General features: G+C 38.0%; 2 protein-coding genes and 1 long non-coding RNA gene across 3 annotated transcripts; all 3 read left to right on the top strand.

Moving 5' to 3' along the window:
* Window positions 1-9,208: 9,208 nt before the first annotated feature.
* Kif11 (kinesin family member 11) lies at window positions 9,209-58,444 on the top strand. Its single transcript, XM_046450537.2, has 22 exons — window positions 9,209-9,551; window positions 20,505-20,637; window positions 20,865-20,962; window positions 21,058-21,136; window positions 23,124-23,309; window positions 23,424-23,548; window positions 24,551-24,641; window positions 25,020-25,262; window positions 26,665-26,760; window positions 30,508-30,596; window positions 33,467-33,554; window positions 35,606-35,794; window positions 36,452-36,659; window positions 37,717-37,889; window positions 40,719-40,844; window positions 41,069-41,227; window positions 44,304-44,410; window positions 47,990-48,269; window positions 50,827-51,049; window positions 52,256-52,407; window positions 52,737-52,853; window positions 56,895-58,444. The coding sequence occupies exons 1-22, from the start codon at window positions 9,475-9,477 to the stop codon at window positions 57,024-57,026; spliced, it is 3,171 nt and encodes a 1,056-aa protein (XP_046306493.1). The 5' UTR covers window positions 9,209-9,474; the 3' UTR covers window positions 57,027-58,444.
* Window positions 58,445-77,829: 19,385 nt separating this feature from the next.
* Window positions 77,830-84,498, top strand: Hhex (hematopoietically expressed homeobox). Its single transcript, XM_046450457.2, has 4 exons — window positions 77,830-78,279; window positions 80,490-80,668; window positions 80,947-80,997; window positions 83,410-84,498. The coding sequence occupies exons 1-4, from the start codon at window positions 77,913-77,915 to the stop codon at window positions 83,629-83,631; spliced, it is 819 nt and encodes a 272-aa protein (XP_046306413.1). The 5' UTR covers window positions 77,830-77,912; the 3' UTR covers window positions 83,632-84,498.
* A 462-nt stretch (window positions 84,499-84,960) lies between these two features.
* Window positions 84,961-88,219, top strand: LOC124096474 (uncharacterized). The gene is made up of 2 exons (XR_006852859.2): window positions 84,961-85,147; window positions 87,790-88,219. It is a non-coding gene; the product is annotated as an uncharacterized LOC124096474 (long non-coding RNA).
* Window positions 88,220-144,179: the final 55,960 nt, after the last annotated feature.

Consider the following 144,179-nt stretch of genomic DNA (forward strand, 5'->3'; position numbering starts at 1 on the left):
ATTGATCATGAACTGATCATTATTGAAGCTAGATAATGGACACAGAGGTATTTATTATACTATTCTCTTTACTTTTTTATATATTTGAATTTTTCCATAATAAAAGGTTTTAATATATAGTTTTTAAGATTATAGTAATAAAATTCTTAAAAGCAACATAAATTTTAAAAAATGATTTATTAATTATGAATTTGCTTATTAAGAGTTTTCCTAAATGACTCATACTTGCTTACGTCTTTAAGGATAAATTTGAGTTACTTTATGAACAGTACTTGAAATACTAATAAAAAATCAATAATTCATATTTTTCCTAGTTAAGACTAGTCTTTTTTTATATATCTTTATTTACTTTTATGTGAGGCTGAGGATTGAACCTAGTGCCTCACACATGTGAGGCAGGTGCTCTACCACTGAGCTATAGCCCCAGCCCAAGACTACCCTTGATTTATGTGTATAACAAATAGCCCAGGCCTTGCTTTCAATGTTGATCATATACCAGAGAAAAGAACAACCAGGTTTCTAAATATACTTATACTATAGTAAGATAAACTGGTAAATTACTACTTACATAACTAAACATTATATTAAAATTATATTATAAGCATGATATTAAAATAATATTTGGGTAACCAGGGTGGGTTTTCCCGTTGTCCAACTTCACCCAAGTAATAATTCTAGGCCTTTTTTCTGTCATTACTACTGTTCCTCAGGTGGGAACAGGCAAGGAAGATCTCATCATATATAATAAGGGGGCTAATGCATGTCCTGGGCTGTTAACAATGGAAGTGAGCACGTTATAATTTAGGCGGAAGCTCAGCAAAATTTTAAAGAAAGGGGTCAGTGTTTGGGCTGTGGAGACCAGCCTTTGTGGCCTTTCTCACCAACTGAGTTGAAAGGTGGAGAGGGGAAGCCTTGTGCTTTTCCTTCTTCACTTCTTGTTTGGGCTCCATTCAGGACCTTCCCTTAAGAGCCCCTTTAAGAGTTATAAACACTGAGTTATTATTATTTTTGCTTTACATTCAAATGGTAAAGACCTAATTACCCTTTGGTCTCTAAGGAAGGCCCTGGGGTTTGGCAAAGAATAAAATTTTAACATCTTCTTTTGCTATGTGAGAAAGATAGAAAGATGGAAAACCATGGTTGTGGTTTGAAAGGTAAAAGGGAGAACAGGTGAGGAAAAAAAAGAGAGGGGAAACATTAGTCACAAAGGTTTGGGACAGGAGAGAGTCTGACATGTTGCAGTTCTGGGGAACTGGAAACCTTTCTCTTTCTCCCCCAATAACTTTGGCTAGTAAGATTCTGCTATTAGAAAGCTAAAAACAGTAACCAAAATCTGGAATTGGAGAAACTCTAGATGTAAGTGACATGGGGCCATTCTTTACAAGTTTGTAAACAGTTCATGAAGTGTGTTTTCCCCTTAGTTTGTAAGCACATGTAGACATACTTACTGTTGTTCTCCTTAGCATTCATACTCACAGACAATTGGACCTAATATGACTCTGGCAATTATGAAAACTGATGGCAAAAGCCAAGTAAGTTATCAACTTTTCATTAAAGAATTGCACAGGTGTTTTTCAAGAGCCTTACAAAATCACAAAATAAACATGAGGTTTATGAAGAATTTTGAAGGTCTTGTCAGAATGCTTAAATAATTCTGGATGTAAAACTGTATATCATTTATGATTTTATTTGTTTAAAATATTCATGTAGGGCTGGGGATGTGGCTCAAGCTGTAGTGCGCTCGCCTGGCATGCGTGCGGCCCGGTTTCGATCCTCAGCACAACATACAAACAAAGATGTTGTGTCCGCCGAAAACTAAAAAATAAATATTAAAAATTCTCTCTCTCCCTCTCTTTAAAAAAAATTCATGTAAACAACTGAAAAGAAATACATCAAAATATTAGTAGTGATAATCATTAGGAAGTGGAAATCTAATATCCTATATATAGGAGTTCCAGAATGAAAGGAGAAAATGAGTGAAATGTTCAATGAATAATGCAAAACCATTTCCTAGAACTGAAGGAAGTGTTGCCAGACTGAAAGGATTCTCTGCTCAGTCCAATGGATGAAAATAGATTTACACCAAAGCACTTCATTGCAAAATTTCTAGTCCAATCACTAGCATGAAATGCTCAGCTGTGAATAGGAATAATACCTAAATGCAAATTACTGATTTAACAAAAAATTGTAATATTGGGTATATGGGGTAGGGAAAGTGGAGAGGATGGTAAACTTTAGAACTAAATCCTCATCTACCAGAAGTTAATAATGCCTAAAATTGCCCAAAAGTAACAGTATTTCTTGCAAAGGTGGAAAAGCTAGAAAAAAAGAAGAGTTGAAAGTGGTTGCTTCAGGGGTAAATGCCTGGAGACATTGCATGGGATAAGGCACAGAACATTTTTGTTATAAAACTTTTAGAACTATTTACCTTTAACAACTATATCTATGCCTTTATTTAGGATGTGGCTCAGTGGTGCAGTGCTTGCATAGCATGAATAAGGCCATAGGTTTGATCCCTGATATCTCAAAAAAAAAAAAAAGACAATTTAAAATAACTTATATAAGAAATACACACTCTTGAAACAGAAATGCATGGGTAGTGATGTTGCATTGGTAGAATCAAGGTTAACTACACTTAATGTACTAAAAAGTAATTTCTAATTGTGGGTAGACTTTCAAGAAATGTTGATTATTAGCCTGATTAGTTTGAGCTCTATAAGGGCAGTAGAAAAGAACATTTCAGAGACAGTCACCTGCTTACTGCGCAAAATTCTTACAAATGCCCATAAGACTCCAGTCATCTTCATTAGACTTAGTCTTGAGAGCCAGACAATAATTTAGCCTGTTTTCAGGGGCTGGCCCATAGTCTGCACTCAATAAGCGTATGATGAAAGTAGACACATGTGTACTAACAAAATAAACAAACAAAAAAAGAAAAATTAGGTGGAGAAGACAAGTGTTAACAGGTTGGAATTTGTAATTAGAAAGAATTCCGAGTTTCTTTCCTGATACTTAATAGCTATAAGACTACAATGTGCTTACTTGATCTGTTGATAAAATATAGAGTTTTCCTAGAAATTAAATGAGATATTATATATAAAATCTTTAACATAGTCTGACAGATAAGCCCTAGATAACTGATAGCTATATTTATTATCAAATGGAAATTGAGTTCCTTGATTTTTTATTTTCTTGAACTTCTGGCATCAATCCAAAAGACTGTTTTTTAAAAATCTTTTTAAAACAATTTATTTATTTATTCTAATTTGTTATACATGATAGCAGAATGCATTTCAATTCATAGTACATATATAGAGCACAAATTTTCATGTGTCTCTGGTTGGACACAAAGTAGATTAACAGCACTCATGTCTTATACGTGTACTTAGGGTAATGATGTCCATCTCATTCCATCATTTTCCTACCCCCAAACCCCCTTCCTTCCCCTCTTCCCCTTTGCCCTATCTAATGTTCCTCTATTCCTCCCATGCTGTGGGAGGCCAACCTTACGGGTGACTGAGTTACACTCCCCAGCTGGGTGCTGAAGCACTCAGTCACAGAAATGGGTGTGTCTTGCCACAGCCCCATGGGTGAAGCTATGCTCACCTGTTCCTTTGTAATATAACCCCTTGCCCTGTTTAGGATAGAATCTTCCATGGAAGTGCCTTGTATGTGTCCCCTCCTCTTACTGTGCCCTTGGGTGTGGCCTACCCAGGTGTCAGTCAACCTGCTGACAGTGGACATCATGAAGATAGACTCAGCCTCCTGAAACCGGACCCCTTGCCTCATTTGAATAGCTTCTCAATAAAAGGGGTCAGCACGTGCTCTCTCTCTTTCTGCGGACCCTTAAGGTCAGAGGAGCCGTCACAGCGACCCCAAAGATAAAGGTATTTGTGTCTCTTGTGTGGTTATTTCATGCAGCCCAGTTAGCCCAGTTTAACTAGAGTGACCCCTGAGCCTTTTAGTTGCGAGAACAGAAAACCGGCACCATGCCTGCCCCCATTATGGATCAGCATCCACATATCAGAGAAAACATTCAGCCTTTGGTTTTTTGGGATTGGCTTACTTCACTTACCATGATGTTCTCCAACTCCATCCATTTACCTGCAAATGTCATGATTTTATTCTCTTTTAAGCTGAGTAGTATTCCATTGTATATATATACCACATTTTCTTTATCCATTCATCTACTGAAGGGCATCTAGGTTGGTTCCACAATTTAGCTATTGTGAATTGTGCTGCTATACACATTGATGTGGCTGTGTCCCTGTAGTATGCTGTTTTTAAGTCCTTTGGGTATAAACCAAGGAGTGGGATAGCTGGGTCAAATAGTGATTCCATTCCGAGTTTAAGGAATCTCCATGCTGCTCTCCATATTGGTTGCACCAATTTGCTGTCCCACCAGCAACATTTGAGTATGCCTTTTTCCTCACATTCTTGCCAACACTTATTGTTGTATGTATTCTTTTTGTGGTGCTGGGGGTTGAACCCAGGGCTTTGTGCATGCAAGGCAAGCACTTTACCAACTGAGCTATATCCCCAGTCCTGTTGTTTGTATTCTTAACAACTGCCATTCTGACTGCAGTGAAATGAAATATTAGAGTGTTTTTGATTTGCATTTCTCTAATTGCTAGAGATGTTAAACATTTTTTCATATATTTGTTGATTGATTGTATAATCATCTTCTGAGGAGTCTTTTCAGCTTCTTGGCCCCTTTATTGATTGAGTTATTTGTTTTTGGGGTGTTAAGTGTTTTTTTTTTAATTCTTTATATATATCCTAGAGATTGGTGCTGTATCTGATGTGCGTGTGGTAAAAATTTGCTCCCATCCTGTAGGCTCTCTCATCACCTCACTGATTGTTTCTTTTTCTGAGAAGAAGCTTTTCAGTTTGAATCAATCCCATTTATTGATTCTTGATTGTATTTCTTGCGCTATAGGAATCTCATTAAGGAAGTCATGGCCTAATCAGACATGATGAAGATTTGGGCCTACTTTTTTTTTTTTTTTCTATTAGGCACAGGGCCTCTGGTCTAATTCATTGGTCTTTGATCCACTTTGAGTTTTGTGCATGGTGAGAGATAGGGGCTTATTTTCATTTTGTTGCATATGGATTTCCAGTTTTCCCAGCACCATTTGTTGAAAAGGCTATCTTTTCTCCAATATGTTTTTGGCACCTTTGTCTAGTAGGAGGTAACTGTATTTATGTGGCTTTGTCTCTATGTCCTCTATTCTGTATCATTGGTCTACAAGTCTATTTTGGTGTCAATACCATGCCATTTTTGTTACTATTGCTCTGTAGTATAGTTAAAGGTCTGGAACAGTGATGCTACCTGTTTCATTCACTCTTCTTGCTAAGGATTGCTTTGGCTATTCTGGGTCTCTTATTTTTCCAGAAGAATTTCATGATTGCTTTTTCTATTTCTATGAGGAGTGTCATTGGGATTTTGATCGGAATTGCATTAAATCTGTATAGTGCTTTTGGTAGTATGGTCATTTTGTCAATATTAATTCTGTCTATCCAAGAACAAGGGAGATCTTTCCATCTTCTAAGGTCTTCTTTAATTTCTTTCTTTAGTGTTCTGTAGTTTCTATTGTAGCAGTTTTTCACTCTTTAACTTATCCCCAGTATTTTTTTTAGGCTATTGTAAATGGGGTAGGTTTTTTTTTTTTTTTTTGAGGCTATTGTAAATGGGGTAGTTTTCCTAATTTCTCTTTCAGAGAATTTGAAAGACTGATGTACAGAAATGCCTTTGATTTATGGGTGTTGACTTTATATCCTGCTACTCTGCTGAATTCATTTATTAGTTCTAGAAGTTTTCTGGTGGAATTTTAAAAGTTTTGATATTTGCTAATTAGAAGAAGTTTGAGATTATTTTTGTGTCATGCTGTTGATTTTTTTGGTACCTGTGACTGAACCCAGGGGTGCTGAACCACTGAGCCACATCCCCAGAACTTTTTGTTTTTGAGACAGGGTCACATTAAGTTGTTTGGAGCCTCACTAAGTTGCTGAGGCTGGCCTCAAACTTTAGGTCCTCCTGCCTCAGCCTCCCAAATTGGTGGGATTCTGAGATGTGCCACCACACGGGGGCACTTTATACATATACATATTATTATTTTAAACTTTATAACAACAATAATTATTATTATTGGTACTAGAGATTGAACCCAAGTACTTTTTACAACTGAGGTACATCCCCAAGCCGTTTTTTAATTTTTTTATTTTGAGATGGATTTCACTAAGTTGTTCAGAGCTTTGCTAAAAAGCAGAAGTTGGCTTAAATTGAGGACTGCTTGACTCAGCCACCAGAGTCACTGGGATTACAGGTGTGAGCCACCAGGAAGGGCAACAATGATTATTATTTTTAAAAATAAATACACAGCCAAAGGGGCCCCAGCAAACTTCCAGCTGCCAGCAAACTTCCAGCTGCAGGCTGATGATTGGCTCACAGCAGCCCCAGCAACATCTAGCTGATTGGCTCCTCTGCGGTGATGCTCATTGGGCTGTTTCCCTGCCCTTTCAGACCAGGAGCTGCTCATTGGGGGACTTTTTTGGCTCCGCCCATGTGACCCAGCCAATCGGCCTCAAGAGCAGGAGGATTGTGGGAGGTGGAGAGAAGCTTGTGTTGGAGAGAGAGGCTTGTGGGAAGCCGGTGGTGGCAGTTGGGGCTCTGAGGGTTTTTCCTGAGAGGCTGTTTTGTTTGGCGTGTGTGGTTCTAAAAATAAAGTTAGTTTCTTTTGACAAGTGGCTCCTGATTGTGCCCAGCCAGACTGCGGCAGATTATTATTTTAAAATTTTTTTTTTAGTTGTAGATGGACACAATACCTTTATTTTATTTATTTATTTTTATGTGGTACTGAGGATCGAACCCAGTGCCTCAAACATGCAAGACAAGTGCTCTGCCACTGAGCCACAATCCCAGCCCAACAATGATTATTTTTATCTCCACAATAATAAAGATAAGAAAATCAAAGCTGAGAGATGTTAAATAATTTCCTTGCAGGTAGGTACCCAATATATACTCATTGAACAACTACTGTGTGTGAGACTCCATTCAAAACACAGGGGCTGGGCTGTGGCTCAGTGGTAGAGCGCTTGCCTAGCATGTGTGAAGCACAGGGTTCAATCCTCAGCACCACATAATAATAAATTAATTAAAGGTATTGTGTCCATCTACAACTAAAAATGTTAAAAAAAAAACACTAGAAAATCAATAGTGAACAAGACAGGGTTCCTAATGAAACATATTCTATCCAGGGAGACAATGCAATTACAGATTGTAGTGTTATAAAGGAAATAACCAGAATCCTGAGGTAGAAAATTATAAAAGAAACATGCTTTGGACAGGATGATTAGGAAAGAAAGTCCTTTTATCTTATTTTTGGTACTAGGGATTGAACCACTGAGCTACATCCCCAGACCTTATTTTATAGGTACTGGGGATTGAATCCAAGAGAGCTCAACCACTGAGTCACATTCCCAGCCCTCTTATATTTTAAGACAGGATCTCCCCAAATTGCTTAGCGCTTTACTAAGTTGCTAAAGCTGGCCTCAAAACTTGTGATCCTTCTGCCTCAGCCTGGGGAGTCACTGGGATTACTGGTGCATGCCACCATGCCAGGCAAGCTTTCTATTTTATTTTTTCCCAGCTTTGTGTTTTAAAACACCTTTCTTAGCCAGGCAACTTAGTGAGGATCTGGGGATGTGACTCAATGGTCAAACACCCTTGGGTTTCAATCTCTGGTAAGAAAGAAAAGCTGCCTGAGATCTGAAGGATAATAATGAGTAAGCTATGCAAAGTCAAAGGAAGAGAGTTTCAGGCAGAGGGCACACTAAGTATAAAAAGGTCTGGATGCAAGACCAGTGGGTGGGAGTGTGTGTGTGGGTGGGGGGGGAGGTGGGGGAGTGGGGGGGTAGGGGTGGGTGTGGGGGGATGACACTTAGAAGCTGTTTTGCATGGTAGTGAGGTATGGAGAGAGTGGATGAAGTTTATGGGATTGGCAAAAAAGCAGACAAAGGGCATAATCTGATTTTTATTTTTTAAGATACTTCCCATGCTGAGTGAATACAGGAGGGAGAGGAGAAAAGAGTAGAAATAGGGACACTTGTTACCTGAGAGAGCTGAAGGTTCTGGTTAGCACCAATTGTCCAGATGAGAAAGATTAGGGTGCAGGTAAGGGAGTACAGACCTCCGTTTTACCTATGTCCACTTTGAGACGTCAGTGAGCCACCTAAGCTATAAGCTGACAGACTGCAGAAGAGACATGAGCAGGGGTCTGAACGTCAGATGCTTAAGGGACAAGACAGCTTTCTAGCGCACCCAGCCATTACTTATGAGGCACCAACAACGTCTAGGTTCCGGTGAGTTAGGATCCTGGAACTGACTACCGCGTAGCGACAGATTTCAGCATTTCCAGACCCAGCGACCCACACCTTAACTGGGCGAATCAAAGACGCTCACAGAGCGCCTACAGAAGGCCGGAGGCCGCCCGAGACTGGCAGGCGCGGGTGAGCAAGGCATGCTGGGTTTTGTAGGCCGCTGCTGCGTGTTTGCGTAACCTCCTCCGGACGCCGGAGGACTGCGGTGTGTCCGGCGCTGCACCGCGGTTGTTCTAAAAATCACAAATCCACTCTTGCTTTCTTGTTTGGGATCATTTAGCGATGACTTCTTGTCTGCTAAAGGATAAAGTTCAGAGTCCATCCATGACACTCATCATGTCTATTTCATCACGATTGTGTTAGTTTTACCTCTTAACACTTCCTAATTATTCTGGACTGTCTCCGGAAGGTCGGTTCGTTTCGGACTTCTCTTCTGTACTCCAATACCACTCTTTTTAAATTAAAAATTTCTTGTAATTACAACCACGGTCGGCCTTTCCTGTGCACTTACTATAAAGTGCTGATCTAAGCTACTGAGCCGCACAAGCTCATTAATTCTCACCACAACCTTCTGAGATGGCTACTATTATTTCCATTTTGTAGTTGAGGGAATTTTGGGTTAACAACGTTATGTAAGACCAAGCTTGAAGGTGACGCTTTGACCCCAGATCTCTCTCCCCGGCTACGAGTTCCGGGGGCGCGCGGACAGACGGGTTTTTCACTTTCCCGCGGACCACGCCCCTTAGGCGGGGATCCGGCGATGACATCACGTCCCATGGTGCTTTGCGCGTCCGCGCTACTATTGGCTTGGCAAATAGGCTCCTGTTTCAAATTGTGGCGCCGAGTCGTTGCAGAGTTTCTGGGCAGTGACAAGATTGGGTATTCTGTCCGGCTAGAGCGGGACAGGTCACCCACCGACAGTCAGAGTCCTGGGTGGAGATCCGGGACGGCTAGCTGCGTGCGTCGGTCCTCCTGTCCGCGGCGGCACCCGGCGGAGGAGGCAAGCACGCGGGCCCGCATAGGTCGGCGAACCTCTTCAAGCCCCACAGCGCCCTAGTCCGCCGCCAGGCCTTGATTTTTTTGGCGGGGACAGTCATGGCGTCCCAGATAAATTCCTCCGCGAAGAAGAAAGAGGAGAAAGGGAGGAACATCCAGGTGGTGGTGAGATGCAGGTAGGAGAGACCTATTGGATTCTGAGAGTCGGTCTTTGCTGCTGGGCTCCCTCCTGCGCAGTCCCAGGAGAGAAGAGTTTTGTTTGCGTTTCCCGAGGGGATCCGGCTTACGGGTTTCTTGGTCCGTATCTGGTTACGTTCTGCTCAATAAGAATGATACTAGTTGGTGTAAGATGTAAAGTAGGGTCTGTTTTTCAGGCGAAAAAAAGGATGCTTGTGTTACAGGTTATAGTTAAACTGCTATTCAGGAGAGTTTTTGATCATTGTTCTTTACGGGAAGGTGCGTTATTTTTGAACTAATATCGATAAAGACTTAGGTGTCAGTTTTATGCGGTTGATACTCCATGCATTTTGTCAATTTAGAAATAGCACTGCATACCTACTTTGCAGATTGATTAGCGTTTATCTTGGGGTTATCTCCCATCACTTCGAAAAAAGTAATTGCTTACTTTCTTTAACTATTCTAGATACAGTATCTTTTACATCTCTGTTAAGTAAACCTTGCTGATTTTTTTTTTTAGAGAGAGAGAGGGAATTTTTTTTAATACTTATTTTTTAATTTTCGGCGAACACAACATCTTTGTTTTATGTGGTGCTGAGGATCAAACTAGGGCCGCACGCAAGCCAGGCGAGCGCTCTACCGCTTGAGCCACATCCCCAGCCCCAAACTTGCTGAAGTTAAACATTGCAAGTTACGTTACAGAAGAACTAGACAGCTTAAGTTAGTGTAGGTGTCTGGTTGTGCGGCAACTTGACTTTCCTTTGTGGAATCATTTGTTCATATACCAAAGGAGACAGAATTTTCGGGATGAGGGGTGTTTAGGGGTGTGTTCAACTCCCTCCTGACTGTTTTCCAGATAACTTCTCAATCTTTGTGTTCTTTAAGAAACTGGGGTTTCGATATTTTGTCAGGCTGGCATTAACTCTTGGGCTCAAGGGATCCTTCAGCCTCACCCTCTCAAGAGCTGAGATTACAGAAGTGCGCCACCGCGCCCCAGTTTAACTAGTAGAAGAAGAACATAATTGTTGTAGAAACTGCTGCTTAATTAGAGATTGAATTATTCAGTTTCTTAGAGGCTCTCCACGTATACTGTATATGTATCTGTGTGTCTGTTTTTGTTGCTGTTGTTAAAAGTTGCTCTTGCTACTTTTCTGTACCCAGAAGTATCCTAAAATTAAAATGTTATTTTAAAAAACCTTTATCAACAAACTTTCTCTGATTTTGGTTTACTCAAATATGGTGACTTGAATTGTAGGTATCTAAGGTGATGACTGAGTTTCCAAACTAAGTGTCAGAGAGGAAATTATGTATGAACCTTAAGCCTAGTCAATGATGACACTTGCTAGTTGAGGTTCTTGGGCTTTTTAAATTTTTTTTTCCCAAATGTAATTTTTTTTAATTTTGATGTCTAAATATAGGGAAATGTGCCTTCTGTGGAAAAAATATTTCAGAATTATAAAAAGTTATGAAGAACACTGTAGCAAACATTGAGTATCTATCACCCAAATTAAGAAACATAATAATCCTTATAGCTGGAGTCTCCCATGGACCTCTCCCTATGCCTCCTCATCCATCCACAGTTAACCATTTTCTTGACCTTGATGTTTATTATCTTAATATATTTCAAGCCTTACCTTTTTTTTTTATATATCTACTTTTTTTTTAAGTTGTAGATGTACACAATACCATTATTTTATTTATTTGCTTTTAGGTGGTGTTGAGGATCAAACCCAGTGTCTCACACATGCCAGCCCCAGCCTGAAGGAGGTTTTTTTACTTTATCACCAATGAAAAATCCTCTGATCTAACATGTACAATAATTTTTATATAGAGAGGGTTTCTACTTTTTCTTTTCTAGTTAGGCTTTTCTCTTTCCCTTCCTGGTGCAAGTCTGTCATTAAGCATAAATAAATAATAACATGAATTACTATGCCTTCAGGGATTGGCAAGTCTTTTCTGTAAAGAGTCTGGATAAATAAGTACTTATTTTATTTAAATACTTTGCAGGCTACACATGGTCTCAGTGACATATTCTCTGGTTTTTTTTTTTTTGAACAATACTTTAAAAACTGTAAAAATTATTTTAGATCTTTGGCAGGGCAAGAGCCAGATTTTATACAGACCTCCTGTATTCCCCCTTCCAACAACTTCCCTCTTTTCTATTCCCCCAGTTTTTAAAATATTCCAAATGCATATAACATAAAATTTACCACCTTAATCCTTTTAAGGAAACAACTTCAGTGGCATTTAATATATTCATAATATTGTGCACCCATCACCTTCATCCATCTGCATAATTCTTCATCTTGAAAAACTGAAACTCTATACTCACTAAACAATAACTCCACATTTCCCCCTTTCCCTGGCCCCTGTCCATAGTTTTTCCACTCAGTACCTCATATAAGTGGAATCATAATGTAGTATTTATCCTTTTGTGATGGATTTATTTCACTTGAATAATGTCCTTAAGGTTCATGCATGTTGTAGTACATGTCAGAATTAGTTTTATGTTTAAGGCTGTGTAGTACACCATAGTATGTATGTATCACACTTTGTTTCTTCATTTATGTGTCTATGGACACTTGGGTTTCTTCCACATTTTAGCTATTGTGAATAATGCAACTAGGAATATGAGTATACAAATACCTCTTTTGAGACCCTGTTTTCAGTTATTTTGGGTATTTAGCCAGAATTAGGATTGCTAGATTATATGATAATTCTATTGCTAATTGTTTTGAGAAGCTAATATCCTGTTTTTCACAGTAGCTACATCATTTTACATTTCTCACACAGTGCAAGTGTTTCACTTTCTTTGCGTCGGTATCGGGATTAATTTGCGTCTGTATTAATTTGCGTCTGTATTAACATTTATTATTTTCTGCTTTTTTTGATAGTAGCCATCCTAATGGGTATGAGGTGGGGTATTTCATTATTTTTTTTTATTGCATTCCTCTAATGATTAATCATGTTAAGCATCTTTTGATGTACTTATTGGCCATTTGTATATCTTCTTTGGAAAAATGTCTAAGTCCTTTGCCCATTTTTTAATTGGATTTGTTTTGTTGTTCACTTTTAGTTCTTTACATATTCTGAATATTATATTAATCCCTTTTCAGATGTGTGATGTGCACAATTTTTAGCCCATTCTGAGGATTGTCTTTTTGTATATGCCTTGTTGATTGACAAGGGCATTTAACCACTGAGTGGCCTCCCTAGCCCTCTTAATTTTTTGAGACAGAGTCTCACTAAGTTGCTTAGGGCTTTGCTCATTTTCTGAGGCTGGCTTTGGAATTGTGATCCTGCTGCCTCAGCCTCATGAGTTGCTGGGATTACATGCCAGTGATACAGTCTTTTGATGCCTACAATTTTAAAATTTTTATTAAGTCCAATTGTTTATTTTCATTGTTGCCTTGCTTTTGGTGTGACATCCAAGAAATCACTGAAAAGTTCATTCTCATGAAGCTTTTGCCCTATGCTTTCTTCTAAGAGTTTTTAGAGTTATAGGTTTAAAGATTTAAAGTCTGATCCATTATAAGTTACTTCATTCTTTCGAATGTAGATGTCCAGTTTTCCCCACCATTTGTTGAAATGACTCTTTCCCTACTGAATGGTCTTGTCTTCCTTGTAAAAAATCATTTGCCCATATATGAAAGGATTTATTTCTGGGTTTTCTATTCTAATCCTTTTGTCTATTTGTCTGTCTTTATGCCATTACCTGACAATTTTGCTTATTATAGCTTTGTAGTAAGTTTGGAAGTCAAAAATTATGAGTCCTCCAACTTTCTTCTTCAAGATTGTTTTGGTTATCTAGAGACACCATATGACTTTTAGGATGACTTTTTCTATTTCTGCAAAACATGCCATTGAGATTTTAATAGGGATTATGTTCAATTTGTAGATCACTTTGAGTATACATCTTTTTATATATATATATATATATATATATATATATATTTTGATATTGAGAATAGAACCCAGGGATACTTTAGCACTGAACTATACCCAGCCCTTTTTATTTTTTTTTACTCTGAGACAGGGTCTCCCTGAGTTGCTTAGAGCCTCAGTTGCTGAGGCTGGCCTTGAACTTGCAATCCTCCTGCCTTAGTCTCTTGAGTCACTGGGATTACAGATGATCACCACACTTGGCTTAATGTCTTAATATTACTCCTCCAGTTCATGAACATAGATATGTTTCCATTTATTTATGTATTTCATTTTTTTCAGCTATGTAATGTTTTTTTTTTAAGTACAACCCATGTGATCCTGTGAGTGTTTTCATTCATTGTATTAATATGATATATTATGTTGATCATTTTACATCCTTGGTTAAATTAATTCATAAGTATTGGATTCTTCTTGATGCTATTTTAAACAGAGTTGTTTTTGTAACTTCCTTTTTAATATGTAGAAATGCAACTGACTTTTTTGCATGTTGACTCTATACTTTGCTGAATTCATTTTTAAAAAATACTTTTTAGTTGTTGATGTACCTTTATTTTTTAAATTTATTTATATGTGGTGCTGAGGATGGAACCCAGTGCCTCACACATGCTAGGCAAGTGCTCTGCCACTGAGCCCCAACCCAGCCCTGAATACATTTATTAAACAGTTTTTGTGGAATCTTTAGGGCTTTCTACATATAAATTATCATCTTTGAACAGAGATAATTCTACTTCTTCCTCTGCAGCTAAATGTCTTTTATTTATTTTTTCTGCCTAGAACTTCCTGAACTTTGCTGAATAAAACTGGTGAAAGTGTACATCTTTGCTTTTTTTTTTTTCTTCCCAGTTACTGGGGATTGAACTCAGGGGAGCTCTACCACTGAGCTACATCCCTAGTTCTTTTTTTTTAAATATATTTTTTAGTTGTTGATGGACCTTTTAAATTTTATTTTGTTCATTTATTTATTTGGGCTGTGCTGAGAGTCCCTGCCTCCCACGTGTAAAGGAAGCACTTTGCCACTGAGCCACAACCTCAGCGCGCCCCCCCCCCCCCCCAGCTCTTTTTATTTTTGGCAGTGCTGGGGAAATTTAGGGCTTCATGCATGCTAGGCAGTGCTCCACTGCTGAGCTACATCCCCTGCCCTATTTTTTTTAGTCAGGGTCTCATTAAGTTGCCAAGACTAGCTCAGGGGGCTGGGGTTGTAGCTCAGTGGTAGAATGCTTATCTAGCACACATGAGGCACTGGCTTAAATCCTCAGCACCACATAAAAATAAATACATAAAATAAAAATATTATATCCATCTGTAACTAAAAAATACTAAAAAAAAAAAAAAAAAATAAGACTAGCCCAGAATTTAGGATTCTCCTATCTTAGCCTCAGGAGTCTGCGATTACAGGCATGTTCCACCCATGCCCAGTTTGCTTTGCACTTGATCTTATTTATTTATAATTGTAGTTGGGCACAATACCTTTATTATTTTTATGTGATGCTGAGGATCAAACCCAGAGCCTGCATGTGCTAGGCCGCTCTACCCCTGAGCCACAGCTCCAGTCCCTGCACTTGATCTTAAAGGAAAAGCTTTCAGTCTTTGACCATTGAGTGTGATATTTCTGGTAGATTTTTCACGTATGACTTTTACTATGTTGATGTACTTTTCCTTCTATTTCCCCATTCATTGTTTTTATCGTGAAAGGGTTTTTGTCAAATACTCTTTTCTGCACCAGTTGATATGATTCTGTGTCTTTTTTCCCCCCTTCATTCTGTATCACATCAATCAGTTTTTGTGTGTTTAACCATCCTTGCATTCTGGGGATGATTCCCATTTGGGAGTGTATATAATCTTTTTAATATGCTACTGAGTTCAGTTTACTAGTATTTTGGTGAGCCTTTCTTTTCCCCTGTGCTGGATATGAAATCCAGAGCCTCATACAAGCTAGTTATGTGCTCTACCATTAAGCTATACTCTTATCCCCTTGTGGAGCATTTTTGAATCAGTGTCCATAAGATATACTTATCTGTAGATTTCAAATGGTGTCTTTGACTTTGGTATTAAGGTAATGCTGTTCTCATAGAATGAGTTAGGAAATATTCTCTCCTCTTCAATTTGAGAAGATTTGGTACTAGTTCTTTTTTGTTTTTATTTATTTATTTATTTATTTTAATATTTATTTTTTAGTTTTCAGTGGACACAACATCTTTGTTTGTATGTGGTACTGAGGATCGAACCCGGGCTGCATGCATGCCAGGCGAGCGCGCTACCGCTTGAGCCACATCCCCAGCTCAACTAGTTCTTTTTTGAGATATTTGGTAGAAATTACCTTGAACTCATTAGTCTAGGACTTTGGCATATTTTTGATTATTGCTTCAATCTGCTTACCAACTACTTACAGGTCAGATTTTCTATTTTTTGTGGTTTAGTGTGGCTAGGTTTTATATTTCTAGGAATTTGTTTATTTCGGTTATAGTTGTTGGTGTGCAATTGTTCATAACACTTAACAATCCTTTTTACTTCTATTGAGTCAGTAGTAATGTTCCCACTTTCACTTTTGATTTTAGTAATTTGAGCCTTTTTCTTCCTTAGTTGATCTAGCTATGTCAACTTTGTTGATCTTTTTGAGGAACTGGCTTTTTGTTTCATTAATTTTCTATATTATTTTCCTCTTCTCTGTTTTATCTTTAATCTTCATTATTTTCTTTCTTCTCCTGTCTTTGAGATTAATTCATTCTTTTTCTAGTTCCTTAAATTGCAAAAATAGAGTGCTGATATGAGATCTTTCCTGTTTATTTGTTTGTTTGGTATTGATGGTTGAACTTAAGGGTGCCCAACCACTGAGTTACATTCCCAGCCCTTTTTATTTTTTGAGACAGCATCTTACTGAATTTCCAAGGCTGGCCTCAAGTTTGCAATCCTCTTGCTTCCACTTCCCAAGTTGCTAGGATTACAGGTGTGCATCTCCATGCCCAGCTCCTGCTTTTTTAATATAGGATTTAATATAGGATTTATAGCTATAAAGTTTCCTTTTAGCAATGCTTTTGCTGTATCTTATCAATTTTGATATGTTGTTTTAATTTCATTTGTCTTTTAAATATTTTCTCATTTCCCTTGTGATTTCTTCTTTGATTCTTGGTCACTTAAGTACACATACATTTTTTTTTTTTTTTTAAATGCATCTACTATACTTTTATCTCAGTACCTTTGGGATTTCTTTTCTTTCTCTCTCTATTTTAGGGGGAGTGATAATGGGGATTTAACTTGTGTTCTTTATCATTTAACTACACCCCTACCTCTTCTTTTTTTTTTTTAAACTTTAAGACAGGTTTTCCCTAATTTGCCAAGGCTGGCCTGGAATTTGTAATCTTCCTGCCTCAGCCTCCAGAGTCTCTGGGATTGTGGACCGCTGTGTCTAGAGGCCTTTGCAATTTCTATTCTGTACCAGAAAAGCTTTTCCTCCCAAAGATCTACAATGAATGGCTCCCTCACATTTTAATGTTTTTCTTGTGGGTTTTGTTTGTTTTATTCCTTCAGGTTTTAGATTGGTGGGGCTGGGGCTGGGGCTAGGGGTGGGGTGGGTGGGTGGGTATTGGGTATTGAACCCAGGGACACTTTGCCATTGAGTTAGAACTAGAATTTAAATTGCAAAATAGCTCTTTTTTAGTTTTTATTTTGAAATAAGTTGCTTAGGGCTTCACTAAGTTGCATATTTTATTTTATTTTTTATTTATTTATTTTTTTAAATATTTATTTATTTATTTTTAGTTTTCAGCGGACACAACGTCTTTGTTTGTATGTGGTGCTGAGGATCGAACCCGGGCTGCATGCATGCCAGGCGAGCGCGCTACCGCTTGAGCCACATCCCCAGCCCCAAGATAGAACTTTAAAAAACATTTTTTTTAAATCATTAATCTCTCTTTCCTCACCATTTTGGTTGTTTAAATTTTTATACTGAGACCAACAAATTGATGTGTTTGTTAGCGTAATCAGTGGTGATTTTGCAGTTTTGAATTAGCTAGAGAAATCTGGATAGGAAAATAGTAGCTCAGCAGTACTCTTTCTACTAGTACAGATAGTTCCAAAAGCTCCTCTAGGAGTTTTGATGACTTTTAGGAATGTGTGATCTATATGAATTTCCTATGACTCAATTCTGACAACTTGATCCGTATTTACTTGGTAACTTAATCATGTGCCCAGGCAAGAGAGTTCAGGGATTCGAGGAATAATAGAGTAATTGGCTTTAGTCATTGGAGAGCAGTTCACCCCACTTGTTGATACTTTCTTAGCCTACCTCTATATAAGTAGAATGTTTAATAATATTGCATATTCATTTGTGTTGTATGCATTGTGTAGGCTTAGTACAATTGGCAAATGATATCATTATGAGATGTTTTCTGGGAATTGTTCAGTTTCCTGATATCACAAATTTGGTCTTCTTTTTTTTTAATTAAAAAAATTTTAGTCATAGATGGACATACTACTTTTATTTATTTATGTGGTGCTGAGGATAGAATCCAGTGCCCCACACATGTGAGGCAAGCGCTCTACCATTGAGCCTGAATCCTAGCCCACATATTTGGTCTTCTGATCACTCAAAAGTAAGCTAGTGAAATTGCACACTCCTTCTGTTGTCTGAGTTTATGTAACAGGTATAGCTTTCTTAAAATACATGTATACGTGGGCTGGGATTGTAGCTCAGTGGTAGAGCGCTCGCCTAGCACGTTCGAGGCCCTGGGTTTGATCCTCAGCACCAAAAAAAAAAAAAAAACCCAACATGTATATGTAAAGTTGTTTTCTTAGAAACATGAATGTTTACAACCATTGATTTTTAGGAAATTGTTACTACATATTCTGTTTTATGATGTTTTCATGAAGCCTGTTATACAAAGCGGCTTCTGATGAGTAATGATAACCAATTTTAACTGCCTATATGTACCAGATTGTGAATTAACCACACACACACACAAAAAAAAAAAAAAAAAAAAAAAAAAAAAACCAAAAACCAAAAAAACCACACAATAAAATGGAGTTTGCAAATATAAAAAATATATATGTAAGCTAATGACATGAGGTATGCTATGGGGAATTGAGGTATCCTTTTAAAATAAATGGTAACTTGGTAACTTGGGTTGTCTAGTGATAAGGGGAAGATAATTTCCTATTTGGCTCTTCCTTCCAAAATGTACACTACTCAGTGAGGGAAATGAACTTGGAATAACAGGTTGTTTCCTTTGGCCCAACTGTGTATTATGTGTATAAATGTCTTAATGGATGCTGCTCTGTGGACTGTGATTCTTTTTAGTTTCCCCATCATTCCTCTTAGAATGACATTTTTTTAAAAAATATTTTTTTTAGTTATACATGGGCACAATATCTTTATTTTGTTTATTTATTTTTTATGTGGTGCTGAAGATCGAACCTAGGGTCTCACACGTGAGAGGCGAGTTCTCTACCGCTGAGCCACAACCCCAGCCTCTAGAATGACATTTATTAAGTAAAGTAGTAACACAAATATTTGAGAACCTATTGTATGCTAAGCATAGTAGTGAGCCCCAGGGAAACAGTAAACTAAACAGGATTTCTTTCCTTAGCAGTCTGAGGTCTACTAAGAAACACTGGCAAATTATTATATGAGAAGTGATGTTTAAGAAAGGATAAATAAGGGCTGGGTTATGGCTCAGTGGCAGAGTGCTTTTGCCTAGCATGTGTGAGGTACTGGGTTCGATCCTCAGCACCATATAAAAATAAATAAATGAAATAAAGATATTGTGGCCACCTAAAAACTAATACACATATTTATTTTATTTTTTAAAGAAAGAAAGGGTACCTAAAAGGTGCTTTAGGAATATAGGGCACAATTCAATGTGATCTTTAGACAAGTGGGGGAGGGAAGTGTCCTGGGAAGAATTCCCTGAAGAAATAATCTTCTAAGTGAAATACCTTTTTTTAGGCAGTTCAGTAGAATGAATCAGTGATCCTATATGTTTGAGCAATGTAGCCCTTCTATTCCAGTTTTTTCATTTGAAAAATAAATCTAGTGATACTATAAATGTCACAATGTTGTGAGGACAAAGTGAGTTAGCACATATTAAGTATTGGGAACAATGAGTACTTGACACATGGTGCTCAACATATTTGTCATTATTTTTTATCTGCTATTTGTGCCAGATATACACTGGACGTTTTGCATTTTGAATAAAAATTGACCTGTTATTTCTATGCCATCATAACCTAACTTGATTAGATTGTAAGAATAGTGAAAATAGAATTCTGGGGGGGAAAAACAGCATTTTTTACAACTTAGCATCCACTCGAAGAAACTGTTAGAATTTGGTTGCGGGGGAACCATACTGGAGGTTGAGCCCAAGGACATTTTACCATTGAGCTACATCCCTAGTACTTTTTATTTTTTTATTTGAGACAGGGTCTGACGAAGTTACTGAGACTGGCCTCAAACTTGGCCTCAAACTTGCATTGTTCCTGCCTCAGCCTCCTGAATGACTGGAATTATAGCTGTGTGCCACCACACCCTGCAAAACTGTTAGGATTGTAATGTTTTATATATCTTTGAAAATTTTTTTAAAAAGAATTTTATTTCTGGGACTAAATCCTTATAATTTTCTCTGCTTTAGCATTTAGCCCCCACTTAATCCTCATCACTAACAGTGAGTCACAGCTTCATATTTCACTTTTTTCTTTTTCTTTTTTTTTTTAAGGTGAACACAATATCTTTATTTTATTTTTATGTGGTGCTGAGGATCGATCCCAGTGCCTCACGCATGCCAGGCGAGCACGGCACCACTTGAGCCACATCCCAAGCCCCTTCACATTTTTCTTATCAATGTTGTTAGTGAAAATGTCTTGTTGTTTTTTGTGGTTATGGTATGGAACCCCCCAGGGCATCATGCATGCCAAGTAAATTCTCTACCACCGAGCCACATCCCCATCCCAAATTGAGCCACATCCCCATCCCAAATTAAGAGTTCTTGAATAACTTTGGGTTTTTGTTTTTACAGACCATTTAATTTGGCAGAGCGGAAAGTTAACGCCCATTCAGTAGTGGAGTGTGATCACGTTCGAAAAGAAGTTAGTGTACGAACTGGAGGATTGGCTGATAAGAGTTCAAGGAAGACATATACTTTTGACATGGTACTTACTTTCTTATAAAATGGTGCTACTTTTTAATTATTCACTACTGTAAAGTAATCCTAATGTACATATTTCTCCTGGAAAATGGCATACTCTTATGAATTTCAGTTATCTCTTCCAGTTGTTAAGTGATTTCTCATGAGCTGAATTAGTTAACATATTACAAGTAAAATTATTAAAATGAATATCTTTTACATTTTCTTTAAGAAATTTCTTTATCTTAATAGGTTTTTGGAGCATCTACTAAACAAATCGATGTTTACCGCAGTGTTGTTTGTCCAATTCTGGATGAAGTTATTATGGGCTATAATTGTACTATCTTTGCGTAAGTTGATGAAAATTTATATGTATGTTTTTTTTCAAATTTATGAAAAGGTTTATGTATTTGTTTTTGATCAAACACTTTGTTAATCTTGACAGGTATGGCCAAACTGGTACTGGAAAAACCTTTACTATGGAAGGTGAAAGGTCACCTAATGAAACATATACCTGGGAGGAGGTATTTTTTATAACACATTTATCTCTAATATGGCAGAAATTTAGCAGAATAAAACTTGTGTGTGAGTCTCTCACGAAATAGAGAAGTTCAGAATACCCATGTCAAACATGAATTTAGGAATGGGGTATCATACTGTTCTTTGTAACTTTCATTGCCTCACTGCAAAATCCTTTCTTTTGTTTTATAAATTGGGCACAGCAAGAGTAAGGCACATTAACTAATAATAAAATAGAATAATTATGGCATTATGACACATTATAATTATGACAATAATGTATTATAATAAAAGTTATGTGACTGTGGTGTCTCTCTAAATATCTTATTGTACTTTTCACCTTTCATTTAAAAGGAGCACTTTACGGCCTCTCTTTGATATTTCCAAATTGCTACTATTGATACCCTTAATGCTTTGGGGGATATTACTAAATAAAATTAGTGGTACCTGAATCCTAGGGCAATTGATCTAATAACCAACAGGGCTACCAGAGACTAATAGGCAGGAAGCATATATTGTGTGGATGTGCTGGATAAGTGGATGATTTCATGTCCCTGTCTGGATGGTGTAAGATTTCACCATGCTACTCAGAATGGTGCACAGTTTAAATTGTAATAAAATGTTTATTTCTGGAATCTTCCATTTAATATTTTGGACTGTGGTTGATCATGAGTAGCTGAAACCACAGAAAACAAAACTGTGAATAAGAAAGGGGACTTCTGTATTGTGGAAAAGTTGGAGCATGAATAGAACTTACAGGAAAGGATTTTACAATGAGGTAATGAAAGTTACAAAGAGCAGTATGGTGTTTTATTAATGATGACCTTGAGTGTTCAAGAAATTAAGACCACTATATGGTTTAGTTTTGAAGAAAGCATATAGAATATTTCACAAATATTTTCACCAAATGTGTTTAATAACTTAATTCTTCAAATTATTGAGTTTTAGATAAGTCCTTTTTTTAGTGGTAACATAGCTGAGCTGTCAGCATATTCTATACATGGATGATAAAGTTATAGAATTATAATCATTATAAGATATAGAATAGACATATCACTTCAAATTATAGAGACTTTTAACAGTTTTATTAAGGATGCTTTGATAGTTGAGAAACATCCCTGTTTTTTTTCTGACTAAAATGAAGGTATTACGTTTTCATGAGGATAATTGGATAGGATAATTGAATTTGGTTTTATAAGTAGTATGATTTAATTGGTTTCTGTAATGCTCAGATAGGAAAATGGATAAACAGTAAGACATATTTGTGCAATGTTTGGCGAATACTGTTGAACAGACTGTTGAAAATGAGTTGTCTAACATTAAGTTGTTTGTTTTTAACTTGCTTTAGTATACAGTATCTCTCAGTATCCACAGGAGTTTGTTCCAGGATAACCTCCCTGCTATGTCCCCTATGTATGCACACATTGCTAGTTTCATGGTTTGTGCCAAAATCTGAGGATGCTCAAGCCCCTTAAGTCAAATGTTATATTTATATATAACCTATGTATGAAGTCCTGGATTCAATCACCAGTATTACCAAAACAAAACAAAACAAAACAAACATACCTAGGAATTTAAGCATTTATCTGAGGAAAAAGAATCATAGATGACCAAAGACATCCTTCTTTTCTGTATTAATGGCACTTGGTGAACATCATTATGTTTGTCATTGAATGCTTAAAGATGATTTAAGGTATATCTCCTGTATACCTTAAATCATCTTTAGATTACTTATAATATTTAATATAATGTATATGCTATATAAATTGCTCATATGCCATCATGCTTAGGAAATAAAAAATATAAAATTACAATTTTTTTCCTAATATTTTCTATCCATATTTGGTAAAATGCAGAGCCAGTGGGCACAGAGGGCTGATTGTACTTCTGTTTAAATATAATGTAAAGGAGGTCCTTTATAGTTATATGAGTTTTAAGTGCCATAGTAAATGGCATTCTTCATTTATTTTAATAATCATTACATAATTTCAGGATCCTTTGGCTGGTATAATTCCTCGAACCCTTCATCAAATTTTTGAGAAACTTACTGATAATGGTACTGAATTTTCAGTCAAAGTGTCTCTGTTGGAAATCTATAATGAAGAACTTTTTGATCTTCTTAATCCATCTTCTGATGTTTCTGAGAGACTACAGATGTTTGATGATCCCCGCAACAAGGTAACTATCTTTGAGAATGATATGTTTCCATATTTTAATGTGTAAGGCTTTAAGAAGTCAGTGTCCTTTTAAAAAAAACCCAATTTAATTGATATTCTTTTGATATTTGATCAGAGGGGAGTGATAATCAAAGGTTTAGAAGAAATTACTGTACATAACAAGGATGAAGTCTATCAAATTTTAGAGAAGGGGGCAGCAAAAAGAACAACTGCAGCAACTTTGATGAATGCATACTCTAGGTAAGAAAGCCATAGTTTTCATCCTAGCTGCATTTTCTTTTTTAGAAAAATTAGGAAATTAGGGGAAATCCAATTGGGATGATTCAAGGTGTGTGGATTACATTCCTAGGTATGTTTGTTTGTTTTGTTTTGGTAATACTGGTGATTGAATCCAGGACCTCATACATTTTAGGCAAGCACTGAGCTATAGCATCCAGCCACCACAATGTACAAAAATGATGCTTATAAACTTTTAAAAACAGTATGAAAGCACAAAGAAGAAAATTAAACATTATCATATTCTTTGCCAACTGTCAATGACATTAACAAACATAGTGATGTTCACCAAGTGCACATTTTAATACAGAAAAGAAAGATGTCTTTGGTCATCTATAAGATTTTTGTTTTCCTCAGATAAATACTTAAATGTCAGTATTTAGCTTAAGGTATACTTTTAAAAACTTTATGGTCTAGCAGGGATTATTTTATGGTGTTTTTGTAGGCATGCTGTTTACTATTTCTGCTGTTTAGGAGAAGGAGTTACTTATTTCTGATAACATTTTCAAAACAGAAATATACTTGTACACAACAGTAGACATGGAGGAAGAGTGATCTGATGGCTTGCCTGGTGGTATCTGAATTTATGGTAATGACATATTTCAAGTGGTTCTTACAAATAGAGAGATTGATTGGGAGCCTTCTGCTCTGACACACCAAGTAATTATTCTGATCCCACCACATAGCCATTTTCCAGGTGTGTCTAAAAATTCTAGTTTCTAATTATTTTAGGTTATTTTCAGGTAGCTTCTTATTGGGGTCTCCCCTATAGGCAGTATATATAAGAAAGGAAAAACCTATTCATTGTTCTATACCTTCTGTCTTCTAAAATCTTAATGATATCTCCTGTCTGATAATATTTTTCTTTACCCTTATGGATTTTGGTCTTTTCTGGGTCTTCGTGTTTTATAGGAAGCAAACAGTATTTTACTTTATAATGAATGGGCAATGTGGTCTTTTTTCTAGTCGTTCCCACTCAGTTTTCTCTGTTACAATACATATGAAAGAAACTACAATTGACGGAGAAGAACTTGTTAAAATTGGAAAGTTGAACTTGGTAAGCATCTACCTTAATACCACTGTTTCATTCTTATGGAATGGCTTGACATTTTTACTTCTAGATAATATTTCTGTAGTCACTGGGTTATTAGCTTTCTTTTTTTTTTTTTCTTTTAAATATTTATTTAATTGTAGATGAAAACACAGTATCTTTATTTTTGCATGGTGCTGAGGATCAGACCCAGTGCCTCACATGTTCAAGGCAAGTGTTTTTACCACTGAGCCTCAGCCCCAGCTCCATGGGTTATTAGCTTTCTAGAGGGAGAAGAAATTTGTGTAGAAAATTGATTTGCTGGTAATTTAGTATATTATGTGTGAGAATGCATATCTTTGAATTCAGTTCCAATAGGCTGACTTTTTATTTTTAAAATTAAAGGTTGATCTTGCAGGAAGTGAAAACATTGGTCGTTCAGGAGCAGTTGACAAGAGAGCTCGGGAAGCTGGAAATATCAATCAATCTCTGTTGACTTTGGGAAGAGTTATTACTGCTCTTGTAGAAAGAACACCTCATGTTCCTTATCGAGAATCTAAACTAACTAGAATCCTCCAAGATTCTCTAGGGGGCCGAACAAGAACATCTATCATTGCAACAATTTCTCCTGCATCTCTCAATCTTGAGGTAAACCCTTTGAAAGGAAGCTGCAAAATGTAGAAGTTATAATTCTATATTTAGCTATCATATATTTTAAAAGTTCATTTAATCTTAGAAAGCCAATTTTGTAAATGGCTTTTCCACAGTCTTCCAAGAAAATTGCTTTGGGTCAATAGCAGTGGGTGTTGTAATTTCATTAGAACTTAGGATCAAGTGAATTCTACTGTTGCAGAACCAAGTTGAATGTTTGAGAATCCCAGCAAAGCAACAAAGATGGTAAATTCTGCTCTTATTTTCTTGTTATCCTCTGCTTTAAATGATATTAGAAAAGTTTTTCTAAGGGCTCCAATTCCCCTTTCATTTAAAAAATATTTTTACTGAAATATCATTTACATCCATAAAATTCACCCATGAAAATTATATTAATTCAGTGACTTTAGTATATTCACAGAGTTGTGCAATCATCAAAAAAAAAAATTTTTTTTTTTTTTTTTCCAGGGTGGGAGGACAGTTACCAGGGATTGAACTCAGGGGCACTCAACCACTGTGTCACATCCCCAGCCCTATTTTGTATTTTATTTAGAGACAGGGTCTCACTGAGTTGCTTAGTACGTTGCCATTGCTGAGACTAATTTTGAACTTGAGATCTTACAGCCTCAGCCTCCTAAGCCACTGGGATTGTAAGCATGGGCCATAATGCACAGTTACTCCAGCCCTTTTTATGTTTTACTTTGAGATGGGGTCTCACTCAGTTGCATAGGGCCTTGATAAGTTGCTGAGGCTGGCTTTGAATTTGTGATCCTCCTGCCTCAGCCTCCTGAATTGCTGAGATTATAAGATTATGCCATCACTTAACTTTTTTTTATCATCCCCAGAGTTTTGCTCATTAATAAGCATTTTTCATCCACTCCATTTCCAGCTCTAGATTACTATTTTTTGTATTTATAGATTTGCCTTTTTGGACATTTCATATAAATGGAATCATACAACATGTGGTCTTTTGTGAATGGTTTTTTCATTTAGCATAATGTTTTTAAGGTTCATCCACATTGTAATGTGTATCAATACTTCATTCCTTTTCATGGGTGAATAATATGTTATCACATGGATATGGATATATGACATTTTGTTATTCATCAGTTGGTAAAGCTCATTGAGTTTAAGACTGTTCTGAACAGTCAAATTATAAGGGTAAAGACCCTGAAAATTACAGAGAAGGAAGAAAACACAAAGTAAAATTGAATAGAAGAATAAAGAAGAAAGTGTTAAAGGAAGGATAAAAAGGTTTGGCATAGTAGTCTATTTTAAGATTTATAGATTAGATATAACCATGAATTATTACTTGTAAATTATATAGTACATCCTCAATGACAAAAACTATATTATCTTCATGATGTCTTCCCTAATTGACCTTTCCTTTTTATGACAGGAAACTCTGAGTACACTGGAATATGCTCATAGAGCAAAAAACATATTGAATAAGCCTGAAGTTAATCAGAAACTCACCAAAAAAGCTCTTATTAAGGTATTGTGAGTTTTTGTGGTATAATATGATTTTGTTTGAGAAGTGTGAAAACAAGGAACTGAAACAGATGATTGTTAAACAAGATTTGTTAAACTGCCTGTGATAGACATCCTTGTTGTTGTTGAGACAGGGGCTCACTATGGCCTCCCCAGAATCTAAGCCCTGCTTAAGATTTTTCCCCCCCTTTGTGTTATTATCATTTTTTTTTTGTGGTGCTATGGATTGAGCCCTGGCATGCTAGGCCCTAAGGCTTCCTACTAAGCTATACTCCCAGCCTCTTGGGGTTGACATTTTATCTAGTGATTTAAACTGAATGCTTAAATGATATGTTAATATTTTTTTCTAATGCTGATATGTTGAATTTACCAGTATTATTCCTGAGTTTGCACTCTTAACAGTTTGCATTTATTTACAGTTACAGTTCTGTTTATTTATTTGCATCTTTGAGGTATAATTTATATACTTTAACATTCATCTATTTTTAATGCATTTATGGATTGTATAACATTGCCACAATTTAGTTTTAGAAATTTTTATTATTCTAGTCTGCCTTTGCCTCTTTACAATTGAGTGGATACTGATAGGATTTCTGTTGATAGATTTGCCTTTTCTGTACATTTGCTATAAATAGAATTATATAATATTTGTATCTAATGTTTCTTGGCTTAACATTTGAGGTTCCCTTTATGTTTTAAGATGTACTAGTGGTTTATTTCTTTTTATTGCTGAATAATATCCCTTTGTGTGGATAACACTGTATCTTTTTTATACACTCACCAATCAGTGAACATTTGAATCATTTCCAGAAATGCCACTATGAACATTCCCATTCTCATACATGCCTTTGTGTTGATGTTTTACTTTCTCTTGGCTAGACACCTAGGGATTTAATTTCTGCATTACATAAGGAGTTTATCCTTATCTTTCTTTTTTTCTTTTGTTTTTTTCTTTTTCTTGTGCTGAGCTTACCTTGACACTATGCTTTATTCTTATTTGGTACCAGGGATTGAACCCAGGGGCACTTAACCAGTGAGCCTCATTCTTATCCCTTTTTGTTTTTTATTTTGAGACAAAGTCTTGCCAAGTTGTTGGAGCGTTGTTAAGTTGCGAAGGTTGCCTTTTAACTTACTATCCTCCTGCCTCAGCCTCCTGAGCCACTGGGATTACAGGCCTTTACAACCACACTCTTTTATTTATTTTTTAGTTGTAGATGGACACAACATTTTAATTTCATTTATTTATTTATTTTTATGTCATACTGAGGATCGAACCTGGTGTCTCACACCTGCTAGGCAAGCATTCTACCACTGAACTACAGCCTCAGCCCGAATGCTTAATTCTTTATAAGATACCTTTTCAAGGAGATTTTGCCGCTTGACTTTCTACTAGCAATGTATGATGGCTGCAGTTTCTTCAATATCTTCTTTAATACTTGTTATTGTAACTTTTTAATTTTAGCTACTCTAAAATTTTAAACATTTTTCTTTTTTTGTTTTTTTAGCTGTAGATGGACATAATACCTTTATTTAATTTATTTATTTTTATGTGGTGCTGAGGATTGAACCCAGGGCCTCACATGTGTCAGGCAAGTGCTCTACCACTGAGCCACAACCTCAGCCCTAAAATTAAAGTTAATGTAAACCGATACCTCATATAGTTATAATTAGTATCTCCCTAATAACTAATGGTGAGCTTCTTTTCACATACTTATAGTATCATTTGTATATTTTTCATTGAAATATCTGTTCAGGTACTTTATAAAGTATTCATATATTCCAGACATGACTTGCTAATATTTCCTTTCCTTCTTGGCTTCTCATTTTTTTTCATGTTGTTTTCTTTCTTTTCTTTTTTTTTTTTTTTTAAATGTATTTTTAGTTGTTGTTAGACCTTTATTTATTTATATGTGTACTGAGAATCAAACCCAGTGCCTCATACATGCTAGGGATGGATGGTAAGGGGTAAAAAGGGAGTAGTTATATGAGGGATCTTTGTGGTGATGACCTGTTAGCATCTTGAGTGCACTACCACTGGCCCCAGCCCCAGCCCTGTGTTTTTCTTTTTTAATATCAAAGTTTTAATGAGGTCTTTGGAGGTTCACATGCCTTTGTAAGAAATAATAGATTCTTTGGGCATTTTGTCAAACTAGGGTATTTTTCCACAGGGATGTTGACATCAATAACGATCCACTGATTTTATTTCTCATTTTTCCTTATAGTTGTATGAGTGTCTGTGTGTAGGTCCTTTGGGTTTAGCATCCAGTCAAGATATTAACAGCTTATCACCACAAGGATCCCTCATATGACTACCTCTTTTTTACCCCTTACCTCCCATCCCTAATTGCTGTTACCCACTAATCTCGCCTCTATTTATAAAATTTTGTCATTTTAAAAGTTATTGAATGGAATTGTACAATATATAAATTTTTGTTATTTAATTTAATTTAATTTATTTTTTTACTTTAAATAAATATTGGGGATTTACCACGTTGTTGTTTGTATCAGTAAGCCTTTTTAGTGTTGTTATATTCCATGTTACTTATGTACTTGATATAGTTTGTGTAATTGAAACATGACTTTAAATTTTGCTATTACAAATAAAACTATTAGCATCCATTTATAGTGATTTGTATAAACAAATTTTTATTTCTTTGGGGTTATTATTTGAATATGTTTGCTGGGTTGAATGACAACTTGAAAGTTTCATTTTTTCAACCCATTAAGTCGCCAAGTTTTCAATTCTGCCAATATTTCAGAGAAACTGACATAGGTACATTAAAATGGTTGGAAATCATAGTCTAGAGCTTATGTATAAGATTATTAATATTATTATAAATATTATAATTATATTCTTCTTATTATATATTATATATTCTATTTCAGATTTATAGATGTTCCATATCTGGAATGATGGGACAAAGTGGGTTAAGGAACTGCCACACTTTTTTTTTTTTTTTTTTTTAATATTTTTTAGTTGTCAGTGGATCTTTTATTTATTTATATGTGGTGCTGAGGGTTGAACCCAGGGCCTCACACATGCCCGGCAATCGCTCTACCACTGAGCCACAACTCCAGCCCTCCCAAACCGTATTTTAGGTGCTGTACCATTTTACATTTCCATGAGCAACATGTGTCATATAATTTCTCCACATCCTCACCAGCATTTGATGTTATAATTATTTTTTGTTTTAGCTATTTTGATATGTGTGATGGTGTTAGATATCTCACTATGGTTTTAACTTATATTTCTCTAATGGCCAACAATGTTGAACATCTTTTCATCTGCTTATCTGATATTTGTATATCTTGCTTGGTGAAATGTCTGTTCATATCTTTAGGCCAATTTTCTAATTGGATTATTTATTCTTTATTATTGTGGTTTGAGAGTTTGTAATATATTCTAAATACTAATTTTTGCATACAAAGGTTTGCATATATTTGAGGTTTGATTTATTCATCTGTCCTTCTACCAGTATTACCCAGCTTTAATTGTTGGAGCTATATAATGATTCTTGAAATTGGGTGGACAGTTTAAATGGAAGTGTATAATGAGTACATTAAAAGTAACTCTAAAGACCATTGAAAGACTATTTCTAAACCAATTAATATTGATTAAAAATATAGTGGTAATTTTTAAAAAAGACAAACATAAAAATTCAACCATATTTTATTTGTTGTATGTGTTCCGCAAACTGAATGGGGAAAAAAAAAATACTAAATTGACACCTACAACCTTCCTCTTGTGCAGGAATATACAGAAGAGATAGAACGTCTGAAACGAGATCTTGCTGCAGCTCGTGAGAAAAATGGAGTGTACATTTCTGAAGAAAATTTTAGGTAAACCCTTGCTATGGAGTTAATTTCCAAGAATTAGCATTTGCTGATAACAGGCTGTTTGAAATAAAATTTATCTATATAGCAATTAGTAAAGTATATCTAATGTTTATAAATGCTTCTTTTGATTTTAACATTTAAAGGTAGTTATCAAAGAGTTTTTAGAAAATCTTTTATCTGACTTTTTATTTACTTATTTATTTTCTTTTTGCAGTAATAGGGGTTGAACCCAGAGACACTCTTACCACTGAACTGTAATCCTCAGCCTTTTTTATTTTTAATTTTGTCCTTGAACTTGTGATCCTCCTACCTCAACCTCCCAAGTAGCTGGGATTATCTGTGTGCAAGCTGATTTTTTATTGCGCCAAGCTAACTTTTTATTTTAAGTAATTATTGATTTACATGAGAGTACAGAGAGGTCCCAAATTATTATGCTTCCAGTTTTCCCCAATTATTACCTCTTACCTTACTATGGCTTAATAGCAAACCAGGAAATTGACATTGGTAGGATGTGTGTATATAGTTCTATGCAATTTTATACATGTGTGATACTCGATAGGAAAAATGAAATCAGGTCAAGAGATTCCTGGGAATCAAACTCAGGGTTTCCTGTGGTAGGCATCACTCTACCACTGAGCTACATCCCCAGCCCTTGCACTTAATTCTTTCTTTTGTTGGTTTTTTTGTGGGAGAGGAAAGAGGGAGTTTCCTTTTTCTTTTGTGATGCATTATAATTATACACAGTACTGGGATTTATTGTTACATATTCATAAATATACACAACAGAACAAGGTAATGTTGGTCAACTTCATTCCATGGTACCTTTTCTTTCCCTTTCCTCCTCCCTTGCCCTGGTCTTCTACTTTACTGGTATCCCTTCTGTTTTCATGAGATTCCCGCCCCATCCCTGTTCTTTTTCTTTTTTTCTTCTCTGTCTTCCTCATATGAGAGAAAACATATGATCCTTGACTTTTTTTTTTTTTAATACCTTTATTTTGTTTATTTATTTTTATGTGGTTCTGAGGATTGAACCCAGTGCCTCACATGTGTGAGGCAAGTGCTTTGCCACAACCCCAGCCCCATGACCCTTGACTTTTGACTTTCTTATTTAGCTTGACAAAATATTCTCAAGTTCCATCCATTTTCCTGAAAATTTTATTCTTCTTTATGGCTAAATAAAACTCTATTGTCTGTACTTAACTTCTTAAAACTTTATATTTTATTATTTTTTTCTGTTTCTCTGTAGTGTTCATATATACTTCATCATAGTAAACATTTCATTTTTTTTCTTTTCTTTTTTAGTGTTTTATTATGTTTTTTAATTGTTTCATTTTACAGATGTCCCTATATCTACCACTTTTATGTTTTTTATACTTTGATTTTTATTCAGTAAAAATTGTTTATATTTTAAGTTTGATATCAGAATTCCCTTGCCTGGTAGAAACTCCAACTTAAACTGTCTTAAAAATAACAAGGGGATTTAATTGGTTCATAAGTATGAAAAACCCAGTGAACTTATTTGATCTGGGCTGTAGGGTCCAGTTTCTGTCTCCTCACATTGCTTTCTCGATTGGTGGCTTTCTCATAGGGCTGGCTTTTCATCATGAACAATGGTCAGCCACATAGTTGTTCTGTGATTTCTCATTATGTCCAGTGCAGATGAGAAACTGTCTGTCCTTTTCTTATGTCCAAAACTGGCTAAGTATCATCACTTATAAAATTAGCCCATTATTTAGTATGTGAATTTTCATTTAAATGCCAGTCTCCAGACCCTAAGCCTTATTTCCACTCCCATTTGGGTTTAATGAAAGTGACACTGGAAGTTCAGGTAGTGAGGTAGACCAATGGCTCTCAAGGAAGGGGGGATGATGCCCTCTAGAGGATATTAAATAATATCTTTTTTTTGTTTGTTTTTTTTTTTTTTTTTGTACTAAGAATTGAACCCAGGCGCCTTTACCACTGATCTACATCCACAGACCTCTTTCTCTTTTCTTTCTTTTTTTCTAATTTTATTTTATTTTATTTTTTTGAGATAGAGTCTCACTAAGTTGCTTACAGCCTCACTAAATTACTGAAGCTGGCCTGGAACTCAGGTTTCTCCTGTTTAAGCCTCCTGAGTTGCTGGGAATACAGGCATGCATCATCATGCCTGGCTAGTATATTTCTGATGGTTATCACTGGTAGGGATGCGGAGCACTACTGGCAACCAGTGGATGCTACTCAACATCCTAAAATGCATAGGATATTTCCATACCAAAGAATTATTGGCACAAAATGTCAGTAGTGTTGAGGCTGAAAAATGCTGCCCTAGAGTATAATCCTCTTATCTCATGAGGGTTTATGTGCTGATGTGATGATGATATTTGTTTCTTGGGGTGGACATAACATACAGTGGCTAGGAGATGATATTATTATGCCTGCTGCTTTAGTTCTCCCTTATCCTCTCATGATATCAGATGTTTTCAATATCAAGTCTTTCCAGCATTCTGGGAAGGCATCTTTATATTCCATATCCCTAATTATAGACTCTTAGGTTGTATCCCTCCTGTCTCTACTGTAAGTGAGTTACAGCCCTCTTTTAGCTTTCTGGCTTCTCAAATTTGATGCACACACACACATGCTTTACCCTTATATGTTGGTTTCAGTTTCAGAATTTGAGTCAAAAGAAAAATGTTTCATTTATAAAACAAAGACTGAGAAAACATTTGTTTTTTGCAATTTATGTTTATTGCTTATCAAAACTTAGGTGTTATTTCATGATGGTGCTAAGTGGTGGAGATGAGTTTGTGTAACTGTCATCATTATGTTATATTCTAATATTTTGTAGGATTGGAAAAAATATTAACTGTTAAACTCATTAAACTTTATTTTAGAGCCATGAATGGAAAATTAACTGTTCAAGAAGAACAGATTGTAGAATTGATTGAAAAAATTGGTGCTGTTGAGGAGGAACTAAATAGGGTAAGCATTTGAAACATTAAATGTTACTTGAAAAGCAAATATTAAAATAAAACTCTAGAATGGGAAGGACCCATTTTTCTTTTCTTTTTTTTAATTTTTAGGTTTTTTTTTTTTTTTAGGTGGACACAATATCTTTATTTTTTATTTTTATGTGGTGTTGAGGATTGAACCCAGCACCCACGCATGCCAGGCAAGTGCACTACCACTTGAGCCACATCCCCAGCCCCCCATTTTTCTCTTTTAAGGATTTTTTTTTTTCTGGCTCTTATGCTGAAAGTAAATTATATCATAATTTTACTATTATTAATTTTAATGAAAAAGCTACAAAAATTTAGCCAGGTGTTGTTTAATGACTGGGATATTTTCTGAGAAATGCATTATTAGATTAGGTGATTTCATTGTTGCATAAACATCATATACAAGCCTATACATCTAGAATATACAGTATAGCCAATTTTTTAAATATATTTATTCTTTTACTTTTCAAATTTTTTTGTTAAAAGTTAGGATAAACATACACATTAGCCTAGGCCTATAAAGGGTGAGAATCATGAATATCATTTTCTTCTACCTCCACATCTTGGTTCCCTGGAAAGTGGTCAGTAAAGGGGCAATAAACACACAGTGAGCTGTCATCTCCTTTGATTATAATGCCTTGACCTTCTAAAATGAGGTGCCTAAGCACCTACCTACGGCTGTTTTACTATTAACTAGGAGTACACTCTAGATAGAGTATATAGTACAGTAAGTACATAAACCAGAAACATAGTCATTTATTATCATCATTTATTATGGTTTATACACGATTGTGTTGTTTTTTAATATGACTGGCAGCACAGTGAGTTTGTTTATACTAGCATCATCACAAACACATGAGTAATAACATTATGACAGCTCTGGCTTCACTAGGTGATAGAAAATTTTCAGTTCCATTATAATCTTTTCTCTCTCATCAGTACTGGGGATTGAATCTAGGGTCTTATGCCTGCTAGGCAAACATTCTACTACTTAGCTATACTGCTAGTCCCCGGCTTGTTATAATCTTATAGGACTATCACACACGGTCTGTTGTTGACTGAAACATCATTATGCAGCAGATGAATAACTGAACTTTGAGAGTTGTTAAAGTTGTAAAGTTAATGCTGAGGAGTTTTTGTTAACATGTTTATCAGGTGAAGGAATACAGAGATTGGGAAAGATTGGGTGTTAAATAAAAGTATTAGGGGGGAGACCTGACTCTGCCATACGTCCTCACATTAACACCTTTATAACACAGATCCACTGACAGTGTTGGAAGAAAACTAAAGAATTAACACCACTGCATAGATCTGTTATTTAATCTCTAAAGTTTTGAGTAAACTTACAGGAAGAAACCAGATGCCATATAAAATGTGCTAACCTGCCTGGTAATTTGTTATAACTTTTATCTAGGAATAATTTGTTTTGTTCTCCTGAACTAACCAGGTAACTAAACAATGAGTTCAACTTTGCTTTTTTTTTTTTTTTTTTTGGTGATGCTGTGGTGCTAGGGATCAAACCCAGGGCCTCACATATAAAGCAAGAAACTCTACCACTGAGCTCTCTCACCAGCCTTAGTATTTTGTTTTTGGTGATTGAATCCAGGGATGCTTTACTACTGGATCTATGTCCCCAGGCCTTGTTATTTTTGACACAGAGTCTCACTGAGTTATGGCCTTGCTAAATTGCTGAGATTGGTCTTTTTTTTGGTACCAGGGTTGAACTCAGGGGCACTTGACCACTGAGCCACATCCCCAGCCCTGTTTTGTATTTTATTTAGAGACAAGGTCTCACTGAGTTGCTTAGTGCCTCGTTGTTGCTGAGATTGGCTTTGAACTTGGGATTCTCCTATCTTAGCCTCCTGAGCCAATGGGATTACAGGCGTGAGCCACCTCATCCAGCTGAGACTGGTCTTGAACTTGTGATCCTCCTGTCTCAGCCTTCCAAATTGCTGGGATTACAGGTGCATACCACAATGCCCAGCTAGCCCCAGCATTTTTAAAATTCTTAAATGTTTAATGTATTATATTTAGGTTACAGAGTTATTTATGGATAATAAAAATGAACTAGACCAATGTAAATCTGACCTGCAAAATAAGACACAGGAACTTGAAACCACTCAAAAACATTTGCAAGAAACTAAATTACAACTTGTTAAAGAAGAATATATCTCATCAGCTTTGGAAAGTACTGAAGAGAAACTTCATGATACTGCCAGCAAGGTTTGTCCTTTGTTTTGATTTGTACTTGTATTAAAGAAATTAGAGAATGGTAGAAGTAACTTTCTATGCTTACGTATTAACTATGAGATTCTGTTTATTCAACATAAATGACATTTGTGTCAATTTAAAAAATATTGTTGTACTATTTTATCTATATTTTTCTCACATTAGATGCTGACTCAAGTCAAAAGTTAAAATGGAGCATGACTTTATATTTTGTAGACACTTATAATATGATGGGATGCTTTTGCTTTGTGGTGAAGACAAACTAAATAGTCATTAAGATTTTGCTGTCTTCTAATGATGGAAGATGATGAAAGTATTGCATTTTTTAATTAGGTGTACTTTGAGGAGATAGTAAAACATAATAGAAAAAAATGTGAGGGGATATGATTATTGCAATAAATTTGCAAAGTCAATTTCCTTGTATAGATAGCTGAGGAGAAATAAGCATTACTAGAGATTTGGATAAATTACCATATAAGCATTTCTTTTGATGTCTAAAATTTACCAGTTCTTATAGAGAAATTCTTATGTAGCATACATATTTTCATTAGATTGCTTTTATCTTAACATTCTCCATGTTTTTTTATTGGTACATAATGGTCAGATTTGTTGTTACTCAATATTTATTATTATTTTTTAAATTTTATATAGTTGCTCAACACAGTTAAAGAAACAACAACAGATGTATCTGGTCTCCATTCCAAACTGGATCGTAAGAAGGCAATTGACCAACATAATGCAGAAGCTCAGGATATTTTTGGCAAAAACTTGAATAGTCTATTTAATGATATGGAGGAATTAATTAAGGATGGCAGCTCAAAACAAAAGGCCATGCTAGAAGTTCACAAGACTTTGTTTGGTAAGTTTCAGTATTTCTAATTATTCTAGACTTTATGTGTTCCATGTGAGGCGAATTTCAAAACTAATAATTTAATACAGGAAAATAATCAGGTGACAGTATCACTAGTACTCTCCCCAAGGCATACACTATTTATTTAGAGTGGAGATTAATGCTTTTTAAAAAAATTTTTTTGTTGTTGTTGTTGTACATAGACACAATACTTTTATTTATTTTTATGTGGTGCTGAGGAACAAACCCAGTGCCTCACACATGCAAGGCAAGTGCTCTACCATAGAGCTACAACCCCAGCCCCAAGGTTAATGCTTTTTTGAGTTAAACAAAACAAACCTTAGAGGGTAATTTCCTCCTGTTTTCTATATATGTTTGTTAAATAATCAAATAAATTTAGAAGTTAAAGTTCCCTTTTTTCCTGACCCTGAGGATTTAGTACTCTTAAATTTATTGAGCTCTTATTATAGAAATTTCCTCTGCACAAACATTTTGCAACTCTTATTTTTTTTTCCCCTTTTGGGAATATATATCTTAAAAGTTTGCTTTACTCTCAGAATATGTATGTGTGTCATTCAACTGTTCCATTGCTCTCTCCTTTTAGAAAGAACATGCTTAAAAGTATTAGTTTACTTTTTATTAAAATATACTCAGAAAATTTAGAAGGTCCAGAAATGTAAAAATTTTTAAATCATCTAGATTCTAGTCACATTCAGCCAATCACTATAAATTTTTGTATTGATTTCTAGTTCATTTCCATTCTATATTTTAGAGATTAATTTTAGTATATTCTAATTTTTGGTTTACTGTTATAGTTAAGTTTGATATACATGTAAATATGTCAAGGGCTTATAGAACACTATAGGACATATATAAGATGTATTTAAAATCTTTTCTTCCTTCAGTAGGGAGCCATTTCTTTTAAGCTTTTGTATTATTACAAATTCCACAACAAGGATATAATTTTGCCTACCTTTTTGAAGTGGGTCTATCTGTATTTAAATATGTTTGTTTATGTCAAAATTTACATATTTCTTTCTTTTTTTTTTTTTTGTCATTGTTATAGGAAATCTGATGTCTTCTAGTGTCTCTGCATTAGACACTATTACTACAGTAGCACTTGGATCTCTCACATCTGTTCCAGAAAATGTGTCGACTCATATTTCTCAAATTTCTAATATGATATTAGAAGAACAATCATTAGCAGCAGAAACTAAAACTGTACTACAGAAATTTATTGTTAGTAAATATCTTTAATTATTTTTGAAGGGCTTTATTTGATAAGTCATCAAAAAACAATGTTAATTACTCTTCTTTTTTCTTAAGCTTTGCTAGACACAATGATATACATCTCTTTGAAAGAGTATATTTACAGTTTTAGAGACAAGTCTTTCCGTTGTTTTGTTTTTTTCTCGGTACTGGGGATTGAACCCAGGGATGCTTTATCACTGAGCTACATTGCCACTGTACCCCCCGCCCCCCAACCCACACTTTTTAAAAAAATTTTGAGACAAGGTCTCACTAGGTTGTTTAGGGCCTTGCTAAATTGCTGAGGTTGGCCTCGAACTTGAAATCCTTCTGTCTCAGACTCCTGATTCACTGGAATTATAGGCATATGCCACCATGCCAGCTTCCACTGTATTCCCCCCCACCCCCCGAAAGATTGGTTTCCAAATGTATGTAATTAAGTTCTGACACTTTTTTCACTTGTATCTGGTATGGTTAAGAATAGGAGTTATCAATAAGCTTTCTAATAAGTAAAGGGCAGCTTTAACTCCAAATGAATCAAAGAGACTCATGACTTGTTAGTTGGCATAGAAATTGGCACGCCCTCCTCATTTCAAGGGTCCTTGGCATAATCATGTTAAACTAACTTTCAACCAGAAAGGGGATATTGGATAATTTTTAAACTATAATAGTGTATGATAATAATAGTAATGTGTGATAGTAATAGTCATATGTACTAGTAATAGTAATTTAAGAAAAATAGTAAATAGAATTCTAGGAGCACAACCAGGCATGGTGGTGCACGCTTAGAATCCCAGTGGCTTGGGAGGCAGAGGCAGGAGGATGGTGAGTTCAAAGTCAGCCTCAGCAATTTAGTGAGGGCCTAAGTAACTCCAGTGAGACCTTGTCTCTAAATAAAATATAAAAAAGGACTGGCGATGTGGCTTATATGGTTAAGTGGTCCTGGGTTCAATCCCCATTGCCAAAAAAAAAAAAAAAAGAATTCTAGGAGCACATACAACAATATCCAGGTTTAGATCTGTGTGACCAAGCCTTTCTTTCTTTCTTTTTTTTTTTTTTTAATATTTATTTTTTAGTTGTGGTTGGGCACAATATCTTTATTTAATTTATTTTTTTTCTATGTGGTGCTGAGGATCAAACCTCGCACATGCTAGGTGAGTGCTCTACCGCTGAACCCCAACCCCAACCCCAAAGCTTTGATTCTAAAGCTTTTCCCCATGATTCTATAGAAATCACTCATGTAATTATACTTAATATTACCTCTTTCATACCTGATTTATATTTTTTATACTGTAATTATATGGATTGCTAGGAAGTTCTTGACCATATTCTATTTTTTTTCCTATGCAGGCTCTCTGCCTCCCTTTTTGAAGTTAACAATATTTATTCAGTATTTTCCAAATAAATATTATAAATGTTAGCTGACCTTCATTGAAATTGACAAAGTTAAACATATTTTGTCTTTACTAATGTTTCAGAAATTGATTTATTCACTAAATGGTAGTCTTTATTTATGAATGTTTTCCTGCATAACAAGGTGAAAACATTGCCTAATTCAAAAGAAGAGATGACTATTGCTCCCACAGAATTAGTTGGAATTAGTTTTCCAAAGAAAACCAGTATTCTTTTAAGTACTTACTAATTTATTTATTTTTTCCCCAAGTTTAAGTACTTACTAATTTATTTCTGTTTTTGTTTCCCCTTCCTTAGTGAAAAGAGGTTTAGATCAGAATTTATGTTTTAATTTTTTGATACTAGGGATTGAACTCAGGAGTGCTAAACCACTTAGCCACATTCCCAGCCCTTTTAAAAAAAATTTTTAAAGTTGTTTATGGACCTTTATTTTATTTATTTGTATTTGGTGCTGAGAATCGAACCCAGTGCCTCATGCATGCTAGGCAAGCGCTCTACCACTGAGCCACAACCCCAGCCCTTTTTGTTTATTTTTTATTTTGAGACAGGGTTTCGCCAAATTGCTTAGGGCCTCACTAAGTTGCTGAGACTGGCTTTGAAATTGGGATTCTACTACCTCAACCTCCCAAACTGCTGGGATTACAGGCATGCTCCATAGTGCCCAGCTTTTCTTCTCTTTTTATAGAACTTTCTAATCTACACTACATTGTTAATTTTCCATATAACTTGATAAGAACAAGAACTTCACAAGTTCTTCTGATAGATTAGGCTCTTAGTCATCAGACCTTCAGAGTCAAACACCTCTAGCCCAAAGCCTACTCTTGGTAAATATTTGTACTCAATCTTTCTGACTGGTAACCTAAACTTAGTTGAAATTTATTTTCAAAAAATATACCTGTGGGTTTTGAGGTTTTGTTTTGTTTTTTAATTTCCTTTGGAATGGTGAAATCTTATCAATTGACTCATTTCCTCTCTTCTGAATTTTGACTTGTTTCATTAGACTGTTAGGAATATACTATGTGGGCTGGAATTATGGCTCAGTGGTAGAGTACTTGCCTAGTAGCATGTGTGAAGCACTGGGTTCTATCCATTAGCACTGCATAAAAATAAATAAAATAAAGGTTTGCTATCCATCTACAACTAAAAAAATAAAATAAAAAGAATATATTATGCACCAACTGACCATTTTCTTAATTACTAGATGTAGGACTAAGTGACTTATGCTGAATATTAATTTTAGATATACAGATCAGATATCTTAGTAGGTTATAAAAAATAGAGAATGTCAGTTTAGAATTTTAATGTTCATGTTTAGTTGCTGAAGATTTTAAGATATTATGTAACCAGCCAGGTTTATGGAAGTAAAATACTCTTTATAAAGACCTGTTTGCTTATTTTTAAAACCAGAATGAATTTTCAACTGGCCTTCTAAGTTCACTGGAGACAATTTTAAAACCTGCTGTGGTGCATATATTGGAGATCAATAGTCAACTGAAGCATAGTTTCAAGACTTCATTGACAGTGGCTGATAAGGTAACAAATGTTATGTTCTTTCTTAAAAAAAAAATTTTTAAATACCTTTATTTACTTTATTTATTTATTTTTATGTGGTGCTGAGGATAGAACCCAGCGCCTTGCAAGTGCTAGGCAAGCGCTCTACCACTGGGCCACAACCCCAGCCCCTGTTTATGTTTTTTATATGTCAAAATTTATGTGCTATTTAAGAAAGAAACTAATGTGTTTTTTTTCCTTCAAAGATAGAAGATCAGAAAAAAGAAATGGATGGCTTTCTCAGTACATTGTGTAACAATCTACATGAACTACAAGAAAATACAATTTCTTCCTTGGTTGAATCACAGACACTTTGTGAAAACTTAAGTGAAGACCTGAATACCATAAAACAAACCCATTCACAGGTATCTTCTTCTTTTTTGTTTTTTGTTTTTTTAAATTTTTTTAGTTGTTGAGGCTGGAGTTGTGGCTCAGCAGTAGAGTGCTCACCTAGCATGTATGGGGCCTTGGGTTCTATCCTCAGCACCACATAAAAATAAATAAATAAAGGTATTGTTTCCAACTACAACTAAATAAATAGTTTCAAAACATCTTTTAGTTGTTGATGTACCTTTATTTTTTATTTATTTATATGTGGTGCTGAGGATTGAACCCAGTGCACACGTGCTAGATCAAGCACTCTCCTACTGAGCCACAGCCCCAGCCCTCACAGGTATCATCTTTAATTGATATGAGAATGTAAAACGAAAGTTTTATGATGGTTTGATATGGTTTAATGATCTGTTACACAATCTGAATGCTGTTAAAACCAATTTAGAAAACCTGTCCCAGTGGAATGTAGTATATTTTAGTAACCAAAACAGAGAATCCAAAATCAAAGCAAAGTCAGGTGCAGTGGAGCACATCTGTAATCCTAGTGACTGGGGAGGCTGAGGCAGGATGCTTGTAAGTTCCATAGCCATTGTTCCTTATAACAATAATTAATGTCAAATATTTGAAAATACTTCTCTTAATCAGTTAACATTTGAGAATTTGCTACATGTAGAACCCTATGCTGAAGCACATTATGACACAACAGCCTTTCTTTACACCAAGATGAAAGATTAGTAAAAAAAGAAAAAATATATCTTTAGAGAAAAATGATTATAACAGTTAAACTGAACATGATGTTGCAAGTTCTTTTCTCTAGAATGACATGGGTAGTAGTATCTTTCATAAACTAAGCCCTACTTTCTCTTCATTATGTCTTTTTTTTTTCTCCTTTTTTGTACTGGGGATTGAACCCAGGGACAGTTAGTCACTGACTCACATCCCCAGTCTTTTATATTTTTCATATTGAGACAGGGTCTCGCTGAGTTGCTGAGGCTGGCTTTGAGTTTGCAATCCTCTTATCTCAGCCTCCCCAACTGCTGGGATTACAGGTGTGCGCCACTGCACCTGCTCTCTTTATTACTTCTGTCTCATTGGTGACAGATATTTAAATTCTAGTAAATTAATACAATTTTCAATTTTTAATGATTGATTATAAATATAATTCATGACTTCTTTTCCAGGTAAACTATTCTTCAATATGTGCAGCTTTAAACTAAAGCCAAACCTTCAAACCATAATCTCTATTACCAGATATGTGGAAAAAAACTTCTATTATGATTAAGATTTGAGAAATGGGGCTGGGGATGTAGCTCAAGTGGTAGCCCGCTCGCCTGGCATGCGTGTGGCCCGGGTTCAATCCTCAGCACCACATTCAAACAAAGGTGTTGTGTCCACCGAAAACTAAAAAATAAATATTAAAATTCTAAAAAAAAAAAAAAAAAGATTTGAGTAATAATGAAAATCTTAAGTTTTATTAAATTAGCCTATCATGAAATGACAGCACTGTGGTCAATAAAACTGAAAACTGTTGACATGATTTAGTGAGCAAAAAAAAGTTCTTTTTCTTTGGAGGTGGGGAGGAATTCATATCTATGTCAATCAAAACGAGAGGGGGAAACACATCAAGGTTTTTAGGTATGAAATACAACAACTTTAAAATAGAATATTAGTTTTTGAAATAGATAAGCATGAAACTTTTCAGGGAGGATTAACATCAGAAATTAGTAAAAATTATAGTTAACACTTGTTTATTCTGTTTATTCCTCCCATCAATACAGATACAGATCCTATGACTTGCCCAGTTTTCTAATGAAGACACTGAGACCTTGGGAGCTCAAACAATATTTCATTTTACATATTACACATGCCTAAAAGGCATTCATTTGTGAGTGCCTCTTCTATACATTTCTTGGCAATTTGAAATTGCAGTAATTTCTTATACCTCTATGTAGGGTATCTGCCTTAAATCTATTTATAACTTTGTAGATACCTATACATATATAGATCTTTTATTGTATGTAATTCCTGAGGGAAGAGTTGTATAGATCTTTCTCTTTCTTTTATATATATGTATATATATTTGTTGTTGAGATTTGGTAAATTCCATCGATCTGTCTTTAAGCTGCTTTTAAACTTGCAAAAAAATTTGTTTTATATATATGTCATATTCTAAGGCTGATCATTTTTTAATAAATTAGCTGTTTTGTAATGCTTAAAATTGGTAGCCAAATAGGAAACTTGATCCAAAATATATCTTACATGAATGCTTTGATTTCCCTGGCTTTAAAGAAGCAAATTTACTAAGTGAACTATTCCTTGGGTTTTCTAGAATTTAAAGTGAACACTAATGAAACAATTGTGTAAACTTTGAACACATATTGTAGATAAATCTGATAATACCTGTATTACCCTCTACTTTTGGACTAGTAGAATTACTAACAGACTTTTTCACAATCAGAATGTTAGGTATATATTAAGAGATATTAAGTGGAATGAACAGTAAATATAAGTCCTGGATATGTTTCCAACTCTTCCTTGTAATCTTTAGTGTAGCTTCTTCATTGTGCAATGTGGCATGTTATGTGCCTATAAGAACTTGTTTTTAAAGATATTATGTATAAGTAAAGATATAAGAATCTAATTATATTTTATTAATAAAACTCAGCTAGATCCTATAAATTTTTTTAGTTCCAGTAATTAATATTTTTGGATTGCTTGACCCATTAAGTTATCATCATCAATTTCCCTTTCTAGTGTTATCATCAGTTAGAAAGTAACTATGTACCTGTCACAATGGTTCTCAAACATAATGTGATATCTGGATGTGTTTTGAAGTATAATGAAAGTAATTTGTTACTAACAATTAAAACAGCAAAGTTTGCAATTATAATTATTTACTTTTTAAAAAATATCTATAAATACTATCCTTTTTGTATCACTTTCACTTCTTTCCTCTATGGGAGAGAAGTGAAGTTAAAGAGCTTCTCAAGAATTTATATTATTCTCACCTACAGAAGAAGACTTCATGTCATCCATCAGTCATATGCAGAAAAAAGTGTTCAACTGTCATAATTACAAGTCTTTTCCCTTTCTCCCATCTTCTTATAGGAGCTTTGCCAGTTAATCAATCTTTGGGCAGAGAGATTCTGTGCTTTGGAGGAAAAGTGTAAAAACATCCAGAAACCACTCAAGAATGTCCAAGAAAATACAGAGCAGTAAGCTATTTTTAAATTCTTTTCGACTTTCTATAAGTCTTCTGAATTATTTAAGAAAAAAAGAGTTTCAAATAGTGCATATAGTTCTTATATATTTTCAAGTAAATTTCTCATTTGTTAACAAGTTAGTATGTATGTGGGTATAACTTAAGTGTATAAACACATAAATAACTTTCTATCCATATTTGTGCTTCTTTTTCAGGCAGTGAAAAATTTGGCTATTGTTCACAATGTATTTTCTTATTAAATAACACGTTTATTTTATTTATTTATTTTTATGTGGTGCTGAAGATTGAACCCATAGCCTCACACGTTAGACACACACTCTACCACTGAGCCACAACCCCAGCCCAATATATTTTCTTATTTTTCAGTCTTAAAATACATGTTGAGTAATTTCACAATTTCTAATCTACATCACTGATAAAAAAAAAAATGCTTACTAACTGGAACAGGGTTAGGTAAACAATGGCTGATGGGCTGGATTCCTATAATCATAAACAATTTGTTTATAATTTACCTCTTTGTTTACATGTTGTCTTTGACTGCCTGTGCACTGCAGCAGTGTAGTTGTCATCAGAATCATTGCACCATAAACCTAAAATACTTGCCGTCTGGCTTTTTAAGAAAAAGTTTGCTTATATCTGCACTAAGGTTTTCTGTGGTTTTATAGCCTCATTGCTTGTCAGTCCTGTATACTTACCATATTGAACCCAGGACCTCCATGATAGGCAAGTGCCCTGCTACTGAGCTGTATCCCCTATGTTTTCTTTTAACAGTTTTAGAATTTCATGTTTTACTTGAAATTAAATTTAGGTTGGTGTATGTATGTTTGGTATTAGAGATCAAACCTAGAGCCCTTGACACACGCTAGGCAAGTGCTCTACCATTGAGCTATACCCACTCCCATCTCAATATTTTACAGTAAGTCATTAAGTCCATGATCTATTTTAAAGTATGTATACATATGTATTTAAAAGTTTATAAGATTTGTCAAGTTTCAATTTTTTTTCCTATATATATATTTTAAACTCATGAGAAGGATATTCTACTTACCCATATTTTTACCCTTTTAATTTTTCCTTATGGAAATCTCAAGCTTCCTTTAAGAGCAGGACAGGTTTACAAGCCACAGATTCTATTTTCCTTTGTCTGAGAATGTCTTGATTTCACCTTCATTCCTGAAAGATATTTTTATTGTATGTAATATTCAGGATTGAGTTCTTTTTTTCAGTATTTGAAGTATGTTCTTCCATTTCCTTCTGGCCTCCATAAGATCAGATTTTCATTATTAAAGTAATTGTTCCCCTATTGGCAGATTATCTGCAGCTGCTTCTAAGAATTTTTTCTTCATCTTTAATTTTTAGAAATATAATTACATGTCTATTTAATGTATTTATTTCAGTGTGCCCTATTGGATTTGTTCAGCTTTTGTAATCTGTTGGCTGTGCCTTTCACCAAATGTGGAAATTTTCATCTTCTATTTCTTTGAATATTTTCCAGTCCCATACACTCTGTCCTCTCCTTCTGTGACTTTTTTTTTTTTTTTTTTTTTGGGTACTGGAGATTGAACTCAGGGGCACTTGACCACTGAGCCACATCTCTAGCTCTGTTTTGTACTTTATTTAGAGATAGGGTCTCACTGAGTTGCTTAGTGCCTTGCTGTTGCTGAGGCTGGCTTTGAACTCTCTATCCTCCTGCCTCAGCCTCCTGAGTCGCTGGGATTACAGGCTTGTGAGATTACACACCCAGTTTCCTTCTGTGACTTTTGATGACACAATGTTAGCTCTTTTATTATGTCCCCTGAAGAGAAAGCTTTATATCTTTTATTCAGATAAATAGATAAACATACATCTTTCTTGTTCAAATTCAATCAATTCTATTGACCTCTCTTCGAGTTCACTGAGTCTTCCTCTATAATTTCTAAACTACTGTTGAACTCATCAGTAAGGTATTTTATTTATTATTGCATTTTTATAACCCATTTTGTAACTTTTATTTTATAACCGACTTTATAAGTTGCTGGGGCTGGCTTGGAATTTAGGATTTTTTTTTTTTTGTACCAGGGATTGAACTCAGGGGAACCTGACCACTGAGCCACATTCCCAGCCCTATTTTGTATTTTATTTAGAGACAGGGTCTCATTGAGTTGCTTAGCACCTTGATTTTGCTGAGTCTGGCTTTGAAATTGCAATCCTACTGCCTCAGCCTCCCAAGCAACTGGGATGATAGGTGTGTGCCACAGCACCTGGCAGTTTAGGATCCTTTTGCCGCAATTGCTGTGATTATAGACATGTGCTACCATTCCCAGCAACGATCCCTTTTTATCCCTGGTAATCCTCCGTGTTCTGGTCTGTTTTATCTGAAATTAATATAGGTACTTCAGCTTTCCTTTGGTAGCTATATGATGTATCTTTCTCCATCCCTTTACTTTTGGCCTAAATATTTATATTTAAAATATGTTTTTTATAGACAAAATATAGCTAGCTGCTCTTTTTTGTCAAACTTAACAATATGGACTTCTTTTTTTTCCTTTTGTATAGTGCTGAGGAGCAAACTCCAGGCCTCATACATGCTAAGCAAGTGCTACCATGCCAGAGCCCCCAATTTGTGGCTCTAATCATATATTTAGACCACTTGCATTTAAAATGAAAGTTAACATGATTATATTAAAATCTGTAGATCTGCTGTTTTCTATTTCTTGCATCATTTGTTCTTTATTTAATTTTTCCCCTTTCTTTTTCCTAATTTAAATTGAACATTTTTATGTTTTCATTTTCTCTCTTACATTGACTTTACACTTTTTATTACCTTTTAAAGTGGCTTTTTCAGGATTTGAAATATGTTTTTTTTGTTTGTTTTTGGGTTTTGGTTTTTGGTTGTTCTTGTTTTGGTAGTGGGGATAGAACCCAGGGACACTTTATCATTGAGCCACATCCCCAGTCCTTGTTATTTTATTTTTTTAATTTTGAGATAGAATCTTTCTAAATTGCTGAGGGTCTCACTAAATTGCTAAGGCTGATCTTGAACTAGCAGTTCTCCTGTTTCAGCTTCCTAAGTCACTAGGATTATAAGCATGAACCACCATATCTCATATAGTGTTTTAAAATAACTTAAATCTATCATCAAATAATCTTTTCTTTCATGTGTAATAAAATGACTTTATAATAGTATATTCCCATTTCTTCCTGTGCCTGTGTCATTATTTTCCTATATTTTATATATGCTATGTATACTCACTAGAATTACCTAGGAAATCTGGGTGATACTCATGTACAATAATCATAACTGCTTTTGACATTTTAGTAACTATCTAGATAAATTCTGTGAGAACTACAAACAGAAGCATCATATCTGGAAGAGGGCTGAGAAAGGTTTTATGAGAAATGTCCACTTTTTCAAAAGTCATTTAATGGTAGAGGTGATGTCAGTCTGCTCTTAATGAATTTAGAAGATTCATTTAGAGCAGGAGCCACACTACCTGCATCAAATCTCACTTGAGAGGTATATAATCTTGGGAAAGTATATATCCTTTGAGTCTTAGTTTCCCATTTCAACAATGATGTTTTCTTTTTCTAGGAAATCTAAGGATATAATCAACAAAACAACTTTTCACAGTAAAAAATTTGGTACTGATTCTGATGGCTTGTCTCAAGAACTCAGACATTTTAACCAAAAAGGTAGAAAATTGGTTGAAGAGTCTGTGAAACACTGTGATACACTCAGTAGTAACCTGGAAAAAATATTTCAAGAGACTGAACAGAGATGCAAGTCTCTGACCACAAGCACAGCTTGTTTTTCTGAACAGTGGGTATCTTGCTTAAATAAAAGGGAAGAGGAACTCCAGAACATGTTGGAGGTAATAATTTTGTACCTGGAACCTACTTTGGGGAGAATAGTTATAATCAGAAAATTAAATATTCTTAGCTTAGAACTGATTTCAAAACAAATTATATTTTAAGACATAATGACTTAACTTTTTAAAAAAAATATTTATTTTTCAATTGTAGTTGGACACAATACCTTTATTTTACTTATTTATTTTTGTGTGGTGCTGAGGATCGAACCCAGGGCCTCGAACGTGCTAGGTGAGCGCTCTACTGCTGAGCCACAACCCAAGCCCGACTTAAACTTTTAAGTAAAATACTTGGTATGCTTATACATGATCTTGTTTTATGCTTTGGTATGTGTCTTCTACATGCCTAATGTAATATCCAATTTCTGTCTTATATCTAACCTTGATTTTTTTACTTATTTCTTTAGGGAAGGGCACTCTGTCTTTAAATATTTAATACTTTCCATTTGTATTTACTTTTCTCCAGGTACTTTCAAGCCTATTGTTGTTTTAAGAATTTAGGATTTGGTTTGGTTGCTCAAAGGATACTTGATAGGCTTGTGGGTTTGCTTGAACTTAACACTTGCTTGAGCCCTTTATGATTTGTTTTTCTTTTCTGTTCAATAAAAGGATTTCACTATGTTCTCAGAAAGTAGACTCAAAGAATTTAAGTATTTTAAGTTATATAAACAACCTGGGATAAGGAGAAGAAACAGGGTTCATAGAGAAATAACAGACAAAAAACATACAGGGTTATGAGCCTAGACAACAAGTCATACCAGAAGGAAGCTATGAAAGAATCCTGATGTTGTGTCCAAAGAACTTAATAGCCAACCTGTTAGCATTCCCCTGCTCTAAGATGATATAATGGAGCATCAATAAGAATAATTAGGGCTGGAGTTGTGGCTCAGTAGTGGAGCACTTGTCTAGCATGTGTGAGGCACTGGGTTGGATTCTCAGCATCACATATAAATAAATAAATAAAATAAAGGTCCATTGACAACTAAAAAACTATTAAAAAAAAAAAAACAATTATGAGGGCTGGGGATATAGCTCAGTAGAGTGCTTGCCTTGCATGCACAAGCACCTGGGTTCAAGCCCCAGCACTACCACCACCAAAAAAAAAAAAAAAAAAGAATAATGACTACAATAGATAAAAACACATCAATTATATTAAAGCTAATTAATTCATTAAAATTTCAGGGGTTTCTTTTGGATCATGATAGGGAAACAATGCATTATTTTGAAAACAGGTAAATAAGGAGAAACAACATCCATCTATTTTTTTTTTTTCAAAGAGCCATATCTTGGTTTAACAGGATAATTGATAAAGAAAAGTATTTCATAGAATCTCAGCAAGTAAAATGAAGGAAAAATGATACAATTTGAATATCATCACTTTGCAACTCCCAATGAAATAACCTCTGTGGCCATTAATGATTGCTAAGTCATTTTATCAGATGTTCAAGAGTTAGGGGAGAGATTGAGAGGAACTTTCTAATTAATAGGGTAACTACTTCTGAATCCAGTGATTAATATATATATATATATATATTTTAAGAGTCTGGTTCCAGGAATTGAACTCAGGGGCACTAGACCACTGAGCCACATCCCCAGCCCTGTTTTGTATTTTACTTGGAGACAGGGTCTCACTGAGTTGCTTAGTGCCTCACTTTTGCTGAGGCTGGCTTTGAACTCGTGATCCTCCTGCCTCAGCTTTCCAAGCCTCTGGGATTACAGGTGTGCGCCACCTCATCTGGCCCCACTGATTAATCTTAACAGATATAACCAGGGCATTGTATGCCTGAAGTTCCACCTGTGAAATAGGCCTGAATTAGATCAAGCCTGTAAATTTAACCAGTTTATAGAAAATACAGATGAACATAGGAATATATGGGATGGCAATGCAATAGACCAAATCCAGAATTTGAGATATCCAAAAGGGTAAAAACCTGATTTTTTCAACAATAGTTTTAAAGGAAAAAAGATGAGGCAGGATAACTTGTAGATCAAAAGAATCTTAAGTCTTAGTTTGCTTGAGACAATCCTTCCTTATATCTGTTATGTTGGAGTAATTATTAGGAATAGGGCTTATTGCTTTGAAAAGTGTCCTAGTTTGGATAAAAATTATATAGTCACTTAATTAAGATATATTCAGTATCTAGTGATGAATTCTGGTTCATAGAAACCAATTGGGGAAAACATTTGGTGAAATTTGAATACTCTAGACATTTGATCTATAGGAATAAATATTAAATTTTTAGATAGGATAGTTGTCTTAAAATGCTCTTAATTCTTAGACATATGCTGAAGTAAATGGATGAAATGATATGGAATTTGCTTCAAAATAATCCTTATGATGAGGACTGGGAGGTCAGTCTTATTTTATCTGTGCCCATGTGTTGATAAATGTTGAGACTGGGTGATGAATACAAGAGGTTAATTATCTTGTTCTCTTTACTTTTGTATAAGTTTTTAAATTTTATAATGGACAGTTTCAAGGTAAAGAGATATGACATGTTGAATAAAGCATTTGATAACTTTAATTTTAGTAATGAAAGCTTATTTGTATCAATTACAGGTTGTAAACCAATGTTGTGAGACTTCAAGTTCAGAGATCACTGAAAAATTAAGTGGACATAAAGAAGCTAATGAGAACCAACATAATATTTTTCTTGGTCAGATAACTACTGATGAAAAGCAGTTGATAGTACAAAGTCTAGAGCTTAATAAAAGTATAAAAATTGGCTTATCTAAGCTTAATTGCTTTCTGCAACAGGATCTGAAACTGGATATCCCTACAGGTAATTTAAAAAGGAAATAGAATTGTTAATTTTTTGAAATTGAATTTAATGCTATACAGTGTTAGATGTTATTTAAAACTGATGCTGATCAATTGCCTGATATGAATTTTTCATCTCACTGTAATCAATTTAATAATGGAAAAATTAGAACCTCAAAATAGTTTTAATATCAAGTATTAGGTGTCATGATATAGCTGGTATATACAAAATTTAGACATCATAATTTAGTAAAATTTCACATTCAAGGAACTGACTAATCTAAGAAAGGGCATTTTAAAAATAAATCATAAAACTGACCAGCCATCTATCTAGCACTCTGTAAAATGACGGTTTTTTTTCAGGACCAAGGACCTAACCCAGGGTGTGTCCTAGGCAAGAACTCTTGCCACTAAGCTAAATGCCCAACCCCTATAAAATAATATTTGAATATCAAGAGTATTGGAGGAATTTGTTGACTAAATCCAGTTTAATGCAAAGTTTACCACATTGTGCATTTTGTTATGTGTCCCTCTCATTTTGTTGTGGACTGTTAGCATATAGGAATTATTACCATTTGAGAGATAGACATGGCAAAGATCAGTAGATCATAATGATTCAGAGTCCTTCATGAAAAAGATTTTATGCAGGACAAATAATTGGATTATTCTTTGGATTGTGGTGATAGTTGCACACCCTGTAAATTCACCAAAAATCATTGAATTGTACATTTAAAGTAAGTGAACTTTATGGTATGCGAATTATACCTCAAAGCTTTTTTTTTTTTTAATTTTATTTTTAAAAAGCAACTATAAAAGAAGATTGTGCTAAAGGATGTTGGGTTAGTTGCTGGACATGGTGGCACATGCCTGTAGTCCCAGTTTCTCAGAAGGTTAAGGAGGATCACTTGAGTCCATGAGTTTGAGACCACTCAGGGCAACATACTGAGACCCCATCTCTGAAAGAAAAAAAAAAAGTTAGTTTATTTTTTCTGCTAAAGACCTATAAGGTTATTGTTCACTTACCAGTGAAATTAGGAATTTTGTTAAAATGTTGAATGAAAAGCAAGAGCCAAATAATAAAAAGGTGTGAAGATGTAGCTAATTGTATAGCACCCCTGGATTCAATCCCGAGTACCACCAAACTTTTTTAAAATTTATTTTAAAAAATAAAAATTATTATTTATATCTCAAACTTCTACTTTCCGCACTTGTCTAATGTTCCCTACAGGCACAACACCACAGAGAAAGAATTATTCATACCCATCAACATTAGTAAGAACCAAACCACGTGAACAGCTCCTTGATCAGCTGAAAAAGAATCAGCCTGAGCTGTTAATGATGATGAGTTGTTCAGAAAACAATAAAGAAGAAAATAATCAGGTAAAATTTAAAGTATCATAATTTTAGAATTCTCCCTTAATCTTGACATGATTGATTTCATGTGAAAAATGTTATTATTTACCCTTCAAACCTGCCCTGCATCTCATTTATCTACACCCCCCTCCTCCCCACTTTTAAAATATTTTTTAGTTGTTGATGTACCTTTATTTTTTAATTTATTTATATGTGGTGCTGAGGATTTAACTCAGTGCCTCACACATGCTAAGCAAGTGCTCTGCCACTACGCCACAACCCCAGCCCCTATCTAACCCTTTTTTATGATGATTTTAAGCGTTGGACTTAATCACTCATCTGACTTATTATTTTAGGACATGGATGAAGAAAAGGCAGTTCTGGTGCAATACATTGAAGAACCTCTAAATCAAGAGTCATCTGTAGATACCAGTGTGGATTGTTCTTCAAGTGGTGGGGTTCCGTTTTTCCAGGTATCTGATTATATAATTTCAGATAATCCTTCCACAACTCCCACAAGTCAGTCACTTACTATTCAGTGTAAAGGCATTACTCTTGGTGTACCATAACAAACAAATTTTCAGTCATTGCTTTGGGATGGCTTATTGACTTTTCTGATTTAACTTATTTATATAGTCTGATATTGATAAAGGGTTTTCTATTAGATAAATAAAGGCAAATTTTTACTTAATCTACATACTTAGCTGGTAATTTTTAGCTATTACATTTATCCCCTTTCTCCTTCTTATATACTCAGAATGGATACTAAGAGGAGTCATTTCTCTCTTCCTTCTGCCTTCCTTCTTCCAAACCTTGTAGATCTTGACGTGGAAGGCCTAGATCTTGTATCTGACCATTAAATTTTGAAGGCTTAAGCGATTTTTAGAGTGAAGTCCTCTTATATTAGTGATTTATCCTGCCTGAAGCTCTTCTCTTATTAACTATTCCTCAAAGTTTCCTGAGCTCCTTAACTGCCCTGATCTTATGCAGTTAAATCCTATGACCTCTCCTTATCCTCCCCACTGTTGGGAACATGGCACTATAAATTGTCATCTTTCCCTCTATTTTGAAGATATGAGCATAGGCAAAATAAGAATTTCCTTATGTAAGACATTGACATCTACAGTTTACAGTTAGAGAGTTGCTTCTGATAGGTATTTGCGGGTACCTGTTTTTAATAGATTTGCAGGTCTTTTTTCCTCAAGGTCCAAACATTCTTTCTCTATCCCTGATTTAAACTGTTAAAAATTCTAGCACAGATGCCCTTAAATTCCTCTCTGTCTACCTCAGAGCAATTTCATCCCCAAATTCTTCCTACTTTTTGCTTTACTTTTTTGCTTTTTAAGAACTGTAAGTATATTTCAGTTTTTGATCCCTTTCTTTTTCTTATGAAGTTAGGAAAAGGGGGAAAGATAGAACCTTAGTGACCACTTAATCCCCGGTCAGAAATCCTTTAATTATTATTGTTTGTGGCATTTTAGAGGTTAGACTTAGTGACTTAGCTACAGCAAGGAAGTCCCTACAGTATTGGAAGGCTTTGGGGTTTGGTTTTAGATGTTTAGGTGAAATCTAGAGGTGATTTTTTCTCTAATAGCAGTCTGATGTGGGGTGTTTGCTGGATTTAAAAGACAGTGATATGGAGAATTTCTCTAGGTCTAAAATTTTTATTTTTTTTGGTGAGAGCTTTATTTTTGCTGTGCTGGGGATTGAGCCCACAGCCGGATATATATGCAAGTGTTTTGTTTTGTTTTTTAGTATTTATTTGTAGGTGTAGATGGACACAACACAATGCCTTTATTTTTATGTGGTGCTGAGGATCGAACCTGGGTCCCGCCCATGCTAGTTGAGCACTCTACCACTGAGCCACAATCCCAGCCCTATGCAAGTGTTTTACCACTGAGCTCATCCCCAGCCCTGTGCTGGGTCTAAAACTTGAAAGTTAGTTTAGGATTTGTCTTAACATTGACGACTGAGTACACAATCAATGTTACCACTATCTTTTTTTTTTTTTTTTAGTAGTAGTACTGGGGATTGGTGCTTAACCATGGTGCTTAATGACTGAGCTACATCCCCAGTACTTGTTACTTTTTATTTTGAGACAGGATCTCACTAAATTGCTAAGGTTATCCTCAAGCTTGTGATCCTCCTGCCTTAGCCTCCAAAGTTGCTGGGATTATAGGTTTACTTATAGGGATTATAGGCATAATTATACACCCAATTATCACCAATTCCTTATGGGCAAGTAGGAGGATTCCAATGAAATAAAACTCTCAAATAAGAAATGTGAAATAAATCTTTAAAAAAAAGATACACCAAAGTTTCTCTTTTTTGTTTTTTCAACCTTTTAGTTTTTAAAATTTTTTTATTTGTTCTTTTTAGATATACATGACAGTATATTTTGATGTATTACACATATACATACATAGAATATAACTTATTCTAATTAGGATTATATTCTTGTGGTTGTACATGATGTGGAGTTACACTAGTTATGTATTCATATATGAATGTAGGAAAGTTATGTCCAGTTCATTCTACTGTCTTTCCTATTCCCATCCTTCCTCCCTTCCTTCACTCCTCTTTATCTAATCCACTGAACTTCTATTCTCCACCCTCTAACCCTGCCCCATTGTGTGTTAGCATCCACATATCAGAGAACATTTGGCCTTTATTTTTGGGGGATTGGCTTATTTCACTTAGCATGATAGTCCCCAGTTTCATCCATTTACTGGCAAATGCCATAATTTCATTCTTTTTATGGCTGAGTAATATTCCATTGTGCGTACACCATATTTTCTTTTTCCATTCATTTGTTGAAGGGCACCTTGGTGGGTTCAATAGATTAAACATTGTGAATTGAGCTGCTATAAACATTGATGTGGCTGTGTCACTGTACCATGTTGATTTGAAGTCCTTTGGATATAAACCGAGGAGTGGGATAGATGGGTCAAATGTTGATTCCTCCAAGTTATCTGAGGAATCTCCATACTTTTTTCCAGAGTTGTTGCACCAGTTTGCAGCCCCACCAGCAATGTATGAGTGTAACTTTTCCCTATATCCTCGCCAACATTTATTGTATTCTTGATAATTGCCATTCTGTCTAGAGTGAGCTGGAATCTCAATGTGCTTTTAATTTGCATTTCTCTAATTGCCAGAGATGTTGAATAGTTTTTCATATATTTGTTCACCATTCATATTTCTTCTTTGGTGAAGTGCCTGTTCAGTTCCTTTGTCCATTTACTGATTGGGTTGTTTGCTTTTTTGGTGTAAAGTTTTTTGAGTTCTCTCTGTATCCTGGAGAATAATGCTCTATCTGAAGTGGCAAAGATTTTCTTCCATTCTGTGAGCTCTCTTTTCACATTCTTGATTGTTTCCTTTGCTGGGAAGAAGCTCTTTAGTTTGATGCTATCTTATTGATTCTTGATTTTACTTCTTATGCTCTAGGAGTCTTGTTGAAGAATTTAGTTCCTAAGCTGACATGCTAGATATTTGGGCCTACTTTTTCTTCTAGGAGGCACAGGGTCTCTCTGGTCAAATGCGTAGGTCCTCGATCTACATTGAGTTGAGTTTTGTGCAAGGTGAGAGATAGAGGTTTAATTTCATTTTGCTACATATGGATTTCCAGTTTTCCCAGATCCATTCATTTGTTGGAAGAGGATACCTTTTCTCTAATATATGTTTATGGTGGCTTTGTCTAGTATGAGATAACTGTTATGTATATGGGTTTGTTTCTGGATACACCAGTTTCTTAAATAGCCTATGTACTAGCTTCTCTGTCAAAAATAGAATTGATTTTTATAAATAATAATAATCTTTGTTTCCCTAAGCAGGATATCTCAGCAGCAATATTTATATTTAAACTGGATAAATTTTGTTATAATTGTATGATGTTTAGTAGCATCTGTGGCTTTTACTCAATTCAGTAGCACCCACTTCCTAGTTAACTGCCCCAAAATGTCTTCAGACATTGCCATATGTCCATTGGGTAGAAAAATCACTCCCTGTTGAGAACCACTACTGTATAGTATAATTTGCAATTTTGTCTTAGAAAATAATGCAGAAAACTAATATTTCTTTTATCTGATTCCTTCCATTGGTGAATATAAAGAAGACACTCACCTGTACTTGCCAGAAATACAGTTTGCTCAAATTTGTGTTGAACTTTTTCTGAATTTTTCCATACCTAAGCTGTCATGCCTACAACCCAGAAAACTTTGAAATTAAAATATAATTAATGTGTATAAAACATTATATTGCCGGGTGTGGTGGCACACATCTGTAATCCCAGCAGCTCGGGAGGCTGAGACAGGAGGATCGGGAGTTCAAAGCCAGCCTCAGCAATGGCAAAGCGCTTAGCAACTCAGTGAGATCCTGTCTCTAAATAAAATACAAAATAGGGCTGGGGATGAGGCTCAGTGGTTGAGTGCCCCTGAGTTCAATTCCTAGTACCAAAAAACAAAAACAAAAAAACCCATTATATTATATTGACTTAATTTCTCCTCTTAAATCCACAGCATAAAAAATCACATGGAAAAGACAAAGAAAACAAAGGCTTTAACCCAGTGGAGAGGTCTAAAGTGGAAGAATCTACAGAGAACTCTGTTACAAAGAGCAGATTACCATTACGAGCCCAGATAAATATTTAGTTAATTTGAGAGTTGATATTATTTTTAAGAAAAATCAAAAATAAAACCTGAAACCCTAGTACTTGAGCCTTGTGTACAGATTAAAAAGGAGTAGAATATGTCAAGACAGTACAGTAAATGTAGTTGAATTTTAATCAATTGTTTGGTCATCCCTATAATTTCTATATATTAAGTTGGATTTCATTTGGGATTTTTATTGAGTAAGTATGTTTCTTGCTTTTCATATAAAGTAGCCTTTCTACAACAAATGAAAAGTATTTTTCTTGTATATTATTAAATATAAAATGTATGTGAATTGTGTTGTTTTAGGCTTGAACTTACATAGATAAATATTTCCAACACTTGGTCTTGGAAAAGACCAACTCATTTATTTTCTTGATGAGACTTATCTATATTTTCTTGCCTCTTCCGTAAACTCTGTTGCCTTCTCCTCAGCTTACTTTCTCCCTTTTAATTTGTCACCAAACCATATATTGAACTACAAAGTTTCCTTTTTTATTATGAGAAAACCAGAATTTTACCCAGAAATCTTAAACTATTTTTCAGTGATTATGTCTAAAATTACTGTTACTGATAAACATACCCCTGAGAGTATCCCTTCCTTCAGGGATAATTTAAAAAATGTATGTATATATATATTTAGTTTTAGGTGGACATAATATCTTTATTTTATTATTTTATTTTTATGTGGTGCTGAGGATTGAACCCAGTGCCTCATGTGTGTCAGGTGAGTGCTCTATCACTGAGCCATAGCCCCAGCCCCTCTTCAGGGATATTTTAATTGATTTTCCCTAGATATGAAAGCATTTCATTCCTTTATTAGCCCCCACAAAACCCAACTTTTCTACAATATAAATTGCTATTATGAGCAAACTGTCTAGAATTCTGATTCATGGCTTTGTGGCCATGTCTTTTGGAGAAGGTCACCATAATCTAAAGAATTTTCAAAACTGTCAATTATGACTAAAGTTTATATTCTTTTGCTTATCTTTGTATATAATAAATTTGTATGTATATATATATATATATATATATATTTTTTTTTTTTTTTTTTTCTTCTCTGTTGAAATCTTAACCTTGAAAAGAACCCTGGCATTTTTGATCTGGTGATCATATTTCTGGAAGTTGAGATATTTCAACATGAAGAACCAGAGCATATAGAATTTTGTGTCTACATCAAGTTTAGTATATACATTTTAGAAAGATGATTTTTGATTAGTGATATAAAACTGCCATATTGGAGAATTAGAAAATTTTCTACTTCAAGGAATTAAATTTACCTTGCAGAAGTATTAATTATTTTAAATAGAAATAGGGGATATAATTTTTCTGCAAACAGGTGTCAACGTAAACTATCACAATATCTAATAAAATGCCATTGGAACATCCATAATTAATAAATTTGGTTTCCTCATTAACTTGCTTGCCTTATAATTCTTATCTGGCAATTATTGAGTTTAATAAACTGCCTTAGTACTACTAAAATGAACTTCTACATAGGTACCACCAAGGAATAATATCCCTGGTAAACATGCCAAGCTTCCAGTTGCATTCCAAGGGGCTATTCCTTAGGTATAAGATTAATGAGAAATAGACTGCAGTTTAGCTTTAAATCATCTCATTCTATTCTATTTTAAACTTGAGACTGTTAATGCACCTAATTTAACTGCCTGACAGAAGGAAAAACAATCCATAAAATTTTAACTTCTAGAGACATACATTAGCTATACAAATAAATTTTCATATACAGTGTTAGGCACTCAAAAAGTAACCAAGAGTTGCATCCACTAAAATGGCATAGTATTGTAATCCCAGCAATTCAGGAGGCTGAAACAAGAGGATCATAAGTTAGAAGCCAGCCTAGCCAATTTAGTGAGACCCTGTCTCAAAAAAACAAAACAAAACAAAAAAAAACTGGGATGTAGCTTGATGGTAGAGCACTCCTGGGTTCAATTCCCAGGACTGTTAAAAGCAGGATAGGGTAAGTATTACTTGTAGTAGTTATTACTACAAGGACATGTTCTTTCACAGAAACAATGAAAAAAAAATGAAGCAAAAACATTGAGAAACAATGTCTTAACTTGGAAAACAGTTTATATGCTGAGTCAAGAAGAAGGTAATCCCAAAACAGTAGGAAAGTGTTGTGGTGTTTTATGTGGTCTTCACCATCCCCTCCCCATTTTGAAGTCTCTTCGGTAGTCCTAAAAAAGGCAGCCCATGTTCTCCTCATGGGTTTCTGGTGGTCCCTGGTTTCTAGGGAGCAAAGAGGCTTTGTTCTCAAAAGATTGTTCTAATTTGAGACAACTGAAGGAATTGCTTTTGTTTCACTAACTCAAAACTCAAGGTAGAAGAGAGGCAAGCATTTCTCAAAAACAAGGCAACATGGCATGGTGGTGCACACCTGTAAACCCAGCAGTTTGGGAGGCTGAGGCAGAGGATTGCGAGTTCAAAGCCAGCCTCAGCAAAAGCAAGGCACTAAGCAACTCAGTGAGATCCTGTCTTTAAAGAAAATACAAAATAGGACTGGGTATGTGGCTCAGTGGTTGAGTGCCCCTGAGTTCAGTCCCCAGTACCAAAACAAAACAAAACAAAACAAAAAAAACATAAGGCAAATGAACAACTCACTGCTCTCTGGGGCCAACAGTTACAGTTGAGGCAAGGGAAGAAGTGCTGAAAGCCTGAGAGGAAATGCAGTGGAGAGAATTTTTTAGGGAAATTAGATCATCCAAAGTACCCACAAATGTGCTGGGGGATCTAGGAAGCTACATGCCCATGGCAAGTTGCAAAGTGAGAAAAGATCTGAGCCTTAGCTTCCACCTGTCTGCTCTCTAGGCTGTGTAAGCAAGAAGTAAAGGCCGTGCCAGATTTTAAATGGCCTGGCTAAGTGCTGAAGGTGCAGCCCAATACAGCCAATCTACAAATCTAGGAGGGTTTTTGTTTTATTTATATTTTGGATGACTGGGTCTTCAAGGAAATCTGTCAACACATGAGCTGAACATAAGCAAAAAGAAGAGACCTTAGAAACCACATAAGTTAAAAAAAAAAAAAAAAACAGCTTAAAAAAGTCACTAGGCTACTATAACCCACAGCAAACAATAAAGCCTCTGAGAAATAAAGGATGATTTTGAGTTACCACATTAAAGATTCAAAATGCTCACCTTTCAACAAAATGATGCATGACCCATTCACGGAACAAAGAATAAAAGCTGAGAAAGTACACATTGGACTTTTTTTTTTTTAATTCTGAAAGTGATTTTTCTTTAAATTTTTAAACATACATAAAATCTAAAAAGTACATACATTTATGGAGTACCATGTGATATTTCAATACATGTACATCTTGTATAATGTTTACTATCAATTCAACATATCTACTTTTTCTTTCTTTCTTTTTTTTTAACTTGTACTGGAGATTGAACTATGGGGCACTTTACTACTAGCCTTTTTTATTTTTTGAGACAAGGCCTCACTTAAGTTGCTTAGGGTCTTGCTGAGTTGCTGAGGCTGGCCTCAAACTTGGAATACTCTTGCCTCAGCCTCCCAACTCACTTGTATTACAAGTGTGTACCACTACATCAGCCAATTATCATTTCCTTATGGTGAAAATATTCCAAATCCTTTCTTCTAGATTTATTGAAGTGTACAGTATAATGTTGTTATCTATTGTCAACCCTACTGTGCAATAGGACATCATAATTTCTTACTCCTATCAGTGCTAGACAAAAAATTTTAAGCAACTATTTCAAATATATTCAAAGAGCTAAAAGAATCCAGGAAAGCAATGTCTCCACAAATACAGACTATCAATAAAGAAATTATAAAAAGGAGATGGACAAATTAAGATCTGGAAAGTATAATAATGAGTGAAAAAAATCACTAAAGGATTCTAATAGCAGATGTGAGCAAACTGTAGAAGCAGTAGAAAGAATCAGTGGAGCTCAGACTAGGTTATTAGAAATTATCCAACAGGAGACCTGTGGTGTGCCAACAAACATATCAACATTTGCAAAATTGGAGTTCAAGGAGAAAAGAGAGACAAAGGGACAGAAAGAATATTTGAAGAAATAATGGTCCCAAACACTTCAAATTTGTTAAAAAATTTTTTGAATCTACATACCCAAGAAGTTTATCAAATTCCAAACAGGATAAATTCAGAAGAAATCCATGCTACCAAAGTAATCATAAGAAAAATGCAACTCAAAGCCACAAGAGAGCTGGGCATGGTGGTACATGCCTGTAATCCCAGTGGCTTGGGAAGCTAAGGCAGGAGGATTGCGAGTTCAAAGCCTGCTTCAGTAAAATCGAGGTGCTAGCAACTCTGTGAGACCCTGTCTCCAAATAAAATACAAAATGGGGCTGGGGATGTGGATCAGTGGTCAAATGCTCCTGAATTCAATCCCCGGTACCAAAAAAAAAGAAAAGAAACCCACAAAAGAGAGATCACTTTTCGTTCATGAGAATGACCTCACTAAAAAATACAGAAAAAGATCAAGTATTGATGAGGCTTTGGGATAGGGGAACTCTTGTATGTTGCTAGTGGGAATGTAAAATGGTCTAACACTGTGAAAGAAGGTGAGTTCTAAAAACATTAGGATTGCTCAGCAATTTCACTCATAGGTATCTGCCACAAGAAAATAAAACATGCACCCATACAAAAATCAGTAGATAAATATAGCAGCACCACTTAAAACAGCCAAATATCCATCAATTTATGAATAGCTAGACAAAATGTGGCGTATACATGTGATGGACTACTTAGCCATAAAAATTAAGTACTGGTGCATTATGTAGAAAAAACTCAAAAACATTGTGCTCAGTGAATTAAGTCAGACAAAGCTTGCATATTGCATGATTCCATTTTTATGAAATATTCAGAATAGGTAAATACATAGAAACAGAATAGGTAAACATAGAAACAAGACTGGAGTGAGGGGGGAATCTGGGAGTGATTACCTAAGAGATATGTGATTTTCTTTAGGGTATTGAAAGTGTGTTAGAAATAGGTAGAGGTGGTAGATGAAAAACACTTGAATATATTAATAGTCTTATGCTCTACCAACTGAGCTACCCAGTACCTTATTAAAATATATTAAATGCCACTGAATTACATATTTTAAAATGGTTGTCTTTATATAATATGAACTCACCTAAAAAAACTCATTGAAAATATCAAACAGCATCAAAAATTCAAGACATCAATATTGTTGGCAGATTAATTTTTTTAAATAGTACAATTTAAGCAATGATTTGTGTGCTCAAAAAACTTAGTAGTTTTCAGCTATTTTAAATGTATTTGAAGAGCTAAAGGATACCATATTTGTTTGTTAAATCAAGAGAAGCATGAGATTGAAGGGTTCTTAAGTAAGAGACTAATGTCTCAACAAATAGAGAGTATCAATAAGGAGATGGAAATGATGAAGAACCAAAAGGAAATTCTGGAGTTGAAAATTGCAATAACTAGCAGGGTGCAGTGGCACATGCTTGTAATCTCAATGCCTCAGAAGGCTCAAGTGGGAGGATTATAAATTTAAAGCTGGCCTCAGCAATTTAGTGATACCCTCTCTCAAAATAAAAAAAATTAAAAGGGCTGAGGGTGTAGCTCAGCAGTAAAGCACCCCTGGGTTCAATTCTCAGTAGATAATAAAAAGGGGGGGGGGCTGCAATAACTAAAGTAAATTTATTAGACTCAAGAGCAGATCTGCTTAAGCAAAACAAAGACTCAGCAAACTTGAAAATAGGTCAGCTGAGATTGACCCAGAAATAGAAAAGAAGAATGAAGAAAAGTTCTGAGCATCAGAAACCTATGGGACATTGTCATACATACCAACTTAGACATAATTGGAGTCCTAGAAGAAGAGAAATGGACAGGATATTTGAAAAAACAATGAAAACCTCCTAAATTTGCTGGAAAACATTATATACCCAAGAAACCCATCAAACCCCAAGTAGGACAAACTCAAAAAAGGTCCATATCCATACGCATTATAATTCAACTATCAATACCCAAAAGAAGAGACAAAGGCATTTGATCACATGGGTCTTTCAGAAGATTAACAGCTGATTTGTCATCACAAACCATGGAGGCCAGAAGTCCATGAGAAGACATTTAAAGTGCTGAAAGAAAATCACTGTCAACCAAAAATTCTACATCTGACAAAACTATCCTTCAAAAATGAGACTATAAGTCATTCCAAGAAAAACAAAACTGAGGCAACTTGTGATTAGGAAACCTGCCACACAAGAAATATTCAAGGTAGTCCATTGTGATGAAATGAAAAAACACTGGAGAGTAACACGAGTCCATGTGAAAAAACAAAGAATACTGGTTAAAGTAACTAGGTTAATAAAAGACAATATAATATATTTTTGTTTGTAAAGCTTTTTTAAATTGTTTAGTTTTAGGTGGACATAATATCTTTATTATATTTTTTGTGGTGCTGAGAATCAAACCCAGTGTCTCATGCATGCTAGACAAGCATTCTACCACTGAGCCACAACGCCAGCCCCTTGTTTATAATTCTTTTTTCCTCCTTTCTGATTTAAAAGACAACTGCATACAACTATCATTATGAATCTGTGCTGTTGGTCACAAATGTATGATTATGTAATTTGCATGACAACATCACAGAAGGGGGGAGGGGACAGCTATATGTGAGCAAGGTTTTGTACATTGTTGATATTAAGTTGGCATTAATCTGAACTAGACTGTTATATTAGACATTAATTATAATCCTTACAAACAAAAGGAATGATTCAGTATATGTACATGTAAGGAAAATAAATGACTGGCTGGCGCTGTAGCTCAGTGGTAGAGCGCCTGCCTTGCACCTGTGAGGCACTGGGTTCAATGCTCAGCACCACATAAAAATAAATAAATAAATAAAAGATATTGTGTCCATCTACAACTAAAAAAATTAAAGAAAATAAGTGACAAAAGAGTTAACATGGAACATTATGTTAGTGGACATGGAGTATAGTGGACAAAAAAAGTATAAAACATAGGAAACAGTAAAATGGCAGATATAAATCCTTCCTTAATAGTAATTACATTAAATGGATTTAATACTCCAATCAAAAGTGAGAGACTGGCAGAATAGATTTTTTTTTTAATTGTTTATTTTCTGGTTGTAGGTGGACATAGTACCTTTATTTTTATGTGGTGCTGAGGATTGAACCAGTGCCTTATGCATGCTAGGCGAGTGCTCTACCTCTGAGCCACAACCCCAGCCTGCAAAATGGATTTTAAAAAATATGATCCAGTAGCTCAAGGCTGTGTTTACTTTAGCATACACAAAGCCCTGGGTTCAATACTAGCCAGAAAACATAAAAACAATCCAATATATGCTGTTTATAAGTGGTACAATTTAGATTCAGTGTCAAAAATATGTTGAAAATAAAAGGTTAGTAAAAAATTATACTGTGTATATGGTAACCAAAAGAGACTTGTAGTGGCTATTCTAATTCTCTCCAAAATATATTCTAAGACAAAAATTCTTACTAAGTATAAAGTGGAACTTTCCTTCTTTCTTTTCTTTTTTCTTTATTTCTTTCTTTCTTTTCTTTTTTTTTTTTTTAAGATGGGTTTTCACTGTGTTGCCCATGCTGGTCTCAAATTCCTGGGCTCAAATGATTCTCCCACCTCAGCCCACTGAGTGCTGGGGCTGTAGGTATATACTACTATGTCCAGAAAAAGGGACATACTTTATTGATAAAAGGATCAATTCATCAGTAAGATGTAATGATTATAAAGCATATGTAATTAACAGCCCAAATACTCCAAAAACTGATAGAACTGTAAAAAAGAAACAAAGAATAACAGTTGGAAACTTCAATTTGTTACTTTTCATAATAGAACAAATAGGAGGTCAAGAAAGAAATAGAGGGCTGGGGTTGTGGCTCAGTGGTAAAGTGCTTGCCTAGCACCTGTGAGGCCCTGGGTTCGATTCTCAGCACCACATTAAATAAATAAATATGTAAGCTATAAAAAGTATATATCTAAAAAAAAAAAAAAGAGGGCTGGAGTTGTGGCTCAGTGGCCTAGTAAAGGTATTGTGTCCAAAGATACAGAAAACAGGAACAATATGCCAATTAGAAGTAACAGATATGGAAAGAAAAAAGAATATATTAATATATTAAAATGGGAAAAAAGATCTAACAGACATTTAAAAAAATTGTTTTTAGTTGTAGATGGACACAATATCTTTGTTATTATTTATTTTTAATGTGGTGCTGAGGATTGAACCCAGTGCCTCACACATGTGAGGCAAGCACTCTACCACTGAGCTACAACCCCAGCTCCCTAACGTATGTATATTTATAGAACACTTCATTCATAGTAGCAAAACACAATCTTCTTAAATGGATATGGAGTGTTCTGGGATAGACCATATGTTAGGTCTTAAACATGAAACATGCCTCAACAAATTTAAAGAACCTGAAATCATAGAATAAGTTGTTCAATCACAATGGAATGAAATTAAAAATTGACAATAAGAGGCTCAGGTTGTGGCTTAGTGGTAGAACACTCACCTAGCACATGGGGTTCGATCCTCAGCACCACACAAAAATAATTAATTAATTAATTAATTAATTAATAAAGGTATTGTGTCCGACTTACAACTAAAAACAATTGACAACAGAAGGACATTTGAGAAATTCACAAATATGTGGCAACTAGAATCCATATTCCTAAATAACTAGGTGTTCAAAGAAGAAATCATAAGGGAAATTAGAAAGTACTTAGGAATGAGAACAAATACACAGAATATCAAACTTACAGGACACACTTAAGCAGTGCTTATAAGCAAAGAGGAAGAAAGTTCTTAAGTCAAAGGTCTAAACTTCTACAAAAAGAGCCAGACAAGGTGGTAAACACCTATAATTCCAGCAGCTTGAGGCTAAGTCAGGAGAGTCACAAGTTCAGAGCCAGCTCAGCAACTTCGCAAGGCCCTCAGCAACTCAGTGAGACCCTGTCTCAAATATGAAAAGAGCTGGGAATGTATAAAGCACCCCTGGGTTAAATCTCCAGAAGGAGAAGGGGAAGGGGAGAAAAGGGAATGGGTTATGGGAGGAAGAGAAAGAAGAAGGTAGGAAAAAAGAAGAGCAAAACTTGAAACCCAAAGAAAGAATTAAAGATTTTCAAACTGCTTGGTGTGGTGGTAAATGCCTGTAATCCCAGTTACCTGGGAGGCTAAGGCAAGAGAACGGCAAGTTGGTGGGCAGCCTCAGCCACTCTGTCTCAAAATTTTTAAATGGGAGAGGATGTACCTCAGTGGTAGAGGGCTTTCTGAGTTCAATGCCCAGTACTACAAAAAAAAAAAAAAAAAAAGAAGAAGAGAAAGAAAACTGCCATCATAGCACTGCATATCTAATAAAAGTATTTTCTTTGAATGATAAGGAATTAAGTACTGGATCAAATCCTGGGCCTTGTGCATGCTATACAAGCACTTTACCACTGAGTTACATCCCAACCTATCCTTTTTTATTTTACTTTGAGACAGGGTCTTGCTAAATTGCTGAGGCCAGCTGGCCTCAAACTACCAAGAATCTGGAATTACAGGCATGTGCTACCATACCTGGCAGTTCATGTGTCTTAAGAAATGAAATTTGAGCTTGGCATCATGAAACTGTCAATGTTAATTAAAAGAAATAGTAAAATGTGTTCATTAAGCAGAAAAAAAATTACCAAATACCATCTCAGAAACGTAGAAAAGAATGAAGAGCAATGGAAAATATAAATGCATTGGAAAAGGTAAATTAATCACTCTAAAACAGTAACAATGTTTTGTAGAGCCTAAAATTTGTATGAAATTAAAGTCTGCAAGATGAGAAAAAGGCGAGTTTCTAAGCTCCTTTGATTGTCAGGGAGATGGTAAAGTTTCTGATTAATGTAGACTTTTGTAAGTAAAGTATAAAGTAAATTTAGACATTGATGAGTAAAATTTTAATTGTTTCAGATAACCATTGAAAGAATAGTAAAAGAATCTAAAACTAAAAAGCTAATACAAAGGGAAGATGAAATTTTCCAAATAATCCAAAAGGAAAGAAAAAATAAACACAGAACACACAAAAGGAACATCTAGAAAGCAATATATAAGAGGGTAGATTTTTAAACCAAATATATCTAATTATGCTAAATCTAAATGATAAAATAATTCAAGTTAAAAAGCAAGGATTATAAAAATGGATAAAGTGAAATTCAACTATATATTGCCTACAAGAGTCATCTTACAAAGATGTGAAAAGTTCTTCTAATCAAAGTAAAGTTGAGGGCTGGGATGTAGCTCTGTAGTTGAGTGCTTGCCTAGCACCTTTGAGGCCTTGGGTTTTATAACCATCATCCCTCGTTGCGAAACATCAAACAAACCAAACAACCACAGAGTGTCAAAAAGTAGTACTGAAAATAAAAACATTTAATTTATAGATGGTAAAAGTCAATCCACTAGGAAAATATGACATTGCAAACAACTAACAATATTAAAACACAAAAAAGCAAAAGTTCACAGGACTAAAAAGAGAAATAAATAAAAAGCTTGAACAGACTAACAAAATGGCACCATCCCCAAATGTCCTTACCTTTTTAACTGTCTATTTACTGTATTATCTTCTAGCCTCTTGCCCACCCAAAGTCTTTCATGGATCCCTTCCTTGGCTTCCAAGTATACATCTCCAATGTGTACTTGAAAAACCTAAGAAAATAAGTATTTGATCTGATATCCTATTAATCTAACCTAACTTCCTTATTCAAAAGCTTTTGTTTTGAAGGAGACTTAAACCTTTGCTGCTATGCCTTAGATTGGCAAAATAACTAATGAAGCAGGTGGCTTTTGTTCAGCAGAAGTATCAGGAGCAGATCTCATTTAGGACATGTTCCCTCTCACTGTTGTTACTGTCAATTGTAGATGAGTTGGCTGGATAAGTCAAAATTAAGCTGGTAAAGACAAAATCAGTTATCCTTCTAGAATCACTCCAATATTTCTTTTTATCAATAGGATTAAACTATGAATTGGTAAACCTAATAATCTTTCCTGAGTCTTCTACAGAGACAATGAGCCTATATATATATCTTTAGTATGAAAAAATTACTTAATTAAAATATTCAGTAATTGAAATATTATGTATCATAATAATATTACACATAATATATGATATTTGAAATAGCTTGTAATTTTTGTATTTTTTCAAATAAAAAGTAGAAATCAAATTTATTTAAATAATTTTGCATAATATACTTATGTGCCTGATTATAATAGGCAACATAATTTGCATATACATTTAGATTTGATTAAAAAAAAACTTTGCTTTTTTTTCTTTTGTAGAGATTTCCTGGCTTTCACCTTTATATCTAAGCGCACCGATATGGGTGCACATCCAGGGAATACAGAAAGCTATGGGTTTCTAGTTCATAAAGTTTCTTCCATGTGTTACCATTGCTGAAACAATACCAAAGGGTCTCTGGAGCCACAGAAAGCCCTTACTTGAGATTAAATCCTTGCTTCACTGTTTATTACCTCTGTGCCTTTGAACAAGTTGCCTAACCTCTCTAGACCTATTTCCTCACTTGTAAAATGGAATTTTTATCTGCTGAATTCTCAAAATGTAGCAAAAGTTTCTGAGGCTGCCAGGTTTGAAGGTAGGTTGAAAATAATGAGCCTGTAGTCACATAGTGGCTGGTCTCACGCCAATTCCAAGGCTGGAACTCCATGTGATAACCTCCTGTCTACCTCCACAATCAATGCTCCTGAAGATCATGAAAGAGAAGGGTCTTATAAACTCTAGCTCAGTGCCATGAGTCATTAGAGTTTAGGAGAAGCTACTTTCCATCCTGTAATGATATTGTCATTGTCATTACTGCTGTTGTAGCCACAACAGCAATGCCACAGCCATCACTACAATTATTGTTGCTCCTGTCTATATCCCTTGTGTCCTCATTTCTTCTGAGAATTCTTCCATATTCCACTCCACTGGATATTCACCTTACCACCTAGAGAAACATAATAGACTATTTCTCACTAGAAGCCTATAAAGCCCCTTGTACACAAAGTTGGGCTTTCAACCTGAGTACTCCTGCAGGGGTGATGGTGACCCATGCTTGATGATGCCTACCTGGTGCCAGGTAAGGTGCTGGGGGATGAGGGGACAGGGATAACCAAGATATAGTGCCTGCTCTTTGAGAACCATTAGTCCAATGGTGTCCTCTCTGATCTTGGGGACTATTCCCTATTTTATTAAATCCAGTCCCCTAAATCAATCTGGGCATTCATCAGCTTTTTTCCTTTTTAAGCTATTTCTGCTTTAACCATTCAATCCCTTTTTTCTCTCTACTTTCCCTCTTCCAGATATCAAACATAGCTCTTTCCTTTCTAGCTTGAGTGACTGTGTGGTTGGAGATACCAACAGTCAAGAAAGGGAACCCATGAGGAACCAGTCAGAATAATCTTTTCAAACTATCAAAGGCTTAGGAAACCTATCTCTGTTGTCAGTTTCTGTTTTTCCTCAACAAAAGTCATGAACAACAATTTTTTTGCATAGTTTATCAAGCTAAAAAAATTAAATCAGCCAAAAATATTTTGCCCTTCAAATTCAGAGAAGGAAAGATGGGCTGAAGTAACAGCTGTTGTTCTGCCACCAGGCAAAATTTATTCCCCTCAAAGGGAAGTTGAGAACTTACTAGTTTGGGCATGAAGACTAAAACTTTTTAAAGCATAGTACATTTAATTCTTACAACCATATGATGTAGGTGTGATTATTAGCCTGGCTTCTTTTTTTAAGGCTGAAATCAAAACAAAACAATAATACAAAACAGATTGAGAGAGAACACTGGGCCACCTACCTTCTATGAATATATATAAAGATTACACAAATGTCCAGATGCTAAGCAAAGAAACCTAAGAAGATTAGAATATTGTCCATGGATATCCAGATCCTTCCCACTCTACTGACTACAGAATCTTGAGTAGCAGTTTCATTGCATTTCTAATTTTGAATCTTCATGTTATGTGTTTATTATAATTAAATCCATTACAATAACAAAAATATCAGACAATCTTAAGTTTGTTTTTGAGACATTCGTTTATCAATCCTAGTCTAACAAAGCTTTTCCAGGGCAGGAACTTTGTCCTATCAACCTTTATAGCTCCCACTAAAGATTTAAATCTAGTGTGATAGAATTGTGAATTTACAATGGACTTTATTCTAGTCAAAGATTTCCAAAATCCATATTTTGTGTACTAATTCCAAGCATTATTTAACTAGATCAATATCATATTATCCTAAGAGTCAGGAGAACCCTTCAGATAACTTCTTCTCCATCGTTGTAGTCGTGATTGGCAACAGCGGCATTACCATCATCACAGTGACCACCATGTATTGAGTGGATACTGTATACTAGAGATTTACATGTAACAACTCATTTAATCCATACAATTTAATGAGGAGAGAGTATTACAATCCATGTGCTACTTACTGTTAAGGAAACAGGAGCCCAGAGATTTTAAGAAATTCATCAGGTCTGGGGATGTAGCTCAGTAACAGCTGGGGAGGCTGAGACAAGAGGATCACAAGTTCAAAGCCAGCCTCAGCAATGGCGAGGTGCAAAGCAATTCAGTGAGACCCTGTCTCTAAATAAAATAGAAAATAGGGCTGGGGATGTGGCTCAGGGGTTGAGTGCCCCTGAGTTCAATCCCCAGTCCCCCCAAAATAAACAAATTAAACCTAATAAAAACCAAAGTAAAAATGATGGACACTACACTAATTCACTTTTTCAAAAGTATCCATCAAGCCCTTACTCCCTTCCTGCATACCAGTTAGGGACAGGCTTCAAAATTCAGAAAGTGCAGAATGGGATGCTTCATAAAGCTATTTTTTACCTTATTCTCCTCCATGTCCCCACACTACCCAGTTTTCTTCTTCTAAGCAACCTATGCTGCCAAATTCTTGGGAGACCTGTCATTTCAGCTAGGTATGAGTATTAGGATTCTCTAGAGGAACAGAATCAACAGGAAGTATAATAAGGGAATTTATCAGGTTGGCTTATGCAACCAGAGGCTGGATAGTCCACAATGGCCATCTGCAGGCTGGAGAGCTGGAAGAACCAGTAGCTGTGAAGTCCAAGGGCTGAAGTCCCAGAACAAGAGTGATCAATGGCACTACCCTAATCCCAGATGGAAGGCTTCTGGAGAATCCGCTTTGGAAAAGTGAAGAGGCAAGAGTCTGATATCCTCAGATGACCATAGCAGAACTGGTTGAAGAACTTGCATCTGCTGGGGCCTCCCTGTTCTTCAACTTTTATTCCATCCAACCCATTTCAGTTGGCTATCCCAAATGCCAATCATTCCTAGACACACCCTCATTGACACACCCATAAGACTCTTAATCCAAATCAGGTGAACAATTCAAGTTGACCATTACAGTAGGTCAATTTGGTGTACTATCCCTCAACTCTCCTAATAGTCCCAGACTTCTTTGATGAGCTAATCTTAAATAATTCAGTATTTCAGGCCCATTTCACAGCTAGTGGAAAACATGACCTCTGGAGGACAGCTGATGGCTTGAACTGAGATGAAGTCTTTGTGAAACAGCAGGGTAAGTTCCTGCAGGTTAACTTATTGTGTTTTTACCCAGAAGCCTCCATTTTTCTAGGAGAACATTGCCACCCTTCATAGATCCGCCTACCTCAGATGGCCACAATGTTTTCCTGCCATTCTCTCTGAATTGAGGTCTCCGACACCAGCAGCCCTGAAGAACACAGGTCCTGTGACTTCTTTGTGGACCTGGCATTGTGACAATTGTTGCTTTTTCCTTTTCTTAGAATAGAATCTTTAGAGTTAAGGATGGGGGAATTTTGTGTTCATGATATCTCAAATGGCTTCATGAAAACTTTAAAATCAGGATGTTTTAGTCAGTGTTGTATCACTGTGACCAAAAGATCTGACAAGAGCAACTTAGAGAAGGAAAAGTCAATTTTGGCTCATGGTTTCAGAGTTTCAGTCCATGGTTGGCTGACTCCACAGCTCTGGGCAGAACATCATGACAAAAGGGCACAGTGGAGGAAAGCTACTCAGCTTATGGCAACCAGAAAGGTGAGGGCAGCGGAAAAATAGAGATAGAGCTAGAGATAGATAGAGGTAGAGATAGAGACAACACTAGCCAAGAGCCAGGAACAAAATATATTCCCCAAGCTCATGCCCTAGTTACTTCCTCCAGTAATGCCCCACCTGCCTACAGATACTACCCAGTAATCCATTCAAATTATTAATTCATCAAATGGAATAATCCACTGGTTATAATCTAATCATATCACCTCTGAACATCCCTGTTAACATGAGATTGAAAGGCACCTCATATCCAAATCATAATAGCTGCTTTCTACTTTTTGGCTATTAGGAATAATTCTGCTGTGAACATTTGAAGACAAGTTTTTGTGTGAACATGTTTTCATTCCTTGGGTATATTTCTAGGAGTGGAATTATAGTAGTCTATTGCAACTGGTATTCCAGGTGCTGTTTATCCTGTTTAGCCTTTTCAGGAACTGCCAGACGGTTTTCCAAAACAGCCATTTCATTTTATATTGTCAACAGCAAAGGATAAGGGTTCCAAATCACCGTATCTTCATCAACATTTTTTTAAATTATTATGGTTATCCTACCATGTGTGAAATGGTATCTCATTATGGTTTTGATTTGCATTTCCCTGATGACTAATGATGTTGAACATCTTTTTATGTGCTTATTGAACATTTGTATATCTTTTTTGAAGAACTGCCTATTCAGATCTTGAGCCCATTTTAAAAACTGGGTGCTCCAGAGGCTGGGATTGTGGCTCAGTGGTAGAGTGCTTGCCTAGCAAGTGCAAGGCCGTGGATTCAATCCTCAGCACCACATAAAAATAAATAAATAAAATAAAGATATTGGGTCCAATGACAACTAAAAAAATAAATATTAAAAAAATTGATGATCTTATTATTGAGTTTGATCTTCATCACTTTTTAAATTGAACAAATAAATAACATGAACTCCACCTAAAGCTCCTTGGTCAGTAAAGTGCACCCACATCACAGTGCTATGGAAAGCACACTGTCGTGTGCAAAATAAGCAAAAAGAACATGGGGAAGAGATATCATGGTGACTACTGCCCATGTACTTCAAGGCATTCATGACATAGATGTTTCTAGTGGTTCAGATTTACATTTCATAAGTTAGAAAAACATGAAAACTCTAATTAGATTTTGTCAAATATTAAATAAAATATAATGAAATTATTTAATTAATTAAATGCCATTCCAACAGTTGAAGGTAATAAAACTTGTATTATCAAACAGAATTAAGTTGCTATAACAAAATGTACTGATGCTTTCAAGCTATAGCTAATTTGACATTTTACCTCTACATATATTTAATTATTGAAAATAAGTTGCAAAACACCTAAATTCCTACTTGATAAATTAGAGGTGAGAACTACCTTTTCTTCTTACAAAATTTGGTTCCTTGCACAATAGCAATGACTAGAATAAATGGTGCCAAATTTTTGGAGTCTTGTTTAATTCGGTATATAATTAAAATCTCATGTAGCTTTATTGGTTTTAGTATCCAGCAGAGAAAAAATATTGAAACTCCAAGAGATTTTGAATTAAATAGCTACAACAGTTTTGTTTTATTAGTTCTGACTGTGTGAAAAAAATCATAAGGACAACTTTGGAAAAATCTAGTTCTTTTAGAGCCCCAAATGACTTTTAAAACAATAAAACAAACTATAAAACCTACACAAGTGATATTAAATATTATGTAGTTCAATAAATGTGACATTCACAAATGTGGTTGTAATTTTTTTAAACAACAGCAAAGTGAACATGGATCTGATGATTGGATTTAGAAAAGGTAGTGTTATATAGCTTAAAAGAATTAAGTGCTTCAATTTGTTGGTGAGGATTATGTAGCTGAGTTGGAATGTTATACCAATGACTTTAAGATCTCCATCCATTTCCCAGGGCCTATGGCTACATCAAAGAAAGTAATGGTCTTCCTTTATTAGTGACTATTTACTAGTTCTATATTATTGATTATTTTCTTAGCATGTCTAATATTCATTTTTGAAAGTTTAGAGATTTAGACCTTTTTGGATGGTGGCTGCATCAAGCACAGAATAAACAAGTACTATAAATGCATACTCTTTTTTTTTTTTTTGGCGGTATAGGGATTGAACCCAGGGCCTCATGCATGCTAGGCAACCACTCTGCCACTGAGCTATATCCACAGCCCAACCCATACCAATTTTTGTAGGGGGGTGGAGTCCCAGAGATTGAATTCAGGGGTACTCGAACACTGAGCCACATCCCCAGCCCTATTTTGCATTTTATTTAGAGACAGGGTCTCACTGAGTTGCTTAGTACCTCACTTTTGCTGAGGCTGGCTTTGAACACGAGATCCTCCTGCCTCAGACTCCTTAGCCGCTGAGATTACAGGAGTGTGCCACGGTCCCTGGCCCAACACATACTATTTTTGAAGATGGAAAATGAAAGTTCAATAGTAATTTCTGTAAAGGCATTAAATGCATTAGAGGAATCATCCCAGTTACTTGCTAGATAGAAGGGACAGGGAAAAGGAGAAAAACATAGGAGGGGAAACCTTCTGTGAGAAAAACAATTAATTATCTGCTTAGTTCGCTGAGGTCTCACTCTTTGAAAACTCAAATATAACTTTAGAAGTCACATTTGAACATTAGATGATACTGTCCTTTCTTAGTCCTCAGAGCCTGTGCCTGTCCCTGGAATACCGAAGAAAATACCTAATTCTCCATCAGGCCACATGATAATGATGCTGGTGGAACTAACAAACATCAGAGTTACCCACAGAGATTGAAGATTCTCCAATCCAGTCCCCTCACTGATGTTTTCCAGGGGCAAGGCACTACCTGAAATTATATACAGACTTAACAAATAATTCAAAAATTTTTACCTTTACAGAATGAGGTGGTACATTCATTTTAAAAGACAAAATCATGCTTATTTTTTCCCAGTTTTTATATTGAAAACAGGGAAGCTGAAACTATACTACAACAAACATCCATATTCTCTCATAGAATGTGATGCTACATCGTATACAACCAGAGAAATGAAAAGTCATGCTGCAATTGTGTACACTGAATCAAAATGCATTCTGCTGTCATATATACCAATTAAAATAAATAATTAACTTAAAAATCCATATATTCTTCACCTCAAGCCACCAAATAATAACTTTCTATATTTGGTTTACCTCCCTCTTCATGTATATATCTATGCATACTTACACAGATGGTATACATAGGCGTATATACAATGTGTGCACATGTGTTGTATGTTAAAATATTTGAAAGTAAGTTGCAGATATTATGACCCATCACCACTAAAAACTTTAGTTTGCATCTTCCAAAAATAAGAACATTTTCTCATATAACTCACACATAGGATATTAATACTGTTGTCTAACATATAATTCATATTAAATTTCCCATGGGTTTTAAAAAAACCCAGAATCCAATGAATTGGGGTGATACTATGAGACCTTGTGGAAATCCTCATCTTTACCATTTTACCCATGAGTTGAGGTGTTCAATGATTTTTTTCTTAAATGAATTATTATATTTTCCAATTTTAGCAAATTTTCTACATTTGTTAGAAGGAATTCTTGCAGTTTTCCCATCCACCATCCCTTTTTCTCACTATAGGGGCTGGGACTGAAGCTCAGTAGTGGTAGCGCACTTGCCTGGCATGTGTGAGGCACTGGGGTCGATTCTCAGCACCGCATATAAATAAATAAAATAAAAGTCTATCAACAACTAAAAAATATACTTAAAAATGCATCGCTATGGATTCATGAATTGTTATAATTAAAGTGTAATAATCTATAATGTATTTTTGAAGCTTAAATCTTCCCAAGTTCAGCCAGTGGGAGTCCCTTCAAGGCAGCCTGTTTTCTTTCCATGGTTTCTGACAAAGGGTATCCATGAACACTTCTTGTATCTTCCTAGACCTAGAATTAGTTACTTCAAGGACTTACTCCATGAATGGATCACAGATGCCGATGGCTCAATTCTCCAAATATTCAAGAGGTATATTCTCCCTCCGATCTCATCCCTCTCTTCATGGACAGCCAAAGGTATTAATTTTCTGTTATTCTTCCATATATAGTTTATGTAATAAAGCAAATACACAGATATATTCTTACTGGTCCCCAGTATTTTGAAAATTATAACATATACATTTACTGGGTTTGTCTGTACTTGTAGCTCTTCATTGTCATTAGATTCTGAAAGATGCCTATGACCTATCCCAGAACGATTAGGAGGACCCTTTAGGTCAAATGTTTCAGATGAGAAAAGTCCAGGGTGGTAAATTTACCAAAGCTGCATGAGCTAACACTCACATGCTATTCTCTGGACTTGGATGTTGGTCCTCTGACTTTAGCTTGTTGTCATCTACTCATCTTTCAAACATAGCTTCTGTGGGGAAGCCTTTGCTTTCCTTAATGCTCTTCCCTCCTCCCTGCCCCCACAACTAGGTGATGTCCCTTGTTATAAGATTCCTGCACATATATATATTAGAGTTAAATGTTTCCTGTCTCCGTGAATTCAGGGATTAGATCTGTCTTGTTCACTGCTGGCACACAACAATTGCTCAAAATGTAAGAAGTGAAACTCGAATCCAGGATGTCCGGCTCCCAGTCAACTCTTCCTACTTCGGACCCACTGCAGTTGAAGAAATAATATTTCAAGGATGTAAATTAACCCCTACACAGAAAAAGACACACAGAAAAAGCTCGAGAAGTCTTTCTATATACACGACTAATAGAGAACCTTAGCAGAAACAGCTCGCCGCGAGGTGTGACCACCGCAGGAGGGCGTCAATCAAGAAAATTCCCCTTTGCCCCCGAGGCGAGTAGAGGCGCACTGGGCCGCGGCCACGAGGGCCACGCCACCGCTCCAATAGAAAACACGTGCAAAAAGCAGGAGCAAGGCTGGGCATAGCTGCCACCGCCAGGGCTCAGGGACAGAGGACATGGGTCAGCTTTCTTGGATTGCAAAGCCTCCTCCTGGAGCCTCAGGACCTCCACCTTCTCTTGAGTCCTGTCCAGAGCAGCTTCTGCCAGCATCCTAGGGAAGAGTCTTGAGTCCGGGGGTCCCCAAATGAAACTAGCTGCAACGGCCTAAAGCCCGGAACACCTGAAGTCTAGTCCTTTGCACCACCTAAGGACTGCCGCTCTTTTACTTTGGGGCAGCGCTAGGAACTGCTGGCACAATCTAGCTCTGAGCTCGGGAGGCGCCTGAGGCAAATAGCCAGTACCACCGTTATTCCAGGGAGCGCGCCGACCAAGGGAAGTTTCTCTCGGGCCCATGAAGGGACGGCCCTGTTACCATCCTCCGCGCCCCTCGCCTGGGCCCATTCCTGTCACCCTGAGGCAGGCCTGGACAGTGCTCCCGAGTTTCGTTAGAGATGCTTCCTGGCTGGGGCTACAGCTGCTTGGGTCCTGGCTCTTGACAGCTTCTTTCCTCGCACCTCTCCGACGCACTCACGCTGCCCGGCTTTCCTGGAGGGGGTCCCCGGCAAGGGTGTCGGAGATTCAGTGGCAATGGTGGTGGCGGGTCACCTGGGCACAGGGTCCCAGAAGCCAGGGAACCGGCGAGTCCCGGGGGCGGGGAGCTCGGCCGGCGGGGGCGGGCCAGGGATGGGGGCGGGAGGCGGCTCTTAGGTCCCCGCGCCATTGGCCGCAGGGCCTGGCGGCAGGAAGGGGCCAGTGAGCGGGCCCCACCCCGTGGCCCGCGGAGCCTATCGCCGGGAGTTCGGAGCGCGGATAAATGTAGCGCCGCGGTGCGGGCGGGCAGCTCTCCGAGGGGCCGGAGCGCAGCGGAGCTATGCAGTACCCTCACCCCGGGCCGCCGGCCGCGGCGGGCGCCGTGGGGGTGCCGCTGTACGCGCCCACGCCGCTGCTGCAGCCTGCTCACCCGACGCCGTTCTACATCGAGGACATTCTGGGCCGTGGGCCTGCCGCTCCCACGCCCACCCCCACGCTGCCGTCCCCCAACTCCTCCTTCACCAGCCTCGTGTCCTCCTACCGGACCCCAGTGTACGAGCCCACGCCGATCCATCCCGCCTTCTCGCACCACCCCGCCGCTGCGCTGGCCGCCGCCTACGGCCCTGGTGGCTTCGGAGGTCCTCTATACCCCTTCCCGCGGACAGTGAACGACTACACGCACGCCTTGCTTCGCCACGACCCCCTGGGTAAGGCGGCCAGGTCACAGTGAGGCCAAGTCGGGGCGACGGCTGGGAAGGCGCCACCCGGCAGGTGGCAGCGCCCGGGAGTCGGCGGGGGCGGAGGGGAGAGGCAATAGAAAGTTGTGGCAAAAGCTATTGAAAAGCGGCTCTCGGGCGCGCGCAGGGACAGGAGGCGCGGGCACCGGCATCGCGCAGCCGGGGCTGACCGCACAGTGACTCAGATTGGTTTTCCTGCACCTTGCAGGCGTCGGGGCACTCGGGCCTGGCTGAGACTTCGGGCGCTGCCGCCGGGGCTAGCGGAGGAGGATAGCCCTGGGCCGCGCATGTAGTCCGGGGTGGTGCCTCTTAAGGAAAGGGACGGGGAGGAGGGTGTTGAGGCGTCCTGGGCCGGCCTCTGCGGGACAGGGATAACTGCTGGGCCCCGGGTGGTTACGGGGCTGGACTTGGTTCAACAAGCTTGTGTAGTGAAAGAGCCTGACCCTTTCCGTTCATACAGGAAATCTTGAGTTCTCGATAGGAGTAAATCTGGTTTCAGAAGCTGTTAAGTGTTTTCCTGGCTGCACGAAGCAGACCCTTCCCCCGGAGTAGTGCACGCTGCTGATTATTTTATCGACATCCTCAATACAGACAAATTCAGGAAACACTCGACTTCTGATAGCCGGGATCCGTTTTTCTGATATTGTTCATTTCCTCTGTGTGGGATGTGACTTTATGGCAGCTAAAATAACCAGTTGCTTCCTATTTTTTTTTTTTTCGAGGCTGTTTTGCACCAGTCTGAAGCCTGACGCAAGCAAAATCTCGAAAAAACAATGCCAGCTTTCAAAGCGTTTAGGCGCAGGCCTGCAGACACACCGACGGACGGACTGACAGACAACTCTTTGGAGTAGGAAGATGCAGACCCCGGGCACCAGTTAGGAAGGGCAATGTGGACACTCTGGGCACATAGAATTTGTGGGACTTGTCCCCTCAGTGCAGGGGGTGGGGTGCCTGAGAAATAAGTGACTGGGTTCCGGTGGCCCTTGGCGCCTCTGGGGTCTAAAGCCCTAGGGTAAATAAGGAAACGGGCGCCTTGCCTAGGGCCACCAGGGTTTTAAATCAACTGTTATTGGCAGATTCAGTAGGAACCCCAGAGACAATTAACATTTTTAAAAAATATATTTTAGTTGTAAGTGGATCTTGTATTACATTTATTTATTCATATGAGGTGCTGAGGATCCAACCCAGGGCCTTACCCATGCCAGGCAAGTGCTCTACCACTCAGCCACAACTCCAGCCCCGACAATTAACATTTGAATGTCAGTGTTATTAAGCGCGATCTTTAGCTCAGTCCTCCACTTTTCCTTTTCACCGTCAGAATTTTGGTATATGTGTCTTACAGCTTTTTTTTTTTTTTAGGCTATTATATTTGTATTTTCAAAATTCCAGCCTCCAGGATTTGGTGCCAAGGGCCCCGGTGTAGCTCTGCTCTTCTGCTAGGCCCAGAGGGAGACAGACCCTCAGAAGGGCCGGTCTGGGGGCGAACGTTTTCACAAAGCGCGCCCTGGGTTTCCTTGGGTTACTGTTGGGACCGTGCAGGAGGAAGCAAAGGGTTTTTTGAGATAGACCAACAGGAAACACATTGACGGAAATGTTGCCATAGCCCACGGCGTGGCTCTAACTGGCCGCCCCCGCGGGTCGGGTGTGAAATCAGAGGAGGCCACGGCCCCCTGGGGCCAGGATTGGAGGATCCACGTGTGCGTCGAACTCGGCGCGGGCCTGGGCCTGAGCCTGAGCCGTTCTCGCGCAGCATTACCTTGGATGGTGTCCCAACCCCGCTCCTCCCCAAAACGCACTTATTCGGATAATTGGAAAGTGCGGTTCACTATGGGAGAGGACTTACGGGTATAAAAAAGTTGTGCATAAATTCAAGAGCGACAGGTGAAAGCGCGTCGTGGTGTTCTAAGCGCAGCCTGTACTGGGCATTCTTTTGGAGATTAAAACATTTGTGTTTGTATCTTAGACATAGGTGTTATGGTTGCTATGTGTCCTCTGTAGCTCTGTGTGTCTGTGTGTTGGGGAAGATTAGTGGGAGCGTGTTGGGCTCCCGTTACGCGCTTCTTGTTGCGTGGTCTCCTGGCTTCTCATTCCTCACCTTGTCACCCCTTGAGCCAGGCAGGTCCGGGGTTTGGTTAGGCCGCTCCAGAGCCTTCGCTAACTGCCGCTCTCCTTGCTCGCAGGCAAACCCTTGCTCTGGAGTCCCTTCTTACAGAGGCCTCTGCATAAAAGGAAAGGCGGCCAGGTGAGGTTCTCCAACGACCAGACCATCGAGCTGGAGAAGAAGTTCGAGACCCAGAAATACCTCTCCCCGCCCGAGCGGAAGCGTCTGGCCAAGATGCTGCAGCTCAGCGAGAGACAGGTAGGCTATTTGGGTCTCCTCCCGCCGCAGGCTGCTGGGGCTGGGGTCATCAAGGCTGAAGAGAGCAGTGGACGGGCTGAAGCCACTGTGCGCTCCGGCAAGGTCCGACTCGGTTCAACCCCGGGAGGTCGGGTCTGCACACATTGTCCCTGGCCTCCCTTGGTCCCTCGGGATTCTGGGCTCTTTGCAAGTTTGGTTTTTTTTTTTTTTGTGTGTGTGTGTGTGTGTGTGTGTTTGTTTGTTTGTGTCCCCCTCTTTATTTCTTTCTTCTCTTGTAGGTCAAAACCTGGTTTCAGAATCGACGAGCTAAATGGAGAAGACTAAAGCAGGTATCGACATGATTCCGTTTCTATGGAAATAAATATTTGTATCATGTTATCTCAATGCGAGGCCTGTTATGGGTTGTATGCAAAAGTCATTTGAGAGACTATTTAACCTCTTCACCTTGATTAAAAAGACAAATAGTCCTGCTGAAATTCAGGATGAGTTGCTCAGGTGGCAGTAATGCTAAAAGCACCTAATGCAGGTCCTATATCAATTATGCTTAGGTTTTCACACACTGGCTAGTAAAACTCCCAGCTAATTGTTTTATAAACCCCCATATGTTGTTTATCTAATTAACGCAGGAAAGATAAAGTAATTGACAGTAAATGACTTAAGCAGTTATCTTTGGGAGAAAATTGTTTCTTTTATTTACACAGCCATAATAAAACCAGGCAGAACTCAAGGGTAAATAGAAGGAAACAAACACTTTTAAGTCTTGTTTGCACTGTTTTTTAGAATAATTAAATATCAAAGAGTTTAAAATTATTTTTCTGCTAAGGCTAGCTCTTAAAATGAATATTAAACATACAAGAAAACATCCAAGTAAAGGCTAATTCAGTTTTTAAAGAAGCTCTATTGACTTAAAGCTAAAGGGTTTTTTTTTTAATGTCCTATTCCTGATGTTTCAAAGTTGTCTGACAATTGATGAGTTGTTTATTTGCCAATGTATATATGCTTTTAAATAATAAATACAATACATTGAAACAATGTGAGTGGGAAAATTTAATGTGTATTTTAAAATTTATTAATTATTTCTTTTTTATTAAAACAAGATGATATCCCAAAGGCTATTCTGAAACAGAAAATAAAATTCCTGTAATTTCATTATTCTAACATGATTTAAAAGATTCACAGATTTCCTCTCAGTTGCTGACCTTGTTATGTAATTGCAAATTTGATGAATATATTACTCAAAAAAACTTAGTATATGTTTTCAAAACACTTAGTATATCATGATGTCCCTGTGTAATATTTATATCCATTTTAGACAAACTCAGAATTAAAAATTCACTGATATATTTAGTTTTTATTCAAAGACTTGGCTATAGTGTACCTAGAGGCGTTCTTCCTTTTCATTTCTAGGGATTGAACCCAGAGGTGCTCAAGTGCTGAGCCACATCCCCATCCCTTTTTATTTTGAGATAGGGTCTCACTAAGTTGCTTAGGGCCTCACTAAACTGTTCAGGCTGGCTTTGAACTTGTGATCCTTATGCTGCTGGGATTACAGGTGCACACTGTCACACCTGGCTTGCCAGGGACTTCTAGTTTCTACATAATATGGGAAGATTTTTCAGAAATTCGACTCAGATTTTAAGCAAATTGTAGTTAATTGTTTCTCTTATTAGTTGGCAGCATTCTTCAAGTTCTGTATTTTTTCTTTGCCATCCATGATTTGTGTGTGTAGATGTTCATGAATTTGCTCCAGAAAATGGTTGAAAAGGAATTCAGTCTAATAGTTAATAATTTATTTTTTTCTTAATTCATCATTAATTACTTCAGTGTGTGTGTGTGTGTGTGTGTGTGTGTGTGTTATAGAACTCAGGGATTTACACATGATATACCCCTAGCTTTTAACATTCTTATTCTTAAAATGTCTAGAGAACTTCAAGTATTTAAATCTTTTTTTATTTTTGAGTTGGAGATGATACAATACCTGTATTTTATTTATTTTTATGCAGTGCTGAGGCTCAAACCTAGGGTTTCACATGTGTTACCAAGTACTCTACCACTGAGTGCTAGCCCAAGTTTGAAGTATTTAAAAAATGGGGGATCTGAGGTTTCCCCCTAAGCTTTTAAGACTCTTGAGAACATGGGTCAGGGCTGGTTTTAAGTGTTTCACTGCTATAATACCTTATATTTGTGACTGATAGTCTTATAAGAGTATATCTTTCTCTGAAGTGACAAGCTTCTCCTTCAAATGAGGAATCCCAAGTATGTATTTTCTTTTTTTTTAAAGAAAAGTTTTTTTTTTAAAGATGGACACAATATCTTTATTTAAAATATTTTATTTATTTTTATGTGGTGCTGAGGATCTAACCCAGTGCCTCACATGCACGAGGCAAGTGCTCTACCGCTGAACTATAACCCCAGCCCCCCAAGTATGTATTTTCTAAGTAAAAAGATTACAGCTGAAGTATTTTTAAAACATTTTTTTAAATATTTATTTATTTATTTATGTATCTTTAGTTTTAGGTGGATACATTAGTGTGTTTTTATGTGGTGCTGAGGATCAAACCCAGTGCCTCATGCATGCTAGGCGAGCACTCTACCACTGAGCCACCACCCCAGCCCCTATAGCTGAAGACATTTGATAAATAAAATATTGAAAGGATGGTGCTGGATGAAAAGTCATTTTGATTTATGCCTCTTCATATTTCAAGATCCTACCAATCTCCATTTTCATTCCCTTCATTTAGGAGAACCCTCAAAGCAATAAAAAGGATGAACTGGAAAGTTTGGACAATCCCTGTGAGCAGAGGCAAGACTTATCCAGTGAACAGAATAAAGGTGCTTCTTTGGATAGTTCTCATTGTTCACCCTCCCCTGCCTCCCAGGAAGACCTTGATTCAGAGATTTCTGAGGATTCTGATCAGGAAGTGGACATCGAGGGAGATAAAGGCTATTTTAACACTGGATGATGATCACTGGCATTAGCATGTTCAGAAAATTGGATGGGAAATAACATTTTGCTACAGAAAACACAGAAGAACTAGAAAGCTATGTGAAAAAGGGAAATCAATTTTCTGGTGTTCTGGAAACCTAAAATATTTGGTGCACTGACTAATTAACAAACCTACATTGAAACCTTAATTTTGACTTAACCAATGGCATATGTACTGATTTTAGGTTGTTTTGATAAAGTGACTAAATTCACCCCCATTTTTTAAAGAAGTAAATTGATATTTCTATTTATAAAAAATAATTTTGAACTTTTGTTAAATTTTTAAGTTATAACTTTAATAGTTTTTTTTTCTTGAAAACTTTTCATAATCTGTGTCTACATCCTACTTAATGAGAAAGCAAAGAAATACCCCAAATTCATAGGTACGCCTTGGAAAGGGGGCCCAACTTTCAGGCAGCCTTGGAATACTATAAAAAAGAGACATTCTTTACTTTTCTATGACATTCTTGCACTGCTGCCTTAAATCCAAAGCCATCTGTTGTCTTGGGATGTGTGTTCCTTTTGTTTCAAAAGCAAGAATTGATAAGACTAGACCTAAATGGTTGTTTTGCACCGTCATTTAGTATCCATTTGACCAAAGTGTTAAGGGGATACAGTACCGTCCTACAGGCAGAGAAACTGACTCGCTGGTGATTAATCACAGATAAACTAGAACTCGCAGGTTAAGTGTAAGTAGATTGTAGATATTGTGTTTTATATCAAACAATGTCTATAAAGTGTGTATATAGAATTGTCACTGTAAAAAAATGACCAAAATGTTGTTTTGTTTTTTAATGAATTACTTGTTTATAAAATAAACCCGTCCATGGGACGACTGACCTTGTCGGACGTCTCCTTCTTTGGTTTAAAAAAACAAAACAAAACCCACATCTTCCCTTAAAGCGCCCCGGGTGCAGAGCGGTGCTGGGCGCTGAGCTTGCTGGGGCTCCAGCTCCTAGCGCTCGGGGAGTGGGCCAGCGGGGGTCGCCTGGGACACGAGTTTGAGCCTTTCTTAAGATGTTTGCTGGGGACCCGGGGACATGTAAGTTTCGGGGGCAGGGGGCGGCTCCTATTCGCAGACCCGCGAGCTGCGGGTGGCGGGAGGAGCCCTGGACCGAGGTGGCTCGCGGCGGAGCGCGGGACCGCCTGCGCCCCATCGATTAGCTTCCGCTGCCGGGCTGGCCCCGGCCGCTGTCCTTGACCGGTGTGAGTCAACACTGCGTCATCCCTGAGCGGCCGAGGCTCTGGAGCCCGCTTGGCGTTGTGGCGAGGCCGGGGGTGGGGGTGGGGAGGAGCTGTCGGGGGATTGGGGACCCCCGGCGGGAGGAACAGCAGGTGGTCACACACTCCCGCCGCATCCCTACCGTTTGGTAGGTGTAGGGTGGGAGCGGGAATTGCATACCTACAAATGTCCAGGTGATGCCGAAGCTACTGACCCAGAGCGCACACTCTGAAAGCCACTTTTCTAGGGTGCTCCTACCATGAAGAAGCAGGTGAGGCCAGTACTTCTCCTCCACTCTTGCCTGCTTCCCTCAAAGCTACTCTAGACTGGGAGATGAGGGTCTGAGAGGGAGAGAACAGAGGGAAGTGGGTGGGAGTGAGGCTTGATAGCCGAGTAGAGGAGGGTTCAGGGTTCAGGATGGGTTATTGTGAGATGGGGGAGAATGATATTGCTGAGGTGAAGGTGGCTGTGGGTTGAGACTTCTGACAGTCCTGGTTGCTAGCCCTCATCCATCTACCTGCCTAGCTGAGCCGTTGGGTCTCTGACATTCCCGGAAAATCTTGAGAGACTTCTAGAGAGAGAGCTGGAAACCTCTACCTCTAGCCTTGGCCTCTATAGAGTACTCTAGTTTTTGTGGTGAGGGCCTGTAACAGAATGACCCTATCCCTGACCTGGCTGACAGGGCTGTGGCTCTCCAGACAGCGACACTCAGGTGAAGACTGAAAAAGTCACTGCTCTTAGTGGTTGTCACATCCTGTGTTCTTAGATTCCAGGTAGGACCCTGGAATTGCAGGTGAACTAGATTTCTGAGAAAATGAACCCTGGTCCTTAAGTGGAGAGGTGTGGATAGGCCTGGATGTTTGAAGAGTTGAGTTGCAGTTTTAGTCTTTGGCCTGAGTTCTCTCATCTGTAAAACAAAGATGGCCTACTTGATTTACGTGACCTCTTCTTGCTTCCCAATCCCCAATTCAGTTTATGCTCTTTATTATTCCCCCTACTCCTCATTTGTACTCAGTGTTGGAGCCGAAAGTAGCCAGCCCGTGGGAGAGTGTTCCTTCCCATGGGCTGCAGGCTCCAAGCTCCTGACTCTGCCTAACAGGTTACATCAAGGTTTCAAAGGTCACAATCAGTCTTGTCTGAAAAAGCAACTGTCTGTATCAGATTTTTGGAGAATAGGAGGCTTGTGGATCCGATATTGAGTTAAAGTAATGCTGTAATTTGTGTGTTTTGCTCCCAGAGATAACCTCTAGTTAATGTTTATTCTTAGGAGTAACTGTATCATAACTATTAAGTAGAGAAATACCAGCTTATGTATTGATTGACACTAGAAAACTTGAGAATTCTTGTTTTAAAGTAGACACTTCCCTGAAACCAAGTTTAAAGCTAACCCCAGCTCCCTTCAAATTGCTCATCTGAATCTAAACATGTCCTTCAGAATCAAGAGCATGTTAAGTGGAGGAGGTTCAGTACTCCCAAGGACACAGGTTGGCTCTAACTCTTCTATAGTGCCCCACTAGAGACTGCCAATGAATATTTACAAATTCTTCCTACAATCCAGGCATTTTTCATTTGTTTGTCTTTTGGCTATTTCATGTTGAAGCGGCATGTATGACCTTTACAGCACAACTCCTGTCTTGTTTTTAACTCTTTTTATCAGGAGATTCAACTTGAAAACGGTTATCATTTAGCAGAAAGTCAAATAGAAAAGCACATTTTTGTAAGCAAAACGTTAATGATTGGAAGAATTGCCCTAATTTCATCATGACAGTGTGTGATTAATCCCCTGGGTCATGTACTCATACTTTCAGTTATTCAGTTCGTTGGTCTTTGATATTCAGAAAACTTTCTAACTTAATAGGATATTGATTTTGTTGGATGATGTACTTTGACTCTTTAAACAACATCACTTTTAGGGATGACTAGCCTGTTGTATAGTATTTTATTTAGAGAACTATTGCATAAGGTTTCTTTTTCTTGCTCTTTATGGTTTTCTCGGGTGAAAGCTGATAAGACATCTTGTGGGAAAAGAGGAAACCATCTCTGATAGTGAAAGTACCTATTCTCTTTCAATATTTCTGACAAGCTTTTTGTTTGTGGGCTTATTACTGTGAATATTCTTCTTAGTGGGAACAGGACAGGGATTCAAGAAAACATGAATATTTGGACTTTGCGAGAAATGCATGTTGCTGGGGGCAGATCCAAACTTCCCAGTCTAGTTATACTTCCTTGTGGAAGAGAACATGAACTCAACAGCTCACCCTTTTAATTTCTCTTTAAAATCTACTAATTAATAATTCTTTAAATCTGTGATTGGAGGTCATATTCATGTGACTCTGGATAACATGGGACAGAATGTAGAAAAGTAAATAATCACCCAGATGCTTGAAAATGGTTAGGAGTTTGGTATCTTGTGGTCAAAATAATAACATATTCTACTAACATTTTTACCTTTCATCCCTTTGGGTTTTATGAAATTCCAGATGCATTCTGAAAGCATCTCATCTAATTTTGTCCTTTGATACTTTTTTGGTTCTGTTGTTAAGTTGCACTGAGAAGCACTTTGCAGAGTCCTCCTATTTACCCAAGTATCTGAGCTCCAAGATCTTAGAACACCAGCTACCCTTTCAATATGGTTGTAGGAAATTCCTCTCCACAGATATTTTCCTGGATAAGAGCTGGGATGGAAGAAAAACAGATGGGGTCCCCTGCAAGCCCCTTGCTGGTGTGGGTGGGGCAGGTGTGGAGCACCCTTGGCAAACAATTCTCAGCCTCCAACCCTCAGTTCCTGGAGTTGTGGGCAGCAGACCTGAGAGTAGGCATCAATACCTGGCACCCAGCAGGCGCCAAGTGTTAGCCCCAAAGCTAAAAAGCCGCAGTGATTCCCTTCTTTTGAGACAGCTCTTTGATTCACAGTTACAGGCGGGAAACCTCTTCAGAAGTCGGATGTACACAGATCTCTGCAGACAATGGAGAGCCAAGGAGACCTTGGAGCTGGCAAAGGCATTTCCTGTCTGTGGAGGATCTTGACTTTGGAGCATCCGGCAGGCGGTCGCCCATGAGGTTTTCGAGGCGAACGAACACTTTCCTGTGTAGCGGTTTAAAAAAGACCAAGATGATGAAAGAAAAAAAGAAAAGTCATTGCCAACTTCAGGCGATTTTCCATATGAAAGCCAGCGGAGCTGCTTCCCATTTAATTTTTGTCATTGTTGTTGAATGCATATTTTCTAACCATTAATTAGAATACTTTTTAATTTGAAAGGGAGGTTGATATTATTGAAAAATCTTAAATATTAAAAAATCTCCAGTTGGGCATGGTGGTGCCCACTGTAATGTCAACTACTCAGGAGGTTGAGACAAGATCTTGAATTGGAGGCCAGTCTCTGGAATTTAGCAGACCCATCCCCTGCCTCTCAAATCTCACTCTCTGAAAACACATCTCAGATGAACACAGAAAAGAGTTCATGGTAAAGGGTTTCCTCCCCATATTCATAAATACCTGCAAGAAGAGAGATGCCTATTGAGTTTGTCTCACCTTGTTTTTATTTTTTCTTTGATAGTTTAATTATGCCATTCCATCTTTTCTCTCTATTTTTCTTTTTATTCATTCCCTTTCCCCTATATTCCACCTCCCTCTTATGATTCCTTTTCCTCATTCAGCTTATTTCCCCATGAAGAAAATGGGGGCTGGAGTTGTGGCTCAATGGTAGAGCACTTGCCTAGCATGTATGAGGCCCTGGGTTTGGTTCTCAGTGCCACATTTAAATAAATGAATAAAATAAAGATCCATCAACATCTAAAAAAATTTTTTTAAAAAGAATAGAAAATGGGGGCTGGGGTTGTGGCTCAGTGGTAGAGCACTTGCCTCGAATGTGCGAAGCACTGGGTTCGATTCTCAGCACCACACATAAATAAATGATTAAAACAAAGGTCCATTGACAACTTAAAAAAAAAAAGAATAGAAAATGGAGCTAAGTGCTGTGATGCTCACCTGTAATCCTAGCAGCTGGGGAAGCTGAGGCAGGAGGATCGTGAGTTCCAAGCCAGCCTCAGCAAAAGAAAGGTACTAAGCAACTCATTGAGACCCCATCTCTAAATAAAATGCAGCCTTTTCCATTTTTTTTTTTTTAATTTTGAGACAGAGTCTCTCGATAAGTTGCTGAGGCTGACTTGGAATTTCGATCTTCCTGCCTCAGCCTCCTGAGCTGCTAGAATTACAGGTGTGCACCATTGTACCTGGTGAGAGTTGAGTTTTTTTTTTTTTTTAATTTTATTTAATCTTAACTCAAGTCTAGCATTAAATCCAGAAGGCATTGCAGTACAAAATAGGTCATAGCAGCTTTTGTGGATGTTGCCCTTTATTCTATTATATACTGGGAAACTAACCCATTTGGGGCACCATTTTCCTCTTGTTTTCTGCTGGAAATGAGCATAATAAAATACAATTTATAATTCTCAAAGCACTAAAAAATGTCTGCCTTTTGGTCCATTAATTTGATGTTTGCCCTGTATAAACTGTTCAGTATCCTATTATTTTGTCTGACCCATTGATACATGTTCCTCAAAGGACTCTAAACACAGTAGCATAGTGGCTTACTGTTATGTGACAGTATCTAGCATGGTGTTTGGCAGACAGTAAGCTTTTAAAAAATATTACACTAGAATGAAATTGAAAGCTGTTTGCCCCCCCCACCAAAGAGAGGAGAGACACTTTCCTCCCTCCCTGAGCCCTGCACCCTCATTGTATGTCCCATTCCTTGGCCACAAGGAAACAGGGCTTCCCTAAGTGGTTCCAGGAGCACAGCATAAATCACAGTAAGTAGTGGCTACAAATACCATAGTCTGTGCCAGGTTTGGGTCACTGTGGGAGAAGACAGGCGTAGGTCTGTTTAAGCCTAAACAAGCACTAAAAGATGTTCTCCCGCCCCCCTTTTTGTTTTACCGACATGCATTCAAGAGGAAGTGTTTTTGTGGTTTATATTGGCCATCTTTCCCTTTAGACTTGGCAATGTCTTTCAATGTCCAATTCGTACTTCTCAATTTCAGTCAAGAGTTTTATTTACCATATACCAATTGACTGAAAAATGACACCATTTGGAATAGCCTGTTAGTACTATTATTTTTATCAGTATCATTAATTTAACAAGTGGCAACAGGAAACCCAGATGTTTTAAATGATTTCTGAAAATATTTCATAAATTGCAGAGAACATAGTTTGTTTGCTCCACATAATGATTCAAAGTTTTAGCTTTCCTTAGCTGCTTATGGAATGTGCATTACATCAGACTTTCCATTAATTGTAAATTAGACTGGACTAATTCAATAAACGTTCAAAATATGACCCCTGAGTGCAGGTTCAGACATCTAGAGGAAGTGGTTTCTTAGACACCTGCCTCCCCTATGTTGACTTGATGGTACGTAGGTGGAAGGGAGTGAGATAGTTATGATGATGTATGGTGCTGTTGATTAGTTAATTGAAGGTAAAATTTTTAGCTTCACCAAGCAATTACCTGATCTCATTAAAGTCTTTAAAATCACCTAAATGCCATTTTGCTTGAAGCAGCTGCCTCTTGTTTAGATATTATTTCAGGCATTAAGAAATACACAATGCTAATGGTGACCAGAAAATTTAAGCATGCAATTACTGGTACATATTATTCAGTATTATCCATCCTGTCTGAACCTGGAGCACTAAAATATATTTACATTTGCACAGTGGTTTACTTAAAAATATTAAAGCACCACGTTTACAAAATATAGATTTTTTAACAAATAAAATTATTTTTAAAAGATGGGCATGTTGATTTTATTTATTAATTTTTTTTAGTTATAAGTGGACACAATACATTTATTTTATTTATTTATTTTTATGCAGTGTTGAGAATCGAAACTAGTGCCTCATACATGCTAGGCAAGCACTCTACCACTGAGCCCCTACCCCAGCCCCTGATTTTATTTTGAAAGAAACTTTTTATTAAAGTCAAACATACCAAGAAAATCACAAATGATAGGTGTGCAGCCATAAAACAAATACACCATGTAGTTGGGAATCTGTAATAAAATAGAACAGTACCAGACACCTAGAAGGCCCTTTCTGTCAGTATCCCTATCTACCACCTCAAGGACACCATTATCCTGATTCTAAATGGTGTGGATTAATTTTTGAACTTTAATACAATGACAGTATTTTCTCTTTTATCTCCCACTTTTTAATTTTTTGTTGGTAAAATTCATTTGTGCTGTTTGTTCATGTTTACTGCTGTATAGTAATCCACTGTATGAATTTTAAAAAAAATTTTAGCTGTCGATGGACTTTTATTTTATTTATTTATATGCGGCCCTGAGAATCAAACCCAGTGCCTCACACGTGCCTGGCAAGCACTCTACCATTTAGCTACAATAACAGCCCCCATTTTATGAATTTTCATGCTGTTTTTCTTCTCCTGTGGACAGTGTGGGGGCCAAATCCAGGACCTTGAGCATGCTAGGTAAGTGCTCTATTACAGAACCACACCCCGAGTTCTCTTATGCTACTTTGAATACTAGATCTAAGTGTGAGAACTGTATCATAGAATTTACAAATAATGCTGTTTACATTTTCTGACAATACACTTCTTTTTTCCCATATTTTTATTGGAGCATTATAATCATACATAATAGTGGGATTCATTATTACATATTTGTACATGCACATGGTATAACAATATTATTTGGCAAACATCATTTCCCAGTGCCTATGCTTATTTTCAAAAGGCATGATCCATGTCTTATTCTGAAAATCTTTAGTACAGATAAATGCAACGGAGCAAAAAGACCAGGCATACATCAAATTGTCAAGAAACAAATGACTAGCCAGGTGTGGTGATGCACACCTGTAACCCTAGAGGCTTGGGAGGCTGAGGCAGGAGGTTCTCGAGTTCATAGCCAGCCTCAGCATCTTAGTGAGGCCCTAAGCAACTTAGTGAGACCCTGTCTCTAAATAAAATGCAAAAAGATCCAGAGATGTAGCTCAGTGGTTAAGCTCCCCTGGATTAAATCTCTGGTACCAATAAATAAATAAATAAATAAATAAAATGTATATGTACACATACATATATATAAATACATATATAAACACACATATATGTGTGTGTGTGTGTATGTGTGTGTGTTTTAGGTGAGCACACTTGTGACTAGCTCCTTCTCCTCAATGCAAATGATTATGGACTATACTTTTTCCCCCTACATCTTGCTTTTTTCATTGAGCAATAGATCTTGAAGATCACTCCGTATCAATATAGATATAGTATTAATATAGAATGAGGTGTTACCCCCACCACTCTTGGCTGGTTGCATTTTATGTCATTTCATGTCTGAATTCTAACCCATTTGTTGTCCATTTTGATGCTACTACAAACAATGTTACAATAAATATCTTGTATGTTTCATGTCTGCTCTGGCATATTTATCACAAAATCTTAGAAGTGGAATTGAGGTATATGTATTTTTTATCCAGAGAGATATTGCCCATTCACTCTATATTTTATCATCATTGAGATTACACTGAACATGCAATTTTATTTCTTGTTTTAAAAATGCTAATATTTTATGTAAATATATTCTTTTCTAAATATGATTTTAGTAGTTGCATAATGTGTTCTCACGTACCGATACCATAATTCCTTTGTTGAGTTTTGTGTGTGTGTGTGTGTGTGTGTGTGTGTGTGTTTACAAGAGATCCATCCAGGGTTTTGCCCACACTGGGCAAGCACCCTACCATTGAGCTATACTCCCAGCCCCTGCACTGGTTTGTAGTTATAGTTTCTTAAAGAACATTAGCACAATTGCCACCATTTCAGTCCAATTTCTTCTAGAGTGCACTAATAGAAAATGGTTCATTAATCCAAAAGGGATGAATATTTGATAAATACTGTGAAATGATTTCTGGAGAAAGTTCTATCATTTCAGTAAGTGAGTTTCTGTGTTCTGTCTAGCCTCTGGCCCCACCAGCTGCCTCATTTTGGTTATTTGGGGAATACTCCTTTCCTAATTTTCTTAATTGTGGGGAAGAATTATATTTGTTTTGTATTCCATGTCTTTTATTATAAGGTTGAATTGTGTTGTATGCTAACTCTTGCTATTTCTTTTTCTCCTTTAGCATTTTGACTTTTGTGTCTTAGTCCTTTCCTTAGAGTTTCATTTGAACTCTTTTTGTTGGAGGAGATGAGCTTCTGCCTCCAAGTTATTGCAAAAGATTTCACATTTATTAAAAATTGTGCTTCTACTTTCAATCTAGAAAAACTGAAAATTTTTGTGTTGTCAAGTGTAATGATGTCCCCTCTATGATTGCTTCCATTTCTCTTAAGGCTAAAGGCTTTCTTCATTCAGAGAACAAATCAACACCTGCCTGCATTAGAAAATAAACAGACAACAAAAACAAAAACCAAATAGAACAAAAACCCTTCCTTTAAGACTCTTCTCCTTCCTCCTCCCCACTTTCCACTTGATGGTTAATCTACTTAGAATTTATTTGGCTCCACAGTATCAAGTGAGGAACCAAAAAAATTTATTTCCCCTCAAATATCTAACCAACTGTCCCATTAATTCCACAATCATTCCTTTTTATCCCTTTTCTTTCATTAGATGTCTGAAAACACATGAGTTTCTGGGCTAATTGCAATGTGCTTATAATTGGTTCCTACAGTGAGTGCGCCTCTTGGCTAGGCTAGGATTAGAATTTACTTTTTGCTATAGAAGGAGGAGAGTCTCTGGTCCTCCCAACAGATAATCAGCTTTCTCTTCCTTCTAAGGTGTGGGCTGGCTTTTAAATGGCAATCGCTAGCTCTGCATCAGATTCTACTGTGTCTGGGTCTTGCTGTTCCTGCCTCTTGCACTATAGATGAAAGGACTGTCAAACAAACAAAGCACCAAATTTGATAAGCATAGAATTTAGGAAGCTTTATGTGTGTCCTTGGCTGAAGTCTCTGACATGCAGGGTCAAGTCTTGCCCTCCAGTCCATTCATATTTTAAATTAAGTCACTTCAGCATTGTACTAGGAAAAAAAAAAAACTTAGATTAAAAAAAATAGCTAACACTTACTGAAGGCTTGTATTTTCCCCATTTCTTTAAATCGTTATTAATGTCCTCAATAGTTTTTCTTTTATAATTCATACTCATTAATTTTTAAAAATTTATTGAAATGAAATTTACATGGTATAAAATGAACCACTTAAGACTAAAAAATTCCATGGCATTTGTTACATTCATAATGTTGTACAGCCATCACCTTTATCTACTTCCAAAACATTTCTATTTCTCTAAAATAAAACCGACTGTCTGTAGGTTTCTGTGTTCTGTCCAGCCTCTGGCCCCACTAGCTGCTTTTTTAAAATTTTTTTTTTAGTTGTAGATGAACACAATATCTTTATTGATTTATTTTTATGTGGTGCTGAGGATAGAACCCAGTGTCTCATGCATGGTAAGTGCTCTACCACTGAGCTACAACCCCAGTCCACCAGCTGCTTTTTATATCTTAGGATTTACCTATTCTGGGAATTTCATATAAATTGAATAATACAATATATGATCTTTTGTGTTTAGTTTCTAATGCATTAGCACAATATTTCAAGGTTCATCCAAGTTGTAGCACATATCAGTATCTCATTCCTTTTGATGACTGGATAATATTCAATTGTATGAATATACCAAAGTTTGTTTATCCTTTCTTCAGTTGATGGGGCTGTTTGGTTTTTTGCTCTGAATATGTGTGAACAAGTATCTATTTGAGCATCTGTTTTCAGTTATTTGGGGTATATACTAAGGAGTAGAATTCCTAGATCATATGGTAATTCTATATTCAACTTTTTGAGGAACTGCCAAATTGTATTCCATTTTTACTGCACTATTTTACATGCCCATCAGCAATGTACAAGAATTCTAATTTCCCTATCTTCACTCACACATCTTTTCCATTTTCTTAGAAGTATAGCCTTCCTCATGGATGTGAAATGGTATCTCATTGTGGTTTTAACTTATGTTTCCCTAATGATAATTATGTTGAGCATCTTTTATATGCTTACTTGCAATTTATTTATCTTCTTTGTAGAACTATCTGTTCTCCCTACATATATTCCAATCCTCTTCCTATTTAAAAATCGAGTTATTTGTCTTTTTGTTGTTGAATTGTAAGAGTTCTTTGCATTTTCTGGATATAAGACCCTTACCAGATATATAACTTGCAATGATTTTCTCCCATTTCATAGGTTGTCCTATTTAGTTTTGTTATAATGTCCTTTGATGTACAAAAATTTTTAGTTTTGTTTTTTGGTACCGGAGAGCAAACCCCTGGGCGCTTAACCACTGAACCACATCCCCAGTCCTTCTTATTTTTCATTTTGAGACAGGGTCTCACTGAGTTGCTGAGGCTGGCTTTGAACTCCAGATCCTCCTGTCTCAGCTTCCTGAGCTGCTGGGTTACAAGCACGTGCCACCATGCCTGGCAAGTTTTTGTTCTGATGAAGTCTTATTTGTTGATGCTCATGCTTTTGGTGTCACATCTAAGAATCCATTGCCAAATATAAGGTCATAAAGATTTACCCTTATGATTTCTTCTAAGAGTTTTATGATTTTCATTCTTATATTTTAGCTGTTGATCAGTTTTAAGTTTTGGCTATGGCATGAAGCAGGGATCAACATGATTCTTTTGTATGCAGGTATCCAGTTGTCTGAACACCACTTAGAAAGATTCTTTTTGAATGATGTTGGCACTATTGAATGATGTTGGCACCCTTGCTGAAAATCAGTTGGTCCGAGCAATTTGTCCAGGGTTGCAGATCTGGTCTAGGATTCAAGCCAAGGTTATCTAACCACTCTATCTCTTGATTCTGAATCCCTGATTCCCCTTTGGGGTGTGTGTGTGTGTGTGTGTATGTGTGTTAATATTCTTTATGGAAAAATGAAAGCGAGAGAGAGAAAGAGAAAGAGAGATAGATAAATAGATAGAATAGAAAGATAGATATGTATATTTATCTACAATAAATTGGCCCATGTGACTCTTGCCCAAAAAACAAAAACAAAACAAAAAAAAAGAAAATAGATGTATGGATTTGTGTCTGGACTTTTCATTCTAGTTTATTGGTCGTTAGCTCTATCCTTATGCTAGTCCCACACTATTTTGGTTACTGTATCTTTGTAATAATTTTGAAATTGGGAAGTATGAGTTTTTCCACTTTGTTCTTTTTCAAGATTGTTTTGGCTAAGAGCTGATTATATGCTAGATACTATTATGAACCTTAGCATACATTGTGTTATATAATCTGTGTGATGAATTATATAACAGAGTTGTGCAATTCTGTTCTGAATAATACAATTCTGTACCGTAGATGTGCACATCTGCATTTGACAGGCTAAGCAATTTGTCCAGGGTTACAGATCTGGTGGTAGGTCTAGGATTAAAGCCAAGGTTATCTCACTCTCAAGCCCACTTTCTTAAGAATTATAGATATTGTCTGTCAAAGAGGAGAGACCACTGGAGCTAATGATGTTATTTACTTTAGGTTTACAAAAGGTTAGGTAAACAAAAAGGTTAAAAATCTGTTTGTACTAGTGAACATTTCTTAATTGGTAACCCACAGACTGATAAATACACTGAAACCCATTTTTCTTTTCACATTCAAGACTTAATTTTTATGAGGTTTGTGACTGCTCTGATAGTTTTGCATCCTCTTCTGCCTTCCTCTTTTTGTGATCTTATTTCTTCAGATGGATGTTTTGAGGTTATTATCTATTTTGAGAAAATTGCACAAATCTGATTTATTATCACAACAGCTCAAAAAGTGGTTCCTGTTGAAGTCTTCTGCATTGTCAAACCATGAGCTCTTGTTAATTTCCTTCATTGGATGGAAAACTACTGCATGTGGGTGATGCCCAAGAATGTTTTGTTTTGTTTTTGGGGTGCTGGGGACTGAACCAGGGCCTAGCACATGCTGGACAAGTATTCTACCACTGAGCCACATTCCCAGTTCTTTTTATTTTGAGACAGTGAATTAAGTTGCTCAGGCTGGCTTCCAACTTGCAATCCTCCTGCCTCAGCTTCCCGAGTATCTGAGATTACAGGTGTGCACCACCATGTTTGGCTTTAATGTGTTTCAAGCTAATTCATTGTTGAGAAGTCTCAACTTCCTTAGGTGGACCAAAGCATTATACAAAATTGTTTTTCTATTGTAAGTATCCATAAAATTAAAAAAGTAAATACAAGATGCATTTTTTTATACCAGCAAGCTGTTTCTATATCTTTTTTTTTTTTTTTTTTTTTTTACAGGGATTGACTCCAGGGGAGCTTAACCACTGAATCACATCCTCAGCCCTCTTTTATATTTTAAATTTAGAGACAGGGTCTTACTAAGTTGCTTAGGGCCGCTAAGTTGCTGAGGCTGGCTTTGAACTCTTGATCCTCCTGCCTCAGCCTCTGGATCTGCTGGGATTACAGGGATGTGCCACTATGTCTGAACGTTTCTATATCTTTGATGTAGTTTCTATTGATATATTTATATTCTACATGCAGTAAAATTCACTCGTCGTTCAATCGTCTGTGAGTTTTGAGACAGGCATAGGATTGGGTAACCTTGCAACACACAGGATATAGAATAGTTCCTGCATCCCAAGAAATTCCCTCCACTTCTTGCTGTCCCTTTGAGGCCAACTCCTAAGCCCAATCACTGGTAACCACTCATTTGTTCTCTGTCCCTATAGTTTTTCCTCTTTTAGAATGTCATGTAAATAGAATCATAAAGTGTGAAGTCTTTTGAATGTATTTTTTTTTTTCAATTAGAAGACTGCATTTGTGATTCCTCCATGTTCTTATGATTATCAACAGTTATTTTCTTTTGTTGCTGAGTATATTCCATAGTGTGAATATACCACAGTTTGTTTTATCCATTTACCACTTGGAGGACATTTGGATTATTTCCAATCTTTGGTGGATACATATAAAGCTGCTATAAACTGTTCATGTAAAGGTCTTTGTATGAGCATAAGCTTTCATTTCTCTTGGGAAGACACCTAGGAATAGGATTCTTGAGTTATGTGATAAATGCAGTGTTAACAGAATTTGAAACTGTGGATTTTTTTTCAGATTCCTAGAGCTGCCGTAAATTATAACAATTACCTCATAGTTCTGTAGGCTAAAAGTCTGAAATCTGGGTGTTGATGGAGCCATATTATCTCTGAAGGTTCTAGGGATGAATCCTTCCTTGCCTCTTCTAGCTTCTGGGGATTCCTGGAAATCCTTGGCATCTCTTGACTTGCAGTCAAGAAGGCCAGTCTTCATATGGCCTTCTCTTACATGCCTCTCTGTGTCTTCTTTTCTTCTTCTTTGGGATCCCAGGGATTGAACTCAGGGGCCCTCAACCACTGAGCCACATCCCCAGCCCTGTTTTGTATTTTATTTAGAGACAGAGTCTCACTGAGTTGCTTAGCACCTCACTTTTGCTGAGGCTGGCTTTGAACTTGGGATCCTCCTGCCTCAGCCTCCTGAACCACTGGGATTACAGGTGTGTGCCACTGCGCCTGGCTTCTTTTCTTCTTTTAAGGAGACAGCCAGACAGCCTTTGGGTTTAAGGCCCACCCTAATCCCGTATGGCCTTAAATCTGCAAAGACCCTATTTTCTTTTTCTTTTTTTGTGGTGCTAGGGATTGAACCCAGGTCCTTGTGCATGTGTGGCAAACACTCTACCAACTGAGCTATATCCCTAGCCCAAAGACCCTATTTTCAAATAAAATCATATCTTGAGGGTTAGGGTGAACATGAATCTTCGGGGGACACCATTCAACCTACTGTTTCTATGAAGTGGCTGTACCATGTTACATTCTCACCAGCTGTGTCGGAGAGTTACCAATTCTCCCTCAAGCACTCATTGTTGTCAGGTTTTTTATTTTATTTTTAAAGCCCATTCTAAAAGGTGAGTAGTGGTGTCTTGTTGTGGTTTGGCGATGCATTTCTGTAATGTCTGATAATGTTGAGAATCTTTCTATATACTTATTTGCCATTTGTATATCTGGTGAAGTGTAGATTCAAATCTTTTGCCCATTTAAGAAAAATTGGTTGCTTTATTTTTACTTAGTTTTGAAAGTTCTTTATATGTTCTGGATATAATTGTTTTTTCAGATACATGATTTGTACATATTTTTTCGTGGTCTGGAACTTATGTTATTGGTCTCTTAACATGTTTTTGTTTTTGTTTTTGAGTTTTGCAGTATGGGGGAACTGAACCTAGGAGTGCTCTACCACTGAGCTACCCGCCCCCTTCCCATTTTGAGCCTGAGTCTTGCTAAGCTGCCCAGACTGTCCTTGAACTTGTGATCCTGCTGGTTCAGCCTCCTGAGTGGCTAGGATTACAAGCATGTACCACCATATCCAGCAACATTTATATTTGTTTGGAGCAGAAGTCTTACATTTTGATGAGTTCAATTTATCAATTTTTTCTTTTATGAATCTTGCTTTAGATGTTATAACAGAACTCTGCCTAATCCAATATCATAAATATGTTCTCTTGATGTGGCTTTGAAACAATAAAGGTTGAATTTGGCCAGATAACAAGTTGGCTTGGGAAAAAAAAATCGTTGAGTTTTCTTAGTAACAATTAATTGAGTTAAATTATGTGGTGGTCCAGATATTCAGACAATGTCTTTAGAGCTCCATTATCGTCATCTTCTCTTCTGAACACAGAGCCCTCTATCTCAGGCAGGGTCTCCCTTTAGGTTTAGCAACTCCAGGGTTAGCAACTTCAGGGGACAGAAGAGTTTGTCTTCCCCCAATAGTTTGACCTAAAGCTACAGAACTTTCTCTCCTTGGACTTCCTTGGTGTTCATGCTCATTCAATACAGAACAGATCATTATAGCCCAGAAATGGAATATGACAGATGACCAGCTGTTACTCACATCCCCAGTCTTTTTTTTTTTTGTACCAGGGACTGAACTCAGGGGCACTCAACCTCTGAGCCACATTTCCAGGTCTATTTTGTATTTTATTTAGAGACAAGGTCTCACTGAATTGCTTAGCACTTCACTGTTGCTAAGGCTGGCTTTGAACTAATGATCCTCTTGCCTCAGCCTCCTGAGCCGCTGGGATTACAGGCATGCAGCACTACTCCCCAGATCACATCCCCACTCTTAAAGGTAGGCATGGAGAAGGATCAACCCCACACAGATCATATAAATTGGTGGGGAATAAGTGGCTTTCTAGAAAAAAATTAGGGAGATCTTAACAGAAGAAGAGAAACCAAATGTTTGTCAGATAAAAATAAGTGAGAAAAGGCCTTTTGCAATTTGTTTTTATCAGTTTCCAACAACCACCTGAATTGAGGCAGTGGCCACCTTTTATTGAGAGCTTTCTGTGGGCCAGATGGTGTCCCAAGTGTCTTATATGACCCAGAATTTCTCAAAACCCTCTGGAGAAGATAGTATTATTCTCATCCTTAATTTACATGGAGAACTAAGATTTGGAACCTGGATCCCAGGCCAGATCTTCTGACTTCAGTGCCTACCCCAGGAGTCACTATACATGCTGTTATTTTTCCCCTACTCTGAACCAGACAGCCCATTCTCTTTCTACTTCAACTTGACCCTTTCATTGACATGGATGCGTTCTTGGGATGGGGCTTGGAGTCATCAGCATTTCAGCACTTTCCCCAGTTGCAGACAACCTCTGGCTCCTATTAAGTGTTGAGAGCCACAGCCAAGTCAGAATGACGCCTGGCATATTGCCAGAGGGAATGGTTGAAAGGCGACACCAGCGAACCATTGAGATGATGATTTGAGTTAAGCTGTATATAATTGCTGTGATGCTGGATTGATTGAGTTGTATATAGACCCTGCTCCGGGAATAGGGCGGCTCCGGGAATCTGCCTCCGGCGCCGGCTACTTTGGAGTTCCTGTGGAGTTCTTTTGGGGGTTCGGAGAGATTGGGCACGCGGAGCCTGGTGGAAGGAGTGTGTTCCCGAGTAGTGTGTGTGCAGTGCCGGTGAGAGTTGGGGAATAAAGAATTGCTATTTGAACCTATAAGGCCTTGTGGCGGTTTGGTTATTTGTGCCCAGCCAGACTGCGGCAATTAAGTTTTGGATCCAGAGTACAGGAAGATGTCTTGACCCCCCTCCCATTTCACCTGTTTTTTAATTGATAGAGGATCCAGCTCAACAGTCTCCTGTTTCTCACCATCACCAGCAGATCACTGGTTTATATCAGAGTTGAACTCTGGACACGAGTGTGCTTCTTGTCCCTCTTCTAGGGCAGACAAGTACCACTTTGTTCTCTCATACAGGGCCGGAGCTCCAATGGGCTTCTCCAGGTATTCTTACTTCATCCTCAAACCTTAGCAGGTGCTTCAGGGCTGTACCAGCACAGGGAAAAGTTCTCTCAGGTCCAGCTTCCGATATTTCTCATGGGCACCAAGTGGAGGCCAACAGAAAAGGGATAGCAAGTAGATGGAGATTTCTCTTGGATCTGGAGTGCACAGGAATTCTAATCTGCCATGTTAGTTTACACTTAGCCTGTAAGAATTTGTTTTCTTCTTAACCAGTTTTATGGTGATTATTTCTTATTCCCATTCTCTGTCAAAAGAGAAACAGTTGATATGCCCTGTCTGCTTGGAAGGGTCTATCATCTTTTGGAATTTAGTTTCCTTGGTTACTTCTCTGATGGGTTCAAACAATTTATGGTTTTGTAGGTTATCTATCTTCTGCTTATCAATGTGGAAGGAACATCCCCTTTTGGCTTTTTACGTCAAGTAAAAGTGGAACCTCTCACATTCAAAGCTTAGAAAAATGGCTTTCAGAAGAAATGTTAGAAATATACTAGCCTATGCCAGGCATAATAGTGCATACCGATAGTCCCTGCTTCTTGGAAGGCCGAGGCAGGAGGATCAATTGAGCTCAGGAATTTGAGGCCAGCCTGGGCAACATAAGAAGACCCCATCTCTTAACAAACAAACAAACGAACAAAAAAGGAAGGAAAAAAGAAAGAAAGAAAGACTAGCCTAAGAGAGTTATTCCAGGATTAAATTGGATGTGTCTTACTCTCTTTTGGATATTTATGCAGCACATTAACATCTTGAAAGCTCTGAGTTCTATAGAAGACAAAAAATATATTTAACAAAGTATCTCTAAAATTTGAACCCAGTTTTGGGAAATGGAGACTTTGCTGATGGTGTTCTATTCTCTGGGACCAAAACACGGAGCAAGGATCCTTCAAAACAGTACAAGAATCCTTGGGAGATATTCCTAGAACCAAAGCACCCTGAAATTGAGTCCTGGGTGATACTGACACCCTCAGCAATGGCCTATGTCAGTAGTCCTAGTATTTAATCTGGTATGCTATGATTTCAGAGAGAATACCTGCCTGAATAAAACACGAAGATGGAACATAAAATCAAAATGAAGTGTCTGGAGGTCTGTAGACAATTCTATCACCTCTCCTCTCTGACATACTGCACTTTGCTCTCTAAAACCAACAAGAAATCTCTTGGGGGTGGGGGGTGGCTGGGATTGTGGCTCAGCGGTAGAGCGCTTGCTTAGCGCGGGCGGGACCAGGGTTCCATCCTCAGCACCACATAAAAACAAAGGCATTGTGTTGTGTCCACCTACACCTAAAAAATAAAAATTAAAAAAAAAAAAAAGAAAGAAATCTCTTCCTGGCCACTATATTTATACAGCTTGATCTGATGTGATCACCAACCTGCAATGGGTGGGGCAAACCCTGAATATGGAGTTGGTTTGGTAAATTAGGGCTGGATGCGAACCTATTTTATGGATCCTCATTGTTGTCAGAAATGATTCCTCAGCTTTTTATTAAATCTTTAACCTCTTGGCTTTGGTTAGACCTACGGACTTAAGAGTGGGCCTTTGGGACTGGGGATGTGGCTCAAGCGGTAGCGCGCTCTCCTGGCATGCGTGCGGCCCGGGTTCGATCCTCAGCACCACATACAAAACAAAGATGTTGTGTCCGCCGAAAACTAAAAAATAAATATTAAAAATTCTCTCTCTCTCTCTCCCCCCCTCACTCTATCTTTAAAAAAAAAAAAAAAAAAAAAGAGTGGGCCTTTGTTCCTGCCCTCTATTTCCTCAGTTACATTATTATATCTTTTTTTTTTTTAGAAAGAGAGAGAGAGAGAGAAAGAGAGAGAGAGAGAGAGAGAGAGAGAGAGAGAGAGAGAGAGAATTTTAATATATTTTTTTTTAGTCTTCAGCGGACACAACTTCTTTGTTTGTATGTGGTGCTGAGGATCGAACCCGGGCCGCACGCATGCCAGGCGAGCGGGCTACCACTTGAGCCACATCCCCAGCCCTCATTATTATATCTTCAAGTAGTTCTGGCATCTATGATTTTCCAGCTACTTGCATGCCTTTCAGTTTTCCTCCTGTGACACCATCTTCCTCTGATTTGAGGATCTAACCCTCCTTCATTCCAAATTCATGTGGATTTGCCAATCAGTAATTGCCAAGTAAGAACCAGAGCTGGTATTCTAACCCAAGCAATTTGACTCAGACCTACTTCCATAAAAATTACACTAGCTTGCTTCTTGGTACAAAACTGTAACAGTTTTCATTTATACATCATTTAATTTTTATCGCTCTAAGTAGTGAAATATGCTGCAGAATTTATTCATACCCAGTTGTATATCTGCATATAAACAACCAGAATCAAGATTTAAGAGTATAAAAATAAATAAATAAAAGTTCTCATTTCGTAATAGGAAAAAGTTTCATCTTCCTAGTTTTAGCCATGGCAAAAATTAGGTTCTATTTTTAATTTTTAAATTTTTTAAAAATACTTATTTTTTAGTTATAGGTGGACACAGTATCTTTACTTGATTCTTATGTGGTGCTGAGGATCAAACCTGGTGCCTCACACATGGTAGGCAAGCGCTCTGCCCCAGGTTCTGTTTTTTAAATGATTATTTTTATTGTAAGATTGTTAGTCCTTTTTATTTCTTGGCTATGTCAGCTAAACTGTGACCATGAATAATGATTATGGAAGCTAACAGCTTTTTCAGAAGATACTAACCTAATTATATTGAGAACATCAAGTATGAATCAAGAAGTATATCATAGCCAGGCATGACGGTTCATGCCTGTAATCCCAGTGATTTAGGAGGTTGAGGCAAGAGAATGGCAGGTTCAAAGCCAGCCTCAGCAACTTAGGTAGGCCCTAAGCAACTGAGCAAGACCCTATCTCAAAATAAAAAATAAAAATGGATTAGGATGTAGCTGAGTGGTTAAGCACCCCTGGATTCCATCCCCAATGCCAATCTCCCCACCCCCAAATAACAACAACAACAACACAACAAAAGAAGTATACCATGACTTAATTGTTTATTACACAAAAATGATCTAGTCCCCCATGTCTTCTATGTCTCCTCACTATCTATCTATCTAGGAGGGTATTTAGCTAGGCAATGAGGGGTATTAACTATACACAGCCTAGGCAAGTGTGGCCAAATGAGCCCTGCAATAACACATCGGCAGCCTTGGCAAGGGGTGGCTATGAATAAGCACAGAGCACTTAGCCTGCCCCTTCTGATGTGTTTGCTGATACATTTGCAATTTCATGCACAGTTTTCAATGTTAAGCATTAATCTGAAATGGGCGCTGAAGCATCAATAAAGTCTACATTTTGCTCCTTTTAATGCAAATGCTAGATATAGATTTAATGCAAAACTAAACATTTGGCTCAATATGTTCTACTCCAGTAAATTAGCCAGTGTTTGTCATCTTTTTAAAAAACCGGGTTTAATGCCTCATTTCACATGGTTTTGTTAGGGACAGATAGAAAGCTGATAAACAATCCATTTGTCCTGTTACGGTAGCTCCTCGCCACACCACTGAGGTTGAGCCACAGTGCTCATTTCCTTTACAAATCCTGTTGAGTTTAAATGGCTCAGCTGTTTTTGAATATTTGGCCAGAGTATAGCTTTGCTGGGCAGGGGCCCCAGAGCGATGGGTTCGGAAATGACTCAGTGAGCCCAAAAGGGAACAGAGCATCAGTAAACCCCTCTTGTGTGCTGTTGGAGATGCATTATCTTCACAATGACCCACAGAACCACCCTCCACTTGGCCTGAGGAGGAAATTGGGGTCCCAAGATGAAGCTGCACAACTGGTGAGTTCACACTGTCCGGCAGCTGGGGACTGCCCATTCCCTCTTTTCAATAAAAGTACATTATTTGTCATTCAAGGAGATCACAAAGGCTACCTCCTCCAGGAAGTCATTGCGCACTGCCTGCCCATTGACCATCCCTCTTTGATGTTTTTATTGCACTTCATCTAGGCCTCCAATGTAGTCCTTGCATATTTTGCCTTTTAATATATTAATTGAATACCTATTTGACTCCCCTTGAAAGTGCTGTCTCTTAAATACCTTTGTATCCACTTCACGATTTTCCCTATCAAAGACACTCAATAAGTTTTTTTCATTAAAATCATTATAAAGTAGATAGTTCTCAACATCTCAAATCTCACTTCCAGAATGAGGAAGTGTACTATCTTCAAGGGGGCAGGTTTGGCAGTAAGCCTGGCTAGGGATGCATCCCAAGAATGGAATTTCAGATTCCTTACTTTATAAAGTGATAATAGTAGTAAGGGATAATAGTAGTAACTACTTCAAAAGATTGTTGCAAAGTCCAGTGAACTAAATGCTTAGAACAGTGCCTAGTGCATGGAACATGTTCAACATTTTCAATGACATTGGCTATTATTTTTCCTGAAAAAGTTGGAGATTTTACAGCACAGACAGGAAACCGTGTGGCACTTGATTGTCTACAATTCTAAAAATTTTTTCAACAGGAAGATTGTTTTGATTGAGTAATAGCTGAGCTGACAAAGTTCAAGAGCCATTGAATAATACCAATCATATAAGATCATAGACAAAGACATGATTGAGGAAAGCTCAGGCCCAGGTATTGGCAAGTCCTGGGTTTGTCACATACCTGGAGTCCACGGTCCACTCTTCAATTCCAGTCCTGGATATTGACAGGAAGTTTTTGTAGGGAAAAAATTTCTAAGTAATATGAATATAGCTTTCTGAGAATGACTTTCCAAATAATTGTGTACCCATTGACAAGTGAAATACTTTCCAGATCTACCCAATCAATATGTACCAGAGAGAAAGTTTCAAACACTTCAGAGAGCTAATTTGGTAACCCCAGGGGAACATTCTATTCTTTGTCATGGATAGTTAACCAACTCTTCTACTTGCTAAGTTAACATTATCAGGCTCAGGGTAAGCCCTGAATCTGCTCATAGATAAATATGTGTTAAAATTTGGATACCTCCCTCCAAAATGAAAGCATATTCCTATTTCTGAAACTCAGTTTTCTATCCATAAAATGACCAAATGACTCTCAGTCTCCCCTCTAACTTCTCATGACTCTGCCTCCCCTGGGATGCTATGAAATCAATTCAATAATATTGACCCAAATGTCCTAGACTTCCTGACTCAAGACCTGGCTGGACACCCACTGACTAGAAGAGTTGAAAGATGTGCAGAGAAGAACAGTCTTCCCCAGGAAAAGGAGAAGGTGAGACAATTGGTGGTGGTTATGTTTCCCCCAGCTCCTGGGCCCCTGGCCTCTGCTTCCATATAACAACTTTCCCTCTGTAGGGGGCAAGTGGCAGGAGGGTCCCACGTCTGAATTTTCTTAAGCAGCCAGGTATTTTACAGGACCCCAGTCCTGACACAGCACCTTTGTTCTCACTAAAGGACATGACAAGGGGTATAAATGAAATTACCTGAGCAGCCAGTGTGAGGGGGAAGAGAAGGGCAGGAGGTCTCACAGCCTGGACACTTTGGCTCCAGCCAGCTGGAAAAGTCAACAGCTCTAACAGAGGTCCCCATGCCTGGTGTGCCCCAGCAGCACCTGGGAAGATTGTTCTAAGTACAGATTCTTGGGCTGTGGCCTAGAACACTGAGCAAGCAAATGGTGGGCCTATGGTATAATAAATATTATAATAATTATCATTATTATATAAATATTCTGTTTTATATATAATATTATATAAATATTATAAGATTATAACTATATAAATATTATATAATATTTACATTATATAAATTTATATTATATATTATAAGAATAATTATTATTATAATATTAACCAATTGCTTACAATATTTATTGCAATTATATACAACTCAGAAGCTGGGGAAATAACAATGGATGATATATAGTAAATTTTGAAATTGAAGAGTGTGAGTCTTCCAACTTCGTCTTTGTTAAGATTGTTTGGGGGCTGGGGTTGTGGCTCAGTGGTAGAGGGCTTGCCTAGCATTCATGAAGCACTGAGTTCAATCCCTGGCATCACAAGAGAATCAAACAAATGAAATAAAAGTTTTTTTTTTTTAAAGAGTATATTAAAAAAAAAGATTCTGTGGACTGTTCTGCACTTTCATACAAGATTCACTCATCAATTTGGCTTTGGAGGTACAAGGTTGAGGGGCCGCATTTGGCAATGACCTTTTTTTGTTTGTTTTTGGTACCAGGGATTGAACTCAGGGATGCTCAACCACTAAGCCCTATTTTATATTTTATTTATATTTTTATTTTATTTAATTTATATTTTATATTTTATTTATAGACAGGGACTCACTGAGTTACTTAGTGCCTTGCCATTGCTGAGATCCTCCTGTCTCAGCCTCCCGAGACTCTGGGATTATAGGCTTGCACCACTGGGCAATGACCTTCTTGAGGGCGCGTCCCCAGATGGTGCAGGGCATCACCTGGTGAGAGGCAAGGAGCCTGTGTGTGTCTGTGTGGCAGAATCTATTTATTTTATTTCATTTTAATGCTGAGGATTGAATTACGGACTTTGTGCATGCTGGCAAGTGCTCTACAGTGAGCTGCCCCTTCAGCCCTCAGTATATAGCTATTGATTGATTGATTGATTGATTGTACTGGGATTTGAATGCAGGGACACTTAACCATTGAGCTACATCCCCAGCCCTCTTTTCTGAGACAGGATCTTGCTAAATTGCTGAAGCTGGTTTTGAATTTTCAATCCTCCTGCCTCTGCCTCCAGAGTCACTGGAATGACAGGAGTGTGCCACCATGCCTGGTTTTTAAGAAACTCCTGAGTGTTTCTTGAGGCAGCTAGGCTTGGGGATCCCCTTGATTTAGGTGATGAGGAGAGAGAAGAGATAAGAGGAGACCAGCTGGCAAAGCACATGAGCTCCACCCGTGCTCCAATGGGGCCTGCAGGTGTGGCATCCCAGCTCTTTCTAGCTGTGCCCATGATTGAACCTTAACATCTCAGAGCCTCTGTTACCTCATCTCTAAAGTGGAAATCATAGTAATGATCTCATAATACTGCTGTGGAGGGTCAATGGACAAGGCCTACAGAGCCCTCAGCAGAGGGCCTGGCACAGAGTGGGCACTGAATGGATGTTAGTTACTGCCATGATTACTGTTAACATTAGTGTGACTTTTAAAGAAACATGAGCCTCTCTGATTCACAGGTCAGGAAATAGCTCTATCCAAAGAGCCTTTATGAGAGAGAGGAGGCCAGTAGAACTTATTCTAGATTTAGAAAAGAAAAATATAAATAAGATGATAAAGAAAGAAAAGTCAGATTTTGGGTTGAGCCTGAGGATTCTGAGAAGGCAGAGGGAGGAGCAGGCATCCATCCATTGCTGGAAAACTGTGGGTGGCTGTGGAGGGGAAGAGGCTTGCAGGAGAGTCAGGAGGCCTGTTTGTAGGTATGGCTCTGGGTGTTTGCCACACCTTAGGTGGGTCACTTCACTACTCTCAGCGTTTGATTTCTTGTTATTTGTAGGGTCTCTTAATCACTAACATAACACACACTAAGTGACTTGAACATTAATATCTTAGTTCTGGAGACTGGGAAGTCTGAGATCAAGGTGCTGATAGATCCAGTGCTGGTAAGGGCCTGCTTCTTGGTTCATAGATGGTTGTCTTCTGTCTTTGTCCTCGTGGCAGAGAGAAAGGGAGATAAAGGAAGCTCTCTCAGGTCTCTTCTCATAAGAGCATTAATTCCATATGAATTATGTTCAGTAACATTGGGGTAGCTCTGGACAGTATCTAAGGCCTTCTTTCCCAGGTGATTTACTCCAGAGCCTCTTAAGGACCACACTTCTAACACCATTCTCAAAGATGACTCTTGAAATAGAGCTGAAAATGTTAATAATATTCATTGTAGGTGATGACTATGTAACTAATGGTTAGAATATTCCTTTAACTTCTTATATGTTTGAAATATTTAACAACAAAGATGAACCAAGCTAACATTGACAGATGTCAGCTGGTGGCTCATATTAATCCCAGCTGGCGTGACCCTGAGCAAAATGAGGAAGCAGGCACAGTGGGCTTCAGGGTCCTCTCTTCTTCTCCTTGAGGTCCCCACACTCCCTCTCACGTTCTTCAGCCCTCCAAGACTTCCTTTCATCAAGAGACTCATTTTCCAACGCTCCAGATTTAATCATGAAATTAGTTCTTGGCTTCATTCCAATTCCTACTTCTACATGTAAACTAAATGGCATACGTGTCAGATGTGTGCCTGTGTGAGAGGGAAGGCTGTTGGAAGGTGAAGGTCATATGCTACCCCTTAAACTCCATCAGATACAAAGCTGCTCCCTTGTTGTATGGAAAAGGCCAACTCTTCCTCCAGGTGTTAATGTTCTATTCCTGTACAGAGCAAACAAGTGTGTTGCCAAAACGACTGCTCTCCATTCAGTGAGAGAGAGAGAGAGAGAGAGAGAGAGAGAGAGAGAGAGTGTGTGTGTGTGTGTGTGTGAGAGAGAGAGAGAGAGAGAGAGAGAGAGAGAGAGTATGTGTGTGTATGTGTTTAACCCACCAATCTGTTGGATGGAAAAATAAGTGATGGGTTGCCCTTATGTAAACAAAAACAGTCAATTAATTGATAGGGATTTCCATTTTTAACCAGTTATTGCATTATATAGTCTTAGATAAAGAAAATGTTTGCTAAACTGCTTTTCTCAGTATTGCACAAATACAAATTCAAGGAAGGATTTTCCTTTTGTTAATATCTTCCCTTGTGAATATCTAATCTGATATCAAATCTTTCTTTTTTTCTTCCACAGTCCTCCCAATTGGCCTTGATTTCCTGAGTCTTAGTTTTCCTCTAAGAGGCACCTCTCTCTAGGACACCTGCAGTGCTGCCAAAATTTTAGTCATTCCCAGACCACTGTCCAGGTTTTTGCCATAGCTGAGTATCATCCTTTTTTTTTTTTTTTGCACCAGGGATTGAGTCCATGGGTGTTTAACCACTCAGTCATACCACCAGCCCTTTTATATTATTTATTTTGAGACAGGGTCTTGCTAAGTTGCTTAGAGACTAAGTTGCTGAGGCTGGCTTTGAACTTATGATCCTCCTGCCTCAGCCTCCTGAGCCACTGGGATTACAGGTGTGTGCCACCAAGCCTGGCTTCATTCTTCTTTTTAATCAGTTTTCTTTACAACAAATTTACTACAAAATGAATTCATCTTTAAATAAGACTTTATATAATTACCGTAAAGTATTATTTATGGTAACCAGTTATCACTCATGATAAATAAAAGGTGACATAAAAAATAAATACAATGAAAACAATGTTCCTAAATTCTAGCTAGATTTCCTATGAAGAATCTCAGTCTAGTTAGGCAGTTTCACACACCTGTAATTCTATCAATTCAGGAGGTTGAGGCAGGAGGATGACAAGTTTGAGGCCAGCTTCATCAACTTAGTGAGCCCCTAAGCAACTTAGTGAGGCCCTATCTCAAAATAAAAATGGGCTAGGGGTATGGCTCAGTGGTAAAGTGCCCATGGGTTTAACTCCCTGAACTCCCCCCAACCAAAAAGAAAGAAAAAATCAGGCTAAGCTGGGTGCAGTGGTGCGCATCTGTAGTCCTAGCTACACAAGAGACTAAGGCAGGAGGATACCTCGTGTCCAGGAGTGTAAAACCAGTCTGGGCAACATAGTGAGACCCTGTCTAAAAAGCAAAGCAAAACAAACAAACAAAACCCCACAAACAGTAATGAGAGAAAGAATCTCTAAGACCTACTTTCTCTTAGCTAAAAAAAAGAAAAAATAGCATGCGTTAAACTTTAAAAACATATCAACACAAAACTCAGATATTTTTTGCCTTGAATTAATCCAAAGGCATGACAACTGAAAAATGAATAACTTCTTTAAGTGATTTACTGTTATTAGACACCTACATTGACCTTTTAGACCAAAAATATTTGCACACTACACTTTGGAGCTCTGGACCCTGGCAGATGGTATTCTAGTCAGACCACTCAAGCCTCTTTTGCCTTACTTCCAGTGCCCAGGCTGTCCCCTCCCTTTCTGACTTTGTCTTCTTGCATTCTCTCTCAGGGCTCTTCAGCCAACACTTCACCACACCTGCCACTCAATCCGATCTGCAGAGGCAAATTTTGTGAGCATTTTTCTTAATCTCTGTTTCCCAAGACTCTCTTTGTCTGTAATGCAGAGATGTATAATAACACTGGCCTCACAGATGTTGCAAAAATTAAATGGTTCAAAGGAGAGTGCCTTGAGCAGTTGCCATAATAAGTGCTCAATAAATAGTAGCTGTGGTTGTTAGCCATTAAGTCATTCAGTCTGACCCAGGAGTGCCAGCTCCTTTCAAACACTCAGTCCTTAAACTACACATGTTCATTATCTCTTACAAATGCCAGTAAGCTGTTGCTTTACTTAAATTCCTGTTCAGTGATGCAATACCATTTGGGTTTGCTTTGCACATCTCAGACCTAAATTAGCTACCAAAGTCAAGTAGTTCTGAAAGGGAGTGTGATTGGAGGTCACATCCTAATGTTCCCGACTGAGACACTCATGGCTTTATGGAAAGACCATCGATATTCTCCCTTGGTGGACTTCTAAGAAGGGATGTTGTCTTTTGCCCTCAAGGGACCTGAGTCTGAGGTGGTACATTCACATGGTAAGTTCAGTTTTCTTTGTGTCTCTTGCCTTTCACACCAGACACTTGGAAGCCAGGCTCATCCTCTTATAAAAGGACATCCAGTTGAGCCATACAGTAAAGAAGGTAAACATTCTTTTAAACTAATTTATCAATTTAGCACAGCACAGTGGTGTTGGGTTACTGGGGTCAACAGCCAGCAGTCACATTCCTCAGTTGTTTGGTAAAATGCGTTAACAAACAGCCAGGGAAACTCTTTCTGATTAATCATGTTGATAAGTTTCTTTCTAGTGTGCTACAAGCTCTTTTAATTTAATCTGCTTGGACAGCAGCCCATTGGGGTGAAGTATCTTGACTTATCTAAAGACGCATTGATGAGAAGGCTACTGGGACTGGAATTTTATGGTGATATCACATAATCATTAACACATGTGGCTACTGCTTTTCTGCATTTTGATTCCTTTCTCCAAGAAAAGGAAGCATTTGTAGGGGTATGGGCATTAGGTGAGTGAGGATGAGACCTAGATGTGATGATGGGAAAAGAGGCTGCTATTACCAGCTGAGTCTGAAAACATTGTTACCATAAAAAAATATGTATTTGAAAACATATTTTAAGAATGCTGGTGAACAAAGGATGGCTTCTAATCCCTGTTTCCAAAGACTCTCTTTGTCTGTAATACAGAGATGTATAATAACTGGCCTCACAGATGTTGCAAGAATTAAATGGTCCAAAGGAGAGTGCTTTGAGCAGTTGCCATAATAAATGCTCAATGCATACATTTATTTATTTATCTCAAAAAGCAAAAACCTACTAATTCAGTTTCTTGGCACTATTGGTATTTGGGGCTGGACAATTATTTGTTGTAGGGAGATGTCCTGGGCGGGTAGGATGTTTATCCTCTGCCTAGTTGATGCCAGTAGCACCCCTCCCCCATCCAGTTGTGATAACAAAAAGATCTTTAGAAATTGTCAAATGTACCTGAGGAGCAAAGTTGCCACCAGTTGAGAACTATTGTTCTAGATGTACAGTTCTAAATCTCAAATCACTGACCATGGCTCTGTCTATCCTATCATACCATCATTTAAGACAATTAAACATTGAACTCCTGCAGGGGACCTTCCTGACTGAATCCTCCTTCATTTGCCCCTCTCTGGTGAGAACTCAGTCTACAATGTCTCCTTTTCCTCTTTCTTCTTCTTCCACACACAGAACACTGTTCTGAGGAACTGTTCAATCATAGCTCAACAAATAATCAGGTTATTCTTTCCTGCTTATGCTAGTGACACCTCAGAAGCAATCCAGATGAAATTTTTACCAGGCTGGCCTTGAACTCCTGGGCTCAAGTAATCCTCCTTCCTTAGCCCCCTGGATACCTGGGACTATAGGTGTGCACCACCATGCCCTGGGAGAAGGGGAATATATATATATATATATATATATATATATATATATATATATATATATATATATATATATATATATATAATTAAAAACTGACATCTAAAAGAGAGAAATTTACATTTGAGAGTTGAGAAGCTGCAGGAAAAAGTGGAAGAATTACTGAAATTTAAAATACTTCACATCAACTAAATACTCAGTAGGTGCCACATGCATTATCTCACTTAATTCATAGTGCCCCCATTTTTTCAATGAAGAAATAGAGGTTCAGTGAAATGAAGTCATTTGATTGCACAGAGCTGAACTGGCAGCATGAGGATTTGAACCCAGGCAGCTTGGCTCTGGGGCAAGTACTCAGCCCCTACCTACTCCTGCAGCTACAGCCCTAAAGGGGTGGAGGATCATCAGGTAAGGCCTCGGACCAAGGGGAGGGGTAACTTTTCAGGAGTTGTGAGAATGCCTTGGCTGAATATAGAGGCCCCTGCTTTCAGCGTCTGGCCCTATGCAAATCACCAAGTGAATGTGGTCCCATTTCTCTGTTTCCATCTGCCTTTGTGAAACTGCTTCTGCTTAGCGGTGTGGAGTATTGCTTTCCCAGTTTAGAAAGTTAATTTATAAAGGCAGCTGAAGTGAAGAATATGGTTCAAGAGGGTGACCCAGCTGCAGGTGTTGGGGGAATAAGATGGGGGCAGGGGATGTAGAGCTGGAGATTCAAGAAAAAAAAATCTTGTAACTTTGAGGTACAAGAAACCTCAAAAAGAAAAAAAGAAAAGGTGAAAAGACAAAAGTATGGATGTAAGCTCAAAGCCTTGGCAGTATCTATCCCTTACCTGTTCTACACCCTGATTTTTTGTTTATTTTGTATTTCTGATACGAAAGCACAAAGTTGAAGTTTCTAATTTCTTGGTGACAAAGTGCATACAAACTTTGAGAAAGATAAGGTCATGTTTATCTTTACTAAAAATGTAGACATGTTTGAGAAAATTCAGATATGAGGAAGAACAAACATGTAACCCATAATTCCATCACGAAGCAGTCTCTGGTTTACATATTTTGAACCATATTCTTACACGTCACAAAGAAAATCTTCAAGCAAATTGTAATCAAATGATTGGATGACAGGGAGAAAAAGAAAGGCCATGGGGAAGGTCACACAGAATAAAATCAGCCCTCTTATATCAGCCACCATCTGATTCCTTTAGTAAGTTGCATATTTTGCTGCCAGCAGAATGGCAGTTCCCAAAAATGAGGCCCCCATGAGGCCCCTCCTTTACCACTGACCCGTAGGCATTATCTTTACGTTGCTCTAAGCCCCCTCTCCAAGCCTTGGGCAAGCCTCTCAAGGACTTTCGAAAGCCCAGCACCTGCCCTAGAAAAACCCTCCAGGAACCAGCCACCTCTGAGTGCCTCAACACTTTTCTTCAGGCAGTCTGTCATGAATAGTGCTCCAAGAGTCAAGGCTTAAAAGACTCTCAAAAACTCCAGCATTCTCTTTGGAAACATCCTTCTTGGACCTTCTGGAGGGCCATGCTGCCGGAAGGTATAAAGAGAAATGAAGCCAAATCACTGGGGAAGCTTTTGTTTGGTGGAAATCTGTTGTCAGCCTGTCTTCCACTCTATTGCGATGCTGTGTGTGTGTGTGTATAAGTGTGTAAGTGTGTGCTTGTGATGTGTGGTTTAGATATTTTTTTTTTCATTTGACAGAGGTGATTGTTTTTCTCTTACAATGAGTTTTTATTTGTTTTTAATAGAAAACCCATCAACGGTACAAAAGGGCATGTGTATCACTCTCCTCCAGCTGCCCAGGATGTTGGGAGGAAGGAAGGCCAAGAGGAAGAAGGTGGCTCAGGTCCTGCTGCCATGAAGAAGCAGGAGGCCAAGCAGGGGATAAATCCCATTTGAGGAAAGGCCTAAGGATTTTGGCACTGAATAGAACATCCAGCCCAGAAGGGACCTTACCAGCTTTGTCAAATGGGCCTGCTACCTCTGGCTGCAGTGGCCAAGGATTCCCTCTCTCAGTGACTGAAGATGCCTTCTGCCATTCATATGCTCAAGCTTGGGACCACCAGACAGCCACTCAGTTGCAAGCTAACCCAGAAGTATAGAGACACAGCAAGAGCAGAGTCCCTGGCTGAGAAGAAAGCTGTAGGCAAAGGTGGTATCCTTATTAAGAGATCATCCATCCTTCCAGCAGGGGTTAATACTGTCACCTTGGGGTGAACAAGAAGGCTCAGCTGGTGGTAATTGTACATGAGGTGGATTCTATCTAGCTGGATACCTAGATAGAATACCATCTATCTAGGTATACCATACCATCAAAGAAAGCTAGACTGGAACACATAGTCCACGGAAGAAGTAAGTCACAATTGCCTTTACACAGGTCAACTTGGAACCCAGGAGCTCTGGCTAACCCAATGAACAATATCAATTACAATAACAGATCACTGAGGAGAGGGTGTCCTGTGTTCAAAACTCTGAGGCTCACCTTGCCAAACTGGAAAAACCAGAGGCTGAAGAACTTGTCACTAAACTGGGTTAAATGTGCACTGTTGAGTTTTTTGTTTTTTAATTTTTATAGTAGTTGGATACAATCTTTATTTTATTTATTTATTTTTATGTGGTGCTGAGGATTGAACCCAATACTTCGCATGTGCAAGGTGAGTGCTCTATTGCTGAGCCACAACCCCAGCCTCCATTGTTGAGTTTTTTATTGACATAGAAATAATAAAATTATCCCTAAGGAAAAAAAAATCCAGCATATACAATGAAACTTACATCTCCCTCTCCAACCTCTGTTATCGAGTCCCCCAGTTCCCACTCTCAGAGGCAGCCATTACTACTGGCTTCTTGTGTATCCTTCAGAATATCTGAAGGATATTCCATGCATATTCACACATCCCCCTTCAACTTGTTCTGTGACCAGAGAGCATCTTCTAATGAACATCGACTCTGTTATTCCTTTTTGAGGCTTCTCAATGCGTGCAGAACAAGGGTCTGAATGCTACTGGGGCCTCCAAAGCTCTGTTAGTTCTTTAGCCTCCCCTCAGAGCACCTTTCTCCTTGTATTATGCTCCATTCTTACTGAGAGCCAACCACCTGTGCTCTCCCCTCTTCCATTTTCTAGAGAAGCTCCTTTAAGTCTGTTTTCACATCACTTGTTCAGAGGGGCCTTTCTTACTTTTCTTCTCTGAACACAGTTCTTCACTATCAACATAGTCAGATCATTTCTCTTAGAGGATTTTCTGTAACTTGTGGGATGTGGGATTATGTGTTTAGTGTCTTTCTTCCAATTGGACTATAGGTTCCCTGAAGGTAGGGCCCCCACCCTCCCATGTAGTAGTACCACACAAAGTCCTGGCATGCAGCATGTAATAAATATTTGTTGAGGCAATAGATGAAGTCTTGACTGAGTATTTGGGTGGTTTAGAGGAAATTGCAGATTTCCTGCTTTTTGGCTTAGAAATAAATGAAAGGTTTCAAATGTACATAAAAGTAGAGTGCATGATACAATGAACTTCTATATGCACATGCCCAGGGATCATCAGTTGTCCAGATTTTGCCATGTTTATATGATATTTTTTCCTCTTTTACTTAAATTTTTTTTCTAGCCTTTTGAAAGCATGGAAATATCAGCTACCATTGATTGTTTACTATGTGCCAGTAATTGTACTAAATGTTTCTTACATATATTGTCATTTAATTTATCTCAACAACTCAGCTAGGGGCATTCTTAGCCCCATTCTAGAGATGAGGAAGCTGAGACTGTAGTGTCCCCAGCTTAACATATAAAAATTTGAGAAGCCAAAGTTCCTGTTTTTAACTACCAAACATTGTGTGTTGAAGATTTAATCCAATGCATTTCTTTCCCACTGCCCTATACATTTTTAAGAATTGTTTGAAGCATTTTTTGACATGCCTAAACTGTAAGAATAACAGTGACAAACAGAATCACAATTGGCTTTATTATTCCCCTATTTTAAAAATCAGTTCAGTAATAAATATTTATCTAACCCTTTTTAATTTATCAAGTACTAGGTGAAGAGCTGGGGAAACAATGGTGAGCCAGATTAGCACTGTTTCTGCTCTGGTAGATCAAAGTCGAGTCAGGTCCTCCCACATTAATTCAGATAGTTTGTGGTGGAATCCATCCTAGGTAAATACACTCTTGGCTTTTCAGCTGAGTCTGTGGGTTTAGAATGAGATAAGTAAGGTGGATCAGTGGATGTTGAGGTTCAGAATAGTCAAGTCCATTATTCATAGTTTCTCCACTTGCCCTGTTTCATGACTCCTTTGGAGCAAAACTGTTTTCATCTTGAATTGGACAGAGTGGAGAAACAGATACATAATCCAAAATTACCACCATAGCTAAACAGGGCTGCTGTGTACAGTTGTGCAGTTTGTGTGCTTCACAAGGACACCTGGTTGAGAAGGTAGCCTGAGCTGAGATCCAGCCCACCCCCACCTGCCAAGTTGTGGTTCCTTCCAGGGCTCTGGAGCCCTAAGGAAGAGGCTCCCTCTTCTTTCCAAGCCTCCCACTGCAGACCCACTGAGGGCTGTGGCCTACAAAGGCATCGTATGTGTGAGCTCAAGGTTACCCTGTAGATAGATCTGTAAAAGAAAGGAAAGAGCAATAATTTAAACTGTTGGGTCAAATTAAAATTTTGGATTATGCGTGAAGTTCACCATTTGTTCTCTCCATGTCTCCTGTTACTCGGCTGATGAAATTCTAAATGCCTTAAGGGTTTTTTCGCCCATATTTTTTATTGGTGCATTTTAATTGTACACAATGGAGGGATTCTTATATATTCATACTTACATACAATGTAACAATATAATTTGGCCAATAGCATTCCCCAGTATTTCCCCTTGCCCTAAAGTTTTGATAGCAGTAAGAATATAAGAACTGGTTCAATATAGGAAACAAGTATGGTAATTAGAAGCATAACCTTCATAGGATACATGTTGTGACTTGATAGATTATGTGGACCAGAAACAATGAGAATTCATGATAATTTCTGGGGGTTATTTCTTAGACTTAATTTCTGGAGTTAAGTTTGATCCACTTTCCACAATGAGGAAGAAAATAACCTCTGCATAGCTCTCTAAGAATAAACCTGGAAGTTTTCCATATGAAGCACATTCATTGCTTTCACTATTATGTATAGTAATAGTAACAGCTTTCATTTAGTGGGCACAGATATGTGCAAACTTTACATGCATTGCATTATTTAATTATCTTCATAGTCTCGTAAAGAGACAGTATTATTTCACTTTTATGCAGAGGGACACTGACAATTGAGTCACTCAGAGTCATAAGAGAAAGAAATGGTGCCGGTATGGTGGTACCTACCTGTGATTCCAGCAATTCAGGAGGCTGAAGCAGGAGGATCCCAAGTTGAAGTGCAGCCTATGCCATTTAGCAAGACCCAGTCTGTTTTAAGTCGGCTTTTTCGCAGCTATGACCAAAAGACAAGAAATTTTAGAGGAGGAAAAATTTATTTGGTGCTCACAGTTTCAGAGGTCTCAGTCCACAGATGGCCCACTCCATTGCTCTGTGTCTGAGGTGAGGCAGAATATCAGGGCAAGAAAAGCATGACAGAGAAAAACAGCTTAGGACATGACAATCAGGAAACAGAGAGAGTTCCCCTCATCACAGACAAAATATAAACCCCAAAGGCACACCTCCAGTGACTCATGTCTTCCAGTCATACTACCTGCTTACAGTTACCACCCAGTTAATCCTTATCAGTGGATTAATGCGCCAATTCAGTTAAGTCTCTCATAACCCAGTCATTTCACCTCTTACCTTTCTTGCATTGTATCATGTTAGAGTCTGTAAACAAGTCAGATGGTGGCCCCTTACGGGGAGCCCCGGGACACTCAGGGGTAAGTGACGAAAAAAAAGCTGCCCGTCCATAGATAGGACGGGAGCAAATCTGCTCGTCCCTAGGCAGATAGGGCGAGAGGAAAAATGGCCATTTCGAGAAAATGGAGAAGATTGATACAGTATGTTTGTGTCTTGTTTTGTCTCAGTGTATTGTATTGTCTTTGTGATGAAAATATGGAAGGGGTGAGAAGTAAATTACTAAGGGAAGAAGGCACCCCAGTGGAACCAAGAGCAGTTAGGGCATGTGTTGATAAGAGCCCAGGAACTCTAGTCAGAAAGAAAAAGAAAGTTCAGAAGAAGAAGGATTATCAGGAAAAAAGTTGCAGCAAAAGGCTATTACTAAATACTTTTCATTACCGGAGGGTGCGTGAAGCGGAGAGGCGGCTGTCGAGTGTGCAAGCCGGTCACAGCGCAGCAAGGATTTTCCAAGAGGCAGCGGCAACTGGCCCTTCCCCGCCTCCTGGCCGGGGAGCTGGCTCTTCCACTGCTTCGAGCCCAAATCTAGACCTGACCTGGAGGCACAGTCTCGCAGGCTCTTGCTCCCTGTGCCCAGTAGCAGTTTGAGTCCGGGACACTCCCCAGGGCCATCTGGGGCTGCCCAGTCACTACAGCCAGCAGAAGACACTACCAGCGTCCCTGATGTTTTCAATGCCAATAACTAAGCTACAATGGTTCTCCCACACCTGGAAGCTGATGAGTAATGAGCACTATTAATGCTTATTTCAAATGTAAAAAACCTTGAGATAATGTACTAAATTGTTCAGAAGGTTGTTTTCTTAGTAGAATGCTACAGGATTTTCTTTAGCCATCTGGAGTTCCTGCCTTCGTCCCAGTGCCCGTAAAGACCAAGGTGGAAGAATTTCCAGTGTTGCTGAAAACCAGAGAGACTTCAGCTGAGAAAAGGACGAGACTTCGGAGCTGTTGCTGTTTCTGCTACTACAGCTTAGGCTAGCTGCCTGCAGAACTTACCTGGACTGTGATTTAAGCTAGCTGCCTGCAGAACTTACCTGGACTGTGATTAACCTGGACTGTGAGTTAATCTATTGAGACACTGCTTTACCTGGACTGAGACAACAAACTGTAATCCACAACAAATTGTAACTCGGTATCTTTGCTAATAGTGTCATTGCTGGTATAATTTTTCCAAGGGCTTCTTGCATGGAGCCATCAAGTGGCTTGGTATTGTGGCATTTTGTATCCTCCCTTTCTGTTTGTAGCAGGTTATTTATGGTGTTTCTGTAAAAACCACTATGGTCGTTATTTAAATTAAACAAAAGGGGGAAATGTTAGAGTCTTTGTAAACAAGTCAAAATAACACCTGGCATTTTGCCAGGGGAATGTTAAAGTTCGTAAACAAGTCTGGATGGTGCCTGGCAAAATGCCAGAGGGAGTGATTTGAGAAGTAACAAAAGCGAGCCATTAAGTGTGGAGATTCCTTATTGGTTGACTGATGTATCTAGTTTATGCTAATTAGATAAGCTGTGTGGAATGTATAAATACTGCTCCTGTCCTGCAATAAACGGCTTCCACTCCTGCTGTATCAACGTACACAAGTTGTTCGTCACCCCCCGGTTATTTTGCTGCAGCCGGGCTGCGGCAGTATCACAAATAAACTTTTGGAGGATACCTCATATCTAAACCATAACACTGTTTCAAAATAAAAATAAAAAATAAAAAGCTTGGTGGTAAAGTGACCCAGTACCAAAACAAAACAAACAAACAAAAAACAACAACAAAAAACACTTACTTACCCATTTGACTCCAAAATGCACACATAAAACTATCATCTTATGCATGTCTGTTCTGGGAAGAAGAATCTGCGTAATCAGGTCTCAATCTTGAACTGGATACTTACAACATAAAATTTAGACTAATATTAAAATATTAAAAAGTGAAAGAAAAGGAAACGATTTCCAGTCTCCTCCAAGTTGGAATCATTCTCAGTTTTCCTTTCTTAAATACCCACTGCCCTCATAATGCTGATGACCAGAAATCTTCTTTGGGCAGTGCAGCTAACTGGCCACTCTCTTTTAGTGAGTCACAGTTCATACTCATGTCACAAGTCTCAAAACAGCCATAGTTTTTTTATTTCAGCCAACTTCACTGCTTAGCAGAAGCACTGACTGAAGAATGAAAAAAAAAAAAAGAAATATATATATATATATATATATATATATATATATATATATGTGTGTGTGTGTGTGTGTGTGTGTGTGTGTTTGTGTGTATATATCTCATAAGGTTTTTTTTTTTTTCTTTTTAAACAGTCCCCTCACAACTATCCATAAAAGCAGACAGTAATCTAAAAGGACCAAGACAAGAGAGTTATGTGATGGGATTTGGGAGGATCAAAGAGACTTCGATTTAAAAACATGAAGAATGTAATTTTGTGGGGGAGTTTAGGGCAGGAGGTGGTGACTCTCTGTTATGGTTTAGGTCTTAAATGTCTCCCAAACACCCATACACTAAAGACTTGGACACTAGCCTGTGGTGCTGTTGGAAGATGGTGGAATCTTTAGAGGTGGGACCTAGAGGGAGGAAGTTAGGTCATGGGGAATGTTCTAGAAGGGAATATTGGGACCCCCTCCCCCCACACACTCTTCTTGTCTCTTTATTTGCTTTTCAGCTGCCATGAGGTAAATCGGTTTCCTCTGCCACGTTTCCCACCATGATGTGCTACCTAGCCACAGGCCCAAAGGCAACAGGGCCAAATATCCATAGATTAAAATCTCTAAAACTTTGAGTAAAAATAACTTTTTCCTCCTTATAAGTTGTTTACCTCAGGTATTTTGTCACAGTGATACAAAGTTATCTACTCATTTGAGAGAGATGATTTGTATGGTCTGAGATCACAGAAATGATCAGGAATTAACTATAATTATTTTTGATTTGGGTTCAAGTGCATTAATTAATTTGCAACTCTTGCTAGGATGGTATTTTATTTCACCTTTAAAGTACAGAAGCCTGCAGTGTTAAAACCCTTTTTTTTTTCTCATACCTGTAGTACAGGTACCTACACAAAGCCAGGAGCACTATTGTATATCTTTATTTATTTATTTGTGGTGCTAGGGATCGAATCCAGGGCTTCATGCATGCCAGACACATATTTTACCACTGAGCCATATCCCCAGGCCAGTCTGAAGTTTTTTTTTTTTTTAATAAGACAAGGTCACTAACCTCATGGTAATAAAACTCATATTTGTTTTACCCTTACCCTTTACTATTTTAAGTATTTTGTAGAACTTCTTTCATTTAATCTTACAACCATCCTGTGAGGAAGCTACTATCATTACCGGCATTTCATAGATGATAAGACAGAGGCTCACAAAAGATATACACTCCCAGGAATGGCATTTGCCTGTAGTCCCAATTACTCAGAAAACTGAACTGGGAGGATCACTTGAGCCCAAGAGTTCAAGACCAGCCTGGGCAACATACTAAGACCCTATTTCAAACACATACACACACACACACACACTTAAAAAAAACAAAGTTACATGGGATGAATAAATATAGAGATATAATGCAGAACACGAGAACTGTAGTTAATAATATTGTATAGTACACTGCTATCTGCCCAAAGGGTATATTTTAGGTTCTCCTACCACGGGCCAAAAAAGAAAAGTAACTATGAAATATTAGCTATGACAATTTTTTTGTCTATAGTAATCACTTCCCTAAATATATCAAGATATATATCAAAACTTCAAATTAAAAAGAGAGAAAGGAAGGAAGGAAGGGGCTCAGAAATGATAAATAACTCGCTCAAGGTCACATAGCTAGTAAGTGTCAGAACCTAGATTCAAAACCAAGCAGCCTGTCCTCAGCCTGGCTCTTAACCCCTGTTTGATGTATCTCCTAACTTTTTATGAGGAACTAAGAATGCTCATGCAATCCATACTGCATAGAGAAGGTGGGCAGGAATTGCTTCTTGCCCACTTCTTGTTTTAAAGATGAGAGGTTTCTCCTGAACATCCCAGCCTCTACCTCACCTTCACTCCTCCCCTGGGGAGATTGAGTGGGTCACTTGCGAGGGATGGGAAAGGGTCAGACAGGCCTATCTTCTTCACATTTTGTTCTGCTCCTCCAGGGGCAGCTCTTCAGGAGAGAGGGTGAGGAAGGCCTTCAGGGGTCCAATGCTCCAGGGTATATAGGTCTGCCTAACATTGAGGAGAACTTTTTCCCTTATCAGCCACAATCTTCATATCAGCTTAGTAAAGTGGTTATTTGGCCCCCATTTAATTATTTCTTATCTTCTTTCTCAGTTTAACTAGAACTCAGATGGAGAAGAGGGTGTTACATATCTTCAACACACTGTTCCCCAAGAGCTATTTGGGGAAATAAAAAATATGGATAAGTAATAAGATATCACATGACTTAAAGACTCTTGATGGAATCTACTCCCTTCCTAGGCAACTAGTTCATCAATTAAGCTAAAGAAGAGAAACAAAGCAGGTACTTTGTTTAACTCTGGCAAAAAATGAGGTGAGATGAGATTTATTATCCCTGTGCTATTCATAAGGAAACTGTATTGTATTCATTTGGTAAGTACTGGGTGTGATCCACAGCCGGCCTTTGTTCTAGGAGACTCAGAGAGGTCATGGGAATTGCTTCTGTAGAAGAACTAGGAATTTGAACTCAAGTCTGGAAGATAAAATGGGATAGATCTTCTTTGGAAGAAAGCTATAGTGGGAAGAAATAAAACAATCATAATAGGTACATGTTGAACCCTGACTTCATATTAGTGTGACACTTTATACCAATCAGTGCTTTATGATATGTTGTCTCAGTATATTTTTGCATCACTCTTATAAAGTAGATAGTTATCCTTATTATACACTCAAAAAGCCTGACACTCCATGATAAATAATTTCCCAAAGTCCATACAGTAAATGGCAGAGGTCCAATTGTAATCTCATTGCAAACCTTTAGCCCATGAACAGTGCTGCCTTTGTTTCCCGGATGACGGAGCCTCTAATTTGACATCAGAGCATCACGGGTCCATTAAAATTAGCAAGTGCAGATCAACCTGGTGGATGTGCTTGGAGGTGTTGAGGAGAAGGGAGGAACCAGAGGAAGCTGCATACAGGAGAAAGGGCTGGGAGCAGAACAGAGTGATTGGCATTGGGTAGATTCATCCAGGCGTGGTGGAGAGGAATTTTCAACCAGGTTTCAGCTGGTACATGTTTGATGACAGCAAAGCAAAGAAAAATAACCCAGCAGGTTGAAAAGTGGGGATAATTTTCAAATGGTATGACTTTGAACATGGTAAGTCAGTTGTAAACAAACAAACAAAACAACGGTGGTAACCACAAAACCCTGTCTCTTCTGACATGGAGGAACTGCCCTGGTGAGAAGATGGTCTCCACCCAGATCTCCAGGATTTTGTTTGGGGTTCTATGCATTCAAGACGCCGAAGACCCAGGATCTTGTCATGACTTTTTTTAAATTAATTAATATGTTTAATATTAATATTTTTAATATTACATAGATAAAGAAACCACGTTGGGACTTTTTCACTTTTCATTTGCATGGCTTAGCACCATTTATGAAAAGTCTGAATCTTTGTGCTCAAAAATAGGGAGTCATTCAATTTTTCTGGACCATATTATTATATGGTATATTAATATACCATATAATTTATTAACTCTAAAATGAATAAGTGTCCTGTGGCGTTCCATCTAGCAGTAATATTTTTTCTCCTCTCCTGTAGGGCAGGGAAGAATACCAGCTTTTACCAGAATTTCTGGCACATAGATAGTGGTCAATGCATGTTTGATGAACTGAGATAATTAAGGCAGTAGTAATAAATGAAAAAAAAATTTCTCAGATGAGGGCATGTCCTGTTGGTTATCTTCTTGTTGCCTATGCTTCATGATTCATCTGCTTGAGCCTTTGACTTATCACACTTGTCATGTCCTTGTTAAGGAAACCATCTTCCTCCTCACAAGTCACTCCACCCCCTGAGTTCTAACCTCTCTCTAGAATAGGCTCAGTTACTTTATAAATCCCTTGTGTTCCTTTGTTTTGTTTTGGGGATGCTGGGAAATGAACCTAGGGCCTTGCATATGGCAGGCAATTGCTCTACCACTGAGCTACCCACTGAGCCATTCTTTGCGTTCTTGATTCGTCTTACAAAAATCTTTTGATTTCCCAGTTCACAGCAGAATTGACTCTTTCATTTGATGGATGCATGCAGAGTTTCAATTGCTCCCTTTCTAGCTGAACAAACATCTACATGAGGGATGCACATTGTTGGAGGGGAAATACCCAATTGAGTGTGTACCAATGGAGTTTTATTCAGCCATAAAGAAAAATGAGATTATGTCATTTGCAGGAAAATAGATGGAATTAGAGAACGCTGTTAACCAAAATAAGTCAAACTCAGAAGGTCAAAGATCATGTTTTTTCTCATATGTGGAAGCTGGAAATGAAAAAGGAAAAGAAAGGCGGGGATGGATTTTTATGAGTAAAAATCAAAGGGAGATCACTAGAGAAAAGGGACCAAGGGTGGAAGTGGGGGAGGAATGGGGGGAAGTGCTGGGGAATGATATTGGCCAAATTACATTGTGTGCATGTATGAGTATGTAACAACAAATTCCATCATTATGTGCAACTATACTGCACCAATAAAAAATGTGGAAAAATTGAGTGTCTACAGTGGCAAGAATAATATTTCAAGGATAAAAGATTCATGTTTGGTATAAACAAATATGTTTAATATTATATAGATAAAGAAACCATGTTGGGACTTTTTCACTTTTCATTCGCATGGCTTAGCACCATTTATGAAAAGTCTGAATCTTTGTGCTCAAAAATCCAGACTCAAAAAAAGATCATTTCCATCTAGGTTTCTGAGATGGAGTCAGAATTTTGGAATCCAGCTGATCTGTGTCTGTGGCAGTCGTGTAGACACTTCCAGTTGGCCTCCCAACATCCAGACTCTCCTCATTCTTCTCTAACAGAGCTCTAGTTGTATTTAGGGCAGCATGTGCCCTTTGGACCATGTACCTCCCCTGATTCCCTTGAAGCTGGAGTGTCCAGATCTGGCCAAGGAGGTGTAGACATTTCCTGGGTGGGGCACATCCAGGAAAACCATTGTTCTCCTTATAAAAGGGGAAGAGTCCCATTGGCACGTGTGTTTTTATCCTTTACTCCTTCCCTTCTTCCTAAGGGAGTGTGGGCACCATGCGGGAGGGGCAGCAGCCCAGTTTTCAATTCTGAGGCAGAAAGTCAGGCACTAAGAGTGATAGAGAAAGAAACCAAATGGAGCCTGAAACCTTCTTGTCTTCCTTAAGCAGCTGCTTCTGTTCGACCTCCAGACTTTTACTATGAGAGAAAATAAAAACCTTTGATTTAGTCCCATAGACAGCTACCTAGAGTCCAGTGAAATCCTAATGGATGAAAACAGAAAATAGGGGAAAATATGAAAATGTTATAGGTTTCAAGACAAACTTGACATACCTTGAGGACATTGGAAAGCAAGTGTACCAGGATGTAAATATATTTTGCCAGGTTTTTACCTATCCAGATTTTGTCAGTACTTATTTGAATCTTTTCCTTTTATTCCTTCTCCCCCTCTTTCTTTTTTCCTTCCTTTCCTCTTTCCTTCCCTCTCTCTCTCTCTGGCTTCCCTCCCTCCTTCCTTTTATCCCTCTCTCACTCTCTCCATACTACTGCCAGAATGAGGACATACAGTGTTTGTCTTTCACTGTGTCTATTGCTATATAAAAAAATCACTCCAAAACTGGGTAACTTAAAACAACACAAGATATTTATTATCTCAGTTTCTGTGTTAGGAATTTGGGAGTAACTTGCCTGGGTGGCATGACTTGGGGTCTCTCACAGAGTTGTACTCAAGATATTGGCTGAGGCTGCAGTCAATTGAAGGTTTGACTCACCTCCAAAATGGGACACCCCATGGTTGTTGGCCAGAGTCTTATGGACCTTTTTTTAGGGCTGCTTTAGTATCCTCACAACATGGCGACTCATTTCCCCAGAGCAATGTGGGAGATGTAGTGCCTTTTATGATCTAGGGGTCAAATATTGTAACTATTACCCCCTTCTATTTGTTAGAAGTGAGTCATAAAGTCTGGCCCACACTTAAGGGAAGAGGAGTTAGGTTCTATCATTTGAAGAAAGAGTTATGAAGTAATTTGTAGATGTCTTTTAAAACCACGCAATCATTCTAATTTCAGTATGTGGAGTGGAGCCTGTTTCTGAGTAAGTGCTTAATAATGGTTTATAAAAGGGATGGTTACTCTGTCTCTCAAACTCAGATTCAGAGCACGGAGACAGTGGCACTGAGGCAGGCAACCATACCAAGGGATGGCCATTTGAAGCTTCTTTCAGCTTTAGTGCTTTTCTCATTTGCTGTAGGAAATAGCTAGCAATTTTGAGAGGTTGCTTGGCCATGCACGCGAAATATGAGCTGCTGGGATTCCTTCAGGTATTGGTGTAAAACTAGCAGAAGAGATGGGAGGTCTCAGAGGCTTGTTAGAGGTTGAGTTTTGCTAATGAATTACAATTCTAATAAGTATTTATAATAGGGATCTGTAAAATAATTACTATTATTTTAAAGAGCAACTGCTTTATATCTCTGAAGATTTCAGATCACTTCATCAAGTAGATTCTGCTCAGAGTGGGTGTCTTAGCACCTGAATCTTAGTAGAGGGACAGAGTAAGGGTTCTTTAATAAATAACATAGATCTGACAAAATGTCTCAATCTGCAGAATTCCTAGAGAAAAGAAGATGGGTGTCAGGTGCAGGAGCCATGCAAGCTTGTCATTCAGCTCTCCCTTAAGAGAGAACTTGAGAACTGGGCACTGTGGTGCAAGCCTGTGCAATCCCAGTGGTGCAGTCCCAGTGGCTGCGAGGCTGAGGCAGGAAGATGGAGAGTTCAAAGCCAGCCTCAGGAACAGCAAGGCTCTAAGCAACTCAGTGAGACCTGTCTCTAAATAAAATACAAAAAAAGGGCTAAGGATGTGGCTCAGTGGTTGAGTACCCCTGAGTTTAATCCCCAGTACCCAAACAAAACAAAACAAAACAAAACAAACAAAAAACTCAGAAAGAGCTTGACATTGAGTTGGGAGAAATGCAATTAACTACAGCACTACTGGGATCCACTATAGCTTTTGAATGGGGGCTATCCTCTTCCTGGGCAGCTCCAGGTAATGACCAGGAATGGTGAAGGTAGGCCTAGATATTTCTGCCTAATGTAGGACTTCTCAAACAAGCAATCTTTGCTTCAAAACATCACGTTGAGTTGGCTGAGATCTATATTATGATCCAAAGCCCTCCCTGCCCAATCCTGTTGTCTCCTCCTCTATCTTTTTTGGTGGTGGGGGTTCTGGGGATTGAACTCAGGGGCATTCTACCACAGAGCCACATATCCAGCCCTACTTTGTATGTTATTTAGAGACAGGTTGCTTAGCACCTCGCTTTTTTGCTGAGTCTGGTTTTGAACTCACCATCCTCCTGCCTCAGCCTCCCAAGCTGCTGGGATTACAGGTGTGCACCACCATGCCTGGCCTCCTTTATCTCTTATAGGTGTGCCTATCCTCAGTAAATCTCTTGCATTCCTAACTCTGTCACAGAATCCTAGAGGAACTGAGCTGATGCAGGAGAGATAGGGAAGAAGGCATGTGGTCATGGTAACCCCTCGAAGACCTGGGGGGCAAACTGTTAAGTCTTCCAGCCCAGGCTTGGGGAAATGCAACCTTATCCCTTAGACAGGGGACCCTTGATTTAAAAACTGAATTTCCTTGTATTATCTTACAATCCAAAGGATAGCAGGAAGTTTGGCTGTCATTTTGTAGACGAGGACACTGGTGTCAAAGATCCCCAGGAATTCACAATCAGCATAAATGGGCTTACAGAATAATCTTCTGAGAACAGAGTCTGAGTTGTGTTTGCTGTTGTGTTGGTCCAGTGCAGGGACACAGGGAGGACGTCTCACTGTACACTACTGCAATTTAATGGAGGTGGTGGAGCTTGCCCAAGAAAGGGACAGCAGAGTGTGGTTGTTAAGTTTTGGAGCAAACAGGCCTGGGTTTGAGCCCATCTCTGCTATCTGCTAGCTTTGTGCCGTTGGGCAAGTTACTTAAGCTCTTTATCTCTCCATTTCTCAGTTTCCTCCTTGGGAAGATGGAGATGATCAAGTAAGTCTACCTTTTAGATTTGCTGGGAAGATTTTTAAAAGTTTCTTCTTATGAAGCGCTGGGCATCATGCACGATTGATTCAGGCATAGATCTTAGTTGTAAGCAACAGAAACCAACTCATTTGATTGAAACAGATAAAGAATGGATCAAAAAGACAGTGGGCGGCTCCCAGAATCCCCAGTGAGGCTGGTGAAGCAGGTCAGATATCAGAAGCAAGATCAGCATCGAGGGGCCATAGCCAAAATCATGTGATATAATCAGCCTGGAGAGGATACTGATGAGGCTACCACAGATCACTGGATGCCTTACGGTGTCCGAAAACCTCTGCTCCTGCTGTGCCCTGTTATAGACCCAAGTCTTATTGCCACTGCTGCTTAGAAATGTGATGTGACTGTCCCTACCACTGCCAGCCCAGGAAGCAAAGGGCACGAGGCAGGGCCCCACAGTTTCCTGCAGGGGTATTCCCAATCACCTAAGGACTTCTCACAAGGTCTGTCCTCCTGAAGGCTTCACCACCACCCAGCACCACTATTCTGGGGACCAGGCCTTTAACCTAAGGACCTTTGGAGGACAGTCAAGATCCAAACTAGAGCCATTCTTTTCTGCTTTTCCCCTTGGGTTTCCCCGTTCCCCTCCTTTCTCTCTTGCTCCTCTTTTCTTTTTGCAGGTGGTGCACACCTGTAACCCAGCTACTTGGGAGGCTGAGGTAGAAGGTCATAGAGCCCAGGAGTTCAAGGCCAGCCTGGGTGAGATGGTAAGACCCTGTCTCAAAAAAAAAAAAAGAAGAAGAAGAAGAAGAAGGAGGAGGAGGAGGAAGAGGAGGAGGAGGAGGAGGAGGAGGAGGAGGAGGAGGAAGAAAGAAGAAGAAGAAGAAGAAGAAGAAGAAGAAGAAGAAGAAGAAGAAGAAGAAGAAGAAGAAGAAGAAGAAGAAAAAAAAAAAATACATGACCCAGTGATTTCTTGTTAATTTCTAATCTGTTAACTTTCCTTCCTCAATGTTCTGGAAAATTTTTTCTTTCCCTTTTTCATCTGGCTTCTGCTCCTTCCATTCCACTGCAGTTGTTCTTTTCAAGGTTGTCAGTGACCTCTGTTGCCTTACCAGGGTCACTTTTCTGACCCCCTACTTGGCCCTGACCTCCACTTGAAACTCCTTCTGTTCTTGGCTTGGTGACATCACATTTTTCTTTTGGTTTTCTAGGGCTACTCTAACCAGAGGCTAGAAACCTGAGATCAATGTGACAGCAAGGTTGATTTCTTGGCTTGCAAAAGTGTCACCGGATCTCTATCTTCATCTTCTTGTGGCATTTCCCCTGTCTCTGTGTCCCAGTTTTGCATTTTTATAAGGATATCAGTCATACTGAATTATGATTTTATCTTAACTGATATTCACATCAATGCTACTTTCAAATAAGCTCAGATTCTGAGGTGCTGGTGGGGGTTAGAACTTGAACATGCAAATTTTGAAGGGATACACTTCTAAACACTGCCTCCCCTTGGACTTGACCTTAGACTCACCTGAGAACTTCATCCAAACTATGACTTTAACTACCACCCCCTCATCTTAGAGTGGTGATACCCAAAGGCTTTTCTCTAACCTGTTCTTTCCTCACTGAGATTTGGACAGATAGATCCAATTACTCAGTGGTCATGTGTGAATATTCACATGCCCCTTTATATTTATAATGTCCAAACTGAATTTATCTATCCTCAAATTTGTTAATTCTCCTGAGTTTCTGGACCCAAAGACTGGCTCCATCATCTACCTGGCTCCTCTAGCCAGCCCTGGAAATTATGTCGTGAGCTTATTCTATCTTGCCATCTCCCAACCCCTTCCAGTTACCAAGTCCTGCCAGTTGTACCACTTCAAAAGTTATCAAGTCTCTTCCTTCTCTGCTCTCATTTCCTTGGTTTGGTTTACATTTCTTTTAGCTTGAATTACTGTGACTAATAATGACGATAATAACAAAATTTTATTGGACCCTTTTATTGAGTGTCAGGCCCTTATATAAGATGCTTTCCAGTCTTCTTCAATACATATTGCTTCTACAAGGATTCTCACAAAACAAAAATATGGCAGATATAAATGGTGAGGCCCCCAAATATAATTGGTCAAGACAAATGTAACTTTCTCTTTTTTTCTATAATTCAACTTAATGATTGTTTTGAACTTTCATTCCACCTGGTGGCAGAAAACATAATCTCAGATAATATTAAATAAACAATTAATTCCTGCATTGTGGTTTTTCATTTATTATTTCTCAAAGTTAATAATAATAGTAATAATAATAATAATATTGAGACTGTCAATATTTTTCTTGGTAGCATAGTATTTTAACATATGAAACACAAAACTTTTGGCTAATCCATTTATGAACCTTAGATAATTTGCTATTACATAATATTTGTGACATATCTTTTTACAAATGTCAGTAGAACTGTATACCCCCAAGTGGAAATCGCGGATTGGAGGGTAAGTACATTTTAAATGTTCATAGCTACTGCCAAATTGTCTTCCAAAGACTTTGTACCAATTTATATTCTCACAAACGGTATATGAAAATACCTGTTTTCCCACATCAGAACCAACAGTGGGTATCATCAAACTTTTAAATATTTGTCATATTTTGTTTTAATTGTATTTCTTTAATTATGGGTAAGGTGAGCATTGTTTTCATTATATACTGTTTTTTAAACCCTTCCCCCCCCAACTCAATTTTTCATGAATACCTTTTCATTTAAATAAATTTGTATCACTTTGGATGTACTTTTAGGAATTTAGTAATAGTTACAAACCACACTAGACAGAACCTTGTTTGGAATAAAAGTAGGATGTTTGTGACTAAGAAATTTTAGGTGAACACTATACTTCAGAATTAATATCAGATAAGCCAAGAGTCTAAGTCAGCATCACCCCCAAAGAAATTTAATGTGGACCACAAGGGCAAGTCACAGATGTAATTTTAGATCTTCTAATAGCCACATTAGAAAAGTGAAAATAAATAGATTGACTTAATTCAATAATGTATTTTAACCACGATATGTGTAAAATAGTATCATTTCAATATGTAATCGATATAAACTTATGAAGGAGATATTTTACTTTCTTTTTCTTTTTATTCTAAGCCTTCTAAGTTTGTTATGTATTTTATACTTCAGCACGTCTCACTTTGATTAGCCACATTCCAAGGGCTCAATAGCCACATGTGGCTAGTGGCAAGTATATTTGATAACTCAGATAAGTAGTTGTAAAGAAACTTGACATTGCACATGAGCTGCAATTAATGCCCACATAGTTTGGAATGGCACATGATAACTTGCCTACTGTTTTCAAGGCAAAGTTCAGTTATTTTTGTTTTTTCAGTTAAATGCTCATACTGGCTTTATGTAGATATGGCCAAAATACCACATTGTAGCAATGAGTCATTTTTGTTAGTCATGAAACAAAAAAACAATTCATACATTTTACTTTGTTTCTCAGAAGTGAGAGATGTTTTAAGAATGTGTTTTCATAAGATTTGCCAAAATTTTTACATTGCACAATAGCTTTTTTTCCCCTTTTCCTTTTGGAGAATTGTCAGTTGATGAAACTTTTAAAGGGAGTAAGAACAGATGTGTTGACAGTTTGGAAAGGTAAAAACAATTTTACTTGAAGAAAAGTCCTTGGGGAAATGACAATCTCCCAAGGATGTTTGAAATCTGCTTATGGGAAGTATTGAGACTTCAGCGGATGCTGGGATTTAAGTTAAGAGTCAGCAGACCTCAGGGAAACCCTGACTGTCCTCCAAATATTATAGGGCAGATTGGAACCAGTCCCCTAAATTGACATTTATTAACAGGATTTGCATTTTAATTAGATGCTCAAAATTTGCCCCCACGATTGGTCCATTAGGTAAATGTTAATCCCTCTTCCTCCTCTCTAAATTATAATGCTCCAAAACCCACTAACTTGGGGAAGAAAAGAGAAGCATTCTGCAAAGTTGTGTAAATGATTTATAATATGGTTTGAGAAACTCTTCATTAAAATGATATCCAATGTTCAATTCAAACATGGAGATGCTAAGACATTAGAAATGGAATTACAGAATACCAGTTGGAAAAGCCCCAACACACCATTTAGTGTAGTCCAATCCATTTATTTACAAATTGGAAAACAGATCCAGAGGTGGAGACTTGCTTAAGGTCACATGGCTACGTAGAGGTCTAGATACCTGGACCACAAGTCCTCTTTAGTAAGAATTATAGCCAATATTTACCAAGCACTTGCTAAGTGCTAGGCTCTGGGATAAGTATTTTTCATTAATTTCAATAATTCACAAAATCTTTGAAATATAAAGTATTTCAAACTAAAAAAAAATCCTCATTTTTCTCTAACAATTTTCTTCTTGATGCTTATTTGCTTTCTTTTTGGGGAGTGGGGGACTGGGGAATGAACTTAGGGGCTCTTGACCACTGAGCCACATCCTCCGTCCTATTTTTTTTTTTGTATTTCGTTTAGAGATGGGGTCTCACTGAGTTGCTTAGTACCTCCCTTTTGCTGAGGCTGGCTTTGAACTTGCTATCCTCCTGCCTCAGCCTCCCAAACCTCTGGGATTACAGTTGTGTGCACCACCACACCTGGCTTCATTTGCTTTTTTAAACAGCAGTTGCTGACGCACAAGTCGCTCCACTTCCAAATTCAAAGTGGGCAAGGTTCCTAGGTATATACCACTGGGCTGTGTTTTGAAAGCTAAATAAGCATTAACCTATTCACAGCAAAAGCCTTATGTGTTTTTATGAAAGTCTCAGAGAGGCTTGGAAAGCACAGTCCCCTCTCTTTTTTCTTTATTTGTTCACAAATTACTTCTTCCCTCTCTTCTTTTTTCTTTTCCTCCGTCTCTCCTCTCCCCTGCCTCCTTTCCTCTTTCACTCCTCCACATCCTCCCTTCTTACCTTTCTTCCTTTCCATTTTAGAAAGTGAAGCAGTAAGGGCAATTATTGATGAGATTCTAAACTTTTTTTGATTTGTCTTAGACTTGTAGAATGTTGGAATGCAAGAGTGTCAGGCATCATCTGAAGGGAAGTGGAGCCTTAGAGAGGTAAAGGATTTTGTCTGAGGTCAACTGACTGAACTCCTGTGGAGATTAGAAAGCTACTATGAAGCAAGAGTCAATCAACCCAAGTTCAGTCCACCCAAGTGGAAATCTATCCAAATAGCAAAGTCGATGTCTGATTGGTTCTAGAAATCTCATCTTTTTAAAATCATTTAATTCAATCTCAAACCAGTAAGTTCTTCAGCTTCACTTGAATGAGTCCAGAGTCCCTTGCCAGGAGCTTCAGAATGAAAAACAAACTTTGAATCACAACCAGCACTTCAGAATCCCTGGAATTGGAGCCAGGTAGCCTGGGTGGGCCTACATAAGAGTAGGTTCTCAGAGATGCCAGGGGTCAAGACTCAGAAATACATGAGGAAGAAAATGACTTTTATGAATCTGGTTTCTTAAAACTCTTTAAGGTTCTTGGCTATGAATCAAACCAACACTTTAAGAAGACTCAATGGGGGAGAAATTGAAACTGGGTTTGTGCTTAAAATTCAGGTTTCCAGGGCTGGGGTTGTAGCTCAGTGGTGCCTTGCATGCATGAGGCCCTGGGTTCGATCCTCAGCACCACATAAAAATAAATAAATAAAGATATTGTGTCCATCTACAACTAAAAAATAAAAATAAAAAAAATATTCAGGTTTCCAGGCCCCAGGTCCTCAGGGACAGGTGGGTGAGGTTCTCAATACCAGAACACTTGCTTTCACATTGAAATAACTTCAGCAGAGGAGTCTCCAAAGTCTCATGTGGAAACTCAATAAGTGAACCAAAGACAGCAGACAGAGAGGTAAGTGAGAGGCCAGAGATGGCCCAGCCACCTAGACAGGGATCCTGAACTCTGGGTAGTAACCTGAGAAGGAGCTCTGAGGTTTGTTACTCAGAGGCAGCTTCTTTATGTGGGAGACTACTTGGAGCTGGAAGATAAAACTCATGTGCTTTCTGACCCTTGCTTCCCTTGTAAAATGAGAAAGAACTAGCCTACATGACTGCCAAAGTCTCAATTATATGTAAGAACCATGTGACTCTAGAATTATATTAAAATAGTAAATGACATGTGATCCAATTACTTATTTATTTATTTATTTTTACCATGCTAAATTTTTATCAACATGGTGCAGAGGTCTCACCATGTTGCCCAGACTGGCCTTGAACACCAGACCTTCCTGCCTCAGCCCCCTGAGTAGCTGGGATTACAAGTACACACCACTGCATCTGGCTTTATTGTCCTAATTTTTCTCCCATCCAGGTTGAGGCTTGACTGAACTAACTGAATTTAGGGGAATACCTCTGATGCCCTAAATTACTTGTGAGAACTTAATCTCACAGTTTTTTAAAAAGGCCATTTGAACTGCTGCATTCTCTTTGAGATCCTAACCTAGAAAGCAACCCAGAGGCAGAACATTATTAGATGTCAGCAAGACGAGTGGAATGTTCCCCTCCGTGCTCGGAATAAAGCCAAGCTCCTACTGATGGCCTACAAGGTCTTGCAAGATCTGACTCCTCTTTACTTTCCAGCCTCCTATCTCATCCTTTTTTTCTTCATTCAGTTGTTTCTGGACATGGAGGTTTTTCTTTAGATCCTTGAGAGCACAAAATTCTTCCCTAACTCAGAACCCTCCTATAGGCAGTTTTCTCTCCAGCAGCTCTGTTCCCTCCCTCTTGGTCTGTGAGAATGATTCAGGCCTAAACATCACTTGATTGGTCAAGTCTTTGATCATTAGCTCATCTAAACTGACATTGGGAATCTTAATATAATTTTGAGATTATGTATATGTTTTTGTGTCTAATATTCCCCTCCCTAATTAGACTAGGGAGTCCCTGAGGTCAGGGGGCTGCCTCTTTTTTATTTACCATTATATTTCCTAGCACATTGTAGGCATTCAAAAAAAAATGTTATGTATGTGAGTTGAACGAGAAGCATTCACAGAAAATTCCCAGCACAATCTGTTCTTATTGGTTGTTTACGTGTGACACAACCTATACAAACACTTAATGAAACTGTCCCTTTGACCCTATTTTGGCATTGTGGAAACAGCCATTGGTTCTCGGGTAAGTTGGCAACTATTCTAATGCGTGTTTATTCAGACCGAATGGGCCTCTTTAATGGCTCAATGAGAATACCACTGAGCCAGTTAATGCAACCTCAATTCCTTCAATCTGAGTTCTTGTTAAATTTCAGGGAAGTTCTCCAGACCAAGAAGACACCTGAGATTTAGAGTTTGAACTATGGTATCCTTCAGAGAGTAAAGTCAAGTGATTCTTGAGTGACTTTGCCTACAAATAAAATTCAGAATCAGGTCATATGTGGAATTACCACATGGTCACCAGACTGTAATCAGTTTTGCTTAGATGTTGCTGGGACCACATGAAAAAGAGGTTATTTATTAAGAATGGGATAGTTCCTTTAAAATTCTGTAGCAATCATGTCCCTCTCTCTCTCTTTTTTTTCTTCCAGTCCATGGAAAGTGTTATCTCAGGCAGCTTTGTGCAGGAAGTTGGGTTTATCACTTCCTCACAGTTGCAGCTTGTCTAGGACTTAACTACATGCTATCAGATTACATCAAAATGTGGGCCTTTGTGTTGAACTCATCAAAGGAGTGGACCCTCAGGACTTGATATCACTTCAGTGCATATGCAGCCATGTAGCAAAACAAAGTCTATCTAAACAGGACAGAACTATTTCTGTTGTGTGGCAGCTCGGCTAGCTCCGGCTTGCAGAAATGGTTGGGTTTCAGGTGTCTGCAGTGTTTCACTTCTTGTTTTCATATTTATCTCCTTTTAGAATTGCAGTCATTTGCCTGGTTGGGTGCAAGGAAGGAAAACCCAAAATATTACCTACAAGGGAGGAGGCCAGATCGCTCCATCCAGTGTCAGTTGGAGGTAGAATAACCTTTATCTCATCCTCTTTTTTTGTTTCTCACTTAAGAACTCCAAGCGCTGCTGTCTTGATTTGGGCTTTAGAGCCGGCTGCTCCCTACTTAGGGGTAGAGGGTGGGGATGTGTGTGGGGGGTGTTGAATCGGGGCTTTCCTAGGTCCTTGGTCAAGTTATTTCACCTCTCTGAGCTTCAGTTTTCCCATCTGAAACATGGAGATAATAATAGCACCTGCCTCATAGTCTTATGATATGTAGATCAAAGAATATAAGAAAAGTGCTTATAAAAAGCACTCCTACCGGGAAAGATGTCAGGATCTTAAAGACTGAGGGGACGCTGTGTCCCATGCCCTGCAGGGTGGCCAGACTAGCTGGCAAAGCAGTTCCAGGCCGGCCTAAGTTTCTCAGGCTGCACTTCCACCTTTGGGGCCTGGTTGCTATTTTCTCCTCCTTGGAGTTCCCTCTTCTCTGCGGTGGGCTCGCTGCCAGATGCTGCCTCTATTGGCAGCCACAGGAAGCCAATGCAACTGTGAAGTAATACTTCTGCCCCAGGGCTGGCTCCACCCTGTTGACCAAGTTTTTTTCGATCTGCCCCGATAACTCCTTTTAATGCTTTGCCTAAAAAGGACTTTCTCACCCAGCCCTGCTGCGCTGGGAAATGGCTGACTGCCCAGGAGGCTCAGGACACATCGCTTTCGGGGGATAGAAAGGGCGAGTAGGCTTCCTCCGCCCAGCTCCACACTTCAGGGGTTTGGGGGTATCATTTTGCAGCAACTGTCCAATATGATGTTCATTTACCAAAAGCAGATGTCAAAGAAGAAAGGATAGAACTTGACTCTACCGAATCTTGTTGAGCCAGTGGAATATAATGAGGCATTCTTTAAAAAATTATTTGCATGGAGGAAGTATGCAAATTTTCACAGGCCTAGGACCGGAAAGAAATTTAAGTTACACCTAAAAGACTACACACTTTAAGAAGGTAAAAGAGTCTTTTTTTTTTTCCCCCTTCTCCTTTTTCTTTTAAAAAATCTGAACCCACATGAAATAGAAAACTGGAGCAAGCCTCGTGCTTTACGGCTTCTTTTTCCTCCCTTATTCACTGATGGCTTGCTCTCTTCATAGCTCCTCCCATCGTTCTGGAGGTATGTCCTGTGAGCCACAGTGCATCCCAGCTATTTAGAGGATCACTTCGAGGTCACCAACCACCTCTGGCTGGCTTGAGGTTAATGCCAGGGGTCCCATCCACAGGATTTTGCCTCTCAGTCTGTCTTGGGGGTGGGCTCTTTAGATATCTTTTAACCCTGGCAGATATTTCTGACTCCCCTAAATGGCCACAGAACCGGTCTCATCTCACCTTCAGACTCTTTACAGGACACAGATTCCCAGTGTGGATCCTGTATCCCTGCCTTCCCTTGTCTGGAAAGACAGTTGGGACATTTGCACAGCTGTGAATGCTAAGCCAACACCAGTATGTTTTGTAGATTGATGAGATTAAAAATCTTTTCCTTAAGATCAGAGGATTCTGTCTGGGCACCAAATGAGAAAATCCCCCAATTTGAGTGTAACTAGAATAATTTGATAGTTTTCTGTTTGTATCCTTTATCTAATTTTTTTCAATTGTCTTTTATTTATTTATTTAAATTTGTGGTATTGGGGATTGAACCCAGGGGTACTTTACCACTGAGCTACATCCCTGGTTCTTCTTCTTGTTTTAAGTGTTGAGACAGGGTCTTGCTAAGTTGCTGAGGCTGTCCTTGAACTTGCAGTCCTCCTGCCTCAGCCTCATGGTTTGTTGGGATTATAGACATGCAGCAAATATATCAGGTAGGTGAGTTGTCTTCTTCTTAATGACTGTGCATCGGTAAACAGTAAAGGGTCCTTTTGGCAGGAAATACAGCCAACTTCTACTGTTTACTATATTCCATAATACAGTGTCTGGAGGAAGGATACCCCAGGGTTGGAAGTGGTTCATAGATCATGTGCATCATTTTCTGCTCAGTCCTACTAATTTGTACTTTCATAGTTCAATATGGCTGCCACAGTTCCAGTCGTCACATTTTGGACAACAATCCCCTGAAAAAAAGCTCCAACTCCAAATTCTCAAGCTTTTCTTTTGGTCAGTAAGTAAAATTCTTCCTAGAAGCTTCCTTATAGACATCTTCCCTCCTCCTGTCTCCTCTGGTCCTGTTGTCTAAGATTGGGTTACTTGTCCCTTTCTAGGCAGAGATACCCATGCATCTGTCATTTTTAGTAGAACTTTTCCTCATCAGTCACTATGTTGTCTTCTGAATTAGTTGAAGCAGGTAAGTGTAATTTTATTATACTGCAATGATGAATTTGGGGCAAAGTCCATACTTGAAATATAAAGATTATATTTGGCTTTGAGTTAGAGGACAATGTATCACTTAACCATAAACTCTCCAATCCCTTAAGATCCAGCCATTCTTAGTAAGTTAGTGTTACTGTCTTAGCCCCTTAAAGCAAGATGGCTTCAAGCCATTCTCCTCTGGGCAGCCAGAGGTAGCAGCTGTGTTGATTGTTAGGCCAGCTAGGATGAGCTGGCAGAATTTCTAGGCCTCCCCAGATGAGGGTGATTGGTTTCCCAGGAGCCCACAGGTAGCCATTTTTGATGGCTGATGAACCCTGACTGGAGCAGTGAGAAGCTATAACTCTCTTCATTCCTTTTGGCCAGGGATTTCCCCTCTTCTCTGCACTAGGCATAGGGAGAAAAGGAGGTATTCCTTGTAAGGGATATTGTAATATAGTTTTGCTTTGTTTATTTCTCATGAGTCAGCAGCCTCAGAAGAGAGAGAAATCTGATATTAGTTACATTTTTATTCCTAGCAAATTATCTTTCAGTGGGCTAGGGCTCCTCATCAAGTTCATGTTTCCTACTCCCAGAGCCTATTGGCATGTTCTAGGTACTAGGGCTCTAGATTGTTATAAACCTAAGGCAGACATGGAAGGCTGAGTTCCAGAATCATTTAGCTAATCTTTTTTTTTTTCTTCTTTTTTTGGTACCAGTGCTTAACCACTGAGCCACATCCCCAGCCCTTTTTATTTTTTATTTTAAAACAGGGCCTTGCTAAATTGCTGAGGTGGCTTTGAACTTGGGTTCCTCTTGCCTCCGGAGCCGCTGGGATTACAGGCATGCGCCACTGCACCTGGCTATTTGGCTAATCTTCATCCTTCTTCCTCGGATCTATTCTTATTTTCTCTAACTCAACAAATCCAAAATGAAAGTTGGAGCAATCATCAGTCCCTCTTTCCTTCCCTCCTTCTCCTGTTCTTTGCCTCCTGACTAACACAACAGCTACAGTAACATCTGTTTATTAGACTGAAGAAAGTATCCACTTTCATTTTTAACCATAGGAAATCCTAGATAGCTATGATTTAAATTTATCCATAATTATTTTGGTTTTAGAAATTTTTTATTTTCAATTTTTAGTTGCTAGTATTAAATATACTTGTTTTTTGTATATTTACTTTTGTATCCAGTGAACTTGTTATCTTTAGTAGCTTTTTGGGCAGATTTCTTAGGCTTTCCTACATACGTGGTCATGCTCTCTGTGAATAACAATAGTTTTACTTCTTCTTTTCCAACCTGAATGGAATGGTTGCTCCTCCAAGGAGGATGCTGCCCAGCTGCAGAGTGAGAGTCCAGAATCTGCTCACCCCATGGACTAGTCTTTCTTAAGCAGTGAAAAGCTGATATAATCATATTCAGTGGCCTTTTCTTGTCCTTTGGTTCTATGTGTGCTGGATGCTCTGTGTTCTTGCCTTCGTTGAGAATTTCTTCCCTGACTTGATGAGTTTGATTTGGAAAATGGTTCACTGGGAAGAGTTTTTAGTGCCTCCTAATTCTTGAAGCATATTTCTTCTGGCCAAAAGACAAATCTTCCTTTTTTAAAAAAAAAAAATTTATTTATTTGTTTATTTATTGTTAAACCCTTACACGAGCTGGATTATGTAGAGGCTCAATAAACCCCTGCTTTCAGATATAGGAACAGAAAAGTAGGAACACCTTTCCGGAAGCCTCTTCTCTTTGGGAACTCTGGCCATCCCAGCAGTCAGCCATCTTTGAGAGACTCCAATCCTCACTCCTCCTGTTTTGTCTGCCATTCCCACCAGCACTGAGATTCCCTCACTATCTGCTACTGTTCATCAAGTGGGGTCACCACACTAGCCGTCATACTCCAGTCAAATAAGAGACACCTTCAAAAGCTATCATTCCTGATGCACTGGTTTCCTTACCTTTCCCATTTCTTTGGTGTATATGAAGCAACCACAATTATTCCTTCCAGACTTATCAGTCAATTTGTCCACTGGCTGTCCCTTGAGTTTTGCCAATCGACTGTTCGCCAACAAATGATCTGGTGTCTTTTCCCATGTTTTCTTTTCCCCATGTTTCCCAAAACTTATCAAGCAGCTTTGTGTGCTGGGAAAACCACTTACTTCTTCATGTTGTAGTGTCTTCGAATTACTTTATAGAATTTTTGATTCTTTATCAAATGACTTGTACTCCTACTTTATTTAAATATTTTATTTGCGTTTCATTTATCCTTTGCAATTATTGAGAGTTACTTTTTTTTTTCTGTTTAACTCATTCCTCTGTTAAAGTGAACAGGTGAATTAATATCCAACCAAATTGTAGTATTTCTTAGACTTTTTTCTTGGAACTATTGGACCTTTATATTGGACTCTTATACTTACGAGTCTTTGAACTCAGAGAAACTTAAAAAAAAAAAAAGTTCAAAGAACACAGTTTTCAATAGCTGTACAGCAGGCAGACCAGAGGATCAAGATGAAAATCTGGTCTGGTCAGGGAGGCCATACTTAAGCACAGGGATGAGCCTGGATTTTTCTTGTTCCTTTTTCACTTTTCTTTCCAGTTTGCTTTTGCAATTCCTTGCCTCCTGAGTTCATTTCCCTTGAATCCTTTTTCTTTTTGGAAAACAACATGGGTGAATGGAAGGAACATGGACTTTGGAGTATAAATAAACCTTAGTTTCAACACCTCTATATCTGGTTACTAGTTGTGGGTCCTTGGGTAAGTTACTTACCTTTTCTGAGCTTCAATTTTCTACTCTAATGATTACCTTTTAAAATATAAATAATATTCATAAGGTACTAAGAATAGTGTTTGGCCAGCGGAAGACACTCAATACATATGAATGATTGTCATTTCCTCTATGTCTCTGACTTCGTCCTCCCACACTCTTTCTCTAATCACTTTCCATTCATTATTGGGCTTGGATGAATCTATACATTTGTTCATTTATAATCTTTTAAAGTAATAATTTACCACTTCTGCCCTCTTGATGTTAGGTCATAAGTGTGATGTATTTTCAAAAACAAAAAGGAAGGAAGAAAAGAAACTTTCTGCAATCTTAGACTAAATGTCAATTCATTTACAGAGAATGAATGTGTCTAGAACTAAAGTTTTTTTTTTTTTTTTTAGTTGCTGATGTGCCTTTATTATTTATTTATTTATATGTGGTGCTGAAGATCAAATTCAGTGCCTCACACATGCCAGGCAAGTGCTCTGCCATTGAGCCACAACCTAAGCCACTAGAACTAAAGTTTTAAAATCTAGAGGTATCTTAGAGACCAGCTGCAGCTGAACTGATATAGCAGAGAGAAGCAATTTGTCCCAACCCCACAGTTGAGGATATGAATCTTAATGTTTCCACACTTAAGAAAAATAGTTTTTTAATTAAAACAAAATCCACAAAACATAAAATGAATCATTTTAAAGTGAACAATCCAGTGGCATTCAGTAAACTCACTATATTGTGCAACCATCAGCTTTATCTAATCCCCAAACATTTTTATCAGCCCATACTCATTAAGCATCCACTCCCCATACCTCCTCATTCTAGCCCCTGATAACCACCAATCTGTTTTCTATCTCTATGGATTTGCCTATGCTGGATATTTCATATGAATGGAATTGTACTATATGTACTCTTTTATGTTCAGCTTCTTTCACTTAGAATAATATTTTTTAGGTACTCTCTCATTGTTAAAAATTCAAACATTACAAAAAAGTATAATAAAGAAAACAGAAAATAGTACATAATCCACCCACTATTGATGAAGACTGTTATTCCCACTATCTCCCACATAAACAGGTTTATACTATTCACACTTTTTCTTCAGTTTGGTTTTTACTTAACACTCTATATGAAACATCTTCCCTTATTGAGACATACAGATTTCTTCATTCTCTTTACCAGGTTGTATAGTGTTTCATTATGTGGGTTATTGTCTAGGTTGTTTAAGAAGAGTGCAAATGGATATTCTTTTCCCTCCTTTCCCTGAAAATTTTCCAAGTAAAATAGTTTGCATCCCCACCTGAGGAATGTGAATTACCCCAAAATTCTAATCCCAGAGAAATAAACAGAAATGGCTTCTACTTCTCTAGAGTTGGCTTAGATACACAAAGAAACTCATGCATCAGTAAAAGCTACATACACCTTGAGGTTCCTCCTAATATATTCTTTGATTCTTGGGATTAAATCCAAAACTGTAGTAGTGCTAAGGACATAGAGAAAAGTGCCCAGGACTGGTGACTAGAAAGCCTGGATTTAGCCTTCCTTTTAGTAAAGATTAGCTCTGGGCCTCTGGAAAGTTACGTTTGGATTTCTTTTTTTTTTTTTTTTTTTATATTTATTTATTTTTTTTAGTTTTAGGTGGACACAATATCTTTATTTTACATTTATGTGGTGCTGAGGATCGAACCCAGTGCCTCGTGCATGCTGGGCGAGTGCTCTACCACTGAGCCACAACCCCAGCCCCAACGTTTGGATTTCAGTTTCCTTATCTTTGAGCAAAATGGGCTAGATGGTCCCTAGTGTGGTAGACTTCAACTGGGGTCATGCATAGTTCACAATGTTCCTCCTCCTGCGTAAGCAGCTCGGCTACTTAGGCACGTTGTGTTGTAAGACCCTCCTCTTTCAGCCATAGCTGATTGATCTAGTGGAA

Source organism: Marmota monax, unplaced genomic scaffold, assembly GCF_021218885.2.
Source record: "Marmota monax isolate L192 unplaced genomic scaffold, Marmota_monax_Labrador192_F-V1.1 WCK01_AAM20220418_F8-fsc00004, whole genome shotgun sequence".
In the NCBI taxonomy this organism is placed as follows: Eukaryota; Metazoa; Chordata; class Mammalia; order Rodentia; family Sciuridae; genus Marmota; species Marmota monax.

Excerpts from the sequence above, each read along its gene's own strand:
- Kif11 (XM_046450537.2), top strand. The coding sequence starts at position 9,475 with ATGGCGTCCCAGATAAATTCCTCCGCGAAGAAGAAAGAGGAGAAAGGG. Across the intron at positions 44,411-47,989 it reads GTCCAAGAAAATACAGAGCA|GAAATCTAAGGATATAATCA; the intron begins GTAAGCTATTTT and ends TTCTTTTTCTAG. Across the intron at positions 48,270-50,826 it reads AACTCCAGAACATGTTGGAG|GTTGTAAACCAATGTTGTGA; the intron begins GTAATAATTTTG and ends TATCAATTACAG.
- Hhex (XM_046450457.2), top strand. The coding sequence starts at position 77,913 with ATGCAGTACCCTCACCCCGGGCCGCCGGCCGCGGCGGGCGCCGTGGGG. Across the intron at positions 78,280-80,489 it reads GCTTCGCCACGACCCCCTGG|GCAAACCCTTGCTCTGGAGT; the intron begins GTAAGGCGGCCA and ends CCTTGCTCGCAG. Across the intron at positions 80,998-83,409 it reads AATGGAGAAGACTAAAGCAG|GAGAACCCTCAAAGCAATAA; the intron begins GTATCGACATGA and ends CCCTTCATTTAG.